General features: G+C 42.6%; 1 protein-coding gene across 6 annotated transcripts; it reads left to right on the top strand.

The window, feature by feature from the left end:
• The first annotated feature begins 18,346 nt into the window (after window positions 1-18,346).
• On the top strand, window positions 18,347-109,609 carry LRRC3B (leucine rich repeat containing 3B). 6 transcript variants are annotated; one of them, XM_057315915.1, is made up of 3 exons: window positions 18,347-18,989; window positions 69,592-69,798; window positions 108,344-109,609. In XM_057315915.1, exon 3 carries the CDS (start codon window positions 108,508-108,510, stop codon window positions 109,285-109,287), a length of 780 nt encoding a protein of 259 aa, XP_057171898.1. In that variant the 5' UTR covers window positions 18,347-18,989; window positions 69,592-69,798; window positions 108,344-108,507; the 3' UTR covers window positions 109,288-109,609. The 6 variants fall into 6 exon arrangements, 5 of the variants coding, with proteins under 5 accessions (XP_057171898.1, XP_026352671.1, XP_057171896.1 ...); XR_008960620.1 differs by lacking the exon at window positions 18,347-18,989 and adding an exon at window positions 54,347-68,856; XM_026496886.4 differs by lacking the exon at window positions 69,592-69,798.
• The last annotated feature ends 34,570 nt before the right edge of the window (window positions 109,610-144,179 follow it).

Here is a 144,179-nt window from a genome sequence, read left to right on the forward strand (position 1 = left end):
CATGGGAAAAAATTATGACTTTCTTGGGGTTTCCTAAATTTCATATTTTTCTATCATTTTAATTTAAATTGCATATGGCGTGTGGCAGCAACTCTTCCATGCCTATGCCCTCTAAGGTTTTAATTTAAGGAAGAAATGTGCTTCCAGGACTGCACTTCAGAGGCGGGTCAACAAGGGGTTGGCAGCGGATTGTGACTATGGTTCTTGGTGTGTTCCCCTCCTCTAATCACCAGCTGTCCTTGAAGATGCTGACCTGGTTCTTCTATTTTCTAGTAGACCTTTTCAGTATAAATTCCAACACCACCATTTTCTGTTCTTTGGGGGAAATTGCTTCACCTTTCTCTTCTCCTACTTCTCATCTATAAATTAAGTCGATACACTAGTATCTATTCAGAAGATAATTCATATAAACTTGTTAGAATAGTATCTGGTACACATGTAAACATTCAGAAAAGGTTAGTTATTGTAAATACTTGCTTAAATTTTCAATATACTTTCCCCAAAGAATATTCAGTAAAAACTGATAGAGGACAAGTGGGAATGTCATCTTTTACAATTAGAAGGAATTAGGTCTTTTTTCTCTCTCAAACTTCGATCTTTGAAGTGGAACCATACTTCGTGTCCTAATTCATATAAAGTGATCCTTTTATCGCTCTTCTACCCATAAGAATGCAAAAATACTTTTTTGATGATTTTTTTATTTATTAGAGAAAGAGAGAGAAAGAACAGGGGCAGAGAGGCAGAGGGGAGAGAATCCCAAGCCGACTTGGCGCTAAGCTCAGAGCAGGACTTGGGGGGCTTGATCTCACAATAGGGAGATCATGACCTGAGCCAAAACCAAGAGGCAGAGGCTTAACCAACTGAGCCACCCAGGTGCCCCTCAAAAACATTTTGAAAGTTTTTAGTCCAGAAGGAAAGGAAGAGAACTACATACACACTGGCCAGTGTGCCGTGTTCTGTGCCATACTGCTGTTTTTCATTGAAATCATTATAGCTGTCCCGTAAGCTAGGTATTTTTCTCATTTCACATACAATTAAAACAAGATTTAGAATAACTTTCTAAAAAACTTGCTCAAGACACATAGTCTATGGCCCTGCCATGATTCCAAAGATTATCCTGAGTTTCTTTGGCTTTACCAATGGTTCTCAAGTGGGAGTGATTTTGCCCCTAGGGGACATTTGGCAATGTGAGGGGTAGAAGGGGATCAGGGACGCCACTGACATCCAGTTGGTAGAAGCCAGGATGCTGGTAAACATCCTACAATGCACAAAAAAGCCCCATATTCTCTGTCCCAACATGTAAATAGTGCTAAGATTGAGAACCCTGGACCAGATCATGCTGCTTCAGAGACATTTTTGCTTGTTTGTTTAAGAAAAACAAGTAAATGGGACGCCTGGGTGGCTCAGTGCGTTAAGCATCTGCCTTTGGCTCAGGTCATTGTCTTGGGGTCCTGGGATCCATCCCTGCATCAGGCTCCCTGCCCAGCGGAGAGTCTGCTTCTCCCTCTCCCTCTGCACACCCCCCCACACACACACTCATGCTCACTCTCTCTTTCACTCTCTCTCTCTCTCTCTCTCTCTCAAATAAATAAAATATTTTTTAAAAAGGAAAACAAGGGAAAAGAAAATATATGCAAGCAGCATTTCTAAAGCCCTTGCTGCAATGGTTTCAGCCGATTATCACTCGTAGTTGCTAATAAAATGAACTCCTTTTTCAAATCTTTAAGTTAGATGTGTTAACATCTATTCTTAACCTCCTCCACTGTTCTCTGAGACTTACTAATGTGGCTCTTTGTAAGATGCTTGGAACATTTCAAGGAGAAAAGGAGATGTTTGTTATTCGGCGTTGCAAATACCATGTCGACATCGCCCTACATTAGCAGAGCTCCCTCAGAAGAAACTCAAGATGCCAGACATGATTCTCAAGGCCACTATGAATAATGCTGTGCCAAGCATGATACTTAGAGAAAGTGCTTTGGGGTTTTTTGTTTTTTGTTTTTTTAAACTGTGATTCATGTCTCTTTCGGACTCTAGCAGACGTAAAGCAAAGGCTGTCAATGTCTCATCCAAATCCCCTTCACGGCATAGGGGCACCCCACTCGCAGCCTCTGTGATCCTTGGCTGCTCGGGGGTGCACAGCTGCCCCCAGGGGGGTCATGTCCCATCCTATTGAGCAGTCAGAGGCCCAAGACTGACTGACAAAGGGTTATCAAAAGCTGGTCTCCTTGCCCCAGGGGAACCAACTCCAGATCTCCCCGATCAGGCTGATGCTAAATCCCAGCCAAAAATTACCTCCTTGCTTAGACATCTTCCCCTAATTTGTCCAGCTTCTTATCCTGCCCTTCTCCTGAGCGGAGCCCCCAGTAAATCACTTGCACAGAAATGCCCGCTGGGGCTCTGTTTGGGAACATGGCCCAAAACACGTGGGTCAACAATTTCAAAGGGCAGTTGAGTGTTCCGGGTACTTCCTTCCCCACAACAGCATTCTCGGTGCTTTGCTACATTCCCATTGTTCTTTAGCCTGGAGGCTAACGGAGACACAGGGGGCGAGTCAGAGCTCTGAAAGATACCAGAGAGGAAGCTGAGTTCTGCCTACGGATCAAAGGGCTGTCTCTCCAAACTCAGACTTTTCCCTGAGGGAAGTTCGTTTCCTGGGTCTGACACTAGGCTTCCGGGCAATCACAGTTTTGCCAGATGCCCTGCTCCCCTCAAAGTTAATGGGGAGGAATTCTTCACCATTCTTGTTGAATTTAGATGTTTAAGATCGTCAGCAAAAAAAATAGCCCATGAAATTTTGCATCCCGTAAAAAGACTCTCCGTGATCTCTTATGTGAATAGATCTTGTTCTGTTCTTTTTCTCCATGATTTCTGAAGTTCTTAAGAAATCACTTGACCTATTTATTCTACTCAGTCCACAAAGACAGATGATGGTGACCAAATAATGAAAATAACAATTAAGACTGTTTCCTAAGTATAATTTTCCAAGCAGTCCTTGGTGAATGCAGGAGGTCCCCCCCGCCCCAGTAATGTTAGATTTTTTAAAAAATATACTGCTATCAAATTAAAGGAATTTGATGATGATTCTCTCTATTCTGATCACACATTTCCAGAGGCATGATTTTCACGCTAAGTAAAGACATACATTGATCTATTCATTTCTCAGATACTGTCCCGTCCCTTCTGTGTGCCAGGTGCTGTTCTAGGCACTGCAGATACAAAAATGAACAAAACAGACAAAACCCCTGCCCTCTTGGACCTCACTGTCTAAAGGAGAGACAGATCAGAGACAGAACGCACCGAACAATGTATATTATATAATGGCGTCAGATATTGGTAAATGGAAGGAAGAAACATTGATCAGAAACACCTCACCTTAATGACGAGGATGTTCATTTAGATAAGAGGGCGATGTACAGTTTCTCTCATCAGATGACAATTTAGCTGAGACCTGAATGAAGCGAGGAACAAGGCATCCGGATACGTGCGGCAGAGTTTTTGAGGTAGGGAGCAACCAGTGCCCGATCCCTGAGAATGAAACATGCCTGGCAGTTTCAAGGAACACCAAACACACTGGCTGGCGCACGGAGAGCAAGCTGGAGAGCCGGCTAGGCAGTAAGGCCGCCGCACCTCATCAGAGGTGCCAAACAGCTTGGGCAAGTCAGTTCTTCACGATCCTTCCTAGTACAGGGCGATACGTTTCTGCTGCCCCAGGTACTAAAGTCTAGTAACTTGCCACTTATTATGACAACCAAAAATACACCCTGCTCATTTCCAACAGCATGCTGGGATGTGGGACTCGTCCCAATGGAGCCTAAGCTTTATACAAAGAAGCGACAGGATCAGGTTCACTGTGACTGCTGAGTAGAATGAACAGGTGGAGAGTTGAAGATTAACCATTGAGAATGCTGCCATGGTCCAGGAGAAAGAGAATGATGGCCAGCGCTGGGACGTATCCGTGGTGGTGGCCCAAAGCAGCTATTTTGAGAATATCACTTGAAAGAGGAGCTGGCAGGATGTGCTGGTGTTGGAAGTGAAACAAGCAAAAGAAGTGTTATGGAAAACTTGAAGGTTTTCTGTTGTCCTTACGGTTCCCATTTTGCTTATAAACAAGTGTTAGACATAATGTAGCTATCTTGTTGCGATTTTTGTGTTTGCACGTGTTTGCGTGCGCGTGTGTGTGCATGTGCGTGTGTGCGCGTGCGTATAAATATCATTTAAATGATACTTCTATCCCTGGGTTTCTTAGCCTCATCACTACTATGCTGGGGAACTGTTTTGTGCACTAGAAGATATTCAGCAGCTTTCCTGGCCCGGACTCACTAGATGTTAGTAGTACCTTTTTCCTAGTGTGAAGACCAAAAATGTACCCAGACATTGCTCAGTGTTTCTTAGGGGAACAAAATTACCATGGGTTGAGGACCACTGCTCTAAAAGGGGTAATGAAGCTGTGATCTTAGTTCTGCCTCTAATTGAGTGACCTTGGGCAAGCCACTAACTGCGCAGCGCTCTCTTTCTTGCTGTGCATTTATCATGAGTATGAGTAAGATGTCTGTTAACCCAAATTGGAAACTCTATAAATTGGTTAACCAGCTCCTTTCTGGGGAATTAACTTCCACTGAATTTCAAATGAATAGTGTCTCAAAGAATCTTATTAATCTAAACATAAAATTAGTTTTTCTTCTGGGAGTGAAAAAATGCCCCAACAATTATAAGACTGATTTTCTCAATCTAGGCCATAATTTGAACAGGCAAAATTTGCTAATAAGCATTCCCAGATTCTGAAATAGCTTCTGCAATTTTCCTATTTGCAAAGTCAATTGAGGACTTAAAACCACAGCTGTCCATGTGTGGTTTTCTGTAGGCCTTATTGGGCAATTTGGTCCAATAAAGTTTAGCGTTCAGTTGACAATATTGAATTATGGCAGGCACAGCTAGGGATTCTTCTGCTACCTCACGTCTGTTCCTTTGCCCAATTAAAGCTGTCAGTAAATAAATGAAATTGTTGAAACAGACAGCAGAATTCAGTGAAACCTCTTCTAAATTATCTCATACAAGTTACATGAATTTTGTGAAACCATTTCCTCTAAATCAGTGTATCGCTTTTCCTATCCACCCTAAAATTTGAGATTGAAGAGTGTTCATAGTCAAAAGGATGGCACTTGTTTGAACAAACGGGCTGGGATAGGCTCACTGCTCACCTTTAACCAGCATGGAGTTGGGACCAGATCCTAAGTCTCTTCACCTTAGGTTTGGGGTTTTGCTCACCACACCTACAATGAGCGCTGTTTTGCCAGATAGTGAGGGAGCAGACCAGCATGCAGGTACGTGGTGGGCTGTGAAGGTGTGTTTACAAAATCATGGATAAAACAGAAAGTCAAACCCCATTGCTATATATTTGTGTAGGTGCTGTAAGATGACTAAAAGCTATCCGGTGTGTGTGTGTCCTCTATCTGGATGACCTATATGCAGGGTTTCTACTTTATGAAATCTATGGATGCTTTTTATTAAATGAAAAAGATAAATCAATTTTCTATATTTATCCTTGCATTGTAGCTTCTCCAAGCTTGGCCGCTGCCAGAGCCTTTTAAGGAAAGCAGAGACAGCTGAATGTGCCTGCCTCTTTTTTGGCTTTTCCTTGAATTCTGGATGGCCAGGAACTTCCTTCCTGCCCATATTCAGTGGTCAATGCTTGCTGCTAAATGGTGGATTAATCTGTGGCATTGATGACTTTAAATTAATCAGTATATAGATAAAGTGGTCCCAAGAGGGCTGAATCTGGTGAGTTGGACTGGGGCAACCCCGAGATGACTTTCATTATTCCAGTGACAATAAGACGATTAAGCTTTAGGAAGATGGCAGCATGTTATCCACCATGAAGAAGACCTAAGACTTATTTGCCTCTGAGGAGCTCTGTTGAGCAAGGCTGTGCCTGGAAAAATGGTTGAATAAGAAAACAGAACACATTTGATTGCCAAAGGCAGATCACGAACATACCCTTGAGTCCATTATAGCTACCCATTGGAGGTTCTAAAATCCTTATTGGCCAGAGGAATTACGAAGAAATGATTACTCCTTTTATCCTTTCATTCAACAAATATTTGAATATTTGTTTTCATGGAGCTTAATGCTGGGCAGAAAGGGGAATAAAAAGGTCAGTAGGATGTAGGGCCTACTCTTCAGGAATCCATGAACTTGTATGGGTCAGATTGCCACAGGTAGTTCTAACTATACTACACGTATGTGACAAAATAAAATACATAGCATGATAGAGGGGTGGTCAAACATTGTGGAAAAACAGGAGAAAGTATAATTAATTCTAGTTATAAAAGGAGCTGTGTGTAGTGAATATATTACTTAGGATGCCTCAAAGGAAAGTAACAGAATATTCATTTAAAAGTGGCTTAAACTGGTGCTGGGAATCTTGTTAAAATGCAGATTCTGAGTCAGTTTTTCTGGAATAGTGCCCAAGATTCTGCCGTTTTAACAAGTTCCAGTTTACTTTGTTACAGTTGGTTCACTGACCACCCTTTGAATATTTTTAAAACAAGGCTTTGTAGTATTTCATAGAATGAAAGTTTGGAGGTAGGTGGTTTCAGGATGGGTTTAATGCTCAAATGATATCAATAAGGAATCAGGTTCTTTCCATTCTTCTTCTCTCATATTCAACATAATGGCTTCTGTCTTCACGCTTTCCTCTCATGGTCTCAAGATGGCTGCCACGGTTCTAGGCATCACACACAGGCATGACAAGGTGCATGACCAGTAGAAGAAAGATACTGTCCCTCTTGTGATTCTTTTTTTAGGGAGAAAGACCTTTACTAAATAGTTCCTGGCAGCAAGCTTCCACTGACAGCAATCATGTCTGATGCCCACCCTTCACCACAAAGTCTGCTGGGAAAGCAGGTTTTCAGCTTCTACAGTGGAGTATGGGCTCCATTGTAAGAATGGTGGGGAGGAGAAGGGTAATTTGGTTGGGCAGCCAACTGCATTTGTCACAGGGGGGCTGGGGTTCTATTGGCCATAGAAATCTTGATGGGCTAGGAATACCCCACTGAGTTAGGACATGGAAGGGGAAATTGGAATATAATGTGTCATGTAGATAACATCAGGTGCCTTAATTTACCTTAGAATCATCTTCCTCTATAAGCACATATGTCCCATCCACCCTTCTGTTGTCTTGATTCTAACCACTGACATTTCTCACCTTGGTTATTGTCTTAGACTCCTAAATCCTTTCACTATCCCCACCCCTCCATTTATACCTCCCATCCATCTTGCATACAGCAGTCAGACTCCTGGCCTGCAAACGTGACTGTGACATTGACATACCTGTTCCAAACTCTTCAGTGGTTCCTGATAAAATATTAACTCCATAATATAGTCTTCAAGTCTCATTATAATTTCCTGTCTGCTACTTGTCTTGCTTCACCTCCCAACACTCCCCACTAAAAGTCAGTCTTCGATGCTAAGGAGAATAAGAGAATAATTTTGCTGGGAGCTATGATTAAATTCTATAGGTATAAAGTCATCTACTGAAGAATTCCTTTTAATATCTCTACAGATCATGAGAAATGATTACAGGGATTCCCCCGTTTTGGAACATCTACATTTTCGGATCCATTCCATATGCTAGATGCTTGATTAGCATGGCCAGCCTCAATATGCCAGCAGGCTTTAATAGCGAGAACTCCAGAGACCTTCCACTCACTGAAGGAATGGAAGTCATTTGGAGTCAAAGTTCTTCTTTCCCTAATAATACCCTTAGTTTGCTTTTCCTTCCATGATTTATTAAATTTTACCCAAGACTCAAGAACTTTCTGGCTTATTGACTTTTCAGTATGCATGATTTATTATTATTAATATCTCTGTCCATCCTCTGATTATTTTTATCACTCTCCCAGATGTAAGTCATAGGCTGCTTACTTTCCCTTCCTGTCCTGTATCTCCCCAAAGTCAAATGTGGAGCCTTTCCTATCTTAGGTGCTTAGAAAATGCTCTTTCTATCTCAGCCTAAGACATTTATTGAGCGCCTCTTATCTGGTGTGGTGCTAAGGACTTGAAGATCCACCACATGGTCTCAGCCTTTAGATTATCACACTTGAATTCACCCTGAAAATGCTAGTTTGATTATAGCTATATTGAAAGAATGTACGTGGAACATTGGAAACAAGAAGGAAGTAGTCCTTAGTGAGTTAGGACAGGCAATTTGGGGAGGATGTTGGTGAGAGACACCTAAAAGGTAAGGAGACCTGGAAGCAGAATCTGGAGATGCCAGGCTGTATCCCAGCGTGAGGCACAAGAGTGTGGTGAATTTGGGGGGAACCATGAATAGCTACTGTTGGCTGGACCCTAGAAGAAGAAGAAATGCAAGACGGTGAGGCTAGTGAAGTTGGTGGACAGATTATAGTGAGACTTACAGGCTTGTGATGAAGTTCAAGTTTGGTTAGGAGCCACTGAAGAATTTTAAGCCAGGCATGTGGCCAGCACAGTTGCAGGCTAGGGGACTGCTCCTGCTGCTGAGCTGAGAGTGAAGGGAGCCGGGAGCAGAGCTGAGGACCCACGACCCAGTACCCAGGTGAGAAATGATACTGTTCTGAATCAAGACAGCACTGGAGAGGGGGCTGATAGTGTGGTGTGGACCATTAGAGAGATAGTTAGGTGGCACACTTAGTTCTGTTTGGTGATGCATGTGGAGGCTGCGGGTGAATATGTGGTGAGTAGAGAGAAGAATAGGAGTTTCAGTTTCCTTCATTTTGAAAAGCCCTTCCCCCCGTTTGCTGAAATTGTTGACTCCTTGTGGCCAAAGGTGTGTGGCAGATACACCCAACAACCCATAAACGTAACTCAATCTTGATTCCTGGTAAATGCTAGCGATGCCTCTCTCCATGTAACTCTTGAGGAATTGAGCGCTGTGGCTCAAAGAACTTTGGCCATGTGTGAATATTGCACCTCTCCTCTTGGGTATGATCTCTATTTTTATTGAACAACTGTCACTAGGCCATGCAGCATTGCCAACAACACACCGAAAATAGAAGGAAGGCAATTACCTCAGCAAAGATTAACGCAGAAAGTAAAACTGCACTTATGTAATACTCCTTTTCCAGGCTCTGAGACCAGCCTTCCATTGGTTTCTCTGTATCTGTTTCGGAATCGTAACAGAACGCCACCATCCCTGTCCATGTTGGAGGGATCCACTGTCTCCGTAATTCCCTCTTCCTATGTTCTCTAAACCTGTTCTCAGAGCAGACACTGGAACAGAGGGCTGCTCCCAGGGATGGTTTCCCATCAAGATGCTGCGAACAGATGAGAGAGAATATTAGCTAACAACGTATCAGCACTCCTCTGGTGTTTGGCAACTACTTGTCAGTAAACTTCAGGAAAATGCTTGCGTTACAGAGAATGTCAGTCCTAGGAGGAACCAAGAGTTACAGAAGAGATGATTTAGGCCGATCCTCTCATTTTATAAAGGAGACACTAAAGCCTGGGGAATTAAATGGCTTGTCTGAGGCTTCCTTTGTCCCTTAAGTTTAGAGAAAGGACTGAAACCCCAGCTCCACTCCAACAAGGGCATTTCCCCCACGCCCTTGGCTTCTTACAATGAAACAGGGACCATACGGAAAGCTTCCTTGTCACATCCCTAACACCCCCAGTGGGTGGAGAAAACTTTAATACAAAAGAAGAAAATCAACCCCATAATTAGATACAGAACTGACTCCAGACCAGCCAGCAGAAATATTGTGCTGGCTTCCATAAGTGCTACAGAAGGGGGAAAGGAAAGCCTGCATCAGCAACTTGAGGCTTTCATGTGGGTCTGATGGAATGATACCATTTCACAAAACAAATAACAACAAAAATAGCTATGATGGGAGGCAAAAGAAACAAGAACAGCTAATTGCTAAGGAGGGCTACTTTGGCATCAATTGTCAGTGTCACCCAGCTTCTCTGTCCCCCCCACCCCCAAATCTCTGGCATTGCAAACTGAATTGGCTCATTATACCTGTTAAATTGTAGTAATAAGAATGTTAACCTCTGATCACACCTTGTCAGGCCAAATCTCGTATCCGAAAAATAACAGGGATATAGTGGGATAACAGAGATTTGGGGGCGAAACGGGATGCCTGAGACACACCGACGATTCTGCCTTATGCACCTAGGTTTCGATTTTAGTTAGAAAGAGAGAGAGGTCATTTGCCAGATATAGTAGTGTTATATACACCATCTCAGTTGATTTATGAGAAGAGTATTAGAGTACTGTTCTCCCTTAAGGTAGGGAAACTGAGTCAGAGAAGTTTTGAACCTTTCCAAGTTAGGACCTTCCCAAGTTTAGACCCAATTTTAAAAACTGTTTATTTTAAAAGTTTTACATTTATAAAGGAGTTGCCAAGATAGTACAGAGCCTTCTCATATACCTTTAACCTAGCCTCCCCTCATGTCAGCATTTTGCATCACAGTGTGGACCTAACTTCGAGAGCTTTGTTGAGATATAATTCACATATCAAACAACTCACCTATTTAAAGTGTACCTGTAATGGTTTTTAGTATATGAAGGGATATGGGCAGCCATCACTCCAGTCAATTTTAGAATATTCTTATGGCCTCAAAAAGAAACCCGGCACCCTTCAGCTGTCTCCTCCCTTCCCTGCTCCCCTCCACACACCTTAGCCCTAAGCAACCACTAATCTGTCCTATGTCTCTGCAGAGCTCCTAGCCATTGCATATGATGGAATTATATGGTATGTGATATTTTGTGGCCATATTCTTTTACTTACCCTAACATTCTCAAGATCCATCTATGTTGTAGCAGGTATCAATATTTCATGCCTTTTAAAAGCCAAATAATATTCCATTGTGTGGATATAGCATATTTTGTCTATCTATTCATCAGTTTTTGTTTATTTGGGTTGTTTCCACATGTTGGCTTTTATGAATCATGTGAATCTAATCTTGATGGAATCAAAATGTCCATATTTATATTTATATTTCTGATAAAGCTGACTGGAGAGGATGATTTTAGATCTGTAAGGATCCGGGAAGTGTCCTAATACATCACTCCTGAATTAAAATGACCCATCCATCCAGTTGCTAACTGAAGAGCTTCCCATGAAGGCAAGCCTTTAAGCCCATGAGTAGTAGTCCAAACATGCAAGTCCTATGAACTTGCCCTCTTCAAAAGAGTTGAAGTAACAGACACAGCTCAGTTCTTCTTTCAAACTCATCAGTCAGGTAATTTGACCCTCTCCCTTAGGGATGAGGATAAAGGGGTCAGAAAAATAACTTAGCTTGGGTTAACCCAGAAGCAAAACCTTAGGGTAAAGGTGAGAGTTTGAGTAGTTTATTTGGAAAGTTCTGGGAAAGTTCTAGGGAAGTGAGACATGGAAGGGAAAGAAACCAATAAAGGGTTTACTTTTGAGCAAATTAACGTTATGGGTAATTGGGGCACAATCACACCGAGGACCTCTCGGAGATAGTGTAGAACATTCCGTAGCATCAAACCAACGGAGGAGTAGTGTGTAGGGTATTTATCCATCAATTCCCATCAGTCTTGGGGGTGAGGAGTAAATCCTCTAACACTGCCGGGGTTCCCTTCAAGGGACCAGGCATAGAGTAGCAGGTGCTTGCAGTAAGAAGCTATGAGATTAGGAACAGTGATGCCAGAGGGTTGCAGTGGAGCACCAATAGCTATCAGGGACTGGGGGTGTAATGAAGTCGCCTTATGGGAAGACAAAGGGAATAAGAAGAGAACTTCCATCCTGATAGTGAGACTTTCTAAGGAGATTGCGACTGGCGAGTACTGGGAGACAGCACTGTAGACCTTCACTTACTCGTCTATAAAATGAGGACTAAGTCTCTGTTCACTAAATCCTTGATAATTAGAGCTGGAATTATATATGAAGCAATAGTCCAGTCCAACCCTATCACCTTTAAGTTTACTGCTCCAGAAGAGATCTCTGCCCTATATGCGAATATGTGAATGTGGTAAGTTAGAGAGAACACGCATTTTGGAAACTGAGCTCCTGAGTTCAAATCCTGATGCTCAACATACAGCATCTACATGTAAGCTGAACAAACTGTTTAATCTCAGAACAAGTTCTCTTAACCCATAGTCGCCCCCCAACTCCACTCCAAGGTCTGGTAATAAACTAAATGACAGGTCTGATGAGTGCGGTGGCTGGTTTATAGGGTGACTTCAATAAGTAGTCCTTTTTCATGGTTCTACTAGGAGTAAGGAAGAGATGCAATAAATAAATGCATTAGATCATTCAACAAATATGTATTAAACCCCTGCTAAGTACGGAATTCTACTGTAGTCATCAGTGTACAGAGAATCCAGTTTCTGCCCTCATGAAGCCTACATGCTAGTACTTCACGAACACTGGGATCCTGCTTTTACATGTCAGATCCTATTTTTATTATCTGGAAAAATAGCGTTCCGTTTCTATTATTCACTGAGCTTTTAACTTCTCGAAATATAAGCCTCGTCTCAAAGTGTGCCCAAGTGCTCTCTCTCCAACCTTTTAATCAAACATATTCTGAGAAGCATTTCTAAAGTCTTTCTTTGATGTTGCATTCGTTGGAATTTTTTTGGTCCCAAGTGATGGGAACTAAATTTGAACTAGTTTAAGCAAAAAGGTGATTTCTTGAAAAGAGAGGATGAATAAAAGCAGAGGATGAATGAAAGAGAGGATGAATAAAAGCAGGGAAAAGCAGAGACATGCTGAACTTCCAAACGGCTGGACCCAGGGACTCAGACCCTATAGGGACTCAGTCTGCCTCTCACATCTGTCCCCATGTGGCAGCTTTATCATTCATGATGCAGTGTGGCCTTCTCCACATGACAGATGCCATGCCTACTCATGGCTCCAATGGTTTACATCTGGCAGCGTTAGCCATTAGAGAGATGAGCCCAATCTTCCCAGTTTTCTTTTCCAAAATTCCCAGGAAGAGACTGATAGCTCCATCTGATAAGAATTCTCTATTGGATCACTTGGCTTTGTAGTTACCAGACATTTCCCACAGAAATTATATGGCTAGAGGACTAAGCGTGCAATCCTAGAATCTCATATATACCCATACTACTTGTCAAGACATAGAACCTCAAGAAGGCTGATTGTCATATCATGGGTACCTTTCTGGCAGGGAGCACATATAATAGCAGCTCTGAAAGCTAGAGAAATGAACAAACAATAGAGCCAGAAGAGGCCACATCTTATTCAGTCCACACAAGGTGTCCATTAGTAGAAATGAGCCAACAATACATTACTTCTTGCAAATTTGTTGAGTATATTCAAAACAAACACATTAAAATAGATTATTCACCATTTATGTGTCAGGGAAGTAATAATAATGTCTTTATTGCACATATTAATGTTCTCAAGTGCTTCCAAAGTACTGTGGAACTTCAAAACATTTTCCAGTTTCAGAGAATTAATTAGCTCCCCTGTGGAGCAGCTCACGAGCAATATTGCCATTTTGGAGATAGAATGATTGAATTGGAAAGGCAAGGGGTGTTGAATTATTCATCTTTTCAACAAGCATGTATAAGCACCCACTCCTTGCATGGCTTGGCTGACAGTTGTGGGGGCATACACTGATTGGAATAAAGTCTCTGCTCTCAAGGAACTTTAGCCTCCTACTATAAGTCTACTAAGAGAGGCAAACTTGTCAATAGCTAGCCCGAATATGAGTCAACGAAAGGCTCGGGTAAGATGGATAAACATAAGAAGCTAGAGGAAGCTATGAGGTGGAGCTAGAGAGAAAGTTAAATTGCAGAGGCCCATGAAAACCATGGTAGGGAATTTGGTCTTTGTTATGTGGAACCATCATTAAATATGTGTGTATACACACACACACACACACACACAGAAATATTGTGAATTTACAAATGGCTAGTCCTCCAATTCCTTTATTTTTATTAAACAATAAACCCATTTTTCCCATTGCCCCCAACCCCTGACTTTGACAACCACCAATCTGTTCATTGTACCTAAGAGTTTCTGTTTTTTGTTTTTTTGTTTTGTTGTGTTTCCTTAGATTCTACATAGAAGTGAAATCATACAGTGTTTGTTTTTCTCTCTCTGGTTTATTTCACTTAGCCTAATGCCCTCAAGGTCCATCCATGTTGTCACAAATGACAGGATTTCCTTCTTTTTTCTATGGCTCAATAATATTCCATAGTGTGTGTGTGTGTGTGTGTGTGTGTGTGTGTGTGTGTGTGTGTTCCTTTATCCATCACTAGACAGTTAGGTTGTTTCCAGGTCTTGGCTATTGTAAATAACGCTGCAATGAACATGAAGGTACAGATATAGTTTTGAGATAGTGATTTTGTTTCCTTTGGATAAATACCCAGAAGTGGAATTGGTAGATCATGCGATAGTTCTATTTTAATTTTTTGAGTAATCCTATGTTGTTTCCCATCGTGGGTGCACTAATTCACATTCCAAATGATCTCAGTAAATAGAAGAAAAGTTGATCCATTTACCTGAATCATCCAAAGGATGAGCTAGCTTCACTAGTATACTTTGCCCAGTGAATTCTGGATTAATATTTATAATATCGTATGAAATAGGCAATGCTTAACCGTTCAGGCTTTCACTATCCAGGCAAGGTCTGATTCTTATCGGGGCTCTCTTTGTGAAACTAAATGCTATGAAGTGAGGAAATCTGTGAGAAACTTTGGAGAGATGCACATGGAGACGCCATGTGGAAACTGAGGTCCTTGACCCTCAGCTCCTGTTGAACACCAACAGCCAACAGAGACTGCTAGGCATGTGAGTGAGTCATTTGGCAAGTGAATCCTCCAGTTCTGAATCCAGTGGCCCTAAGCTGACACTCAGAGGGCCCGAAGTGAGCCTTCATCCCTGAGCCTTGTCCAAATTCCAGATTCAGGCCAATAAAAGATTGTTGTTATTTTAAGCCAAGAAATTCTAGGGTGGTTTATTATGAAGACTAGTTCGCTGGAACATGTTCCACAGAGGATTCATTATATTAACATCTTCTTGCCTTGATCCCATTCATTTAAGGTACCCCAACTACTCAGATTTCAGAAAATCAACTCAGGGGCTCGGAGAAACGCATTTTCATTTCTCTCGAGAGTTTGAAATGGAGACTATGATTCAAAATTCAAGGGATTTCCTTTATATGCAAACTTACTGGAATATATGATTTTAAAACAATGCTTACCCCTGTTTCTAAAGATAGTTAAACTGAACACACAAGCAAATGATATTTTCTTCCACATTTCTGTAACATTTGTGACACACATAATAAGTCTTACAAAGGCTCCACTTCTGGCCCAGAGGGGCCACTGCTGTAGACGTGAAGGTCATGGAATCCCATGGCCCTTCAATGCGAGGCTTCCTTCTTAATTTACTAATTGAGTCACAAATATAGCTTCTGATACCTCCTCTCTTCTCTTCTTCTTTTTTTTTTTTTAAAGATTTTATTTATTTATGTGACAGAGAGACAGCCAGCGAGAGAGGGAACACAAGCAGGGGGAGTGGGAGAGGGAGAAGCAGGCTCATAGCGGAGGAGCCCGATGTGGGACGCGATCCCAGAACGATCTCACGATCCCAGAAGATCCCGGAACGCCGGGATCACGCCCTGAGCCGAAGGCAGACGCTTAAGGACTGCGCTACCCAGGCGCCCCTCTTTTTTTTTTTTTGATAGGCTGTCAAGACACGTCAGGGGCAGCAACCAATCAGCTCCTGGTATTAAACAGCATATTTTGCTGAGCTGGATTTGACTCCTGGTTGCTACAAAACAAATCTAAGTTTATATCAGAGGTGACAAACTCCATGCCCTGTCATTTATCCTTTTTATAGCATGGTCGACACCAACGGTCAGCAAGTCTTGATGATCACGTGAATCAACTAGAGTAGAAAGCAGCCAAGTCTAGAGGTTTCCTGTGTCAATAATTAGAAATCATTTGTTTTTAATGAAAAGAAAACTAAATTAAAAACAAATTCTTCTGCTTTTGATTACCCTATATTTTTAAAATATAACAGGGATAACCGCTATTAATACTGGAATGGATATCACTCTTGACACGAGCCTAAATATATGTAGGTATTCACATTTATACGTGTAATGATTACCAAGAGAAAAACATATTGAGATTTTACCGTGTAGTAGGCACTGTAGTAAGTGTTTTGCAAATACTATTTCATTTAAAACAACACTCTGAGGAAAACAACATCAACCAATTACAGAGTTGAGGAATTGGAAGTTCAAGTCTAAGATCGCATAGCTATCAAACACAAATGTCTAGCTCCAAACCTACATTTGTTTACTCCAGATATTAATTTTTATTATTGTATCTCCCATCTTGTGCATCTGATTTTTTTTGCATCTAAAATTATAACTGTCATTGTTGACAATATTCACTCATTCACTTACAACCACTTACAGACTTACAAAATATTTCACTATTCCTGTCTTGCTAGGCATTTCAATTTGGTTTTATTTTCCTTTTTTTTTTTCACTAGAATAAATAACACTGCAATGAATATCCTTGTGGATAAATCTTACCATACATCTACAGCCTTATTTATTCCTAATGATGAATTTCTAGGAGTAGAGTCTTAAGGACAGTGGCACACAAAAATTTCATGCTTCCAAGAGTAACATCATAATTCCCTTCAGAAAAAGTATACCGAATTACATACCTGCCATCCGTATGCACCTGTGTCTGCGTCCTAAAACTTCACTTAAAAAAAAAAAAAACAAAATTAATAAGAAAAACTTAAACCACAAAGAACACAACCTTTCCAATCACAGTATCATCTTAGAAACAGAAGATATCTTCGCAGTCGTTTTCTCGAATCTCCTACACATTTTGGACCCTTTCCATACAGCATCCCGATCTAGGGTATCCACCCTACGATGCTCAGGAAGTGGGCATGGAAAATAAAGAACAATTTTAAATATCCCTAAACTCCACAGCACATTTTTTACCTCTTGGCAATGAAATGCTGTTCAAACTATTCTAAAATGCATTCACAAGGACAGCCTCATTGGAAGTGGGGAAACATTGACAGGCTTTCAACATACTGGACACAGGTCTTGAAATGATTAAAGAGGTTTTGGTCATTCTCCACCTGGAATGGGTTTGTTCTAGGTGTTGGCAGCGGATTGCTCTATGCAGTTGTCCAACAGCTTGGTTTCCCTTGCCTCTGGGAATTCAGCAGAATTGGTGGGCTTGTCAGTGGGAGAAGAAAATTATCTAGAAATACAAATGAATGACATAGTTTTACATTTCTAGGTAAAGGGAGCTGAGAGTAGAACTCTCTGTGTCCTCCCCTGCCCCAAACTTAAAAATTTCATCACCCAAGTTCCTTTAATTCTGGAGACACTGGGATTTAGCTGTGGTTTAAAGGAGAAAACGACCTTCAACTGGTTAAGCTTTCCTTGAGTATCCATTAGCCACAAAACAAGGCTGGGTGTTGCAGCGAAATCCTAAAAAAGGAGAAAGAAGGAGGTAATACAGGTGAGTAAAGCAATGGAAGTCTATAAAAAATCTGTAAGTATGTGAATTCTGCAAGTGATTGGCACACATGACCGTGACATCAAAGAGAAGAGGAGAGGTAATTCTGTCTAGAGTAAGGGGTTAGGGCTGTAGAAAAGGGCTGTCAAAGAAGCTGGCATTTGTAGATGTGGAAGACCGGTTGATCTGGCCCAAATTGCTTGTTTGTTTTATTTATTTATTTAGGTGCAGATCTGATGAATTATTTAAATCATGACATAAGAACTGCTAAAATTAGTAATTTGCTTTAATCTTAACAAACACGTGCACACACACACGCGCGCACACACACACACACACACACATACTTTCTTAGGGTCTATATGCACTATACACTCCATTTTGGCTGTATGTTCAAAGTCATCCCTGCAATGGGAAGGCAAATTCAATTCTCCTAACACCTTCTGCTTTGGGAAACTGGACTGGTTGGGGGTGGGAATCAGGGGCCACGACTCATTCCCAAAACTTTGGGCTTCAGGAACTGCAGGGGATCATTCTGATATTAGGTCATAGAGCCTTCGGGAGGATATCTCACTTTATTCATCTTACCCCAGAACAGCCTAGTACAGTGCTTGGCACCCAGTAGGGAATCATTTGTCAAATAGATTTTAAGCATCCGCCTTTTCCCCATTAGAGGACAATCAACCCATCACCACGTTATGCTTCTTCTGGCAGTTTTATTCAGCTCTGATCTCAGTAGTTGGAAAAACAGCAGAAAGAATGGGGCCATAGCTTCCTGAGAGTGGAGCTATGCACCGGCGGGGCCAGGAGGGGGAAGGGGGGGTTCGAGGAAGGAAGGCAAGGGAGGCGGAGGGAGCCAGTACTCCCACCTCAGCTCTTCTCCTCCAGCAGCAAACGCTCAGCGCCCGCCCTCTCTCTCCATTCCGGACCCTCCACCCGGGAGGCGACAGGGCAGCGCGGGCGAGGCGGCGGCAGGGCTCCGACTGTCACGTTCATTCCCTGCTGCTTTTCCAGTCCCCTGCCTCCTCGCCCTTCCTCCCTTATCCCCAGCCCCGGGTTTGGAGGCGATTCCCCTCTAGTGACTGAGACGATCGCATCTGGGCGAGCGGCGCTTCGCCTCCCTCGCGTCTTTGTCTCCTCCTCCTGCGAGGCTCCGGGGCCGGGCGCAGGGTCTGCAGCAGCCGCCGCAGAAGCGGGAGCCCAGCGGTGCTCTGCACGGCTGCCGGGCCGGGGCCGCACCCTCGCTCGGCGGAGGCGCCGGAGGACGCCAGCGAGCCACGCACTGCCCGCGTCCCGCGCTCCAGTCGCCGCGCACTAACGCCGCCGCCGCGACCCGGAACGAGCCCTCTCGGCCGGCCGGGTTCGGGGTGGGCAGCCGGGCTAGCAGCGGGGTGGGAAGAGCAGCCGCTGCAGTTCTGGCAGCGCACACCCCCAGGCAGACGCATCCAACGCCTCCTCCCTGCGCCACGAGGATGGAGCAGCCACCCCGGCCCGGGACTGGCGCAAGGTAAGGTGCAGCCGCCTGTTGCTTTTCGCAAAGCGCGGTGTCGTCCCTCTGCCGGCGTGCCTAGGCCGTCCCTTCCGTAACAAGTAGAGGGGAACTATCACCCCAGGTCAGAGATATGTCCAAATCCCCCGGCCCCTTGGCGCCAACCCTGGAAGAGACCCCTCCTGGCGAGGGGGAGTCGACCCCTCTGTTTGCGTGCAGCCGGCTGCCGTGCAATAGTCTGCAAACTTTTGTGCCCCCCTCCCTGCGCGGTGCTCACCCCGTGCCATGCAAGTTGCACGTCTAGTTCTCGCGTGCGCCCTTCCCCCAGTCCTCCCCCACTACCACCCCCTGACGTTTGCATCTGCCCATTTCTCTCTCGGTGTTCTTGCTAGTCGACTTTTCACTCCCTGCAGCTCCCGCTAGAGAGGCGAGGGTTTGGGACCCAGCAGTGCTCATCCTGCCTGTGGGGGTTGGATAGGAGCAGAGATAATGAAATAGGGGTGGGACGTAGGGGGGAAGGCTGCGGCTATCGCTGGGGCTCTGTCTAGCGCGGCGGGAGCCGGTCCATCCCTGCGAATGCCACCCCCAACTCGGTAATGAAACCCTTGGAGTGGCTTGCGGCTCTGTGCCGCGGGAACTGCAAGTGCAGATCCGGGTGGGTGAAGTAAGTCATTTGGGGAGGGAAATGTTGCTGGAGGGGTGGACGAGGAAACCGAAGGTCGGGGATAGATCTGGTTGAAAGTGTTCCAAAGGGCTCTGCTTTTAAAGTGGGCAAGGGGCCAGCCCCGAGCCGTCACCTGACGTAGAGGAAAAGGGATTTGAGCCCGGAGGGCTCTGGCCCGGGTGTGTAAATACAGATGGGGGAGGGGCTGGGCACCTGGGGAGGCGCAGGGAGGCAGAATGGAGACCAGGAATGCCAGAGCCCGAGGGGGACTTGGGAAGGCAGGCTTCTGGGTGCCTGGGATGGGGCGGTCTTCCCCTCCAGGAGAAACAAACCTCCTGGCGAGATTCTGAATGCGTTGGCATCTTAGGCGGTGACTGAGTGGTCGGATCATGGACCAGGGATGCCTTTCCTGGCTCTAAGAGGACCGTAGTCCCCTCCCTTCTCCGGCACCCACTTATACACCCTTCCACCTCTGCAGCCGGGTTGGTAGACCCACGCCCACCGTCCCTGCCCCGCGCTCGGAGTCAAAGAGGTCTGCACAGCAGCAGGGTGGGAAGGGGATTCCTGGCCCCCAGGGGAGGCGTGTGTGGGGGGTAGGGGGGAGTCCCCAGCGCCTGGCGAGTAGACAGGGGTTCGAACCGGTTGGTGGAGAGCGCACGGGCGGAGGCTGCAGTGGGAGCCACCTCCCCCCCCCCCCGCCCCTCTGCAAATTGCACCTGGGCGGAGCGAAGGAGTGGGGGAGCCCCACGCTGCTCCCGCAGGCTCCAGAGCGCAGAGCTGGAGGGCGTGCGGGGCAGGCGAGGGGGTGTGGGCATCAGGTGAGGGGAGACTTAGCTTCCGGGCCCGGGCCCCCGGGCAGAGATGGGTCTGTCCACGTTTGGGCCCCTAGGTAGATCCTTCTGGTTGTTCCAGCCGCTTTGGTGGATGCGGGAAGGCGAGGCTCTTTCCTCCTCTGCACCCCGGCAATCTGGAATGGAAGACCATCTGCGGGAGGGGACCTAGACTGCTGTGGCAAAGAACGGGCAGCCCCCGGGCTCCGTTTGTCCAGCTGGGGAACACACTGGGCTACCAAAGGCCTGGAAGACCCTCTTTTAACCCTTCTCTCTCTGAGGAGGTGCACGCCCCTCTCCAAGCAGCGCCTTCGGCTGAGAGTCCTGTTCCTGGTTCCTCCTGGCCCATAGAAGAATTTGCAGGTTGCGTGGGTTCTGGAGCTGTTTCAAACCCTCTGGCCCTGCCTGCTCAGGCCTCCCACGTGCAGGCTTTTAGGGGCACAGCCATCTCTGCGGTTGACCTGTGTAAGTCTGCTGCTCTCCCGTAACCAGCGGGGAGAGAGCAGAGCTCAGCGCAGTCCCCTTTTCTGGGCCCCACGCCTTGGCTAGACCCTTCCGGAAGAGACGTCGACTGGTCAGGGCTCCGCGGAGGAATCCTGAGGTCGGTCACTCCCATCCTGGGGCGCCCCGGGAGCAGCGAGCTCCCAGTCTCCGGGCTGCAAGCTTCAGAGCCCCAAGGAGCGGGAACGGGGATTCCCTCAGCACAGACTCCGGGTGCAGCTCCTGAGCACAAAGGCCACACCCTCACAGGCCGGGCATCGCGGGGGATAGAGCATTGGCTTCGGCCGAATTACCTGGACACCAGAGGTAGGATCCCAGAATGAAGTCCGGCACCCCGGGCGCGTTAGCTTCCGACACCCCAGGGCCCATTTCTTTCCAGATGCTTATTACCTGGGTTTGTGCTCAGGCCACTTCCCTTTGCTCTAGAAACAGGTTGGAACATGTCCTTCATGTAACTCTTGAAGGAAGACTTTAAATCCACTCCAAAGTGTCTCTCGCCGCCCCCTCCGCGGCTGCTGAGCTATCCTGGGGAGACAGGTAGTAATAATAATCAGCGCCAGGATTTATTGAGCTCGTACTCTGTGCCAGGCACTGTTCTTGATATTTTGCGTAAACTGTTTTAGTTTTAGTCCTCACAACAACCCTGGACGGTAAAGTTGTTTTTCCCCGTTTTATGGATGAGAAAACTAAGCCATGGAGAAATTAAGTTATTTGCTCTCCTTGTCATCTGGCCAGTAAGCGGTGAAGCTGGTTAGCTCTTGTGGGGAGGGAACACTGGATGTGCTCCAAGCTCTCAGCCCTATTTGGTACTAAAGACCTATTGTCCATGAGGAAGTATGGGTGAGGGCCCCAGCCTTTTACTCCAAACTCCAGGGGCATACGATATAAGTGCCTGTTCTTGCCTATGGCACTAGGGAAACTGAGGTTGCATATCGCCCCTCTCGGAGTCTGTCGAGGTGCATCTTGGTAAGATGAGATCCTGGTACTGGAAGTAAATTTAGGGAATTGGCAGCTGGCAATGAACTTCTTTTCTGGACCTTTTGGTAGACATTCCCTTTTTAAATATGAGGAGAAATGGCAAGGGGGAAATTCAAAGGTGCACAGAAATTCTATAGTCACAAACTGTAGAAACTGTTTTTTGCAAATGAGTCCCTTTCTTGTGATTGAATCGCAGAATATTAGAGCTAAAGGGACCTCAGATAGCATTGCTCCCAATCCAGAGGCAGGGAGGAGATTGGGTGATGTGCTCAAGGCTACTCATTGTGTTCCTAGCATAACTAGTACTGGAAGCATTGTCTTCGGATTCTTGGTCAAAATAAACTGTGTTGATGCCTAAATAGATTACGTCCCCTGCTGTTGTTTTTCAGCTTCTCCAAATTAATTATGGAGAAACTTATTTATTAAAAAAAAGTTCACTTTTCTGTGTTTCATAAATGCCTCAATCAGCATAACCAGGAAAAGTAGCTACGTATAATGGATAAACCATCACAAATGTGCCTCATTTGCAAAAAATTGCAACCTAATACTTATACACCTTCAGATCAACAGAATCTAACTAACCATGCAAACCTTTAGATGACTCTAAATAAAACTAAAGGTATTTTCAATCATTTTAGCAGTCTTTTTGTCAACTTGAATAGCTCTGTCTGGCCTCATGCCCAAGTATTTGGGAAAATAAGAGAAATCCTCTTGAATACAATGAAATGATTCGGTATTATTTCTTCTGGATTTCTGACCCTTGGGTCAAACCTCAGGCTGATGCAAATCTGAGGCAAAACAGTATCTTTTTAATGGCTATACTTGGGGCTCAGAAAGGGGAAAAATAGTCCTTTGCCACTCTCTCACCCACTGAGCCCCTATAACAGAGGGACCTTCTCCAGCAACGTAGGGACTCCATATACCCCTAGGCATTCTTGTAGGGCAGAATTCTGGTTTCTAAGAACATCCCCTGTCTTTTCTCTGTAGCTGTGGTATCAGGATGTCTTGCCCCTGGAGACAAACCAAGACAAAGTCAGCTGGAGTAAACAGGGGGACTGGGAAAAGCCTATTTCTCAAAACCACATGAGGGGTAAGAGTTACAGGCAGACAGATGGTGGAAACTTGGTGCCTTTATGTAGCCTGGAATAGGATTTCCATCCCTGCTACTGTGGCAAGCCAGGACAGAAGCCCTCAGGCAGTGAATGGGGGTGGAGGAGGATAAGGTGGAGGTGGGGGAACAGTGCTGTCAAGAACCTGGGGTGGGGGTCGATGGAGGCTTGGCTGATAAAGGGCTTTGGGATGACAGGAATGGCCACGGACAGCCTGTGCTAAGAGATGCTCTTCTTCCCCCTTCCGCACCTACCCACCACCTCAGTTTGCCATCTGTGTTGGGTTGACTGATCTAAATCCCAGAGTCCCCAGTTATCTCAAAGGAAGCATTCACTTTCTAGAGAATTTATTAGAAATGAATATTGTCTTATGTAAGTCAGAAAAAATATGCCTAGTTACCCTATTTTTCAGGGAGAACCATGAAAAATCAAATTATCCCAGAAGGGTAGCCTTCTCAAGGCGGGGATGCTGATTCAGTTAGATTATAGCAATGTGAGAGGGAAAAAAGATGTAACGTTGAAATCAGGTATGGCAAAAGCCAAAAGGAAACGGGCTCCCTTTTAGGAACCACAGGAAGAAGAATCCTTTTTGATCTGGGCAGACATCCTGGTTCCCAGCTCCTAGCTTTTCAGGGTTGGAAGGAGGCTTAGCTGGAGCCTCACCCTGTTTAGCTGGGCATGACAGCCATCCTCTCTACCTAGTTTGCTGTGGCTCCTGTGTGGTGGAGGGCTAAAGGGCCCACACAGCACTTCTGCTGGGACACTTCCTTTTGCATGTATTTATCTTAAATCATACATTGATATCAGTTTCTTGGCAGAATAACAATTATTGTTAAACAACATGTTCTGGGGGAAAGGTTCTGAAAAAAACAAAGCCCTTTTATTCAGAACACAATGAATAAACTCATTTATGTAATACATTGCATGCAAACTCTCAGTTTGGGTTAGATACTTGAAAATAAAAACATAATCAAGGACCGGAGCATCTGAACTTGACCTACTTTTAGTAACAAGAGAAGCCACATAATAAGTTTCTGTGGAGTTTGAAAAAGACGTTGGCAGGGGACAAAAAAAGGAGCACTAAGTAGAACCTGAGAAGCTTTACTCTCATGGATTTTATTTTAAATAAATATATAATATCTTAATTTATATTTAAGTTTGAATATTCCATATAATCAATAAAGATGGTGACTTCGACGAGCTTTATTCTACAAGTGGTTGGGAACCATGAGGGAAGCTCTTACATCTGTCATACTTGTATATAGCTATACATGGTTCCTAAAAAGCTAGTGAATTAATACATTGCAACATGACCTATGAAATGGCCATTGTATGTGAGAATGAAGTCTGCAATCTTCTCAAGAGCTAAGCAGCTTGGAACATACGATTTTCTCAAAAGGGATGAGTTCATCGTAAGGGTGATATAATTCATTTAAAATAAACGAACAAATATTGCAAAAGAACCATCTTGATAAAAATAGATTTTTTTTCTTTAAGAGGATCAAAGAACAGATCAGCTAAGTGTACAAAATTTGTGGTTTCAATTTATCCTAAGTTCTCTGAGCTGATTTTTATGTTAGCAACTGTCCAATGGAAGTGTCACTACACTTTCAGTGTTTTTTTAAAGATTCATGCCTTGTCTTAGAAATATAATAGAAACAAATATAAAAAAATAAAATATTGTGAGCCATATGACAATATGTGACAAAACGAAGTATATTTTCAAATGCAGATTAGGTTTTTTGTTTCTCTTTTCTTTATTTCTTTCCTTTTTTTTTTTTTTTCTTTCTTCCTTCCTTTCTTTTTTAGGCTATTGATATAATTTTCAGTCTGCATGTGAGTATTCCATACCTTGCCGGGTGAGTTGGCTGTTTCAGGACAGATATTTCCCCTGGTGAGGGCAGGGAGGAGGTACAGTGCACTTGTATGTTTGTCCAAAGCTAAAGCACAAAGGTCATGAAGTCACACTGGCTTTTCCTCTAGTCTAACCTCATCACTTCTGATTTAGAAAAGCGCTGCTGGTCTAGGCCTGCTTACAGAGGGCTCACCCTGTTAGCAGTGACTAAGCAGTATACTGGGGATTTACGCACTGAGAAGACTCCTGGTCCAGTCTGCTGACCTTCCCTAGGCATCTGGTCATCAGGGATTATCAGGCAGGAATGTGTTGCATCCTCCTACAAATTATATTTAAGCTTGGGTTGGCAAAGGTAGGTACCCTCCTACTATGGAATGTTTTGTTGTCATTTGTCCAGGTAGTCAGTCTGTTTTTTGGTTGCCTTTTAGAAACACATCCTGTAGACAAAGTTACCTCCCTTCCCTAATGCAAGGTATAGTGTAGACTCTTGGTGCCCAGAGCGTGCACTGCAAAACCCAAAAAGGAGGGATGACTGATAGCCAGCCAGGTCAGGAGAGAGGTAACTGAGCTGCAGTGGAGGCTGGGGGAGGAGAGAAAGGGGGTAAGGGAGGCAGGCCAAGAGGGAAAACAGACCACCTGAAGGACGAGAACCCAGCCATTAGTACAGAAAGACTAAATAAGATTTGGTAGTGAGCCAGACCTGAAGGATAAGATGAAAAAGGCATAGAAATCAGACGCTAAAGAGAGGGAATGGGAATGATAAAGAGCTCAAGAAGTGTACAAGGAAGCAATAATGTACCCAAATAATTCCTCCAGGTCTAGGTCAACACAAAGGCAGGCAGGCTAGCCGCTCCGCCAGAGGGCGTGGTCTCATACTCACACTCCCTGTCCCTTGTTAATGTGGCTCCTCAGTCGCCTGGCCAAGGGCTCTTCATCTCATTGATGCCTTGCAGCACTTTGGCAGTCTGCCAAGCGTAGGGACCCCAGAATGATGTGTTTAAATGCTTAAAATGCAATGCAGATGATTATAACACTACACACACACACACACACACACACACCACTGTGACCTGCTACTGTGTGTAACAACGAGATCTATTGGTGGGACGGATGGCTACCATCTCTCCTGAGTAGGGATCAGCAGCAATGCTGCTTCAAGATCACTGCAACAGCTGAGTTCTGATATGAAAATATCTGATTTGTATCAGTGGCAAAATCGCTGGTTCCGCTACTACATGTCAGGTTTGCAGCCGGCACTTATGATGGAATGAAATACTAAATTGTACTTCAATGTTAGTAAACACAGTTGCGACTTTTTCCCCATTCAAGTGTGTGGCTCACTTGAATTCTATGGATAGATGCCCAAACGTCTGTGACCCCAAGAACCCCAAACCCATATACTTCAGTATCTGCAACTGACACTGTAGGTGTGCATTGGAACAGGCGTGGGCAAATTGTACCAGGGTCCTCCTAGCTGCTTTTATCTCTCTGGGATCTCTCTCTCTGGACCAGTTTTCACTTTTCTGGCCCAAGGAACTGGCTTTACCTGCCCTATTCCCAGGGATTTGGTGGTAGATACTGATGGGCATTGGCAAATAAAAAACACCATTAGCAAAAGAGAGTCATAGATCAGGGGCATAGGCAGGCTACGGGATGCCTTAGAAGACGGGCTTCCTTGGAGCAGCAGCAGCCTCTGCCTCCTGGAGAGATGAATATTGGCCTGTATTTCAGTTCCCAGTGGCCACCTTGGCTCTGTGCCCCGTAGCCTTGGCTAGTTTCACCTGAAGTGAGGTTGAATTATCAGATTGCATTGCATTTCAGCTGAAAGTATTTAGTTCCCCCTCTAATGATTTTTTTTTCTTTCCCCAAAGCAGAGCTGCCACAATGGCTTTGAAAGGTTCACTTCCTTTCCCTGCCCACTTCCTGGTTATCAGGAAATGGCCTCCGTGCAGGCAGGTGGATGGAGACCCATGGGAAAAGGTCCAGATCTGGAGAATTCTTAAGCTGGATAATAAGGCCTGAGTGATAGAGAGGGGACTGTGGTCATAGAGTGTTTTCTAAACAGAGAGCTCCTATTGTCCTGCATAGGGAGAAGGTGACAGGATGTCACTGATCTTGGAGATCACCATGTTTCTCCCTGTTCTATTTGGTGAAGTAGAACAGGCTCAGTAGAAAAAGCTCTGCCAAGAAAACCTTTGACTCTGCAGGGGGAGACTACGTGGCAGAAAACATCCTCTTTATACGCAGGTAGAGTATTTGGAAACCAGGCAACCTTATTCTGCTTCTAGCTTTGACCTTAACCAGCTTAATGTCTTTGGGCTGGTTGAGTTGACTGCCCTCTGCTCTACTGACCAAGTAAACTCAAAGCTTTCTAGAGCCCCTGCCAGCTCTGTGGTCTACAATGTCAAGGGTGCAGCTGGCATTGTTTTATTTATACTCCCTATGATGGCTTTCCTGTTCAGCTGGTTCAAGCTCACTTCGCTTAGGCCTTCTGGCCCTGACATGCCACAGAACCAAGAGTGAGAAGTAGACACTCTACAGTCCTGAGAGTCTGTTCACACCCGGAGCACTTCCAAGAGCCCCGATGGTGGTGGTTGTCAGGGGTAGTGGTAGAGGGAAGTTTTGCTGATGGGTAAAGGCATAGAGTAAGGAAAGCATAGAATCATCGATAAGTTTCCTTGCAGCCATAACTGTCACCCAGGAAAGTTGTAGGACAGATGATGGAGATGAAGTTTTGACTGTGTACCCATCTTCATAACCATTGATGTGTCATTTCCTGCTAAAAACTTGCAAGTTACTCCTTGTTGCGTCTAGGAAGTTACATCCTTAGTATGGTTTAATGGCTCCTTCCTCACCTGGTCCTGCCTGTCTCTTCCTCGGTCACTTTCCTGGGCACGTCCTGTGCCCTCCTGTGTTCCAGCTGAGGAGTTAGTCCGGGGAGTACGGCCAACTGGTCACATTTCCTCTTTCCAACTCTGCATTCAGTGATATCATGTTGGTACCTCGAAATCCCCTCTGGTAGGATCATTGACACCACAGAAACGCACAGAGACTACAAAGCAGGGCTTTTATTCCCAGGGAATCTGTTGTTAAAATTTACCAGCACACACAGCTGCCCCCGCCCCCACTGACAGCCCTGCAGTTCCTGCCACCGAACGTGCCATTCCCTCTTCCTGACAGTTCACCTGCCTGGCTCTCCCTCCTTCCCTCTCTCTTTCCTTCCTTCTGTCTCTCCCTTCCTTCTGTCTGTCCATCCACCCCTCTATCCGGAGGTAGCCAGACTCGGTTCTAATTCCCCATCTGCAACTTAATAGCAAGATGAGTGACTCCCGAGAAAATGTCTTAACCTTTCATAGGCCCCCATTTCCTCTGTGTGAAATGTTGTGAAGCTTAAATGAGTTCCTGTGTATAAGGTGCTCGGAACAGTATCTGGCACATGATGATACTACTTCTTTGTTTTTAGTAATGATCAAAACCTTGTTCATTGCCTACTCTGTGCCCAATACTGAATATGCACATAGGAAAATAGGTTCGATAAAATAAACGCAAGAAAATATTCGAGAGCCCTGGACAAAGGCCTGTTAGTTCTTCCAGGGATACGAAGAATTGACTTCAGGGAGCCAGGGGCCTTTGACCTGAATCCTGAAAGACTGCTCACACACGCCTACCAAACCGGCAAGACAGAGGCATCCCAGAGGAGGGAAGTCACGTGAGCACAGGCATGGAAGCAGGGAACAGCACGACCTGCTATGGTCTTGAGTAGGGAGCATGAGCCCATGGAGGCAGAGGGAGTCTTTGATCAGGTTTGGGTTATGGGTTATCCGCAGGGAAGTGAGCCTCAGTCTCCTTTTAGCTCCACTCTTCTGTTGCCTGTGTGCGCATGGATCTGAGCTTTGATTTTCCCAAAAAAGCCAGAAATCCAGATTTTTATGTGAAAGCTCCTGATGTTTAATGGTTGAACTAATTCAATTAAAGACAGAACAGCACAAAACACAGAACACATCTGCAAGCTGTATCCAGCCTTCCACAGAAGAATGGAGTTCTAGTTCCCAAGCTTGTGTGACGGTGACAACATTTGCCCTTGGAATTACTGATTTTGAATAGGATTCTGCCGTTTGCTGTGTGACCAAAGGTGAGAGCCCATTCAACTCTCTGAGCCCTGGGTTTCTCCCAACTGGCTATCATATTTCTCATCCTGCGTAACTTGCTGTGAGGATCCTTTTGGACTATGGAGATAAAAGCCCCTGCAAAGAACCAGACGTGCGTTAGAATTATTCCCAGACACCATGTGCTGTGGGAGAGCCACACATTCAGCACAGCCCTAAGCGTGGGTTCAGCCACCCAAAGATACCTGAATGTCCTTACCTGCCTTTTCAATTTTGACACTAGATGGGGGAAGAGAAATGTAGGAGTGTTTTTTCCCCTTCGTTCAGTGAAAAACATGAGGAGCTTGACGTTCCATTTTGGAAGTCTGTATGGCAGAGATCCAGCTCAAAGTTATTGGTTGCCTCTGCGTGGATTCAGGACCACGGGGAAAGGCCACTCAACCTCTGTGATGTGTGCTGACTGTCTCTTTGAGGTGGTGGAGGATTGTCTGAAAGGAAGTCAGCTGCACGAAGTTTTAGGCAGAGTCAAATCCTGCACTTGGATTTCTGGGATTTCTCCTCTTTGATCCCTGTCCATTCCAGGCTGGCTTTGATCATATGGGCTTTTAAGGAAGTGATTGAACTCTGGAAGAGTCAAAGCATTTCTAGTTGAGAGGCCGGGCTGGGTGGATGTTGGCTTTCCCATAGCAGAGGGGTGAGTATGCAGCAAGCCTGCTTCCTCAGGCCTGGTTAGAAGTGCTCTGTAGTTGCAGCTCTGTGAAAACCTCAGTCCTAGTATAATACATTGAATCTTGCTATCATTCTGATTTTGTGTTATTTTTCTTTGTTTTGCTGTATTACCTGATTGAACTCGATCATGAGAAGCTTCAAAGAGGCAGGCAAGCCTTGAAGACACCTGGTTTTTAAAAGCATATCATTTCCGGATTTTGACCTCAGCGCAGAGATCTTACGATTTCCGCTTTAGATGCTGACCTGAGTTTATTTTACTCTCCTCTAAACCCCAAACCACCTGGGTCCTCAGGACTGAGGTGCCTGGTCCCGCTCTAGCTCTCATCTGTTGACGTCTGGGCCCTCAGCCCTAACCACTGCGGCAGCCAAATCACAGAGGAGCCAGAGTCCTACTCTTCTGAGATGCATTTGAAACAGTTAAGTCTACTGAATTAACATTATAGGTGACATAGCACATTTGATATTTAAGACGTCTTGAGGCCCTAACCCCTAATGTGACTGTGTTTGAGAGGTAATTAGTTTTAGGTGAGGTCATGAGGGTGGGCCCCTCATCGTGGGATTAGTGCCCTTATAAGAAGAGATACCAGAGAGGTTGCCTCCTCTCTTGCCAGCCACACCCACTGAGGAACAGTTTTGTGAGGATACAGCGAGATCAAGGCCATCTACAACCCAAGGGGAGCTCCCTCACAAGACATTGGCCATGCTGTCCCCTTGGCTGTGGTATTTTTTACCGCAGCCCGAGATGACTAATACGGGAGGTTAGTATAAGTTAGGCTGGCCTCCTAGCCACCCTGTGAAACATTTCTTGAGCAAAGACATGTCTGGGTTTATACCACTGTATGTGATGTTCGCCACCAGCCAGGCACATAGTAGGCATTCATTAACAACGTGTCAAAGGAAGGAACACTAATGAAGGGAGTGACAAACATCCAATTTAGAAACAAACATTTGGAAAAAAATTCATTCGAGTATTGGGGATTTTCTGCAGTCATGGTTTGAGATGAAGGAAAAATAAATTCTTGTAGAGTATACTGGGTGGGGGGTGTGTGTGTATGTATATACCAAGCTGTTAACAGCTTGCACTTTTTTACTAGCCCACCCCATGGAGACATAACGATAGTAAAATAAATACGGTCAGCATGCTTTCCTGTTTACCCAGCGTGCAAGCAAGCGACTATTTCCAAGCATTTGCAATTTCATCAAGGTCTCCTAGAACCATTCTCCATAAACAGATGCCGAGTTAGGCTGCTGACCAACCAAAACCTAATTACCTAAAAGTTAGTAAAAGAGAAAAGTCATTTCTTTATTAGAAAGGCACAGAACCTCAATATTGGAAAGGACTTCTGAGGTCCCTTTGGATTTCAAATCCCCAGTGGGCAAGTTGCCATGGAAGGATGTGATTTTCCTGACAAAATGGTGTCTTTAGGGTTTTTTTCTCGTTCCTCTGAGAAATCCCTCCGATGCGGTGAGGTGTTTGCTCCATGGCTTTTGCCATTTGAGAATGGAGAAGCTATTTCCTCAAGATGCTATTCATCTTTATTCATATCTGGGTGCAGACGAGTTCAGAATGTGTGGGTGTGGGATTTGAAGAGTGAAGTGCTTAGGTAACAGTTGGTGGGCCAGTTGTGTAATGAAGAAAATGTATTGACAATATTAAATTGTGGGCTGAAGCTGGCTTTTGGTGTTGAAAAAAAAAAAAAAAAAAGAACAAAATTTCCAAAAGTGACAGCATTGTTTTTATGCCAGGGTTGTTTCTAAATGTTGGGACAACAGTGCTGAGAAATATGGGTCTTCAACTTGCGTCGCTTTCTTCTGCCTCGCCTGATTTTACCCTATAAGCCCCACATTGCTTTCTTTTAAATTGGAAGGTGTTGCAGTGCTTCCAAATATACATTCATATTTTACTTAACTGAGGGAAATGGATTCAGTAATAACAGGCAAGATTTTAATTCACTTTGCATATTGCAGGTGGAAGAGCCAACTGGTTTCTAGAAAAATTAATGGTAATTTATTTAGTCACTAAGAAGTTCACTTCCCAAGCTCCAGAACCTCTCACTCATCATCAGCTTCTAGGGTTTTAATAGGTGAAATTGTGCACCTTTAATTCTTTTTAAAAAGTCGTGGTTTTTTTTTTTTTTTTTTTTGTCTGCTTTACCTTTTTTTGGTGCTGATAACAGTAGAGACTAATACAGAGAAACCTTCTTTCTCCTCAGTGTGGGTGGAGTGGGGGGGGTGAACATTGACTGTGACCAATGCCAGGTAACATTTGTGGATTCCACCTATAGCAGGTGTTTCTAGTAAATACACATGGATGTTCAGGGTCCTTAGCAATGCAATGCCTGGTTCAGGGGGTTTTAGCCATTTTTCTCACTATGTATTCTGTTGGAAGTCAGGTAAAACCTATGTACTCTTTCTTATTTTTTTAATGTAAAACTAACATTTTTAGTTTGTTTAAATTAAATATAAAAATATTTTAAATGTAAAAATTAAAGTACATAAGATCACAAAGAACTGTAACAACAACAAAAATACCCACAGAACACTGATTCTCAGGGATTCCTAGAATCTGTCACACTGAACTTACAATATTATGCATGACCTATATCACTGCCAAATCTGTCATCCCTATTAAAAAAATCACTTTAAATAACACACTTCAGTAGTTAGCTTCACCATCAGATATATTTGAACTTGCCTGGTCTAGACTTATAGCCCACATACCTGTCATATTTCAAAAGACAGTGCTAACTTATGAAGAATTCAACATTCTCATTTAGACTGTTCAGTTTTGCAAAACAATAACAAATAATTTAAATGGTTGACTTCTTTCTATTTATCCATGAAGAATAAATAAGTGTAGATAGGGGCAGCTATTAAGCAGCCCAGATGTCTGGATCACTGGGTAAGAAGATGCACCTTTTCCCTTTTGTGGCTGAATGACTACCAGATGAGAAGTTGACCAATAATTGTCTCTCTATATTAGGAGGGGCTATGGTCAGGAGTAATTAACTATCATGACTTTAAAGTTGTGATATACATAAATGATATTTCGGAACTGTGTTGCCATATATAAAAAAAAAAAGCTGTGATTTTTATTGGTGATGTCACAGATACTGAGTGTAGTCTGTTGCTTGTCTTTAAAATTGAAGAAAATGCCAAATTTCATTTGTTGATCGGTGGGGGCAAAAAAAGTAGAGAAGACCTCCCGCAGTTGTGGATCCCCTGCACTGTAGTCATGGCCTCTCAATGGGGGCCATGGACCCCAAGTCAAAACCCTCTGTCTCAAGGTGTGAGTCAATGCCTGACAACATGGAAAATAACAATGAGAACAATTTTCAGACAGATGAAACCCACAGAAGGGGTTAGAACAGAATGTCACTATCCAGTGATCTATTTAACAAACATGCTAGAATTCGACCTGAAGAGCGTGGTTGGCTTAGTAACTAGTCTCTTTGGAAAGAGACGCGTTGCCTTCATTCAATGGGGCGTTGGGTCTTCTCTGAGAGCCAGTGGCATAATGTTGTGAATGGTCTCATCAGTGTGAATTGTTAAACCGTTTAAGGTGGGTGTGGCATTTTGAAATAAGCCAAAGTCATTTGAAGTAAGGCTCCTGAAGGTAGAGGTGATCAGGTGTGTAAACACCAGACTGGAACTTGAAAATTCTGAGGCTGCTTTTCAGAAGGGACTCGTTAGCTGTCCTGGAGGCTGTTCCATCGTGGGGGAGGCAGGTAGGGATGAAATCTGGAAAAGATCGGGTTTCCAAAATGATAGCATCCTTGGAATCCGCCTGCGGTCCCTGGGGTGACTAATTTATAGAGGAACACTCATTTCCCTCTATAAAGTAATGTTCCAAGATGGTTTCATAATATTTAATGACAATATTCAGTAGTCACATTCTATACATCTTGAATGGAATGGTAGTTACTTGGGGAATTTAAAATTTTCCAGGAGCCACATTAAACATGTAAAAAGAAAAAGGTGAAATTAAGTTTAATAATGTTTTTTTTACTTAACCCTATATATCCAAAATTCTCATTTTAACATATGATCGAGTTAAAATATTGAATTTTTTTTCATACTGAGTCCATGAAACTAGTGTGTATTTTATATAGCACATTGCACTTTGGACACTGAATTTTCATCAGAAACACTTGACCTATGTTCAGATTTCACAAAATTGACAATTGCAAAAGCAGGTTCACATATCCTTGTTGTTTCAAATATACTTGAATGTTTTCCAATAACTGGCGTATTGGGTTTTAAATTTAAATGAATCACAAATAAAATTCAACATTTAGCTCCTCAATCATGGGAGCCACATTTCAGGTGCTCAGTATCCACTGTGACTGGGGGTTACCATAGCAGGTGGTGCGGGTCTAGATTATATGGGGAAACAAGGGGAGCAGGATCCATAAGCATAGTGTGGACGTTCAAACTCAGGAAAACTTGAGAGATCTTCATCCTTCCAGTGTTTTTATCCTCTCTATGAAACAGTTCTTTTGGTCTTTTTGTTAATCCAGTATTTTCCCCAAAGCTCCCCATCTTCTCCTTAGACTCCCTTCATATGACCCTCCAAAGGATCTTTCCTTATGAGTATTTAGCATGTACATTCCGGGGGCACCATATGGTCTCTGCTTCATAGATGGAGGTTCAGGGATGAATGGAGATGATTGGATGAAGACAAGAAGTTAATACCCCTGCTCCAGGTTCTTATGACTAAGCACTTAAACCACAGGAGCAAAGTTTCCTGAGACTCTAAGCCCCACTGGATGCACCTCTGATTCTGATTCTGAAGACTTGGGTTGGGGGGGTGGGGCTCAGGAAACTGCCTTTTCATCAAGTCTTCCTTGCTGTCCCTACCTCAGGTGATTCAGCCCAGCCTGATCTAGTAGCTACTGCCCTGAGCAGCCCTCCCCTCCACTGTATTATTTTTGCTAGTGGTTCCTAACGTGTGTTCCGAGGACCCCCTTCATCAGAATACCCTGTGTTTTGTTGAACTGAAGAGTTCTAGGCCCTGCCCCAAACCAGCAAAGTCAGAATGGCTGTGTCTGTGGAGCGAAGAATCTGCATTTTTAACAAGCTCCTTAAGTAATCCTTGTGCCTAGTGGCTTTAAAAAGCACCGCTTTATGCAGAGCCCTCCCCAGCTTGGACGTATGAAATTCTTTGATCCCACCCTTTCTCATTCATTCTCTTTCCCTGTGTCTGATGTTTAGAAGTCCACTGTCACATTGATTCCACCTCCCCTGTGTTCAGGTCATTTCACAAAGATGTAGATTGTGAGATTCTGTCTCTGACCTCTGAGAACTTGTGGACGTGGGAGGGAGAGAGAAATCTATGGGAAACTGAGCTCGTAAAGAAAGCATTACAGGCAGAGTGCAACATGTATGTGCTGGGAGCAATGAGCTCACAGAGAAGAGTCATATTTGCTTGGGCTGTGAGTTGGTGAGAATGGCTTCAAAGGGGCTTTAGAGACCCTGGATGGGTTTAGGGCAAGATCAGACTGATATTGCACCTGACAGAGAGAGGAGGGGCAGGAGACCTGGAGACCTGTATGAATTAGGGTATGAACAGGGAGGAAGAGCTATCATGAATGAGGGATTTACTGTATGGAGGATCCCAAACAGTTTTTGTTTATGTGGATTATATGATCCTTATGTACCATATTTGAAAATAAAACTGAAAAATCAATAAAATGATTACTAATTCATTAAAATAACAATAATAAACTCATTACATACTAACATAAAAACACATTTTTATGAAAAATAACTTATTTTCCAGAATGAAAATTCAGTGAGAAGAGTGACATCCTTGTACATGTCTGTACATCTCTAATGTCTGGCTTATTAGAATGCAGTCGGATTCTCCTATCTGCTTCTGGATTCACTCTGTTGTAATATCCCATGTCAGAAAACCTTTGGAAAACTCCCCAGTATACTCATGATAGAATAAGCATAGGAAAGGCAAACCACATCTTTAATATTATATCTGTAGCGTTACAGAAATAATCTATATCATATCTACAGTCAAATCATGTCTACAGTATCACGGAAGGAGTCTCATCTTCATGTAAGGGTCTCAGGGACCCCAGGTGTCCCTGGACTACACCGTGAGAGCCATTGGTGTAGAGGGTGGCTTGGTGGGCAGGCAATGGGCAGGTATACCAGGGGGGAGATCTTGTAACAGTGTAGGGGAGGAAGTTGAGGGCATGCACAAGACGTATCAGTAGGGAAGAAGAACGAATGGAGGAGACAGACTCTAGGGAGACAGATGCCATAGAACTTAGTAACCAATTGGGTGTTGGGATGAAAGACAGGGGAGAGGCCCTGAGAGTGTCCTGGGCCAATGGATAGCTGGGTATCTACCAGCCACCAGTACAGGTGTGGGCTCTTCCCCAACATATCCCTGAGCCACCCAGGCCTTCTACTCCACAAGGCTTTCACCTGAGGTAGAAAAGAGGTGGGAGGTCTAGCCCTAGAATAACTTTCTGGAGGTCTAATGCTGATTTTTAATAGTATGATTGTACACTGGCCAAAATTAAGATGAGTAATACTATTAGAAGCATTTGAGTGTGGGCTGGGCTACATATTTCCCATATGAAGGGACACAGGGAAAGATGATTGTTCGGTGATTAACCAAGATGACAGGGTGAGGTTCAGAGAATGCCCTTCTCTTGGGGACTGGGAACATTTGTGGTTAAAAGAGCATTTAGGAGGGATTCAGGAGGCCAGAATATGGTTTTGTGTGTGTGTGTGTGTGTGTTTATGTGCATATATGTATGTGGTTATATATATGTGTGTGTATAAATATGGTTTTATTTGTGTAATGACATATGTATGGATATGTAATGGTATATGTATGGATGTGTATATGTATGTGTACACACACACACACACACACACACACACTATATAGGTTCGGTCCTGAGCCTGAGGTATGGAATAAACTGGCCCTGGGGATCTGAAGTTGTAGTTGAAGTTCCTGGTTTGCCACCAACTAGCAGTATGACCTTGGACAAGCCACCCAGCATCCCTGGGCCTCAGTCTCCTCTGGCAGACGTAGAGGGGTATGAAACATCAGGAATTCTATGATCCAATGTGCATATTTTACAGGCCACAAAGAGCGATATTCTGGAGGACACAGTGATTCCTTCCATCAGTGTCTGAGTTTGCCTGAGCAGCGTTTTGCTGAGCCTGTTTTCAGTCTCGCCTATTGAGAGCCTGGGAAATGAATAGAGAAGCAATCAATCTGATGTCAGGGGACTGGGGATAGCAGCTGTGCCTCTCAGGAATTGCAGGACTTGCCATTTGTTTGGGTATTGTCCCTGGCTTGGCCCAACAACCTTGGCACCTTCTTGTTTCCTTAGTTCTTGAGAAAGCCTTTTATGCCAGCTCTGTCTACACACACATGCACGACACACATAATCACAATAGGACCATACTCTACTCAGTATTTCCCCAAGAAGCCCACTGTGGTATGGGCAGTCATCTTAGATGTGCATAAATTTGCTTTGGGTATTTTTGTGTACTTTGATAGGTATTAGAAAAATACAGCAAGCATAGCAAAATCATTTCTATGGATATTATTTCTTAGGATGATAGTTTAAATAAAGAAATTAAATTGAAATAGAAGATTGCATAAATGCTAACACAGGTTGAACCTGGGTGTAACAAAACTCTTGAAGGCGGTATGTGAGTGACCGATATGTTGGAAGCACTAACTTGATTGCACTGATGAGACTTTTAACAGATGGAGGAGACTCTTGTATCAGGTGGACCTGATACCTATGTCAGAAGGGTTCTTATTCTTCATTGGCTTGGTATTTCAGCCTAAACATCCCTTTTTGGGAGCCATAATTATTTCACATCTACTTTATATCGGTCATGTTAGGTATCTAGAACGAGAGACTTTAACCTGGATATAATTAGAGGAAACAATCAGGTGAATTACAATGAAAGGAAATTCTGTAAACCAGCTGACCCAGGACCCTACAAAAATGTCAGTGTCGTAAAGGGCCAAAAATAAACAAATAAACATGGCTTGGGAACCATTCTAGATTAAAGAAGATTCAAGGAAGAGGACAACTAAATATAATGCATGATATGTGATTGGACTCTGGATCAAAAAGAAGAAGTTATAGAGGACTTTTGGGGACATTTAAGGGGTTTGAAAACCAACTGCTTATTAGAAAACTGTATAGTTATAAAGTTTACATTTTCTGAGTGTGATAATTGCAGTAGAGGCGACTGTTCTTGGTCTAAGGAGATTTATGCTGAAGTATTTAGGGATGAAGTACATCAGTGTCTGCAATGAACCCTCAAATAATTCAAGCCCAATATACATAGATAATGCCCATGTGTACACATATATAGACGTATACACACACCACACACAGACATGTGCACACCCATAGACACGTTTGCACACATTCACACATGCATGCTCACGTATGTACAAGAATAGGGAAAACAAATATGACAGTCTATTTATGTTTTAAAAAGATTCATTTATTTATTTATTTGAGAGAGAGAGAGAGAGAGAGCAGGGAAGAGGCAGAGGGAGAAGGAGAAATAGACTCCCTGCTGAGCATGGAGCCCGATGCGGGGTCGATCTAAGGACCCTGATATCATGACCTGAGCTGCAATCAAGACTCCAATGTTTAACCAACTGAGCCCCCCCAGGCACCCCGTGACAGAATATTTAACAGCTGGTTAGTCCACCATGTTCATTGTGCAATTCTTGCACCCTTTCTGAGGTCTTAGACCTTACAGTTGTTCAAAATAAAGAGCTGCAGGAAAATATCAGACTTTCAGAGGTAGAGAAGTCTCAGAGATAATGTGCGATTTTTGTTGTACGGCTCAAGAAGGAGGTGCTGAATAGTTGGATGGCATCTGTCTTGAGCTGACTACGGGGCGTGCTCACTTTGGTGTGGAGAACCAAAATCGCCCCATGGCTCTTCCACAGCTAAGGTTACCTCCACCAACTGGTAGACATACAGCCAGTCTCTTGTCAGCAGATGGTTCATGGTGATTGCCTGGATTCTTGCTTGCGTAGACGTCACTGTTACAGCTGATAAAACAACACTCTTGCACAGAAAATAGCCCCTGCTCTTGTATAATGAGATTTTTGTGAAGTCTAAAGTCTTTCAGTTCATATTTATTGAGTGCCTAGTATGCTGCCGGCATTGTTCCTAGGGCTGGTGGAGGGTGGTTAAAATTCTGCTTCTCATAGAGATCGTGTTCTGGGATGGGAGGGATGGAAGTAGCCAGGCAAGTAATGAAAATTAATTGGGTGATTTCAAAACTTGTTTCATCTTATAAAGAAAGGGTAACATGACAGGGAGTGATGAAGCAGGGGGAGATAGGATGGTCATGGAAGGCTTCTCCAAAGAGATGGCCCATCATTAAGATCATGAGGGGAGAGTATTTTATTTTATATGTTTGTGCTATTTATTCCTAATTCTCATAGCCTTAGAGTTGGATGTCAAGGTCAAGGGTCTTCTGAAACCCGACTGTTCTGCTGGGCTGCCACAGGGTCTGTGTTTCTGGCATTGGTCCATGCCAAGTGACCAGAATGGAGCCAACACATGGATGTGCTCTTGCTCTCACATGTGTCCTCTCTCTCTGTTTGGTGAGTGCAGGTGTTCTGCGTACTCTTCTCATCTGTATGGTAGGCTTTCTAAAAGGTTAAATCCAGAAGCCACAGAAAGCCCATCATTTGCTCATACTGACACGTGGTGATGAAAGTGAGCTACTGTCCCCAAATAATCCTGCAGAGGAAGCCTTCCAGCCAACAATTTTCAATAATGCCACATTGGCACCCCTCTGAATTACTATCTTCTTTTGCTAATTCAATATGACAGGTTTCTAAAGCAATTTGAGCTCAGGTAAAAGCAGTGTCAGAGAGAGTATTCAAACTTGCTTAAAGGAAGGTGGTGGAAAGAACTTATATTGCATTCTCCTTGCAACACTAATCAAGATCCATTTGGATTCATTTCCTAGAGGCATTAAATATGCTTTATTTTTTTTCTTTTCCAGTCAACCTTTTAGTTTCATCTGATAACTATATTCTATGTTTAGTGCTTGAATTTGCCTCAGAGTGTAGAGACAGTCAGCTGATTCTTTAGACCAGAGGCCACCAAAGATAGGAAGTGAAGACAATACTCCTTTGCATTTCGAGAAATTGCAACTTTTAAATTCCGGACCAAAATTATGCCCCTCCCAGGAAATCTCTCAGGACATAGGCCAGCAGGTGAAAAGGATCCTGTGTGGGATTCAGAATATTATTTTTCCTCATCTTTCCCATTTCCACCTGGGTGAACCAAAGCTGGCCTTCCAGATGGCAGGGTGTGGGCTGGGCAGCATGGCATTAGTATAACACATACAGGATTTGAGGATTTGGACTCAGGGAACCTGGTGTGAGTTCCAGCCCCCACCACTTATGACTGTGAACTTGGCTGAAAGCCTGGCCTCTAGTAAACACTCAACAAATATGAGCCCCATTTCCTCCTCCTCCTCCATCTTGTTTCTTTATGCATGGTCATGTACTTCCAAGTAGGGAGGCCCTTCCCACCTCTCCAACCCACCTCTTATCATTCTCTCCAAAGCTCCCATCCATAGTGCTGGCCTTCTTGCTGTTTGTAGGACACGCCACGCAGGTCGCTGCTTCAAAGCTGCTGAACGTGCACTTCCTTCTGCTTGACATGGCCCTCCCTCAGATTACTCCATCGCCGGCTACTCACTTCTTTCAGTTCTCAGCTTGAACAACTCCCCTAAGAACAGCCTCCTCATCTCTAACATATGGACCTCATGGATTTTCGTCATGGCCTCTCTCACTATCTTATCTAGGTGACACATTTGTGTTTGATGTTTATTATGTGTCTCTCGCTCTCAGCCCTGAGCTTCTCGGGAGCAGGGGCCTTGACTGGTGTGGGCATAGCAGCACCTGGTTCATACTGGTCACTCAGTGTGTATTCATTGCATGAAAGTCACTGGGGACTCCCTGAGAGATGGACACCATGCAAATAACATTATTATCATTAAGCCTTCTCCATCTCATGCATGAAGTACCCCTTCCATTGCCCCCGCCTGAAGTATCCTCTTCATATTCTTACAGCCTTCTCTGTAAAGATCTGGTGTTTGTAACATTGGCAAGAGTTTCACACAAAACCTAGAGGAATTCGAAGCACGAGAAACAAAAATTCCTCCAGCTTGGAAATTGGTGCTCAGCGAACAGTTTACAGGTGGAAGCTTCAGTTCTCTAGAGCGCACCGAGCATGCGGCATTCAAACAATGGCCAGCGTCCGAGGGAGACTGTATTAAGAATTCAAGTTACACACAGCTTCCCTGGGCCAAGTTTAGCTTCAAGAAAATGGCATCATATGCCTGGTTTGGGGGAGACAGGATAATGCAGAGGTTTCAGCTTGGAGGCAAACGTGGTGGTCCCCGGCCCCTCTTTGTTCCTTGTTCTCTCATGACATCAGCGCGGTGATGAAGGAGGACAGTGTTGATAATGAGCTGCGAGTACATCTTGCCTGTGTATGGTATAAGGATTTTTTTTTAAATCTACCTACCTTTGTGGAAATTTTTCACCCTTTACTATTTATAACCTTTTCAGGCTTCAATCAAGATGTAGTATGTTGGCTTTGAAAGAGCTTGATTTGAATTGTGGAGGGAAAGGAAGGGGTTTCAGAAATCTCCATCCATTATTCATGATGTTTAGAAAGATGGGTTTTTGTAAGTGTGAAAACCGTCCTGATAGAGACTGAATCAGGCAGCAAACGATGAATTTCACGGTGAAAACCCCTTTCTCTTCGCCACCTAATTGTAGACACAGTGTACAGGGCTGCCTGCGTTTTCCCCTCCTGACTCTTTCTCCATTTCCCCAGGAAATTAAAAGGAATTCTTTACGTTTCAGTGGAAATTCAAATCTCCAGCTTAAGAAACTGAAACCAATCTTGACAAATGTTGGGAAAAATTACTTCACCTGTGGCTCTCAAAATGGATGTTCTCCCTGTTTCTCAAAGTGCAAGGATTTTGGTAAACTGAGTCAGAAAAGGAGACTGAATATCCAGTCTGTTTCCTCCTCTTCCTTCCCCAGAAGATCAGAATCCTGACCTCACCTCCTAGGATGTAAGGTCTTTTTCTCCCAAGAAAAACCCTCAGACAAATGCTCCCGTCTACTGAAAAAAAAAAAAATGTATATAGCACAAGGACTTTGATGCTTGATGTAAAATATTTCAATTATATTATTTTGAATTTGATGACTTGAAGAATGGACATGCAATTTGTAATATGGACCATGCCTTAAAATCAGAAAATTATTTATAATAAAGACCAATATACCGACTGTCTGGACTCTCTTAAACTTGCATCTCTCCCTTAAGACAACTCACAAATGAGAGTGGAGCATTTTTTCTCTTTTGAAGAGCTGAAGATTTCTTGTAGGAAGCTTTATTTAAAGAGGAGAGGTGAATTAAGTAGCACAGGAGAAATCTTAAATTAAGTGCAGCCCTGAAATAGAGCTCATTTGGAGGATTATTTTTTTTATTTTTTAGTGTTTATAACTGAAGTCATTTAAGTTTTCAAGAAAAGAATCAGAAATAGAAAGTAGATCTTGCATTCTGAAGGGTTTCATATTGTAGTGTCTGGTGCAAGGCCAGGCTGTCCCAACAGGGGCCAACCACCAGACAGAATTTTACTGGAGCTTCATGCAAGTGATTCTTTGGTTTGTTTCCTTGTGTTTGAAGATGGAAAGCGTCTACTGGCTTTTGTAGAGAAACTAACATTTGAGCTCCAGCATTTGAAGAGAACTCTTTCCCCTCTGACTTTTCTATATTGTTCCTTTGGGAATGTAGCTCCGAATCTTTAGCTCAGAATACTAGGTCAGCAAATATAAGGGAATTTGACTAGATGCCAATTGTGTGACTATTTTCCTCAAACCCATATCTGCATGCTCCCCAAATTAAAATTTAATCCAAACTCTGAGTTTTAATTTTGTGATGTTTGACCGTGTGTCTAATGTCATACATTCCATTATATTTGAAGGAGAATTTCCTCAAGTTCTTTTATCACTTCATGCCTGTATGCAAATTTGCTCCTTCTTTACCCCCTTCCTTTACCTCAGTCCTTCATATTACTTCATATTACCAGCAGATTCATTTTCCTAAAATACCACTTTGGTTTGGTTATCCCCTTGAGTAAAGCATGTGGTGACCCTCGGCTGTCAATAAAGTCAAACTCCTTAACCTGGCTTTCAAGGCCACCCGTGGTCCCATTCTATTTCCTCTAATATATTCCATGGTGCATCTCAATGCTCATGTTGGATATCATCCAAACTGTTGCTTGACTGCTTAACACACCTCATTTTCTACACCCCTGATGTAGTCTCCACTGAAGACTTCCTCCTTCCTCTTTCTTCTACTCATCCAATGTCACTGTATCCTTTGTTTTAAAAATATTTTATAGGGGCGCCTGGGTGGCACAGCGGTTAAGCGTCTGCCTTCGGCTCAGGGCGTGATCCCGGCGTTATGGGATCGAGCCCACATCAGGCTCCTCTGCTATGAGCCTGCTTCTTCCTCTCCCACTCCCCCTGCTTGTGTTCCCTCTCTCGCTGGCTGTCTCTATCTCTGTCAAATAAATACATAAAATCTTTAAAAAAAAGATTTTATGTATTTATTTTAGATAGATAGATTAGATAGAGAGAGAGAGAGAGAGAGAGAGAGAGAAAGCACGCGCACAGAGGGGCAGAAGGGTGGGGAGAAGGACAAGCAGGCTTTCCGTTGAGCATGACATGGCCTCCATCTCAGGACCCTGAGACCATGACCTAAGCCAAAATCAAGAGTCAGACACTCAACTGACTGAACCATCCAGGAGCCCCTCATTGCATCCTTTGGAGGCTTGGGTCAAACCCTAATGCAGACGTTTGCCTTGACCACCCCTGATTAAAGTAATCCCTCTTTTTTAATAAGCTTCTATCTTTGAATTTATTTACTCTATGTTTTTTGCCTTTTATAAGCTGTGTCCAAGCTATGTCTTAAGTTCCAAGACCATGTCTCATAACTTTGCAAACCCCTATTCAATGCCTAGCTTGCCACGTTACACATTATAAATATTAAGTCAATATCTTTTATTTGCTCTCAAGAGTGGGGCAATGCTCTTTCTAATAAATGCAAAGGTTGGGTGGCTCCATTTCTATGGGCATCAAACAGGCTTTTTTGCTGAGCTTCTGTAACTGTGTCCTATCACTTTACTTCCAAGATACGGGCTGCTGTATTCTAGGCCTGTAAGGGGTCCGTGAAGGAGAGTGTGAAACATATTTAGAAGGCAGGATCACACTGAGATTTGGAAATGAGAAGGGAGGGGTCACTCAGCTTACTCCATCAGCGGCATGTCTCGGGTGGGATGGGGGAGTCACATACCCTGCAGGCAGGCAATAAGCAGGTGCACAGAGGATTCAAAACTGTCATAAAAGCCACTGAGTGGTTCTGCTTCTTATTATCACCAAACACTAGCACATCTAAATAATGTCAGCATTAAAGTACTCTTTCCTCCTAAAAATATGTGTTGCTGTGGTGACTTAAATGTTCTTAATATATGTAAACTCCAAATTAGGACATTATTTATTATTATCTAATAAATGCCGGATTATACATGGGTGTTCATTTGGAGAAGTCCCAATAGTCTGACTAGCACACGTGGCCTCAGGTGTCCACTTAATAAAAAGGATTTAACAGATCCGAGATCCTTCCCTTGCTTCAGGCAGAGCTTGTGTCCCCAGTCCCTGTGGTATCTGTATTCTTGCATTTAAATCGTAGATTTGGAATTAGCAGTGGAGAACTAAAACTGAATAGAACTTGAGTTACATTAATTCTTTCATCCTCTGTGACCACTTGTGGTTTTTGTTTGTTGGTTTGTTTCTAATATTTGGATACTTTAGAGTCCATGATTTTGTTTGGTCAATGCATATTTTAATGCATATTTACATGAAATAAATATATTTGTCCCCTTTCATAATTATCACTGAAAACCATTTTTTTGCATGTAGGAAAGGGGTGTGATCAGAATGATTTAGTCCACGAGTCATACATACTGAGGATTCTTATGTGTCAGTTGTGTTTGTTTTACTGAAGAACAATTTCCTGGGAGGTCCCCAGAGAAGGCTGTACTGAATGTCACCTTATTAGAGAAGCTTCCTCTGAGCAACCATCTGCAATATGCAGTCCCTCCCCAGCCCCCACTCTCTGTCATGCTTACCCCAGATTGATTTTCTCCATAGCACTCATCACCCCCGACATAGTATACGTGAGCATGTTGTGTGTGTGTGTGTGTGTGTGTGTGTGTGTGTGTGTGTGTATGCCTACTCACTTGTTGAGTATTTGTCTTCTCTGCTACTCTCAATTTCCATGGGGCCAGGAAATTTGCTTTATCAATGTTGTATCCTAGACACCAGTAAGATAGTCTGACATATAGTCAATGCTCAGTAAATATTTGTTAAGTGAATGAATGAATAAAGTGTCATCATACACCCCACAGAGACCTTTCATTTATTTTCTTTTCTCTGGAGCTCATCTGTGGGGAGAATGAGAAGACCTTCAAACAGGTTACAGAAGTGCCTTTTTGCCTAAACTTGATGTCAATGGAAAATTGCCCCCAACTTTTCTACCCATTGGTTCAGACTGGAGGCCTAACTCAGAAGGGGATATGTAATAAAAATTAACATATATTGAAAATTTACTATGGTTAGGCCCTTTAATATGTATTATCTCAATGAATTCTAAAAAAAAAAAAAAGGCAATTTAATAGATGAGAAAATAATAATACCAGTGTGATTATCTGGACCTGCCCTGTCCCTGGGACCAGGGACGAAGGACAGCTGGGCCCTGTGAGGCAGAGCCCGACCCTTCATGGGGTCCTCTCCATTTCTCCCAGTCTCTACTGCTTTGGCACCTGCTTCTGCCAGCATATGCTGCCGGGAAGTGTTAGATGTCACTGCACAGCTGTGAAGTGGGGTGGAAGACAGAAGCAGAAGGAGTAGCACAGAAGAGCTAGGGAACTAAATGCAGGGCTCCAGAGGGTTAGGAGAACAGCGTCAGCACCAATCCTGCGAGAATAAAAGAGATGGTCCTTGGGGGGCAAGAATGTGTAGAAATGCGTTAGTTCACAGAGTCTAGTGTGCACAAGGAGGATGGGTGAATTTCCTACGTCCGTGTACTAAGAATGCCTCCACAAAGATACTCATTATTTTCTGTCTCATTCTTTGCATTACCCACCCCTCAATCCCACATTTTTTTTCAAACAACTCATAGACGTTTTAGAGACTTGAAGTCAACTTTTTAAAAAGTGCATACTTTTTTATTTGAAACTGTAAATTTCTGCTATAAAATACTGCCATAACAAAGTTATCACAACACTAAGGGAAGTAAACAAAGTGTCTCCTGAAATTTCACCATGCTAAAACATATTTTCAATTTTTTCTGGGTTTTTCTCTTCCCAGTTCTTGTCCATCTGCATGCACATTTTTATTTTGGCATAAGCCTGCATCTGGAATGTGCTGGAATCTGTTCCTGGAGGGCATTGCAGTTTCCACTGCCACTAGTGCAGGACATGGTCAGGGTCAAGGAGCAAGTGAAGGGATGACAGCATCCCCCATAGAGTCACACATAGGGAGAGGTCACCCCGAAACCAGAGGCTGAGCTTGTGAGATTAAAAAAAAATGAATGAGATGTCAGGGAATGGACTAAGGAAGAGAGAACAAAAATGCCTAAAAGAGTGGATTAAAAAAAAAAAAGAACAATGATAGGTGGGAAAGAAAAAATGAGCTAAGAAGAAGATATTAATGAGAATTAATGAAAGGAAAATGACTTGCATCTCCCTGACATTTAGTTCAGCCGACTAGTGTTAGCCACAGCCTGTATCTGGACAATTTCTCCATGAAATCTAGAATGCCTGTCATTTTTCTTCAGGCAGAGTAACAAAGACGGTGGAAAGACTGATTTGAAATATTTTCAAAGATGGGCTTGGATTATACATGTGAGTTCAGATGTTGCAGAAATTGGTCTGTCATTAATAATGTTTTAGGAGAAACTGACATGCCATTTCTCACTGATTTAAGCCTCTGGGAGGATGAGAGAGATGGAGTATAAAACAAAACATGTAAACTGTCAGAAAGAAGAACTCACGGAGAAGAAAGCTGACAGTGTCCGTTAAACAACAGTCAGATAACCTGGAGTCTTGCAGAGATTTTGAGAACGTTTGATCGTGCTGCGTGTTTTAGACCCTTAAATCATTTATCGGATTACCGCTCAGGGCCAGGTGTTAGATTTTACTACGAATTATAATATAACCCACTCTGAACTGTTTGTTTTCGAGAACAGACTATACCCATGTGTGTGTCATGAAATAGTTATGCCCGACCATACTGAAAGCCACCATATTGAAAACAACTGTTCATCTCATGGGTGGCATTTAGTTTAGTAAAGAGGCAATTTATATCATGTGGATATTGGAGAAAAAGTTTGTAATGTCCATACTTGGTGGCACCAGATGGCTGTTTTTTCCATGTCTAATGAAGAACCTAACATAATCTGCATGATACATTTCCTAGATGCAGAAGCAGTCCCCAGCCTGGCTGAATTGCGATGCCTTCCTATTCCTGGTGGTCTGTTTCTAATAACTGCACAATAATGTCATAGAACCAGACCGAAAATCCATCAGAATTGTAGGGGTCCTGGAACAAGACCAGGGGAGGCTTTAGCAAGCCCAGGCCTGGATCCATTCAGATTGTTGAAATGGAGGGCCTCCCATCTCTCTGTACCAAGACGGGCAAACAGAAGAAACTCACGGTCCAATAGCAGAGGCCTAGAGAAGACTGTAAGAATGTAGAGCGATGGTTCTCAAGCTTCACTATGTGCCAGAATCTTCTGGAGGGCTTCTAAAATCTTCCAAGTTCCAGGCTTTCCTCCGCACACATGAGATCGGAATTGCTAAGGCTAGGGCTAAGCCATCAGTAGTTATCTGCCAGGTGGTCCTGATACACAACTATATAATAAGATTAGCATAATAAATGTTGACGAGAAATGTGGGTGCACTCTAGATGTACTTAAGAGGAAAGAGAAATAGCAAAGACTTTCCTGGCAGGGGGTAAGGAGAATGTTCCAGAGAGCGGGAACGGCATAAGCAAACAGAGATGAGAAAGCCTGTAGTGGAAAAGTGCGAAGGTTTTTTTTGTTGTTGTTGTTGTTGCTTTGTTTGGTCTTTTCGGCTGTGGCCTGGAGGCATAAGGGAATATACAGCAGGAGCTAATATCACCGAGTATCACGATATGCTGTAAAGGGGCTTGGCTACCAGGTGGATGAAATCTAATATGCAGTTTCCTAGGAAAAGGTAACCATCGGAGACAAATGGTTGTTCGTTAGTTTTCATTCATTTTTGGATGCTTTATTTTATGGTCTCACTCCATACACCGTTTGTTCCTCCCTGAGAACCACAAGCACTTTAAAGATAACGTCTAAATGTTTCTTACAATATTCCATTGATGTTCGGGTCAGATAAAAGAACCCCACTTTACAGGTGACAGAATTGAGGTGATTCTCCAGGTCACATATTTCTTAAACCATTGAGAAGTGGCATCTGGTTCACAAGCCTTTCTATGGCTGGCAGAACTCATTTTTGTTGAAAAGTGGGACTATTTTGTTGTATTTTAACCTCCCCTCGACTATGCAAAAAGAGAGGAGAAGAAAACGCTTTCTTTTCTTTTTCAGAGCTGGGCACCTTGTGTCCTGTGTATTTGCCTGTGGGCCCAATCCCTTCCTGATGAGAATGGGGTCCTGGGAACGGGAGGGGGTGGGGGCTGAGGCTGCAGCAGGAGTGAGGACACGGGGTAGACGCGAACTTGTCATTTGCAACTTGGCTGGGCAAGCTGTACGTGTACTGCCCTTGCCGTCCGGGGAACCATTTTAGAGAGAAAAGAAAACAACCCTAACAACCAAACCTGTTATTTTTGACCACTTAAAAAAATTTGCTCCACATTCAATACAGCTGAGAAAAAGCACATTTTCCTTGGACAAAGCAGCTGCCATTTCTTGCAGAATGCCCCCGCGTTGAAGACGGGCTGCCGCAGCCACGGCCACGGCCTGTGGCGCCTGACCCGGTTCAGATGGGAGCCCGGGCCAGATGCAGCCTGCCTGCCAGCCACTGTTTCCGCTGAAAAAGAAAGGAGAGGGTACACTTCGGGACTCACTTATCTCCAAAACGCTGCTTCCTAACACTGCTAGTTGTGCATGTTAAACAGAAAGCAGAGGCTCCCAGCAGCCTCTCCGACTCCTCTTTGCAGATGTTTTATTCTATCGTTTTTTAGTGAACATAGCACGGGTGTGTACCAAGTACCTGCAGGAAAGCCGAAACCCCAACCCTCCATCACATTCGGAGGCTCATGTTGCTTTTAAATGGCATTTCCTAACTTTAGTCCTTAGCTTACATCTTCATGATTTTTGAGTATAATTTCCTGGTCTTTTTCTTTAAATGGACTAATTTTTTAAAAAGATTTTATGTATTTATTTGAGAGAGGGAGAGCGTGAGAAAGAGAGAGAGAGCACAGGAGCATGGGGGAGAGGTAAAGGGAGAAGCAGACTCCCTGAGGAACAGAGAGCCCTGAGCAGGACTTGATCCCAGGACCCAAAGATCGTGACCTGAGCCGAAGGCAGACACTTAACCGACTGAGCCACCCAGGCGCCCTAAATGGACTTATTTTTTACTTAAATATATCTATAAAGAATATTTACCTATATGTATTTCCATCAATACTTACACAACTCCCTTAATGGAAAACTAGTAGCACTTTTCGTAAATAGAAGTTTAACCTTAGGATCCAATACTATAGAAATAAAACAAAGGCATTTCTTGATAGTTACTCTCAGCTGCCAATGATCCTGACTTTGAGGCCCGGACTCTTGGTGAAAGAGGTGTTAAAGACAGAACAGCACCAGACAGGGCGGTGGCCATGAGTCTGGAGGAGAAGGGATGGAAACGAGATAGCTCAGAGGCGGAGACACCCAGTCTTTGGCAGTGGCCTTTGTTGGCTCTGCCTGGGGGCAATGGGCATTTTGTCAGTGTTCCTTGCCCCAGAGAATGCATTCATGGCCTGCCAGGTGTCAGCTGGAACACTGAAATTCCTACAAGGGATGTCGCTGAGAAACATGGTAAAAATCACAACAATAAATCTTTGAGGATTCTTTCAGATCTAATCATTCCCTTTTATTCTGCCTGCAGAAAAGGCAGCTCCCGATGGTTTGATACTCCCAGGAAGACTGTACTTGCTGTCGGTGTGAATGAACTTAACTGGTAACATATAATGTAACTAAATACACTTGGATTTAGTGATTGTCATTTCTTTTAAAGATTTATTTATTTATTTTAGAGAGAGAGCGCACATGAGTGGGGGCAGGGAAAGAAGGAGAGGGGGAGGGAAAGAGAAAATCCTCAAGCCGACTCCCTGCTGAGCACGGAGCACCACAAGAGGCTCAGTCCCAGGATCCTGAGATCATGACCTGAGCTGAAATCAGGAGCCGGCCGCTTAACCGACTGAGCCACCCAGGCGCCCCATGATTGTCATTTTTAAAATGCAGTACCAGATAAGAGAATAATGAGAATTTGGAATGCCATGGAATTTGAAAATAGCGTACTGCATGGCTATAGATTTATATGGGCACATTTTATTTTCGTGAAGCGTCGATCAGGTTTGAAGCAATGGTAACACTGCAGTGTCCATATATGTGTCTGTGTCTGTGTTCTGTATTCACTAAGCGCTACGGTAAATGGAAACTTTCCAAAGTAGTTTCAAAATTCCTAGGCAAAGAAAGTAATAAGAGAAATAAGTCTGCAGTCATAGAGCAAACATTATGACCCTATCTTTTTTTTTTTTTAATGATTTTTTATTATGTTAGTCACCATACAGTATATCCCCGGTTTCCGATGTAAGGCTCAATGATTCATTAGTTGTGTATAACACCCAGTGCACCATGCAATACGTGCCCTCCTTACTACCCATCACCAGCCTATCCCATTCCCCCACCCCCCTCCCCTCTGAGCCCTCAGTTTGTTTCTCATAGTCCATAGTCTCTCATGTTTCATTCGCCCTTCTGATTACCCCCCCTTTCTTTATCCCTTTCTTCTCCTACCAATCATCCTAGTTCTTATGTTCCATAGATGAGAGAAATCATATGATAGTTGTCTTTCTCTGCTTGACTTATTTCACTTAGCATTATCTCCTCCAGTGCTGTCCATGTTGTAGCAAATGTTGAGAACTCGTTCTTTCTGATAGCTGAGTAATATTCCATTGTATATATGGACCACAACTTCTTAATCCAGTCATCTGTTGAAGGGCATCTCGGCTCCTTCCATGATTTAGCTATTGTGGACATTGCTGCTATGAACATTGGGGTGCATATGGCCCTTCTCGTCACTACGTCTGTATCTTTGGGGTAAACACCCAGTAGTGCAATGGCTGGATCGTAGGGTAGCTCAATTTTTAACTTTTTAAGGGACCTCCACACTGTTTTCCAGAGTGGCTGTACCAACTTGCATTCCCACCAACAATGTAGGAGGGATTCCCTTTCTCCACATTCTCTCCAACAATAGTTGTCTCTTGCCTTGTCTATTTTTGCCATTCTAACTGGTGTAAGGTGGTATCTCAGTGTGGTTTTGATTTGAATTTCCTTGATGGCTAATGATTTTGAACATTTTTTCATGTGTCTGTTAGCCATTTGTATGTCTTCATTGGAAAAGTGTCTGTTCATATCTTCTGCCCATTTTTTGATTTATTTGTTTCTCGTGTATTGAGTTTGAGAAGTTCTTTGTAGATCTTGGATACCAGTCCTTTATCTGTGGTGTCATTTGCAAATATATTCTCCCATTCCGTGGGCTGCCTCTTAGTTTTTCTGACTGTTTCCTTGGCTGTGCAGAAACTTTTAATCTTGATGAAGTCCCATAAATTCATTTTATCTTTTGTTTCTCTTGCCTTTGGGGATGTGTCATGAAAAAGGTTGCTTTGGCCGATGATTATGACCCTATCTTTAAAGCCAGTGACCAATGGAGAAGGAATTGTAATTCTTGCTAACCCTCTGGAATTCTCTTAAAGCCTTTGAGAGGCATAATGATGTCCTTATCTTGAGTTACATGCTGCTTTGTTTATGTAGACTATTAGTAGAATCCAATCTAGAGCCTGCTACGATTGCATGACTAAGGCATTCTGCTGATAAATAGATTTACTTGACAGGTTGACCTAGGATTATGAGTAAAACCCAGTAGCGCTGGAGACAAATACACTTGGGTTAATTTCACTAACTCATCTGCCCTGTTTGCCTCAACAGCAGCTACCTGTATCTTTTTCATTGTCTTCACCGTCCTTTGTGGCTGTGTCCTCTTTAGAATACCAAATGAAGCAGAGCTCGTATCTCTGCTTTTCTATTACTAATTACCCGTATTACCTTCAGCGGCAATTCCAGCTGTGTTGTGGGGACCGAGAAGCCCCCCCAGTGCTCATGCTAAATATTCACGATGCCTGCTGCTTACCCGGTATCCTTTATGGGATACCAGGGTCTGTGCCAAGCGTATCACTTAAATTGTGGCATGGCTTAAACTTTACCGTCACATGATTGTTGCTTATCATCACCCTTTTATAGATGAGGAAACCAAGACTCAGAACCTGAAGGACCAGCCAGGCTTGCATAGCGAATCAATGAGAGAGCGAGCCCCAGACTGAGGATTGCTCACAGTTCATCTCCTCTCCTTCTCTACACTGCCTCCAAATGGCCGTGCCCGGGTGACCCTCTCCCCATGTTGCTTTGGCTCAGTGATTTATGAGCGTCCTGAACAATCACTGCGGGGAAGGATTTGATCGTCTCTGTGAAACAGAGCAAGACTCACGTTGCTGCCGCTGCTCCCCAGATGGGCTGGCAACCAGGGAGGCTGCTTGTGTACCCTAGCCAAGATAATCTAACCGTTTGACCAAATTGACCCAAACATGTCATGACTCAACACAACGAAAGTTTTATTTCTTAATCACATGGTTGTCCAGGGCAGTTTATAGCTGATGGTAAGGTGGGAGGGAAAGGTGACTTTCCTCCATAGAGTCATTCAGGGACCTCAGCTGCCTATGGCTCTGTTACCACCAACACATGGCTTCCGTGTTTGCCATCGTTCCCCTCTTCAGGAGCAAAGAGGTTTAGAGGAGTGTGCATGGAAAACTTTCATACGCCAAGCTTTACGAGGGGTGTGCATTTCTTGCACACACATTCCATTAGCCAGAATTCAGTCAAATGGCTCCCCCTAATTATGGGGAAGGCTGTGGAATGTAGTCAAGCCAGGTTTCCAAGAAGAGGAGGAAATGAATTCTGAGAATACTCACATCAAGGGAGCAGAGGAAATCTCCCTAGTCTGGGAACGCAAAGATTGGGTTTTCAATCCTGATGACCCATTACTAAGAGCCACTTGACAAGTTTCTCATCTGAAAATCAGAATCAATCTCCCTGATGCTTTCCACTCCACAGGGTAATTTAAGATCAAAATTAGAATGAAGTAAGGTATGTGGATATGCTTTGTATGCAACTTAGCACTTAGCATAGGATAGTAGACAAAGACCTAGATTGAGTTATGGAATCCAGGTTCACATTCTTTTTTTCTGCCAGTTCCTAGCTATGTAAGCATGACTCACTCATTTGAGCTCTCTGAGCTGCAGAGCCTTGTCTGTTCAGTTAGGAGGAAAAGCACCTCCTTACCTTCTTTGTAGGGTTCCAGAACGTAATACAGATCAGAAGCTTGTATGAAAGTGGCTGAAAAACCCTTAAATGTCAAGGAGATAATTAAAGCATTTAATGTTTTGTTTTTTATATCATCGAGGACTTCTGCTTAAGGGCCTATTCCCTGGCGAGTGCTTTCTGAACCCCATACTCCATCTTTTGTCCTTTCCCTGTTGCCTGAAGTAGGGCATTTATGCATGAAAATTTTTTTTTCCCAAAAGATTGAACTAGATGCTCGCTGTGAACGCACACCACGAGTAACTGTGAGCTCCTGAGGGAACAGCATGAATCACCTCCATGTTTGAAATCCTTACCATCCGGGTATATAGTTGCCACCCGATTGGTGCCTATTGAATTACATTCAATTTTAAAATACACTTTCTGGCCAAAAGACAGAGTGACCAGGGGCTGGTACAATAATAGTTAGTGACCGACTCCCCCGGGATAGAATGTGGACTCTTGCAGCTCCCATTTCTCTCTTTGCGAGTACTTTATCCTGAGTGATCACATTCCAACTTTCTTATCTGCAAAATCATTTTTTCTGAATTGATGGTATCAGTCGTTTAAACAGACTCAGACTTTCTTCCCTGAATTGAGTATTGCCACAATTAGAGTGAGTCATTAAGTTATTTTCCTTTTCCTCTTTTTTTCTTTTTTTCCTTGTTGGAATCTCTTGAAACTTCTTAATTCTGGCCAAAAAGTTCATGACGTTCGTTAGAGGTTGCTTTCTCCCCCCCCCCCCCGCCCCGCCCCGGGGCCCCTTCTTTTTTTTTTTTTAATAATAATTTTTATTTTGTTATGTTAGTCACCATACAGTATATCCTTAGTTTTTGATGCAATGTTCCATGATTCATTATTTGCGTATAACACCCAGTGCACCATGCAATACGTGCCCTCCTTAATACCCATCACCGGCCTGTCCCAATCCCCCACCCCCCTCCCCTCTGAAGCCCTCAGTTTGTTTCCTAGGGGTTGCTTTCTGAGCTGAGTTTCACAGAGGGCTGATTGGACTGGGCCTTTCATTCATTCCTGGGCTCACCCAGCTACGAATCGACGAGCAGCGTGGCTCTTCTAACCGTGGAAGTGGGACGACTCACTTTTATGGTTCTGAGTTGTGGCAGGTGAGGCCGAATCTGCTCTTTTAAGCTTTCATAAGTAAATAACAAGAGACAGTAGTGCAAATCAGGGAGAGACCGGCTGTCTTTAGTTCTAGGATGGTTGCTGACGTGGGTCCTAGTACTGACTCTCAAATTCAGCCTAATCTTGACCTTGCCTGCCCACTGAACAGCTAGCAGAGAGTCATTCCTTGAACAGCCCCTCCAGTAAAAGAGAAAATTGTAAGTAAAGGTCATGCATGGAGGTCGCCCTGGGCTTCTCAAACTTTCACGTGCATGGGAGTCACCTGGGATCATCTTAAAATGCACAGTCTCATGCAGTAGATGTGAAATGGGGCCTTTGGCATTTCTAACAAGCTCCCCAGGACTGCTGCTGGTCCAGCTACCACACTTTGAGGAGGAGGGAAGAGTTGATGAGGCTGAGACCATTCTTACCAGGCCTTTTTGCGGGGGAGGACAGCGAAGAGGAAGGAATAAGCATTTACTGAGCATTTTCACTGACGGGGGGTAAGCTAGGAGCATCACATAACACCTCATTAATACTTAATGCATACAACAATTACTATCTGTATCTTAAACCTCTGTCAAATTAAGTTATGATAATTCCAAAAGCAAACTCTAAGCTTCAGCTTTCAAAGTATGTTTTTCATGTAGCACATTTCATTAGCTCGTACAGTATGGTTATTTCCTCGGAATGTATTAAAATTTAAAGAGAATCACGGCCATTCATCAGAAATAGCAAGTGACAATGAGCTCTCCAAGGAATTTTTTGTTTCCAACACTCAACTTGTGGGAGTTGAAATTCAGGGTGATTGAGATAGCCAAACTGGTAAGTGCTGCCAGGCCTCATTCTTCATACAGAATATTTTCAGATGATGTGGTCTCTGTGATAAGGAGTAATAGCCAGGTTGCACTTGTGACAGTAGATAAAAAATTGCAATCAGGAGGAAAGTAGGATCTTTTATGTTTGTTTGTTTGTTTGTTTTTAGTCTACAGTATTTTACAAAGTGCCTCTTCTGGGTCTGAATGAGTTTACGTAATTCAGGTAGCTCCAGTCCTTTTTTTTTTTCTTTAAAGATTTATTTATTTATTCATTTGAGAGAGAGCGACTGAGAGAGCACAAGCAGGGGAAGAGGCAGAGGGAGAGAGGGAAGCAGACTCCCCACTGAGCTGGGAGCCTGATGTGGGGCTCGATCACAGGACCCTGAGATCATGACCTGAGCTGAAGGCAGACGCTTAAACATCTCAGCCACCCAGGCACCTCCAGGCAGCTCCAGTTCTAAGATTGTGTCTACACTGGCAGTGAACAGGAAGATAATGGATCCCATTCCATCTGAGCAGTACTATGAGCACGACTACAAACAATTATCCAGCAGAAGGGATGGTGAACTTTGAGAGCAGGGGGACATCAGGATCACAGAGAATTAAGGATCTGGCTTGGGATCAGATGCTAACTTGCTAATGATGTTGCATAGTACATTGGGAGTTTGGAGATATCCAGATATAAATATTGGGGACATAATTTCATAAGTACATTTTTATGTTTAAAAAGGGAGGAGGAACTAAGTATCTGTACCTAGTTAATGATAGCAACCACGACTGTGGTGCTTACTGGGCTCCAGGCACTTTGCACTCATTTTATCCCCACCATAGCCTTGTCCTTGTCTCCACTTTATAGATAAAGAAACTGAGTCACAGAGAGCTTAAGTGTAGTCTCCAACTCAGCAGAGCTCAGATTTTGAATCTGAGCAGGCTGGCTGCCGAGCGAACGCCCTCATCATGGTTTTTCCTGGGCTTATATTCGGCAAGGACATGAGGGTTCAAGTTCAGATTCTGCCATTTGCACCTGTCCTTTGACAAGTCCTTTGGTCTCTCTGTGTCGGTTCCATCATCTGTGAAATGGGCCTAATGAGGTCCTGCAACCTCCCAGGATTGTTGGGAAGTTGAGATGAGATAATGCATCGGAATCGTACGGATCATGTATGACTGTACAGACAGTTCAAAGATTAGATGGACACATTCGAATAACCCTTGGCATATTTTAAATACTATTGTGTAAAGACCCAACTTATGCTTCCTGAGTCTCTATTCTTATATTTTTGTGGCTTCCTCAGGAAGAACTAGTTTTGCCTGGACACTTAAACAGAAAACAACAAAAAGAAGTCTTTTTGGACTTGCTTTCTTTAGGTTTTCTGAAAATAGAATATTTTGCAGAGGCTAAAAACCAACAGAAACCCCATCAGCTGATTTCACTCATTCCTGTTTTGTGAGATATTATCCCCTATAGGTTCTTCTCTGAGGTGTCGGCCCATCTGGATTGCAATGATTCTCCCAGGCCTCCAGAATTTAGCTCTTCATTTGGAAAGGTGTTTTGTGATGAAATCCATTTCACCATAGAATTTTGCACTCAGATTCAGCCCATGATTTTTCTTGTTGCCTTGTCTCGTGCCAGCATTGTTCTCATTCTGCAAAAGCCGTCGTTTGGAGTTTTCATGTTCCAGCTGCACACATATTTCTCCCTCTGAATTTTAGTAAGAGATAATGTAGGGCTCCCCTCATAGTTGTATTACTATATCCCTCCTCCACCCAAGAATTCGGGGGACTTGAGAATCGAGATCACAGGGGCTTTGCTTGTGTTGCTGGGGCCAGGATTTCTATGTCTCTGGTTCCTGGATGAGTGTGATGGAGGTGCCTCCTGATTATTAAATTATAAAAATTATAATTAGAGATTAATTTTCTTTTCTTTTCTTTCTTTTTTTCTTTTTTCTTTTTTTTTTTCCTTTTAGGTCAGAAAGCCACGGAAGTCAAGCAAGTGAATTTTAAACCAGAATGTTATTCTATTTCATTTAATTTTCCCAGATCAGAATGGGTTTCCTTTTGGGCAGCAGGTCATGATAAGTCTTTCAGAGTAAATGTTAGAGTTAGATACGATTAGCTGTCTTAAATAAATTAACAAATTCGAAACAGGACAAGGATGGAGTGAATTCTATGTGTGCAAGGAGGTAACATTTTAAAGCTGATTTAATCAAAGGAGAGCTATCAGACAATGACATCATCATTTTCCTTTAACTGTAGCTTCTATGATAGGGTTCATTCAGATTTCTGAAGTGGGCAGTATAAGAAACTCCAATAGTTAATACGTATCTGTGAGTTCCTGAGTATGGCTTGACTTCTCTGGTATTGTTCTGGAGCAAACATTGACCGAGAAAAACGGTCTTTGAGGACTACTGACTTCCAGGATATCTAGGTGCATATTTCTGTTGTCAAAAAATGCAGACAATATAGGATATGGTCAACAATACAGAGCTTGGGGGTGCCTGGGTGGCATAGCGGTTAAGCGTCTGCCTTCGGCTCAGGGCGTGATCCCAGTGGTCTGGGATTGAGCCCCACATCAGGCTCTTCTGCTATGAGCCTGCTTCTTTCTCTCCCACTCCCCTGCTTGTGTTCCCTCTCTCGCTGGCTGTCTCTATCTCTGTCGAATAAAAAAAGAAAAAAGAAAACAATACAGAGCTTGATGTCAGAGAGCACTCAGTTCAGATCCTGCTTTTTTTCATTTCTTGCTGCATGACCCTGAGTGAATTACTTATCTTGCCTAAGCCTCTGCCTCATCCGTACATAGAGGGGTAGTAGTTTCCACCTTAGTGGTAATGGTGGCCACTATGGTCATGTGTTGTGTGGAATACCATATGTTTCTTTAAAAAATAATAAAACTTGTCAAGATAAAAGTTAATTCTGTGATAATTTTATCTTTGGCTTGCTATTAATCCACGTAGGACCCTAACAGCTGCCATAATTTGTCTTAGACATTTGAACAATTTCAAAATCACCCTGAATGAATTGCGAATGCCTTTCAAACCAGTCCATAGAAATGCCACCCCAGCAATGTGTGCATCTTTAAGAGAAACCCCGTTACTATGCAACACACACACACACACACACACACACACAGACACTAACATTGGCCTTTGTTTGGGGAAAGGTCTCCTGAGAAGAGAATACAAAGTATTACAACTTCTAATTTGGAGCCAAAGGGTAACTTCTTCTCAGAAGACCACATTTACTACCTATAGAATCCATGTAAGTACATACCCTTCATCCGACGCACATTGTTGTTTTTAATTCACTGTGTTAATACATGCTTATTTAAAGTAAACTGGGAAGATACTAATAAGGAGGATGAAGAAATGCCATGCAAAATCTCAGTCCCCACACCCGAATGTTATTAATATTTTGGTGGTTTTTATGATTTCCGGTGTTTGGTTGTTAGTTGCTGTCATACCGTACAGGTAATTTTATATCCTCCCTTTTCATTATGTACATTAAAAAACATTATTACAATGTCTTTACAAAGATTATTTTAATGGCCATGTACCATCATCGCATTGAATGGATGCGCTGTCGATTGTCCAACCACTTTGGTAGAGTCAAACATTTATGCTTTCCCATTTCGTTGCTGTCATACTGACCGTGCAGCATTTGTGACAATGGTCATGTGTGTCCTGCATACACCAGATCTGTCCAGTCATGAGAGTTGGAACTTGGTTCATGCAACTGCCATCAATTTCCCACGCTGTATTTCCTGATGTTCTTAGATTCCTCCAGCTCAAGATCAAAGCCCAAAGTCAGTCTCTGACGTTTCTGTGTCTTTTAAGGCTAGAAGGTCAGGAAAGTGCAGAAAGGTCTGGAATGGCGAGAGATTACTCATCTTGCTCTGACAACCATGTTCTCAGGGTTACAGGCTGTGATCTCTGTGACCCCCAGAAACTTTTAGTAGGTATCTGACGAACCAGACGCTCCTCTGAGAAATGCTGCTGTCCTTAACCTATCACCCCAGCATCCCGTCACCTGTCCCAGAAAACCAGTTACATTAACTTCCCCTTATAGGAAGATGAATTTCAGATCTTCTAGCCAAACGCCTTCTTTTTCCTTCTCTTGAGTTAGATAATTTAAGTCATTTCTTCTAGCTATTAAAGCTAGCCTGCCTTATCCTTTTTACCCTTGATCATTTTAGTCAATTTAATTAATTACTGTCCTTAAATTCTCTTTCAGGCCCTACCTGGGCTCTACATTTTGGGAGTTAGAGAGTTTAATACAAGAAAACTCTTCTTGTTTGCCAGGACTGATAGTCATCTGGTCTCCATGGTACTAGCACACCAGTCATTGAAATATTGAATGTACTAGTGCTGAGTAATAAATACTTTCTACCACTGAGTCCCCTCTCACTCCTTAACTTTCTCTGGCTCCCATTGTACCCTGGCAGCCCCAGCCCCTCCTCTGAAATCTCCGTGCCATGCAGCTCCTCAGCTCTGCTGTAGCTGTGGCATTGTCCGTGCTGACAGGTTTCTGCTTAGGTTTTAAGACAGACAGACAGATGCCTTTGCTTTATTCAAATTGGGATTGGAGTCTTTAACTATGAATTTCTTGGAAAAAATGCAGCTACTTTGGTGGTAGGGACAGCACTTGATTCCCACCACTGCCTCTCGCCCTCACCGACCCAGACTGCTTCTTAAAGGAAGCCTTTTCTCAGATTGATGGTAGGATGATGAAGCCAACTGACATCTCTATTATTTTTACGAAAGCCTGAAACTGGTCTTTCCCATTGCTATTTCTCTCGCTTTGCATACCACGGAGTTGAAGTCAAAAGAGAGCAGAGAGGAAGGAGAGGTGTGAATCCATGCATCTGTATTATTACCCAGGGGGCCTATCTAAGAGCCCGGACACTTGGGCAGAAGGCGAGCTGCGTTCTTGTGCTGGCTTTGCCGTTCCGTCACTTTTGCCCCCAATGCACCATGTGCAAGAGGATGGAGCTAGACGGGGTTACTCGGCAGGCCCTCCCAGGTTCAATGGCATCAGTAAAAACCTCTCCCAAGTCAGTTCTACAAACTCCTGCGCTTTTGCAGGCAGGAAGCTCTGGCTTTGAGAAAAGGGGCATATCTAATGGTAATATTTCTGTACCAGAGTTAGGTGTTATGGTTGCTTCTGTCCAAGTAGTAATTTGTGGAATTCATTTTGCGGGTTGCCTTGTTGACAGCTCACATTGATTGTGTTTTTGCTCCCCGTACCCCAACACACACATACATCTTCATTTTACTGTTGGTTCTCTAGTAAACGTTTGCTCTACGTCTAATTCTCTGCAGACTTAGAATTTTATTAATTACTTAAGAAATCCTGGGTAATTTCATAAACTTTCCATTTAAGTAATCATGCCTAAATTGCATTTAACTGGAAGGGCTTGTGTATTAATTGTGCCTGGTGTTTTTGTTGATGAGGCAATTCTCTATCTATGCTAATCAGAGTTGCCTTGTGTCTGTCGGCACTGATGAAGTTTTCCGTCAACTGTGTTGATGTAAAATATTAGTTGTATCTTGCTTTCCCAAGGTAGGGGAGCAGTTCTCAGCGTGACTGTTTTAGTCCGCACTCTGAACTGACAAAATGGAAATGATTATGACTCGACGTTAGTTGCATCACTTAAGCCAGAAACCTGGATTTGTCCTTGCTTAGTTCCTCCCCGTCATTCAGTACAACATTTATGCCGTCAAAATCCTGCCAATTTCCCCCCTTAAATATTTCTTGCGTTACGTATCCTCCTCTGGCTCAGGCCCCTGGTATGTCTTGCTTGGACTATCTCTGCAGTCTTTGACTTGGTCTCCTAATGAGGGAATAGCCCCTCTTAATTCAGCCAGAAGGATCTTTCTATGCACTTGTGAACAAGTTACTCTCATGCTTAAAATCATCATGTACAGAAAAAGGCTGTGTTGCTTTGCAGGGCACGGAAGTTTTCATGTGTTTCATCCCATTTTTTTTCAGCTTCATCACCTGCCCCTTTCCAGTTTGAACTTGACACCACACAAACACCAAATCATGTGCTTTTTTCTCTGTTGCTCATTTTCATGCTTTGGTCCGTGGTTTAGGCTGGGATATTTTGTTCACTTTCCATATCCTGACTCACGAGTCCTCATCCACACTTCAGCAGTGAACTTGGCCTATTGTCCCTTTCGAGAATTCTGGGGAAAATGTATTCCTAGCATTGTTGAATTTCAGTATTGATCTGTTGACAATATCCGTTCATGTGTCTGCTTCCCATCACTACTGCCAATCGGCCTAAGTTCTCTGAGGCAGAAAGAGCTGTATTCATCTTGCTATCCCCAGCCTCTAGTACAGTGCCCGAAGTCTAGTTAACAATGGACAATGTCATTCTGGGACACCAGGCTATAAACGATGAAGCTGACTTTCGTTTTCACTACAGGACATATTTTTGTATAGTTCCCTAGTTGGGTCCCACCTTCGATTTGTTCCCACCAGGGTGGGGCACCTGGGGTGTTGGGTGTACTCACATCTATCAACATTGGCCAAAGATCGCCTCTCCCCAAAGACATAAACCCCCAGTCACTTGGCTTTCAATGTATATAGATAGGTGAGTGGAGCTCCAAACTGCTTGTGTGTCAGAATCACCTAGAAGGCTTATTCGAATACAGTTGTTGAGCCTTCCCCCTCAGAGTTGCTGATTCAGTGGATCTGCGGTTGGGCTTAAGAACTTGCAGTTCCAGCAAGTTCCCAAGTGATGTGATGCTCCGGATTTGCAGATCATACTCTGAGAAGCACTGATTTATGCAAAGCGAGTTACAGCGGCCTGAGGCCTGAGGGTCATGAGTACAAGCTGTCAGGAATGAAACACACCAGAACCATCAAGGGATCCAGGGGAATAAGGATAGAGCATCAGCAGCATCTGCTTCCAGGGATTGGGCCCTGACTTATACCCAAGGTGATTTGAGCTGTCCAGAGCAGAGGGCTGCTGGCCCCATCTCTACTCCAAGGCCAGATCCCATTTGAAGGACTGGCTAATGTGAGTATTTAACTTCTAAATCAAATTTCACGTTGTTGTCACTGAAGCTCACCCTTACTAAACTATTTCTCCGTATCATCTTTGGTTCTCTTGTCCTCCTCATTAAAATCTGCTAAAAGTACTTTCTGGAAGCACCGTTGGACATTGTCTTATTGACATGTCTTTCTTCCCAGCTGACTTCTTTGTGTGTTCTCTTTTATATAATTTACCAAAACAAACTTCAAAATGTTATCTAATCAGAAAAGAGTAGAGTGTAGTAATGTAGAAAAGAGTTGAGGCAACAAACTAAAAAATACAGTGTAAGAAAAAAGTGTAGTGTAAGAAATGAATAACCAGACACTAAAATAGGCTAAATCAGCAAGAAAGGACCTAGACTTAAAAAATAAAAAAATAGAAATTAGTTTGTTGACTTGCCAGATGCTCTTTGGAAATAAGTGGAACCTTGGCGATTGTGAGGAATTTTAGTCAAAACTTGAATATGATTTTATTTTACTAAAAGAGGATTTCCTTCACTGTTTTTATCCTGGTTGTTTGAAAGAGTTCATGGAGCTCCCAGAGGCATCTGATGTTCACAAGGGTAGCTCATGATGTACTGAAAAATCTGTCTAACTTGGTGCTTTGAAATAAATATGAGAGCGCTAAAAGTTTAGTGTTGTAATTAAATCTGACATCATGCTGGAATCTTTGCAAAGGTAATAAATCACTCAGGAATCATGAAATGGTCCTTTCACTGTACTCCTTGTTTATTAATTTAAATCAATTTAACAGAAACATACTGAGAACCTACTCTGCGTAAAACCCGGGGAGGGAAGAGGGGGAGAACCGTGGAGAAGGAGGAGCTTTGACCTTACAGAGCTTGCTGTCAGATGCCTTTGTGAGAGCACTTAGTATGATTTGGATCCTAAATTTAGTCACATGTGTAAAACTTGGAAAGACTACAAAGGAAAAAGACTTCAGGGAAGAAAAGAAGTATAAGAGGAAAAGCCGATGGCAAATAGGTAATTGATGGTGAAGAAAAGGATAGAAAAGCATAACTATCTTCAAATTTATGTAAGTTTATGATAAGACAATAGTTTTTTTTAGGTATGCCAAGACAGAAGAAGTACATGTCGAAGCATTTGTCTAATAATGAAAGGGTTGATGGGATTTTAAAGGTTTACTTGGAAGGAAGGATATTACTACTTACCGGATCCCTCCTACAAGTCCATGGTTTTATACCAGTTATCACAACCAATCCACCAGACTGTTGAGCAATAGATATTGCCATTTTTTAAGTAAAATTTTAAAATCTAGAATGATTTTAGATGCACAAAATATTAAAGATAGAACAGAGAGTTCCTGTATACATACACTCACTCTGCCCTGTTCACATCTTCTGTTAGTCTGCTTTATTTGTCACGATGAAAATTCCAATATTGGCATATCACTGTCAGCCAAACTCTGGACTTGAGTTGGATGTCACCACAGTGCTTTTCTTTTCCAGGATCCAATCCAGGATCCACACTACCCTTATCAACTCCTCTGGTCCGTGACAGTTTCTCAATCCTCCCTTGTTTTTCTTGATCTTGACAGTTTTGAAGAGTACTGGTTAGGTATTTTGTAGAATCGAAATTGCTGTTTTGTAATAGAAATTTATCAACTATAACAATTTCATCAAAGATAGGATTTGGCCTGAAAAGAAAGGTATCAGTAATAATTTTTGCCAGCAACAACATTAAAAACTAAGATTGAATTGTTTTTTAGCAATGCCTAGGCCCCTTGAATTCTAGGAATGCTCCCTCTGTGATTTTTTTCACTGTTACTAAAGGCCCCCTTTGGAGAAAAAGAAAAGCACCTTAGTTTAGACCAGTCTACCCAACCCCATGGTCTTTCAGCTCCTAGATTTTGATGAGGATGCTAGCATTCAAAGTGAATTCTTAAGGATCACTAACACTTGATAGTCACTAACTGAATGTAGTGCATGATTACGTTTATTACGGGTTCTAATTCTGCATTCTGCTAAAATGTCTGGTTGTCACACAAAGCTTCATATATTCTTTAAGATTAGGTTGGGCTGTAAGGACAGAGATTTGAAAAAAAAAAAATGGCCAGTAAATATAGAGACTTGAAGAAGGTAAACATTTATTATTTTCTCACCTAGAAACAATTCAGAGTAGACAATCCAGAACTGGAATTAGAGCTAAAGAAATTATTCACTCAGGGACATGGGGCTCCTTTAGCTCACTGTTCTGTCATCCCTAGAGTGTGGTCCCATTCTTAGTCACATGAATACTCCTAACTACAAAAGAGGCTGGGTATATAATTTTTTATTGTAGGTGGTCATGTGCCTAGCAAAAAGAATATCTCTTACCAAAGAAGAAGGTGACACTGGAAATTGGGAAACAAATAGTGGCCAGCACCACACTTGGCAATGTTGTACAATCCCTCCTGCATACGGAGACACAGATCATTGGGTTACTAACAATTTTAAGTTGTACCACCAGTGGTTGAGTTTTGAGACTCAACATTGGACCTATCATTAATTTTTGCATAAACAGTATTTTGGACCTGTAAATTTCAAATAACTAGATGATGGGGATGTATGTGGATTGCGGTTAAATCCTAAAAAAAATGGATTTGCTGTCTTGGGAGTGCATAGAGTAGTGGAGCTGTCTTTTTCCCTCTATAAATGAATTGGAGAGCCTTCATTCCAGAGGAAATGCACTGGAATGGGTGAGGAGGACTTGATCTTTTGCCTGGGAGCCACTGTGCACCCCCAAGTAACAGAACTGAACCCAAAGAAACAAAACAAAACTAGCCCTGGGAAATGACTAGACGTCTTCTTTCAAGAAGTAGCGAGCAGGATAGCTCTGAAAGGCCATGCCCGAGCCAGAATTGGTTACTCAACAGAGTGGTTAGGCATTAAGCTAGAGAGGTTGGGGGGCAGGATCAAAAAGCTCTGAGAACTTTGACATTTTCCTCCAGGTCAATGGGGGGAACCATTGAAGGATGTAAGCAGAAGCATGACGGGATTATTTTTGTGCTGAAGATGCAGTCGTTCTTAATCAGAAACTCAATATTTGTGAAATACCTCATGGTAGTAGAATTCACATTTACATTCTCATGGTTTCCCACATTGCTTTGCGGGACTGGGTCCCCAGGAGAGAGTAGGAGCTGCTATTAGGGACATTTTCCAAGAATCTGGGTTTTTAAGTTTACAAAGGACAGCTAGGGACTTCCTGATATCATGGCATGGGGACCTTTTGTTAAGTTTTTGTTTGGCTTTTTTGTTGTTTGTTTTTACTACAAAAGGGATAAATAATTACTGTTGAAAATTTGGAAAATACAGAAAAGCAAATAAACCTCCCTAAACCATTGTAGCCAGCAATGAATACTGTTACCATTTTAGCGTATGATACTCTGGCTCTATTTCAATGCAGATAGACTGCAAATTTTTGCAGGATAACATGCTGGAATGCCTTCTAAAAGTCTATTTTTAGTCCATGGAGTCTTTAGTAGAAGAGAAAGGGTTTAGTAGTTCCCATCTGGCAGCTGAAGAATCCTAGGGAGCCACGAATTACTCATAAGGGTCCTCAAATCTGCACGCTTATCAAACATTGTCTGTAGGTTGAACAAATTAATATGTCACACACACATGTTCAACCATTGGGTAAACATACAAAGATGTTATTCATTGAGATTAATAAATGCAAATTCATTCAAAAGCACTACTGAATTTAGAGTAGCTTACTGTCATTAGTTATTTTTTCAGTCAATGAATATTAAATAAACTCAACTATCTTATAGTGGGCCCACAGATGTACTGATGTTCCAAAGGGGTCCTTGTGCTCGTGATGAGGAATGAGTGACTTGTGGAGCCATCACTGCTTCCACCATGACATACTTCAGTCCGTGCCAGTCACATGCTTCCAGAACACCTCCTTTGCCTTTACTTTTCTTACTTTGCTCCTTACCTTGAGAAGAAGCAAATTGTTTACATGGTTGGAAGGTCCTTCTTCCTTAGTTGCATTAACAAACCTTACTGGCTTAGCTAGAAAATTAAAGATTTGATTGTTGAAGCAAAAATACTGTCGAAATGTTCCAACATTTGTAAAATAAGGAGACAATTTTTGCTCTTTTGCCCCTGATGACCCCAGGAGTGATGAACCCCGACTTTCACTAATTGCTTGATTCTCATTCCTTACGATTGACTTCCTTAGTAAAATCTGCCCTATTTAAAGAGAGTAAACCAATAATTTGGAAAATAGAGGAGGTTTCTTATTTGCCATCCTGAAGAAAAAACTATTTCACACTTCATTACTTTTCTCTCGCCAAAGTTGAATCTTACTTAAAGTCCTACGGTTGCCGGTGAAGGATGATTTCTTGGATTTTCCATAAGCAGGATGTGTTAACAGATACCCTTGCCAAGCCAATTATTTTAGTTTTGCTTTGTTTGTTTGGGTTCGGTTCTGTGACTTGGGGGTGCACAGTGGCTCCCAGGCAAAAGATCAAGTCCTCCTCACCCATTCCAGTGCATTCCAAATGTAATCACATTTCCCAGAGCTTAATAAAATGCTTTTTCCCCCTCTCCACCCCACTTAGCCTTCTATTTTAGGTGGTTTGAATTACTATTCCTGTCCCTTCTGCCTCTGATTGAGTTTGCCATCAGTTTAGCACTTCGTTCTAATCATTTCTTTCCTTTGTCCTGTTCATTTTTATCCGTGGGTGCTGTTAATTAATCTATTTCTTTCATCACAGGAGAAGTGAGGGTGGTTGAGGAAAGGAGCTACATTTCCTGGTGGATGCTCAGTTCTGAAGAGAAATCATTTCATCACTTTGCCTTTCACAAGTGAGAGATGTGAAGCAGTCTTCTAGAATATGGAGAGACACATTAGTGCTGTGTTTCCCAAAATAACTGAAGGGATTTAGTTCACCCACCCCACTGCTTGATAGAAGGTCGTGGTGGGTGATACAGGGGAATGTTCATTGTATTACTATTCCGGAGGCTTGAATTCTTGTTCACTATGCCACTTAGATCCTTGGGCAAATTAGTTCTTCTTTCTGAGCTTTGGGCCTTTTAATAAATCTGTCAAATAAAGGTCCTGCTATTCCAGAGTTTTCTGGGAATCCCATGAAGTACCGTATGTGCTATAAAAATATCAGGAATCAAAGCTGAAGGCAAAAGTCATTTGTTCCTTATTTGTTTCTTTATTGTGTCCAAAGAGATAATAAGCCTGGGTATGAATTTCCAGTCCTACTCATGGGTCACCTTGAGCAAGTTACTTGACCACTTTGTGTCTCAGTTTCCCCGAGCATAAAATAGAGTTAATCATAACTACTACCCCATTACATTGGGCAAGTGGAAAGCAATAATTCACAGAAAGAGCTCAGTGTGGTACTGGGCACATCATAAAAACTCAGTAACCATTCATGTCTTTATCAGCACATACAAAGAGCTAGCGAGAAGAATTCTGATATCTCAGTTCTTTCATTCGGGGGGTGTTCATCACATCCTGTGCCAAGGGCATCATAGTGCACTCTGCATTGAGAGAGGCGAACAGAGTCCTTTTCTCATACATCTTACAAAAAGAATATCTCTATTTAAAGGACCCAGGCTAGCTCCATTTTACTGACAAAGGAAACTGAGGCTCAGGGATGTGAAGCAGATTATTTTAACCAGGACCATTTTCTAGGTCTTCAGATTGCGTCCTAGAATTCTTTCTTCTGTATTTGCAAACTTGAGCTTGACATCCTTTCCTAACAGAAAACTCTCCCAGAAAGGCCAAGATATAAACACTGTGGATTTTAAACACAAGATCTGTTTTGTTGTTAGAAGATTGAAAAGCCACTACAATAACAATGATTCATTGTTAAACTCATTTTATAGACTTTTCAAACACATGGTGTTCTGTGCATGCCCCTCCCCACCCCTAGCTCTAAGCTTCAACCGTTTGAAAGAAATTGCTGTCCAGTACCTGAGATGTTCACCCCCTGAAAAAAACCTTGGCGTTTTTATATGTGACACAACTGTGTCGCTCTGTATATATTTTTAGATTTACAGGAAAAATATTGAATATAAAAATATCCAATATATACATACACATTGACATGGCAATGTCAGTCTTTTTAAACAGAATCCTTAAATTTAAAATTGAGTAAGGTTTTTGGAAGACAAAATGCATTTTAAAGAGAATATTCTTGATTTTTCAAAGGGCAAAGCTGAAGATACATCAAGGAAGAGGGAACACAGCTTTTAATTATATGATATCCTGGCAATCACAGTCAGTGATTTGGAGGGAGAAAGGTGGTGATAAGTCAGTCCATTGCACCAGGACATGAAGTTGCCCGCCTGATTTCTTCGTTTCATTGTTGAGTCGCTAGGTCAGTTCTTAAGTGTTCGAAAGAGTTGTGATGCAAGTGTATGGAAATGTCTTCCTATAATGTCCAGTTAATTGTAAAGAATCAAAAAGAAGACCCAGGTCACCTTGGTGGCTCGGTCGGTCGGTTAAGTGTCTACCTTTGGCTCCCGTCATGATCCTGGAGTCCCGGGCTGGAGCCCTACATCGGGCTCCCTGCTCAGCCAGGAGTCTGCTTCTCCCTCTGCCTCTCACCTGGCTCGTGCTCTCTCTCTCTCTTTCTAATTAATAAATAAAATCTTTAAAAAAAGAAAAAGAAGAAGAAGACCCTTCATTTATTGGTTACATTGGGAAGACCACCTGCCTTTTGAAAAAGAACATTCTACGTACCATGCATTTCCTGGATGGGCAGCTCATACTGAGTCTCTGTTCCCAACCTCCAACCTGGTCAGCCAGGTATTAACATTTTTATTATTAGACATAAAATCTCAAATTGATTATCCAGTTTCCATCAGAGGCTAAAACCTCAGCCTCAAATCCATTGTTCAAATTACAGTAGCGGCACTAGTAGCTACTTAAGATTTTTGCATTCAACATAGATGATATTTTCTCCTTTTTCGTGTCTTTGAAATCAATCCATTTTGAATAGAATATATCCAAGTCTTTTTTGAACGTCTTAATTCAGAAACAGCTTCATAGCATACTATTTTTAGGGGCCACTCTTTGGAACGTTAACAATATTCTTCGTTTTTCACCACAGTGACTCTACAAGCTGACTTGAGGAACAGCAAGGCTGCACAGGAGATGAGAATGCTGGGTGGCAGCTGAAGTTTACTCACTGTTCTAAAGTTTCACTCCACTTGCCCAGCTTCCTAGCATTTGCAATTCCAATTCTAGCTTCACCAAATGTAAACGTTGCCCCGTGAAATGAACCTTGGAGATCCGCTCTTGAACAGCCCAAAAGAAGGTCTGTTATAGTGGTGAGCAGTATTTTTTGCACAAATGTCAAATCAAGAAAAATTAAAGCATTCATAGATTGCTTTTTTTTTTTTTGTAGAAATCCTATCCTTAAAAAATCAGAACATGAAGTATCTACTGTGTGAGCTTATGCAGTCTTTATTTCTCTTATGCTGAGGTTTCCATTTCCAGCAGCAACTGTATAGTGCTGCATCTTTAGATAGCCTTTGTGTGAGATGAAAACCCAATGATATCGAAGGGGTTATTGCCAAATATGTAGATAAGAAGAGAAAAAGACACCAGAGTTGAGCCACAGTGCAATGAAAATGTACTTCTATTAAGGTTTTCTCAGCTGTGTAGGGCGATTTGGAGGGGCAGTCTTAGAAAAATGGGACAGAGCAGTGGGGATAGGGGTTGGATAGACACTTACTAGTGAGGGCTTTCCTGTTCCATACGTACTCCCAGCCTGTAATCCAGACAGAAGAGAATTCCCCGGAGCAGTCCCCTGGCACAGGATGGGGTAAAAGCTCTGCCCTCAATCTTGCTTCCTGGCTTGGGTCTCTCTGGCTGCTTTGCCTTCTACTGTGACTGGCATAGAAGAAGATATGCAGAGGTTGATAGATACCATACAGGTAGGAATTTAAGCCATTTTATTAAAATAAAAGAGAGACATTCAGGTCTAGCACGTTCCTGAAAATGAACCGTGGATTATGCACCAGATTGGAAAGCTGGCAGGCTGCAGGAGACCCAATCTCATCTTCTGGCCTCGTGGAGATTATAAATAACAAATAATAAATAAATAACAGAGAAATGAATAGGTTTGCTGCTGATGAGATTTTGGACTAAGTCAATTCATGATTTAATAGAAGTCATTTAAACCTCTTGAAGTTTTGAAGCGAGCATACTCTGCAGTTTACAAGAGAGGTTTGTGTTGGGGTAGTTTGCGGATTCATGACGGAGCACTATCAGGATGTGGCTATGGGGCGCCTGGGTGGCTCCGTCGGTTAAGCATCTGGCTCTTGGTTTCGGCTCTCGTTGTGATCTCATGGTAAATCGAGCCCCGTGTCAGGCTCCGTGCTGAGCACAAAGTCTGCTTGAGATTCTCTCTCTTCCTCTCCCTCTCCCCCTGCTTGATCTCTCTCTCTATATAAATAAGTAAATAAATAAAATCTTAAAAAAAATAAATAAATATGGCTGTGACTTCCACCGTCTCCCAAAGTTAATTCATGGAGGTATTTTTGAAGCCATCCAATTTTTTTTTGCACCATCCAATTTAACAGGTTAACTATGAATATTTGGTAAATATATTTTGTCATACTGTCATAGGACAAAAGCAAACACATTTACTCATGAATGTGAAAAATATTAAGATGAAATTAAATGGACTGAAATAAAATGTAGGCTCTTGACTAATTTAGCCAGATTAAAATAACAAAAGTAAAATGTTGGAATTATGCAAATGTGACAGCACTTGACTTCGATTCCTGTTTTCTTATTTAAAAAAAAAAAGAAGATGGGGTGCCTAGCAGGCTCAGTGGGTAGAGTGTGTGACTCTGGATCTTGGGATTATGAGTTCGAGCCCCACACTGGGTATAGAGATTACTTTAAAAAAATAAAAAAAGGATGCTCTTTAAAATTTCCAAATGAATTATATATTTTAAAACAATTTTTTTCAAAGAGTAAATGCATTTTCTCAGTTACTCCAGAAATTGTTACTATTCAAATGTAGGCTCTTTGTGGAAGCAGGTGCCATGTTCTTGTTTTAGTCCCTAGAGCCTCGCACAGGGTTTGCAATCATTAATCACACAGTTGACCCTTGAACAACATGGATTTGAACTGCCTGGGTCCACTTACACGTGGATTTTTTCGATAAACGCCGTAGGTTACTGTAAATGTACTTTTCTTCCTTATGATTTTCTTAGCATTTTTTCTCTAACTTACTTTATTATAAGAATTCAGTATATAATGCATAACAGATACGAAATATATGTTAATCAACTGTTTATATTCTCAGTGAGCATTCTGGTCAACAGTAGGCTATTCGTAAAGTTCTGGAGGAGTCAGAAGTTACACACAGATTTTCAACTGTGGGGGGCTTGTGCCCTAAACTCTGTATTGTTAAGTTCACCTATATATTACAAATAGTTTTAGATGATTAAATGGATTGTAAGTACCTATGAGACCTCACAACCTGAAACTCCCACAGGTGCAGCAAACTGAGCATTCCTAGAAAGGAATTCAAACTTGCCCCTTCCTTCTCCGCTCCAACCCACAAACTACTCCTCTCATGTTTTCTTTCTCAGTGAAGAGTCACCAGGTTTGACCTGATTGTCAACATGTTTTGAATCCTATTCATCATCGCTCCTGATTGTCTCTCAAATAGCATGTGCTTAAATATAACCTAAAATGGATTGAACATCATCTTTTACTGGGCTATTGTGTTGACATTCCATGACTCGAAGTAATTGGAAACACCCTGGGGTATCACAAGCAGAGAGGCCAAGAAATCCTTCTCTTGATGTTTTCTAATCTTTGATGTATGTTCTCTCTGTACTTTCATAAAGTGTCTTCCCTATGGAGTTTTCCCACCTAATTTCTATTGCACATAGGAAGATACCGGTGTAGGTAGATGGAAACCATACAGGTAGGAACGTATGTCATTTTCTTAAAATAAAATGGAGACATTCAGGAATAGCATGTAAACACAGCCAGTGATTCTTAAAATCAGAAATGCAATGCAAGTGCCTGTGATACCCCAGTCAGATGATTTGCAACAGGCAGGGTTGTGAGCCAGGCCTATGCCATCAGCTCTGGGTCTCGGCAGCGGCCCCAGGTGCCGCAGCCCCCTTCCTGCAGTGCTTGCCACCTTCAGCCAGAGCCACGCCCTGCCAACTACCCACTGTCTTCCTGGAGTTCCAGGGGGAGAGAGAGTCAGAAAAGCGGCTAGTGGCATAGAAACAATTAATTCTCAACTTCTTTCAGTTTGCCCAGAATATTCCGAGGTGTGTGAAGAAGCCCTAGTGAGTGTCATTTCCATTTTTACGAAATAGTATGTGAAACTGGGTGTTTGATAGTATTGACAGAAATGAAGTTAATTGAAATAACTGGTTTTTCTTGCAGTGTTGAATGTATCTAGAGAGACACACTGGGATTGACAAACTGTGTCAATAATAATTGCATATAAGGTACAGTTAAAGGAAAATTGCTTTCATTTTGTCTGCATTTTAAATGTGAAAATATAATTTTTTAAAAATAGAGTGGAGTGGTATAAAATGGTTTAATGGTTGTTTCTTAGGAAAGACTAGCTCTTATTCTAAAATGTTTTCCTTTCTGTTTTTGTGGTGAACGTGTCACTTCTTTTATGAAATAATGGTGGTATCTGGCCAGATAAAATGTGGCAGCATTAGATCAATCCTTGGTTTATTTCATGTTTATATTTTGGACATCTATGAGCACTGGTCTAGAAGCATGGTCTTGGAAGGTGGGTATCTCGGCTTCAGTGCAGGCACTGAGTGGATGGGCGTATAGAATGGACATATTTGTGCTTCAGAATCACAGCCTGAAGTAGGACTTGGGTGTGGTGTCATGGTGGAATGGAAAGGGCATGAGTCTAGGGGTCAGAGAGCAGACTTCTCAGTCTAGCTTCATCACTGACTAGTTGTGAAGATGAGTCATTAATCTTATCTGCAAAATGAAGATAAAAGCAATGTCTACCTTACTCACAGGGATGTTGAACAATCAAAGAAAATAATGTGCATGAAGCACTTTGAAAATTGTATAGGACTATATAAAAATAAAGCATCATACAAGGAAGCCATATTTTCCTCTGGGGAAGTGGGAATGTGTAGAGGTTGATTTTGAGACTGTTAAACCCCCAGTGCTGTGTTCTGCAGAGACTGCACTTCCCATAAGCTTCCATATGAAGGCAAATATGAAGGAGGTTTGGCCTGTGATGGGCAATGGTCACAATGGTGGGGTGTGGTTGGGGTTGGGTAAGGGCTAGCACTACTGCCAGGAGACAGGCTCCTGCACTGTGGTCCTGGCCCACTCTGGAGGAGCTAGTGGGCTTGTATGTGAAGAAGGGATGGTCTGTGTGGGTGAAAGCAGATTGGCTGGTGGGCCAGTTAGTTGAGGGGTGCTGGAAGCACCCCTGTGCCAATGCCATAAAAATGTGAAGGTTATTTAGAGCATGTAAGAACAATAATGCTATAATGCTATATTTCCAGAGAAACACAGGAACATACATAACACATTCTCATTGTTAGCCAAAATTGAGCTACCAAGATGATAAATGGCCAGATTAAGATTTCTAAAAATGTTTTAGGGATATACAAAAGCACCAGAGAGGACTCCTTAATGAAACTTATGAACATCTGGCAGAAGTAGGGATTGTTGGTCAGTGTTGGTGTCTGAGGAACCAGATTTTGCACCTAAGAGCAAGGGGACCCTCAAAGCCACATGCCAGTCATGATGCTGATTCTTGAAGATTATTCTGAAAGAAAGGTTGGAAAAGCACCACAATCAGAGAACATAAAATCATAGATTCACAGAAACAGAGATTTAAAAAAAATAACTTTGAAGGTCATCTGATACCCAATTCACATTCTGTTGAAGGTTACTATGAAAGTCTTTGAGATAAGGAGGGGAGACAACCTTCCTGGGAGGAATTTCTTTTTTAAGTTCTGCCTATGAGAGAAATGTGTATTTTCCATGGTCTCCCATTAGAAACAAAGGGAAATCTGGAATTCTCTAAAAAGCTCAGATCTTCCAGAAATATCTGGATGGGCTTTCTGCTGACAGTATATCTGTTATCCTATAGCAAATCAAGATAGATATGACAAGGAAAGAACTTTATGAATATGGCATAGCATAAGATTATTTGCTTTGGGGTAGCCCAAATCAGGGCATCAGAACCTTTCACTCACTCATTCAGTTTTTGACCCAGTCATCAAATATTTAAACAAGGAGGTACAAAACCCTTAGGGATGGACAGTCTGTAGCATCGTAGGTGCTTCTGCAAGAGAGGTGATGGCCAGTGGCCTTGGTATGATCACAACCAGCTAGAGCAATCTTCTCAATATATAAACCAGACAAACTTGCTTCTTTGCTCACAATCTTCCAGTGGCTTCTCATCATGCTTAAAATAAAATCTAACCCCCCCCCCCACTGTGGTCTTTGAAGACCTCCACAGTCTGGCCCCTGCTGACCTCTCCAAACCTGTTTCTACCGCTGTGCCCTTGCCCACTTTGCTTCAGCTAAGCTAGACTTTTCACTCTTCCTCAAAGAAGCTGGGGATGTCTCAGGGTCTTGGCACATGCTGTTCCTCCTGTCTGGAACACTGTTCCCCCACTCTCTTCAGAGATGGGGTACCTTACTTCAGTCAGTTCTCTGCTCCAAAGTTAACTCCTTGGAGAGGCTTCTCCCAACCCCTATCTGAAATAGCACCATCCCACCATAACATGCTTCTCTTATCCTGGTTTGTTATTACTCAGAGTTACTCCCTGAAATGAAGTGGTTTATTTCTGTGTTTGCCTCCTGTCCATCTTACTCTCCTCCACCCTCAATGAAGCTTTATGAGGGCAGGGACCTGGTCTGTCGTGTTCACTGCTGTACCCTCAACACAGACGAGGACAGTGCCTGGCACCTAGGAGGCTTCTAAGAAAATAGGAGCCTTGTTGCTCTGTTGAATGAACACATGAATGAAGGAAGGTGAGTGACGCAAGGCGGGAGGTGGTGAAAAAGCAAAGGAATGCCACATTTAGGAGAGAAGTGGGTCCCTGAGCTTCATTTCTTCCGTGGTCACGACCCACCCCTCTGCAGTGCTCATGCTCTCTCCTCCATCAGCCTGCAGGTGAGGCCGAGGTAGGGCAAGTCACACTTTCAAGGGCAAGAAAATCACCTGGACCTTGTGACAGTGTAGGTCCTTATGTAGAAGGTCTCGGATGGGATCTGAGATTCTGCGTTTCTAAGAATCTCGCAGGTGCCACCAGGGCTGCTGGTCCATGGGCCAGGGGAGGCCAAGGGTCATCAGAGCTGCCCCCCAACACCAGGGCACAGGCCCTTCCCAACCGTCCTGGTGCCACCCAGCCCTTTTCCCCACATTTGGGTTTCTGGAGAGGTGAGGTAGAGTCTTGCACAGTAGAAGGCAGAAGGGAGAACCTGAGGAAGGTGGGAATCTGCTTCTCACCCCAGGGCGGTTAAGGTAAATTCCCTCTGAGGGTCTCATTGCACGCTCTTTGTGATTTTTAAGAAAGTTATTAAAGGTCAAGGAAACTAACAAAACACAGACAAGCCAGAATGCTGGGATTTATTTTCTTGACTCTATGTATTAAAAAACATAATAAACCGTGTTTTCCCAGGTGTTGTTTTGCATTTCAAGGGGGAAAAAAGCTCTTTTGCTTATCCTAGGTCCTCCTCCTTCTCCTTTACAAATTGCATAATTTCAGCTTCCATGTGTCTCATCTTTGCTGAAGAATCAAAATAACATAAGAGCTTTTTAGTTCTTTAATGCATTTTGACATCAATTTATAAAGAGTTATTTATCCTTTTCACTCTGTTGCTGCTGATGGTGGAAATGATGCCCCCTGTGACAGTCTGGTTACGCATTCGGTATCGTGCTAGCGTGACTAGATAATTTCTGGAACAGTTCGGAGTCCTGGGGTAGCCAGGGAAATGTGATGGTGCGTAATCTCCTCTAAGAAATGATGACTGTGTGCTAGATAGTGTTAAGGATCTTCTATCTGTGGTGTTAAACATCCCATATTGATAGTCCTCCTGAAGATTTTCTTGCCAGAATAAGAAAGTAGCTTCTCTCTGCATTTTGTTTATAATTAACAGGTAGAGACTAAAGAAGATACAGTAGAGACCATATGGTTTTGCTTTCATTTGAAAATAAATTCACAGAATTTTAGGAAGGTTAAGTCGTCTGCCCCGAATCACACTGCCAAGCCTGGACTCGATCTCTTTCTTCCTCCCCATGGCGCCTGTTGTCACTAAGATTGAGATACAGGAACTCATGGTCGAATAGGGAGGTGGTGTCCATCTCACTCGCATGGAGTCTGTGGTCCTTGTTGTGAAGTCAGGGGCTCATTCCGTTGTCTTTATTTCTGCATCCATGGCACTTTAATGGGTCCTTGGGACGTAGCAGACCCCCAGTAAATGGCTGCTCAATGACTGAATGTCATTACCATTTGCTAAGGTGAGCAGCCCATTTAGTGGAGACTTGTCTGGACTCCCAGGATGCGGTGACATCCATGCTAAAGAGAGAGTGGATGTTTCCCTTGTCACCTTCTTTCCCTCCAGGAGGGTTTTACAACCTCCTTGTCTTCTACGGGTTTATTCTTTTCTCCACCCCCAACTCAAGAGGCACAGAGTTGTGCCTGGCATCCTCATGTAGGACCTCTTACTTGAAATCTCTGGTCCTTCCTTGACCACTACCCTCCCCAACCTGATACATAGAAGAGATACTCTATGAATGATTTAGAAACTAGAATTTAGAAACCAGACACCAGTCTACCATCTACCCATCACAATCCAGAGGGGAAGTCTATACTTGTATAACTTTAAGGATGTATTATTACATTAGTACAGGTAATGACCATGTTATATGTGACAGGCTCCAGGAGAGAATGGCTGCCCTGAAGATCCATTTCATTGCAAGTTATTTTCTTTAAAGATTTTCTTTATTCATTTATTTATTTGAGAGTGAGAGAGAAAGAGCAAGAGAGCACAAGCAGGGGGAGAGACAGAGGAAGAGGGAGACACAAGCTCCCCACTGAGCGGGGAGCCTGATGCAGGCAGGGCTTGATCTCAGGACCCTGGGATCATGACCTAAGCTGAAGGCAGACGCTTAATGACTGAGTCACCCAGGAGTCCCTCATTGCAAGTTATTTTTTTCCATTTTGGAAGAAGGGTGTTCTGAGCACTACCTTTGCCAGAGTATCAAAGGTTACTTGGCAAACATGACGTTCTCTTCCGTTTCACCTTCGGGCTTGGATCACCTGTCATTATTCCACCTAAGAGTCAAATGGAGACTAGTAGAATGAGACTATGGAAGCAGATAAGCCAATCCTGAGGTAGGGACAATCAATGTCCCCATTTTATAGATAAGGAAAATGAGTTACAGAGAGGTTAAAGTAAGTTGCTGAAAATTACAGTTGATAACTAGCTTTGTTTTTATACAAGTTTTGTTTTTTATAAAACAATTTTTTATACAACTTTGTTTTTATAGAAGAAATGTCAAATGTGCTTGATATTTAAGCCTGTCTTTTTCTTTTTTTATTGAGAAATGAATGTGCAGAGCTTTAGTATTAACTGAAATTGATGGGAGATCTTTGGGAAAATTTCTATAAAAAGCTGAATCTCCTGCTTCTTGCCGTATCAAAGATTTCCTTCTTATGTTAATCCAAGGGTGTCAATAAATCGTGATGGTTGTCCCACAGTTTCAAGAACTTTCCCAGTAAAAATATTCTCTGAGGGAAAAAAAAAATTATGTGGTAAACACTCTTGAAGTTTCTATGTTTAGGAATTCCACTAAGTTGCACTTTTGAAATATACGCCTTGTTAATCTACTTAGAAACCCACCGTGTCTTTCTTTCACAAATGAAACAAAAGAAGATTCTGATAGGATTTCCCTGGATGAAGGGAATTTGCAGAGACTGCAAATTTCCCAATGCCTAAGAAATAGGATTTTCTATCTTATCCAGTTGCTGGAAGATTATCCCAGAAATGTCACACATAAGGCACTTCTATAGTTCCTTAAACTTCTGTGTCACCCCAACTCACAAATGTGCTGTTCCTGCCCTGCAGCCCAGAACTGATTTCTTACACCTTCAAGCAGAATACAGAGAGCCTGTGGCTAATATGCACAAATTGCTGGGGCACTGGGATTGGTAGAGGAAACTAGCTGACTTCTCCTTCTTGGGCTCAACATCTTTTGTTTCATTGTGGTTAAAAGAATCAAGGGTATAGTTCATCCCAGAGAGGGGACCTATCTTGGTATATCTTAAAACACAGATTTCCAAATATTTCAGACAAGTATCCAAATCCAGAAAGATGGCTTTATCCTTCCTTTTTTTTTTTTTTTAAAGATTTTATTTATTTATGTGACAGAGAGACAGCCAGCGAGAGAGGGAACACAGCAGGGGGAGTGGGAGAGGAAGAAGCAGGCGCATCGCGGAGGAGCCCGATGTGGGACTCGATCCCGGTACGCCGGGATCACGCCCTGAGCCGAAGGCAGACGCTTTAACGACTGCGCTACCCAGGCGCCCCGGCTTTATCCTTCCTATTTCATTATTAATCTTAGGATTTTATTTTGGAAGCTAAAACCCAAAGGCACCATTGGACAGAGAAAAGAAAAACTTTTATTTTTTTCTCCCAAATGTGTATTTTTGTGACATACATACTACACAAGACACTTTAAATACTGTGGTCTGGGTCAGGCTTTTAAAAGAATAGCTTTTGAGGGAGCAAGAAAGCAGTGGGGAAAGGTTGCAAAAGAAATAATTAATATATAGTTTCAGTTCTCGTTGGCATTTACTTGTCCTTTTTTTGTTGTTGTCGTTCTTTTGTGTTCATGGAAGTTCTTTTAGCCTTAGATAATCTAAAATCTATCCTTTGGGATCCCACTAAACTGCGTTAACAAACACAATTATAGGTGTTGATTTTTATGGTTAATAAAAGGGTAATATTGGATAAGTAGTTATAATGGGGAACTTATTTGAAAAGCTGATTAAATATATTTATGAGAACATATTTGTAGCACATGAAACTCTTCCGCACAGTCTACTGGAAGGAATAGATATCAACCCCATCAGTTCTGCCCAGCAAGAGATGAGATCCCATAATGTTCATGAGCTCAGACTCTTGAATTGGCAGATCTGGGTCAAAATCCAGACTGTGCACCTGACTCAAGCACGCTTGTTGGAGCCCTGATTTCCTCGTCTGTAAAAGGGAACCAAAGTGGCTCCCACATTTCCGGGTGGCTCTGCATGTGGAATCAGATGATATGATGTGTCTAAAGCATATAGTCCAAAGTAAAGTCTAACTAACTGTCAGCCACTACAATTACAGTCATCATTCTCATCACCATATTTTCATTAACGTCAATCACTGTCTGGCAGTAGAGTAGCAACCAGATGGTTGATGAACTTGGTATGAGTAGAAGTATTTCTGAAATGGACAAAGGCTCTTGAATTGAGCTTATCAACCAAAAAAAAAATTCATTTAATAAATCACTCTGTGCAGTGTGTTTACCAGATTCAGCCATTAACCAGATCCATTATACGTGATAGCCAATTCATACAAGTGAGCCCCAAGCCCTTCTCACTCAGGACTCCCCAAGGGTGGTGTAGCCAGCATCTCCTCGTTGTCCAACCCATTTATTTCACACTTCCTTTGTTCTTCTTGCATAATGCCTAGGGTTGAGACCCCTGGACACATAATGTGTGTCTCCTTATCGTCACCTTTCCCTTGCAACCTCTCAAGTTCACTCTCTCTTTCTCCTTTGCTCCAAACCCACCAAGCACACACACATTGTTCCCTAAAGAAGAAAACTTCTTTGGCTGCTCTCTTGTCATCTGGTCTACTCCTTTACTTCATTTCTTTTGCTTTTGTTCCTGGTGGGCAGAGCTATTTCTTTACCCCCAGGAAGTCCTGTCATTGAGACGGGAAAACATGTTTCTTGGCCGAGTGCCACTGAAAAGACAGTCCCCAGCCTAGAGAAAAAATCAAATATTCCTTTTGGTGGTGACATTGTTCACTTTCAAGCACCACTGGACCTCCACGCAGCCCCCACATCAGGGCTCTCACACCAGGGGCATTATTACCCCAGTGGGATGGTGCTTCCCCTCCCCCTTACGCAGCACATGGGGCATTCATCCACAGAACATTAGCATCAAAAGATTGCTGTTTTTCCTTCTTCTACATCAATTAGCTCTGTATTTCCTATTTCACTTTTCCATTGTGTTTACCCAAAACAATGCAACATCTGAGATTTCCTAATTTACACCCTGTATTTCTCTGCACAGGCATTCTGCAGCATGTATCAAGAACGACTCGCAAAAACAATTTTGCCTGCATTTTTTCATACCAGTTAAACCCGAGCAACTCAATTCTGAGGTCTTTTATATTCTAGTCATGCTTAGTTCGCAGGCCTGCGGGAACTTCAGGAGCACCTTGTGGATACGGGAAGAGGTGAGGAAAGGCCGGGATCCAGGAAATCGAAACTAAGGCAGCTTTGGTGCTTCCCTTACCCCATCTGGGAAGGGGACAGCAGTTCAAATCACACTTCTAGGGGCGTGGTAAAAACTGGCTCGATATAGGCTGAATCAGCACCCAGCTGGCATCACCAACTGTTGGCAAAGCCAGATTTGAACAGTTGCAGCATTAGAGTTCCTGGGGCCCCGCCGGTATAGACTACGCAGCAGCTCTAGCAAAGTCTAGAGAAATGAAGAAGGGCTCGGTGACGATATGCATGGAGTTGGATCCCCCAGGAGCAGAGAGGTTCGTGGCAGGACCCCACCAGGGGTTGTACGATACAGATCAGGAATGAAGGCGCAGCAGTTTTCAAAGGCCTGATCCAACATGGAAGGGCAGGGACAATGTGGACCCACACGTGACCGAGACTCAGCAGTGAAACTAATCCCAGATTCCACCCCTGAAATACTGCCTACTCAGAGCAGTCAACTTCCGCTGGTCTGTCAAGCCCGGAAGTTATCTGTTCTTCCGGCTCAAGAGAGCAGCCTCTCCACATTTCCATGTTGTATCACTCTGCTTGTTTGTGCAGAGCTGGGCTGCTCACTTTTCCTGAGACGCCTGTAGCAGAATTTCTTGTGACTAAACCTCTTCTTAATTCATAGCACTTTGCCAGGCAAACCGTCGTGCCAGCTCTTTGGACTCTTTCCTGAGTGTAAGGCATGCTGATGTCTGACAGAGGCCGACCCGTAGTCCTCAGGGCTTGTTCCTCTCAATATTTCCTCAAGATCCTTCTGGCTGAATTGTCCACTGTGGCCTTGCCTCGTTTCTGCTGGTGAATCAGCCAATTTAGATGGTTTCCTCATTATTCAGTCAGGATCATGGCAGGATGAACAATTCCCTTGGAAGCTTCCCCCCCCCCCTTTTTTTAAAAAACAAAGTCAGGAAAGTTCACAGCCCTCTCTGTGAAGGCTTTGCATTTTCTGATGGCAGCAGAGGAACCAAAGGTGAATGCCGCTTGCATGGAACTGGTTGAGCCAGCTGGTTCCCAGGAAATAGAGTCAGAATCTCAGTCTGCGTGGTATTGAAAGGACTGTGCAGTGTCAGCAACTGGGCAGGTTGTAGCAAAATCTTGATGATGTCCTGGCCTTGATGGTTGTGTAAGCTGCATCTGTGCTCACACTTTTCTGTCTCTCCTCTTGACACTTTCCGGTCCTTTGCTCCAGCTCTCTTGCTGACTTCCTGTAAACATATCTAATAAGTTCAGAATGAACTCGTTATTCACTTGGCATTCGGAACTCGGGTTTTTACTTTTCCTCCCATCAGAGGTGCTCTCCGTTCAAAAAAAGAAAAAAAGAATACTTGAAATTGTTCAAATATACTTTTTTACCTTCTTGACTTTGCTAAAGTTGGTCCTCCTTTCTGAAATAATACTGCCCCTCACTCTCTGTTTGTCAAAGTGCTTCCCATCTTACTAGTATGTGACTGTGGACAAGGCTGAGAATTCTCTGAACCTTAGTTTCTTTATCTGTGGAAGGAGGATAAACAACTGTAATGAACCCGTATCTCAAGGGGGTAAAAGAACAGAAGTTGATTTCTCATTCACACCACGTGTCTAGCATAGGTCAGGGAGGGGGTCTGCACTGAGCCAGGAAGATGGAAGTAGGAGGCCTGAAAAACTCAACTACATTCTGCTCAGAATTCACTAGCCAAAGTGATCACATGGCCACAGCTAGCCTCAGAAAGGATGGGGAAGTGCAGTGTTACCACTTTCCAGAAGAAGGAGCCCCGAACACTTTGTGAAGCACTGAAATGGCAGCCGCATCTCCCTAAAGCACATGATAAACCCATACAGATGGCATCACTATAGTTCCTCTTGGCAAGGTCCAGCTTCAGTTTGGCGAGAGAGAGAGATTTTTTTAATTAACCCCTATTTGCACTTAATATATGCAGGCATGATAAATGAGAGAAAGCCCCACATAGTGGTTAACATAGATTTTGGTTCATATCCTGGTTTTTTCCTTTACTAACTCTGTGACCTTGGGCAAGTTAATTAACTTTTCTGTTCTTCAACTTCTTCACCTGGCAAATGGGGACAATAATTGTACATTCCTCAAAAAGTGTTATGCATGTTGAGCTAGTAATTGTGAAATTATCAGCTGTCGTACCTGACAACATAGAAGGATTTGCTGATTCAAAGGGAATCATACCATTACACATACTGTTCTATAACTGGCTTTTTTTAAATAGTAAGATTTGTAGACTTTACGTGTGTTCGTGTGTATGTGTGTGTGTATCTACCTTGTTTTTAAGAAATAGTTACATATTATTCAATTTTTGGCTGATCTTAATTTTCTTAGGCAGTTCAAGTGATGAAAAATTCCTATAATATAATTCTGGAAGACCTTGGTGTCATGAATCTCCACTTACTGAGCTGTTTCCTACTTTATTCCTGTCAGATGGAGGGTCCAGAGACTGTGTCTAATGCCATTCAGTGGGGAAGTACGTTCAGATCTATCAGTCATTTAGTCCAGTCTCTCTGTTATGATCTTATCTGGTGGCAAGGATTCTCTGAGACTGTATTGCCAATAATTCTCCGAAATAAAAGATACCATGTTCTTAGGCTTAGCAAAAAAAAAAAAAAATTACTTTCCCATTAATGGACTCAGCTATGGTATAGGATTCACACAGACTCTGCCTCTTGCCTTGCTCAGGTAAACTCATGCTGTCCCCTTCCCTGTTCTCTCCCCAGGCTCCCCTGGTATGGATGCCATACACCTCTCCTAAATAATGTCATTGTGACTTCCTGGTGCCCAATATTTTGTGTGGTTGTTTCAAAACTGCTTCTTTAAACATTGAATTTGAAGCCCAGTCTCTTTATTCTACTCCCATTTGGCTCATTCATAGGCTTGTTCTCTCTGACGTCCCCTCCCTCTCCAACCTGGGTCTCTTCTTTGGTGTGTTTCATAGCTTCTCTTCCTGTGTACGCCAACCTCATACAGAAAAGTAACTGTTTAGCTCAGAGAAACTGATCAGCTCTACATGCCAGGCAGGGTGAGGAAAAAGTAGTGACCATTACATGTTGAGCTTCCCGAGTAGAAGTCTCTGGAGGTAGGATTCTGTATGGGGGAGGTTCCTTAAGAAGTACCCTGAAGACCCACATTTGTGGGTGGGATGGGACGGACTAGAGAGAGGGACAGACTGAGCTGTAATGCACACCCAGCGGCAACCTCGGCCAACCCCTTAGGCAGCTGTGATCTAGAATGGCCCTTTGGAGCTGCCCCATATAGAGCTGAGAAGGCCAGGCCTTTGTCCTCCTACATTGCTCAGTCACTGGACGTGGGCTGTCCCTGGAGGGCAAAGCGACCCTCTGCCACAGAGACAAGCCACCAAGGGGCTGACAGCGGAGAGTTCTCTGTCACCAGCACTCCCAGCAGCTGGGACAAGCCGTCCATTAACGGTGACACCTCCCAGTGCCCACTACAGGGCAGGACAGGACATTGACAACCGTAGTCCTGCTCCTTCCTATTCCCGAAGCTTAGAGAGGAGGGCATTGCCTTCTGCAGCGCAGTTCCCTCCTCCTCCTGCCATCCTCCGTGCTGGGGTTAGCAGGTTGAAAGGTCTTACTGCGGTCTTCTTCCCGTTCAGTATCCATTAAGGTTTTGATACAGTCCTTGCTTGTTTCTGCCTTAGCTGTCCTTGGCATCATCTTTCAAGAATACTTTCTCATTTTCTTTTTGCTGCTATGACAATCAGTGCATCCTCTGCATTATAATGGCTCTAAATATGGTCTCAGCATCCTTTTCCTCCAGTTCTGAGGGGAGAAGATGCTTCCAAACATGAGTTTGTTTAATAAAATTTGGGCTACTCTGTGTGGCATGCTGCCACTGAGCATATAATTCCTTTTCCTCTTATTCGAAGAAGCTACCGTTGGAGGCAGCTTCCCCCCTCCTTTCTTCTTTCATCCCACAGATAATTTCCATACAGCCCACTCGATATTGCCTGGCAGCACGAGGGACCAGAATAGCACAGAGAATTGAAACCCACAGAAGAGCTGCCGCCTCCTCCCACTTGTATACTTGCGAGCTAAGCTATTAACAAGTGGCAGAATCGATTCATTTGAATTTCATCTCCCTTCATTTCCTCTGCCTTCCCCTCTGGTGCTCGTCATAACGAGCAGCAAAATTGACCCAGGACCTCGGAGGCAGACGAAGTGGGGGAGAATCCAGGGTTGAGCTGATCCACAGCCTGAAGACTCAAGAGTTAGCTCTGGTTCCTTCTCCCACAGCTTTATCTCATGTGGCCACGCAACAGAGCCACTGAACAAGGAGCCGCTCCACAAGTGGCCTCTGGAAAGATTTCTGTCCGATCCTTCTTTCTGTTGACACTACAAAGACGCCTCATCGAAGCTTTCATCTCGGTCATCTCAGAGAGAGGCTCAGGTACCACGAGTGCACTTGGGAAGAAATAACGTGGAAGTGTTACGATCACAGGTTAATGAAAAGGAAGATGACCCTTCAAAAATCTCTCCACAGCCCTTTCCAGACCCCCGGGCATCTGTCTTTCTCTGGTCAGCACATAAAGAGTAATGCACTCACCTGCGGAGGAGAACAGGGAGAAAAAAAGAGTACTTGCTGCTTCTTTGTGGGGGAGGGGAAGGGAAGTTCAGCTTTGTGGGGGAGTATTTGTCAGCACCAGCGGAGAATAATGACCATTCCCATCCTTCCCCCACAATTACTGTCTGGAGTACACTTTCCAAGCATTCCCTCTTAGCTCTGGCTATCACAGGGCAAGAATGGCCTCTGCTTGGGATGCCTGGGGGGCTCAGTTGGTTAGGCGGCTGTCTTCTGCTCAGGTCGTGATCCCAGAGTCCTGAGATCAAGTCCTGCAGAGGGGAGGGAGGTGGGGGATTGGGATAGGCTGGTGATTTAAGGAGGGCACATATTGCATGGTGCACTGGGTGTTACACGCAAATAATGAATCACGAAACGTTGCATCAAAAACTGGGGATGTACTGTATGGTGACTAATATAACAAAATAAAAATTATAAAAAAAAAAGTCCTTCATCAGGCTCCTTGCTCAGCGGGGAGCCTGTTTTCCCCTCTCCCTCTGCCCCTCCCCCCTGCTTGTGTGCACTCTCTCTCTCTCTGTCAAATAAAATCTTCAAAAAAAAAAAAAAAAAAAGAATGGCCTCTGCTATACCCAGGCAAAGCTTGGTGATATCGCGGGGTCAATTCCAGACCATGGCAATAAAGCGAGTCGAATAAATCTTTTGGTGGCCCAGTGCATATCAAAGTTATGTTTAGTCCATATTGTAGTCTATTAAGTGTGCGGGAGCATTGTGTCTGCAAAACAGTGTACATGCCTTAATTAAAGGACTTCCTTGCTAAAAAAAAAATGCTAACCATCATCGGAGCTTTCAGAGAGTTGTAATCACCGATCACAGTTCACCATAACAAATATAATGATAATGAAAACGTTTGAAATATTGAGACTTCCCAAAATGTGACACAGTGGCACGAGGTGAGCAAATGCTGTTGGAAAAATGGCACCGATAAATTGTCTTGATTCAGGGTGGCCACAAACCTGCAATTTGTTAAAAAAAAAAAAAAAAAGAAAAAAATTAAAATTTTTTAAATATTTTTTTATTATATTATGTTAGTCACCATACAGTACATCCTTGGTTTTTGATGTACAGTTCCATGATTCATTAGTTGTGTATAACACCCAGTGCACCATGCAATACGTGCCCTCCTTACTACCCATCACCGGTCTATCCCATTCCCCCCTCTCCTCTCTGAAGCCCTCAGTTTGTTTCCCAGAGTCCATAGTCTCTCATGCTTCATTCCTCCTTCTCATTACCCCCCCTTTCTTTATCCCTTTATTCTCCTACTGATCTTCCTAGTTCTTATGTTCCATAAATGAGTGAAACCATATGATAATTGTCTTTCTCTGCTTGACTTATTTCACTTAACATTATCTCCTCCAGTGCCGTCCATGTGGCAGCAAATGTTGAGAACTCGTTCTTTCTGATAGCTGAGTAATATTCCATTGTATATATGGACCACAACTTCTTAATCCAGTCATCTGTTGAAGGGCATCTCGGTTCCTTCCACGATTTGGCTATTGTGGACAATGCTGCTATGAAAATGGGGGTACATATGGCCCTTCTCTTCACTACGTCTGTATCTTTGGGGTAAATACCCAGTAGTGCAATTGCTGGGTTGTAGGGTAGCTCAATTTTTAACTTTTTAAGGGACCTCCACACTATTTTCCAGAGTGGTTGTACCAACTTGCAAAATTAAAAATTTAAAAAAATTTAAAAATTCAAAAAAAGAGCAATATCTGCAAAGTAGGGCAAAGTAAACTGCAGTAAAGCAAGGTATGGCTGTATCCTTGTTGGTTGGCTGGATCCCCCAAATGATGAGAATCTGAAGTGTAGCTAGCAGAAGAATCAGCGTGTCATGTGACCAAGGCCTCAGTTTCTCCAGCATTGGAGGAGGGCCAGTTGTTTCTGCAGGCGCGCAGAACTCTGTCCATAGCTCTCCCATGTTTTCCTGGACTCCAGAGAGTTCTCAGCAGCGGCCCACAAGCCGGCTTTGTAGACGCTCAGAGGCTCCATCTCCCTGAAGGTTGATGATGATGGCTTACCTTCTAGAGCTGAGAGAAAGTAGAGGCCAAAAGGGAAATGCTGCACAATTCCAGTGAAAAATCCAGTTGGTACAGAGTAGTCAGTCTCTTTCTGCCACTCACACCCCCTAAATATTTTACCTTCGTGTTTTGACAACGTGTTTCTGAAAATCACGGGCCAGGCCAGTGTCCTAGGCCCGAAGAGAGTGCGCCTGGGACACCAGGATCCACCCCTACATGGTCAACAATGGCGAATCCTCCCAGAACCTGACCTCCTGTGACCATGGTCATCTCTGGGTGGCTTGTGGGGAGCACAGGTGTCACCCTCCTGTATCTTGCTAGATGTCAGATTTTCTGAATTGGATGTTGCCTTCTCCATGTCCCCAGTGTGAGAAGCTCTGTTTTTATTCTGAACCCGATTGCATAAGAAGCAGCTCATAATTAGTGGCTCTTTCTCTCTGCCTCCATTTCCACATGGACTGCCGCGGAGATAAGTGGAAAAGTCTGCAAAGGTAAGGGGAAGGTGACTCATCCCCAGGACTCCAGTCTCCCCCGACCCAGTCCCCTGCATCAGGGGCTTAGGTTCTTCAGAAGCTTCCGTGTGTTTTCAGCCATCCGGCCCTTCATTGAGCAAACATGTCCCGAGCACCCGCTCTGTCAATGAACTAAGGCAGCTCTGGGGATGCCCACAGCTGAGACACTCAGATGGTCCAGAGGCCTACCACATAGGGGAGTTTGGCTCTCTGCTCTGTCCAGCCCTTCCCTCTGTGACTTGAGGAATTGCTGAAGTGGGAAGAGAGAAAAGGAAAAGAATGGCAGGGGCGGGGGTGAAGGGGCTGTGCACTCATGCTTAGACCAAGTCTTACTAAATCAGGGAAGCAGGGAGACCAGTCCAGCCTCACCACCTCCTGTTATCACAGCCTGAGACTCTGTGCAAAGCAAAAAGCAACAGGTTGGGTAAAAATAATACATTCTTTCTCGACCAAACATTTTTTGAGCCGAACATGTATAATAATTGGTTAATACAATTGCAATTTAGTCACAATTCCTGAAACCATGCTGCAGGCAATGAAGTTTGTGACTGCGTGTCAATATTGTGATGGCCTATTTTTTAATTTTTTAATCGTGCAAGCATTTAGAGGAAACAGGATGGGATTTTATATTATCTTTTTCTGGGAATGGCTGTCTCTTTTCTGTTTGACTTTCTTAGCTTCAACTGGACTGATTCTTACCTTTTTTTACTTTTCTTAACCTGGCTGGTTGGTTCACCGAGATGGAGTAAATGCTGGGATGGAAAATACCAATTCAGTTTTATTTAAACTGGCATATGATGTCTGAACAAGGAGATGAGGGAAGCCTTACTGCATCCTGCAGACAATTAAATGAGTTTGGAAAGTTTTATTTGGTTTGTTGTTGACAAGAGCTCAGTCCCTGGGTAGCTGTTAATTTTTCCGGGTGATTCGCAAAGGAATATCAAGCCAACTCAGGGCTACACATTTCCCTGTGGAATTTCAATGAACTACACGGTATGGAAAGAGAAAACCGTAGATCTCAGTTCTGATTTCCTTTTTTTGTTTTGTTCTGATTTGTGGAGTTCTGTGGAGTTTTGGGGTTTTTTGTTTTGTTTTGTTTTACATTTGAGAGAAGCCTATGTTTAACTGGAAAGATAAAGGGCTCAGGTGGAGAACAGGAAGAGGCAAGAACATTTCTAGACTAGATACAACCCATTGATCTGAAAAGGGCTGCCTCTTTCATCCATTGGTGTAATTAGGTAAATAGGAGGCAGCTTGTCTGATGATCCTCCTGTTAGAATTATCACCACCAACAGAATCCGGGCAAGTTCTTTTGTACGACTTTATTGTTCTACAAATACTGGTTTGTTTTGCCATTCTGTCTTCTTCTTTAGGGAGGACTTAAGTTCTTTTGTTTGTTTTTTTAAAAATACATACCACAGGATAAAATCAATGAGGACATGTGTATCTTCCATGATCCCCAGGTGGTCACTGAGAAGATGAATTTGAAACTGTACATTAGAGAGCTTCACGGAATGAAGACTCTGAGTCGGAAATCAAGGGCAGATTACGTGAAGATTGGGGTGATCTACATACCACTTCGTTTCTGCTAACAGATTGGAGGGGCAGCAATTCCACTTGCTTTGATAAAACAGCAGTTCTGGAAGGGAAAGCCTGAGGTTCTAGAAGAAGGATAATCCGAGTGCAAATAAATTGTCTATTCACCTTTAATTGAAATCAGGGTCCAGTGTCAGCCTCAGGTCATCAGCCTAGGTTATTCGGTGAGAAATGTCTCTGAGGTCCCAGGTCTGGGCAGGCTCGTTAATGGCCAAACTGAAATGAGAGGAAGTGGAGCCTCAGGGTTCTGCCCTTCAGGACTGTGTATTGGCGAGGGGGTTCCATTCCGTGGGAACCTTTTGCAGACCAAACAACAGGTGAGAACCTCAGAGTGTCCACATGCCGGCAGAGCTCCTGAATTAATAAAACAGGATTTATTTCAATTCTGTTTCATCACGATTGCTAAAACATGATATTTCAATTCTTCACTGAATCTCTAGAAACTTGGCTTTCTTTGTAGTTGTCTCTTTGATGTTGGCCTTTGTGTTTGCAGGACAGCTAGCTTCTGAGAGCCTGAGAGATCCAGCAAACACTAGGGTGGCGACTCACATATGCCCAGAACTGCCACCCCAGGCTCTGTGTTCAGGAATATGTTTAAAACAAAAATCACCCAACAAAGAGAAATAACTAACATGTATTGTGTACTCACTAGGTGCCATGTAGGTACTTCACCTAAAGAATATCACTTCATCCTTGCTACAAACAGAGGCAGTAAATTCTTCTGTTATCCTCATTTGCAGAGGTGGCGACAGAGGCAAGGCAAAGTTATCGAAGGAGCTGGGATTCAGACTGAGCCCTTGTTCCTAACCACTGGCCTGCAGTGATAGAGCCCTGAGTCCTTGCTAGTCCCTGTACCAGGCACTCGCAATATGTGAGCTAACAATACAAACGTGTAGTATTCACATTAGATCTAGGAACTGGCTGGGTATCTTCCATCTATGTATCAGTTTTTCTGGGCTACTTGGAGGGTTACCATAACAATCTGGACTATGATTGACTATCACAGTCAGCAGATAGAATTACATAATTTGGTTTCTATTGATAATGTAACTGCTGATGTTCTTTAGCTTTGAACAGTTATAACATTCTTGAATCATGTCCCTAGGACACTCTTCTATTATTGTTAGTATATATACATTAAACAAATATCAATCAGTTGTCATGATAAGAAACATAAATATATTAACTTTCTTAATTGTTAAAATAGTCATGTATATCAGCTGACTTTTAGCTAACGAGCACCCCCAAACTCAGTGTCGTTTGTGTTGCCCACAAGTTCATGGGTAGCTGGATGGTTTTTCTGGTCTTGGCTGGGCTCACATATGAGTCTGTGGTCAGCTGCAGGTCATTCGTTGACTCTGATGATCGAGGCTAGACTTTCTCACATGCTGGAAGTGTGGCCAGCTGTAGGCTGGAGTTGACCCGGCTAGGACAACTGCCCCTCTCCTCCTTTATCTGATTGCTAATCATCCAGCAGGCTAGGCAGGGATTGTTCACATGGTGGCTTGAGGGGGAGGGTTCCAAGAGCAAAAGCAAGAGCATGTGTGACCTCTTGGAGAGATGTAAGCGTGGAAGTGGCATAGTGTCATTTCTGCCTCATCTGTGGTCAAAGGAAATTCCAAGGCCAGCCTAGATTCAAGGGGTGGGGAAATAGACTCCACTTCTTTTTTATTTTATCTTGTGGTGTCTTATCTTATCCTGTTTTATTTTATTTAGAGAGAGAAAGGGAGTGTGCATGAGTCAGGGGAAGGGCAGAGGGAGAGAAAGAATCTCAAACAGACTCCACACTGAGTGCAGAGCCTGATGTGGGGCTTGATCTCACACGACTCTGAGATCATGACCTGAGCCGAAATCAAGAGTTGGATGCTTGGGGCGCCTGGGTGGCACAGCGGTTAAGCGTCTGCCTTCGGCTCAGGGCGTGATCCTGGCGTTATGGGATCGAGCCCCACATCAGGCTCTTCCGCTATGAGCCTGCTTCTTCCTCTCCCACTCCTCCTGCTTGTGCTTCCTCTCATGCTGGCTGTCTCTATCTCTGTCAAATAAATAAATAAAATCTTTAAAAAAAAAAAAAAAGAGTTGGATGCTTAACCAACTGAGCCACCCAGCTGCCCCTGAACTCCACGTCTTGATGGGAGAAATTTAAGGTTACCTTGCAAAAGGACATGGATAATACAGGATGGGAAATACTGGAAACTGTTTTTGAAACAACGTACCGCAGCACACGAAATTAAGTATTATCAGGCTCATTTTGTGGATTAAAAAAATTGAGGTCCAGTGTTAAGTAACCTAAAAAAACAAACTGATAAGTAGTAAGTTACTAGCACTAATTCATAACTAGTAAATGGTTGAATAACAAAATTAGGCAAACTTAGGCATGTCTAACTCTAAAGGCCTTTCTTTGACTACTCTATAAGGTTTTCAAGGTCTTTAAGGATCATGTTATTCAATGATCTTGTCAAAAATGAAGGTGGTGCCTGAGGATAAGGAAATAGGAGAATATGTAAATCAAATATAGTAATAACCCATTCATTTTCATTTACTTAGAGGCGTGAATAGTTTTAATCAAGGGCCACTTCTTTAATTAAAAAAAAAAACCATCCTAGTGATAGTTTATGGATTATTCATTTTTTCATCTCTGCCTATAATGGACATTAGTTGTCATTGACTCTTTCTCTATGGTAATATTATATAGGCTGAGAGGGATTGAGTGCAAATGGAATTCTCATTTACAAAACTTGTCACTATATACCCCTCCAAATATTCGGGTAAAGTGATCGTGTATTAGTAATAGCAATTGAGGTAGAATTAAATGTTGTTTATTAGATCTGAATTTAGCCAATAAATTCTGTGGGTGTTTATGCTATAAGAATAATGGGGTGTGGGGAAGCCTTCGTCAGGGGGACCAAGTATGTTGGCAAATTCTGAGCTAACAGGTTGCTTTGCTGTAACTTCTCAGAACCTTTCACGGGCTAATGCCCATTGTTACTCTCAGAGAGGGTAGTTCTCAGACTCAGATGACTGTAGAATATTCATTTGCTGGAACTCTTGGATACCTGGTATTCCACAGGACCCTTGGGAAGTCTGAACTGGATTCTCATCCCTTTGAAAGTATATTCAGAGTTAATAGTATTTGTCAAGCGTCTGCTATGAGATAGGCACTATCAGAACCAGGCATTATCAGAAACCCATGAAATAGGTGGGTCTTTTTATTTATAGTTGAGGAAACTGCACAGTTAGCTTGCTTGCCCAAGATCCCCCAGCAGGTATCGTAACTGGGAGTTGAATCTAGTTGTATCTAATTTCAAGCCTGTAATGTTTCCTGGACACTCCGCTGAGACTGAGAAAGTTTAAATGACTGCCCATGGTAATTCAGGTGATCAGAAGAGACACCATGTCTCACATACTTTTGTAATGCCTGTAGCCCCTGACAGAGAAGAGATTATCTCTCAGTGCCTACTGGCCACTCCCTTTATTACCTAGTTATTATGATCATGGCAAAAAAATGGCAATAGTAAAAAAATGTATAAGATAAAAAGTAAAAATTCTTCTCCATTTCTTCAGCTCTAGAACCATCCCCTAGAGGATAAGACTATCATTTTTTATTGTTCTCCCATAACTTTTAATTATACGTGTTTGTTGTGTGTATGTGTGTGTAAATCTTTCTATTTTGTTTTACACAGATGAGATCAGACATGTACAGTTTTCACCTAATATATCTTTGACATCTTTTTTTTAAATCAACATATGTAGATTGCTTCTTTCTTTTCTATCAATGTACTACTTTTAACCAATTTTTTGTGATGGTTTTTTGAAGTATTTCTGGTTATTTTTTTAATTCCTCTTTTTAAAAATTTTTCTGCTATAGCAAACAGTGCCTCAATGAAGAAAAAAGTCTTATCCAGATATCTTTGCACAGTTAGGTTTTTCATGGAAAACACAAACCAAAAACCATGCAGGGCATCGTTTTCCCCCATGACTTCTCTTAGGAAAAATAGAGGACTTTTGCCAAGAAAATGTTCTATGAGCTGTAAATAAACAGTTTTTTAAAATACAAATATTGGACCAAATATAGTATTCTACTTCTTTGGTCTCTCTGTTCTCATCAGGGAGCAAATGGACTGAGCCAGTTGTCCTATCAGATGCCTCTATGACTAAGATCCACAATGACTAACCAGGAGAAGGTGACTCAGACTTCAAGCTGCTACCTGGCCTGTGGAACAACTCTACATATTTTGGTTTTGATGCTATGGACACATATTCAGTACAAAGTGGACAGACGCAACCAACCCTTAGCCATTTAAAGACTAGCCCATTATTTTATGCAGTTGGCCCTTTTGATGTTGTAATGAACAGAATTCAGATGAGAAGCTTGACTCTCGCAATTCCATCTCTAGGAATTTATCGTAAGGAAATGATCCAAAAAGGAAAATGCGTTGACTCGAAACATTTATTTCAATTCCACATTATTTATGATAAGTTATTAGCAAAAATGGGAGAAAATCAAAATATCTGGCAAAAGAATAATGTTTGGATAGATCTAATATATAACTCCACTCACTGGGGCGTGGTGCTGGTATTAAAATCATGAGGATCTTAGGGTCCTGGGATCGAGTCCCAGATTAGGCTCCCTCTGCCTCTGCCTCTGCCTGCAGCTCCCCCTGCTTGTGTGCTCACGCTCTCTCTGACAAGTAAATAAATAAAATCTTCAAAAAATAAAATAAAATAAAATGATGAGGATCACGACAATTTAGAATCTTAAGAAAGGAACAAAATTGCCACCTATGCTAAAGGGGAATTATAAAATTACCTAGAAGAATAAAATATTTGATATGTTATGTTTGAATTCTAGGCAGTCTTTTTCATTTATAAAACATTACATCTATTTTATAATATTATTTGTAAATGTAGTAAGTTAATAGATCACAGAAGATAATTTACGTGGACGTCTAGGAAGAATGTGAAGTTTGAACAAAAAGTCTGCTTTAGTCTCAGTCAAGGATTGACATATTCTTTTAAAAAAGCATACTGTAGATTTGACTAGGCTCTCTCCTAACTTTTAAGGATGTTGCCTATAAGCGAGATAATCACATGTCTCATTTTGTCGGGGACAATTTCTGTTTGAGCGTGTTGTCCCAGCACAATTGTTAGCAGCACTGCTTTTCACTGTCAGAGGGGACTTGGTTTGTATGATACACCCTACAGACCCTCGCACTATAAGGGACATGCTAATCATCCCCCTTTTATCTTGCATCTCTAGGAAACATCATTCTTATATGACAATTTAGCTTTCTAGGGCTTAGGAAGTCTTCACAGAGCAGTGACTTACATTATGCCTAAAACCAAGGCAGAATATACATATATCATCTGTGAAACGTTACAGATCTTGCCCACTATATCGTGTGGCAGCCCTTCCACAGGATCTTTTAAAAATTCTGAATTTTTTTTTAAAGATTTTATTTATTTATTTGGCAGAGAGAGAGACAGCCAGTGAGAGAGGAAACACAGGCAGAGGGAGTGGGAGGGGAAGAAGCAGGCTCCCAGCGGAGGAGCCTGATGTGGGGCTCGATCCCAGGACTCTGGGATCACGCCCTGAGCCAAAGGCAGACGCTTAACGACTGAGCCACCCAGGCGCCCTCTAAAAATTCTGAAATTTGAAAAAGTTTCTCTCTGCTTACTAATCATCTTTCACTATTTTAGTTAGTAATCATTTTGCAATTCGACATTTTTGTCTTCTTCCTTCGACTGCCAGGAAACTCGGAGCTAAGCCAAGTCTTTAGTTGAAGCAAAAATCCTTAATTCAGTGTAATGGAGAGTCAGCTAGAAGTGATTCTGTGTTCTATTCTCCACTTAACTACGGTGGTGTTAGTTTCCTATGGCTATTATAACAAATTAACCACAAACTGTGGCTTGAAACAACACACGTCTGTTCTGTAGTTCTGGAAGCCAGAAGTTTGAAGTCATTTTGCTGGACCCAAATCACTTTGTCAGCTGGGCCCATTTTCTCCAGAGATTCTAAGGGAGCATCTGTTTCTTGCTGTTTCTAGCTTCTGGGGGTGCCCGCATTTCTTGTAGCCACATCCCTCCTATCTCTACCTTGGTAATATATTGCCTTCTCTCCCATATCAACTCCACCTCTGCCTCTTTCTGATAAAGACATTTGTAATTACATTTAGGGTTCACCCAGATAATCCAGGATGACCCCTCCATCTCAAGATCCCTAACTTAATCACATCTTCAAAGTCTCTTTTTCAATAAAAGGTAACCTCCATGGGTTCCAAGGATGAGGACCTAGATATTTGGGGGGAGGAGCATTTTTCAGCCTACTACAATCTACGTTCTGGTCCCAAAGATTCACATCCATCCTCCATGCAAAATATATTCATTCATATCCAACATCCCCCAAACTCTCAACCCATTACGACATCAAATCAAAATCCAAAATTTCATCTAAGTATCATCAGCTCAAAAGTCCCAAATCTCATCAGCTAAATCATCCAAAGTAGATATGAGACAATGCTGGGCATGATCCATCCTGGGACAAAATTTCTCTCCATCTTCAAAGTAAAGTGTTTGGTCCAGGGCTTTGCACATAGTAGATGTCCAAGAAATGTTAGCCACCATCGGAGTTATTCCCTTTATTGCATGAAGGATAGGGTCACACTCTGGCCCTACACTCTCTTACCAGAGAGAAGACAAGGTGTAAAATGATGGTGGTGAGGTTAGTAACAATACTAGTAGTGGTAGAGGGGACAGTAATAGTAAACTCGTATGGAGACTTTATCGTGTAACAAATTTTTCTAAGTGTTTTATAGGTGCTACCTCAATTCATCCTCATGAAATCCCTTTGAGAGAGAAACTGTTACCCCCTTGTTCAATTGAGAAGACTGTGGGGTAAAGAGGTTATATAATTCATAAGAGGCTAAGCCGTGATCTCCATGCTGCCCAATTAAAACCAGGTCCACTCTACACACGTGTTTCTGTCAGTGTGCTAGTCCTTTCATAGTCCTGGTGTACATGAAATACAATTTCAAAGAATTGTTTCTCATTTCACCTTGGATTTCTATTCTGTGTCGCTATGAGGAGATAAGCCGTACTCTAATGAGTATTCCTAAAACTCTCTTGCTTTATTAGGAAGGGATTTTTCTCTTGAAGTCCTTTTGTTGTTTTTTATTTTTTAAGCATAGAATGTCCCATTCAGATTTTCATTTGAGAAACTTGAAACTTTCCAACAAGTTGAAAAATTGGTACAATGAATAATTTTATATTCATTGTTTTACATTTAACAACTGTTAATCTTTTGCCACTTTTGTCTCCCACTTTCCACGTAAAAATATAGTTTTGTTTTTCCTGAATATTCTGGTCCCAAACCAGGCCCTCTATCTGCAGTTTACATGACATTTTACCCCAAAATACTTCAGTATGTGCCTCTTAAGAACAAGGAGTCTCTACTTCCTACTCAAATCATGAAAAGCCCAAGAAATTTATATTTCATACATTAATATTTAATATAGAGTTTGTATTAAAAATTTTCCCTAGTTGTTCCAGTAATGCTCTTTTCTAGCATTTTTTTTACATCCAGAAGTCAGTCTTTTGCATTCCTTTAGTCGTCACATGTCTTTTTCCTTTAATTGATAATAGTTCTGCAGACTGTTTTTGTTTTTTGTGTCTGTTTTGTTGTTGTTGTTCTGTTTGTTTCCTTTCAGTGACCCTTTGAAGCATCCTGACCAGTCACCTTGCAAAGTGTCTCAAGTTCTGGATTGGTCAAATCCTTTCCTCTTGATTAGATTCAAGTTAAATATATTTTGTCATGAATACTATTATAGGTTATGTGAGAATCATATCCTCGTCAGTTATGCTTAAGAAAAATACATGTACATCTCTGGAAAAGGAATGATCTGATATTTTAGGAAAACAGCCAAATACTGAAACCCACAATAGAACATAATTTTTACTTTTTATTTTTTTTAAGATTTTATTTATTTATTTGACAGAGAGAGAGACAGCCAGTGAGAGAGGGAACACAAGCAGGGGGAGTGGAAGAGGAAGAAGTAGGCTCCCAGCAGAGCAGGGAGCCCGATGTGGGGCTCGATCCCAGGACTCTGGGATCACACCCCGAGCCAAAGGCAGATGTTTAACGACTAAGCCACCCAGGCACCCCAGAGCATAATCTTTAAATGTCCATTGATGGTTTCTGATTTTTCTGATATTTATTTTATTTTGTCCTCATAACTATGAGACCAATGAAGTGGATATTATTGTTTCTAGTTCTAGGACAACAAAGGCTTAGAAGTGTGAGTGATGGGGTGCCTGGGTGGCACAGCGGTTAAGCGTCTGCCTTTGGCTCAGGGCGTGATCCCGGCGTTACAGGATTGAGCCCCACGTCAGGCTCCTCCACTTTGAGCCTGCTTCTTCCTCTCCCACTCCCCCTGCTTGTGTTCCCTCTCTCGCTGGCTGTCTCTATCTCTGTCAAATAAATAAAATCTTAAAAAAAAAAAAAAAAAGAAGTGTGAGTGATTTGCTAAATTCCTGAAATTCATTCCGCAGAATCTGGAGTTTGAATTCAGTTTCTAGATGTGGTTTGGATCTCAATCCTGTACTTTTCCCACCAAGTCAATGGATAGGGTTAATCAAAACAAGGTTTAAAAAAAAAAGAAAGAAAATGGTAACAGTCACTCATCCTACTCAGAAATGCAACTGAATTCAACATAAGTTAGTGTTTTCTAAAAGCAGCTTTCAGGTTGCTTCAGGACCCTGGTGAGTTTTAGGGAGCCTACATTTATGTAGATTATGTGTTAAGAGCTTGCAAAGCTCTCACTGTTAAATGTCATAGGCACTTGCTGAGAAATAATAATAGAGAAGCAGAAAGAAACTGAGATGGATAGGTTCCCACTCAATCTCCCTATAAACTTGCAGCATGTTGAATAATAAATACAGATGTTTGCAAAGACAGTTTTATCTTTATTCTGTGTTTAGTCTCACAGAGAGAGAGATACTAGGTCCAAAAAAAAAAAAAAAAAGTGATTTTTGTTTGTGTGTTTCTTTGATTTCCTCTGTTTTTCCAGTGGGTTTCTGGGTGGGAAGAATGTTTAAATCCATCCTGGAGACCTACGGACATTAGATCATGTAGAAAGGAGGCAATGCATTCATAAGAGTTGGGTTTTCCCCCCCAATAAATTGAGGGTTTGCTTAAAGAATTATTTTGTGAAATAGGCTCCAAAGAGGAAAAGCAGTACCTGAATTGACTGAGATCTGGGACAGATGGATATCATGTCATTTTGATAAAAGTTTTGTGTGAGTAGCCTTTAAGAGATTATTATAAGAAAAGGAGTTTCTCTTCTTGTTATTGACTTTCCTGAAGTTTGTAGGAAGCAGTTAACAGAGGACTGGTTTGGCATTTAAAACTCAGTACTTGTGTTTACAGACCCTCCATATCAAAAAGTGGCCAGTAGGAGAGATACATAAGCCAACGAGTGTTGAATGGGACCTACTGTGTAAGACACTTGTGTCCAGGTTCTGTCCTGCTACCCAGCTGTGTGACTTTAAGCAGTCTCCTCCATTCAGTGAATTCCTCAACTATACTAAAATAAGACCAATGATGTTTATAATGTGCATCTAAAAGGGCTGTTTATAGATAATTGCATGAGATCATATCCATGGACTTGCCCCCACAAGCATCTAATGTAATGGTAGTTCACAAATGTAAGGCAAATGTAATGTTAGAGCTTTTGGTTTAGAAGCATAGGGGAGGCAATTTCTCTCTACATTTGTAGGTTCATTTGGCTGGTCTGTTAATTAAATTGATATAAGATAGATTAATAAGAGAAAAACAAATTTAATTACATACAGGGAGCCCCACAAAGACAAGGAGGCTCCCGGACAGGCAATTGAGGTGTGCATGCCATTCTGAGCAAAAATGAAGGGGGTGGGGTGTGAGGCTTCAAAGGGAAGGAAGACCATTCACAGAAAGATGGCAAGAGCAAATGTTTAGTAAACATGTTGTGAGACCATGCAGAGATAATGGGACACAGAAAGGAAGCTGAACAAACAGGCCCTGCTGACCTCCACCCATCTCACCACACCTAGTCCATTCCCTTTGTAGTTACCTCTGGTGCTAGCTCTCTTCCTAAACCAGGCCCTGTATCTGCATTCTTAGAGGCAGCTAAGAGGGAAGTATAAAGCTCTTCCTGAGTCTTTTAGGACTTGATTGTCTTCAGCTCAAAATAATCATCATGCCAGAGTGGTGCTCTCTGGAGAGACTTGTTCTGAACCCCTTCAGAAGCATATGTCAGCTGTTCTCCCTCTCTCCTCCCATCCTGCTAGTCTTCCTTTCTAGCAATACTTCCTCCAGTGTAAAACCCATCATGGTCCTTGTTCCTCATCTTAGTGGAATCAGTTGAGAAGAAGGAAAAAAAATATGGTAGTTTCTCTGTAAAGCAGTGTACCGTGCCGTGTTTGACCACATGAGCTATGGAAGCCAAAGGACCTGAGTTCAGATTATGCCTCTTTAACTCAGCATCTATGACAAGTGCACAAGTTACCTCACCTCTTTATGCTTCAATTTGCTCATCTGTGCGAGGGTCATAATTGCCACCTTTCACAGTGGTACTGAGGATTATACAACGTGATACATGTATATCCAGAATAAAATGCAACTCACTTTCTGCTTCCACCATTCCTTTCATCTCTGTTCTGTGCAGGCAATCATCTTCCTCTAGTCCCTGAATGACATCAGTCAGCCCCATGATTTTGTGCCAGTCGCAGGTAATAGACTGTCCTACCATTACTTTAGGTCACAAGCTCAATTAACTTAAACCAAAGTAAAAATTGAATATGGTAATGTTAATGTCTAATTCAAGAGATTAGCCAATACTCTGAATTTCTTCTAATAGCCAGCTGTTCTCCCCTCTTCTTTGTTTCAGGCATAAAGGAAAGGGGAAGAAGGTATGGTGGGTAGCTCGATTTCTCCTCTCTGCCCCTCTCTCCCACCCCTCTCCCAGGCCTTCAGCATCACTGGGTATCAGCTGCTCTGCTCAGAGGCTCACTGGAAGCTAGAATGAGATGGGCCTGGTGCCTCTCTCCCAGGGCCTCTTCAAGCCCCCTACTCACCCATATGACTCCCCTGGCCCCTGTGGCGGATACAGTCCAGATAGCCACTTCCCCCAGATCTAAGCATCTGCCCTTCCGTTTTTTGTTGCTCAGACCCCTCTGCCTTACCAAAGAATCCTATGGGACCATGAAAAAGGACCTGAGATACTTTTCACTGGGGATCTCCTTCCCGCAGGTGGCCATATCTGACCCAGAGGAAATAGTTTTCTATCCCTTTTCTGACAAAGTCTGGGAGTGCAGGCTCAAAACATTACCCAATTCTACTGCCCAACAATAGGCCAACCTTGTTCTTGTTCTAAGATATTCTGCACCTCCACCCCAGCTCCAGGAATCCTGTAATAACTCTCTCCTCTCCTTGGGGAGATGACAGCATAGGTACCTCTTGATGCTTTTAAAGTGGGCAAGGTCATACGTGTTAGACTCAAAGAACATTGTCAGCTAACCTTCACATGGCAACCTGACCCCTCACATTGGAATTCTATATCCATTTAACCAGGAACCTAGTCAGAACTTCAATTTTATCATCCATTACTCATGTTAGATGAGTTCATCACTTAATAAATACCCGGAATGTAAAAAATGCCAAGTAAACAATAGCTGTTTTAATGATGAAATGAGAATGGATCCTAATGATTTCAAGAAGTATTTGTTAAATTTTTACCATGGGCAATAAGAGCATATAAAAATGGGTAAGACATTGATCGTACCCTTTGAAAACTCGTAGTCCGGTAGCGAAGATAAACATAGCTTTAATTACAAAAGCAAGAGTTTCGAGATTTCAGGAGCTCCTGATTTTAAAAATTATGGGTCTGCAAGCAGATTAAATTCCTTCTAAATATAAGGATCCTCAGTTCCTCCTGTACCCGTCAGCCTTATCAGTTCATATCCTTAACTAAATGATGATAGCTGCTGTTATAAAACAGCCCCCTAAATGACTCCTGGGCCAGATCTTCCTCTGCAGGAAGGCAATTCCAAGCTGGAGAGGTCTTCGGTTGGGATGACTTCTGGTAGATCTCATGTTTGTGGAACAAAACGCTGTTCATCATCAGCTCTGGAATTGGTGATCTCTATTTATTGAGCTCAGGTTTCTGTGTCTGTGTGAGAAGTGTAGTGGGACACAGGACTGGAAAAGGAGGATTGTTATAAACAACAGGGGGTCATAAAAGCTTTTCACCCGGTGGAAATACATGCTCAGATGGTTATTTTAATCCGACACTAAAAGAGCGGAAGCTGCACGTGGGCCGTCCAGGAAAGATGCTCTTGCTTCCTTTCGGAGCAAGAGGATGGAGGTTTGAACAGGAAAGAGGCAGTGGGGACCCAAAGCACAAGACAGGGGGCACAAGGAGGATGAAAATGGAAACTGTTCTCAAAAAATCAGGAAGAAAGACTAGGTGGTGTAGGGCAGAGGAGGAATGTAGTTTGGGGGAGGGTGTGATAAAGGGTAAAATGATTTTACTTTTAGGGATGCCCAGTTTGAAGCCTGGGTGGAATCTTCTGGTAATAGGTGGTTGTGAATGGAAGGTAGAACTGAAGTTCCTGGCAGAGCTCAGTGCTAAAGATGTGAATGAAGGTGTTTGTCTCTGTGAACATGATCTCAAAGAGCAGCAGTAGAGAAAATTATCTCTACAGTTCATTCACCTCAATAGCTCAGATCCCAACGGTCCCTAATTTTTTGGTCAGGAATTACACATTGATGTCTTCTGCAACCCAAGCTTAGTCCGTAGAAAACCTGAGCATATAAAGAAATTCTTATATAATTTCTATAATAGGTTATAAAGCTAATTTTGGAAATATTACATTGAAAATATCACACACTCAAACTGTAGTCTTTGTGGAAGTAAATGAAAACTACCCAAATGAGAACAAGCAAAGGCCATTTTCCCCAAGCTTTCTATAGCAAGGGAGCCAGCTGCCATCCCCTGCATTTGGCAGAGACTCACAAGCAGGCAGGGGAGTGGAAAAGCTGGATAGAGGGGAAAATTCTGAAAGGCTTCAGAAGTGCCCTGTTGGGTGGCTGTTGGCATAGGGAAGCTGGAGGCAGGCTAGGTAGAACCAGATAATCCTATGCAATTGGTGAGGGGAGCAGATTTGTGTTTCCATGGTCAGTCCTGAATTAGAAGTAGGAATGAAAATTAGGGAAGCTAGCGGTTACTGATCTGGCTGAGTTGGGACAACTGCTACAGAGATTGGAGCTTGACTTCCTGGGCTGGTTGCAGCAGGTTGGGAGTTCAAGTTCTATTTTTATATATGGTCTCACCATGGTCCCTTTGCATCTTCAGTCTCTCATCTTGAAACACGTTCAGCTTCTTAAAATTTATTGTCTTGTTATTTACTCAACCTTCTTGGCCACCATTGTCCAACTATTTCATGCGTTCAAAAATTGCCTTCTGAGACATTATGTTCAGACTGGTTTTTCAGTTAGTCTCTGGTTCTTTGTATTAACTTTTTTAATTTTTTATGTAAACAAAAACAAACAGAACTCCTTTATACCACAGAAAGTTAAATCCATCAGAAGGGTATAAAATAAAAAAATAAAACAAAAAAACCCCCAGCTCCTTTTCTCCCCATTGGCCCCCAAAATTCCACTCTTCAGTTAAGCACAATCAATAGTTTCTTATACATTTCCCTCCATGCAGATCCTTTCAGAAACGATCTATGCATATGTGAACATATAAATTCTATACCTACAGTTGCACGGTTACTTCCTCTTTTTAAAGAATTTTGTACAAATAGGATGATGCTATTAGAACCCCTTCTTCCAGGCTGTTTTTTGAGGTCATCTTTGCAGACCTTTACATCAGTACAATTCAGTCTAACTTGTTCTTGTATTTTAAAATTTGAATAGATATTCCTAAATTGCTCAGACAAAAGGAGTGCCCCAAGTATCCCCTTGTCAGGTTTTGAGAGTGCTCTGTTCTTCACATCTTCACTGACAGTAGATATTCTTCCTCATTTTAACCAAGATGTTAAGTACTTTAACATGAATTTGTTTTACTGTCTGTGAGATCAAGGATCTATTCATATGATTTATTGGTCATTTGTATATATTGTTTTTCTGTCCATTTTTCTGTTGGATCGGGTTCTTATCCCTTTGTGAGAACTTCTTGTATACTAAAGAAATCAACCTTTTATCTTATCATCTATCCTTTCATGTTGAGTATGGTCTTACTTTGTGCCATATGGAAGTTTTAATTTCAAGTACTTAAATTTATGAGATTTTTTTCCCCCATTGATTTGAATTTTACTTCCCAGATCGAAAGACCTTCCTGTGTTGCCATGTTGTGCTTTTTAATCAAATCCTTGTAGGTAACAGAGTTGAATGGAATGTAATTGGGAGAAATCGGTGTGTCTGGTATTTCTTCCTGAATTGGTACACTCACTTATCTCAGAAGAGTTAATGAAAGCTTTGGGTTAGAAGCCCTGAGTGTCCCTGAGTGTCCCCTAATGATGAGAAGAAGAGAACAGGAAGCAAGATAGAGTTGTTAATCAACCACTGAAAGATCTGTCTTCTCAGGCAGTCTGCTAAATGCACTTTTTTTTTTTTCCTTTCTGTAAACAGTACTTGATGGTTGCCACCCAATCCAGGCATTAATTGCTCTGGCTCAGAAACCTGTGTGATAGGGAAATGTGAGCAAGGCATGGGTCTGGGGATAAAATGGCCCCCTTTAGGGAGCCCAGCTCATACCTAAATGCACACCCCAAAATACCGTAGCTTCCTGCCCCAGACATATTTGAAGGGAATGAGGGAATGAGGATAGGGTTGTGTAATGAGTTGAGAAGTGGAGAGGGGGTGTCAAGAGGTAGAAGAGATGCTGTTTAATTTGCTCTGCCCCTTTGGCTGGTCTTGTTCCTTATCAGGAGGACAGGCAGTGATGCTGCTTCTGTCCTTGCCATCACCAGTGTGACCGCAGGCCTTCTTCGTGCTCTGCATCCTCATTCTGAAGTTAGAAAGGAGGCACTCTCTTTTTCCAGCAGGATAGTTAGTTTGCTGCTTTGCATTGGTGGGTGGACCCAACTGAGACAGAGCAGGAGGAAGTTTGGGATTTAGAATGTTAGTTTCAGGGTTAGCTGCTCTTTAGATTTGTACTATGCTGGCTAGTAACTGATGAATATCCACATTTTTACTGAGGCATGTCTCCCCATGTCTTCCTTTTCCAAGAACCCCTCTTGACCTATCCACAATATAAGACAATGTCAAGCTGCTAATCCCTTTGGAAAATAGTAATTCAGCATAATAGAGTGGAGAGGCAGTTCTTCCATCCTCCCTGCTGAAGATGACCTTGACTCGATAATTTTGGCCCTCTGTCTGCCTCCTAGACATCGAAGGGCTCAGTTCTCTACTTCTTGCATCTCTTCTCACTTCGTCTTGGCTGAGGGAGGAGGATCTAGAGGCTGAGTCATGGTTGCCCAGTCATCTAGCCAATCCCAGAGCTTTTCCTTCTCTTTTATCAAACATCATAGAAAGAAAATGAATCTTTAGTTTGAGTCCAACCTCTCTGAACCTGAGAGATACTCTGTATTTGTGTTCCTAATAGGCCTTCTATTTGGTGTATAGATGGATCATTTGGGCATGAAGAGGTATTGCACTCTAATGTTGAGAACCCAAGATGTGTCCTAATCATTTCTTGGCTGTCACCATGACCATTGGACTGATCATTCTGGAAAAACCAAGATTAAGTCTCAAGAAGCCTACTGAAAAGAAGCTCCATTCTTCCTTCCATCGACTAGGAGCCTGCTTGATTTTTTCCAAAGACCGCCATGTCAACTTATAAAACCAATAGACATTGGATGAGCCAATGTATATATTAAAAATAAAAATACTCACCCTAGGGAAGAAAAAGCACAGCTAGATTCCTCAGTATTTTTTGGGTCATTCATACAATAGATATTTATTTAGCCCTTACTACATGCCAAACACTGTGGTTGCATTTGAGAATGTATCTGGGATAATAATAGTAACTGTAGTCAACAAGTATTGAACTCTCACTGCTTTCATAGGCATTGGGCTAAATGCTTTATGTGGATTATCTCATAGAATTCTCAAATCAGCTCTGTAATTGGGTACTTTTATAATTTCTATACAAAGATAAGGAAAATGAGGTTTAGAGAGGTTAAATAACTTGCCCAAGAGCATATTGCTAACAAGGATTACAGCTGGGATACAAACCAGTGTACTTTTCACTTTTTAATTGTTTGCTGCTGTTTCTGCATGAGGCGGAAACAAAACCCTGCCCTCACAGAACTATTAGTCTCAATTGGTGAACATTTTTCTTCAGATAGACTCTGACTCAGTCTCTGGAGAGATGTGGAGTATCCTCCAGAGAAGACTTCCCACTTTTCAGCAGGATCTAGGCCAGTGGTACATACTCAATTGACGGGAGTTGGTTCATTATACAGACTCTTTTTATTTTCTCTACTCAAGTTCATGTTTCCCGTCTCTTGTGTCCTTCTCATGTCCTCATCCTAGCATCCTTTGCCTTATCCTTCTGCCACCCTCTCTTCTGTCTGAGTTCCCTCCCCTCCACGCCTGTTTATTTTTTTCTCTCTCCCATCTAGACAATCACTAGAGCCCCAAATGTCATGCAATGCAGTATTGAAGGAAAACATGGAAGGGAGGGAAACTCACTGCAAATGAAATGAGCTATTGATGGATGGCTTTGTAAGCCTAGGGGTCCTTCTTTAGCATTCTCTGGCATTTAAGGGACTCAGGATTCCAAAAGCACATCCACTCCATTCTGCTGGTGCTAATCTCATTTTTTCCATGATTAACAATCCCGTTCATTATGTTTTCAGCTCACATTAATCTTCTCTTCTGTGAGTTTGGTAACATTTGGAGTCATTTCCCTCTGTATTTATCCATCTGGGATCTTTAGAAAAGATAAGTTTGCAGAGAGTCATTTGTTGCTCACTGCAGTGAGAAGAAGGAACATTCTCCTTGTTTCTCACATCTTGAAAGAGGACCCTCTGAATTCAGGCACAGAGCTCCCTTGAACTCCATAGGGTACTCAATTTGGGATTCAACTGCTGCGTAACAGCATCAGAAATCACAACAAGTGATGCTCCCTGGATCCTGACTGTCCTCCTAGAGCGGATGAGATTGGGAGAGAGTTGTGGGGGTAGTGGAGAGAGCTAGGCGATTCATAAGTCAGAACAAAGCCTTTGGCCTGAGTCCTGTCTCTACCACCTACAAGCTATTCGACCTTGGGCGAATCACATAATCTCTCCAAAATCCACTCACTTTCTCCGTGAACTGGTCTCAGATCTCTGTCTTCTCTAAATGAAAAAGTAGTTTTGAGGGTTCACTTATATTCTCATCTCTGTTTTTGAGTAAGCTTATATCCTTATGTATATCACTTAATTTTTGCCATTTTGGAAGCCCCTTCCAACAATATTATATATATATATATATATATATATATATATATATATGTGTGTGTGTGTGTGTGTGTGTATATATGTGTGTGTATATATATATATATATATATATTTCAACAATCATATATATATAATTGGAAAGAAAAAAGAGGCTATTGGGAAAGTCTTAGAGGCTAATATATTTAAGTTCTTATCTCGTATTTTAAAAAGTCATAAAGGCGGGCCTGGGTGGCTCATTCAGTTAAGCGTCTGACTCTTTCTTTCAGCTCAGGTCACAGTCTCAATATTGTGAGATTAAGCTCCTTGTCAGGCTCAGTGCAGAGTCCGCTTGGGATTCGCTCCCTTTCCCTCACCCACCCTGCCTCTTTCCCCGCTTGCTCTCTGTCTCTCTCTCTCAAATAAATAAATAAAATCTTGAAAATAAATGGATAAAAAAAAAAAGTCTTGGAGGTGTGTGTCATATTTGAAGATCTATTGGGGGAGAGGATATATTGTTTGGAAAACAGAGAAAAACAGGGAGACAGCTCTTTTGGAGATCCTGGTCTATCAGTCCCTAGCAACATTCTGTTGTGAAAGTTGGAATGCATTTATTCATTTCTTAATTCAAGTAAGATGTTTCTTTAGAGAAAATATTCCAGTTGGACATCCATTCAAAAGCCATGACAATTATTGCTATCTACGGTCATTAGCCATGAAATACCGGTGTTATTTCTCATTGCTGCTCAAGAGCAGGTCTAAATTGCATTAATGCATCTGTTACCATAGAAAGGGGGAAGGTCTAATTAAATTTTATTGCTGTCTAATTTAGAAGGGGTTCAAGATGTTGAGAGGACTAGTAGAGACGAGAGAAATCTGGACCGTTTGCTGTAATTCTGCACAACTAAAACCAAGGCAACACTATTTAAAAATGTTGTCTTTTATTGACAGTCCTTTCGCCCAACACCTGGGATTTGAGCAGGAGACTCCCATTATGCAGATAATTCCCAGTGCTGTCGATGAAAATTAACTACATAACCAACTCTCCTGCCCACATAGAATGCCAGACGCCTGAGAGCACTTTTAATTGCAATGTACCTCCCTCTGCAAAAAAAGGTAATTGCATCTGCTTCCCTTTTCTTTAGGTACCCAAGCAAGGACAGGAATAATGAAGAGACACGTGTGTTAGCTGCAACCTTTTGAACCAAGCAAGAAGGAAATCAACAGTGTGGACAGGGCTGGAACCGTTGCCACGCTTGCTTATCGGAGTGAATGAGGAATGGGCTTGTGATTATGCTGACATTCCAGCATGAATCTGGTAGACCTGTGGTTAACCCGTTCCCTCTCCATGTGTCTCCTCCTACAAAGTTTTGTTCTTATGATACTGTGCTTTCATTCTGCCAGTATGTGTCCCAAGGGCTGTCTCTGTTCTTCCTCTGGGGGTTTAAATGTCACCTGTAGCAATGCAAATCTCAAGGAAATACCTAGAGATCTCCCTCCTGAAACAGTCTTACTGTATCTGGACTCCAATCAGATCACATCTATCCCCAACGAGATTTTTAAGGACCTCCATCAACTGAGAGTTCTCAACTTGTCCAAAAACGGCATTGAGTTTATCGATGAGCATGCCTTCAAAGGAGTAGCCGAAACTCTGCAGACTCTGGACTTGTCTGACAACCGGATTCAAAGCGTGCACAAAAATGCCTTCAATAACCTGAAGGCCAGGGCCAGGATCGCCAACAATCCCTGGCACTGTGACTGTACCCTACAGCAAGTGCTGAGGAGCATGGCATCCAACCACGAGACAGCCCACAACGTGATCTGTAAGACTTCTGTGTTGGATGAGCACGCCGGGAGACCATTCCTCAATGCTGCCAATGATGCTGACCTTTGTAACCTCCCTAAAAAGACTACCGATTATGCCATGCTGGTCACCATGTTTGGCTGGTTCACCATGGTGATCTCCTATGTGGTGTATTACGTGCGGCAAAATCAGGAGGATGCCCGGAGACACCTTGAATACTTGAAATCCCTGCCGAGCAGACAGAAGAAAGCAGATGAACCCGATGACATTAGCACTGTGGTATAGCATCCGAGCAGACTGGCGCTGAGAAAGAAAGTCATTTGCAGCTGCGAGAGAATAAGTGGTTTACTTTTCCCATCCATTGTAAACATTTAAAACTTTGTATCTCCGTTTCTTTTGAATTATGCCACTGTTGAACTTTTAACAAACATAACAACGTAATGAATCATTTTAGTTTAGGCGACCCACCCCTTTCTTGTACCCCCAGTGGTATCTTCCTGAGTAAGCTACTATCTGAACATAAGTTAGATCCATCTCACTATTTAATAATGAAATTTATTTTTTTAATTTAAAACCAAATAAAAGCTTAACTTTGAACCATGGAAAACAGAGTGACTTATTGTTCCAGAAAACAGTATGGCCATTCCGTTGCTTTCAAGAGAAATGGACAACCTTATGAACCTAAAGAACTATCATAATGAAAGATGTGTTATTAAGCCCTACTGTACACCAGGGAGCCATAGCTGAAATATCGAGCAAGGAAAGTATCTGTCAGACCTTAAAATACTGAGCCAAACAACCCCGAGCGATAATACACAGTGTGGCATCCTGCAGAGGCTTCAGCTGGGATGCTGCTAGGTGTTGCTACCCAAAAGTGGGTGTGTTTAGCTATTTATATATAAATATATATTTATATTATATTTTATATAATTTATGTAAATAATTTATATAAACATATAATTTGTATGATATAAATAATATTTATATATAAATAGCTAAACACACTACTTCTACTCTATACTAGAAACATGGAAAAGAAAAAGACAGCCCACATTCTGTCCTTAGGATCACCTTTTGGTGGGCAAGGGTATGTGACTCACACAGAAACAGTTACGCTGAAAAAGAAGGTCTAACAGTCACGTAGCATCAACTGTGTCCGAGGCATTTTTATACTATTATTATGTGTCTCAACCCTCACCACAAAAGTAGAACGTGACAACTGCCCCATTAGAGGAAATTACAGGTGGAAGGAGTTCAGCAGCCTACCAGGTAGAAAGTACTAGAACTTGAATTTGAAGCACATCTTTCTCTCTCCAAAGGCTGAGACCTTTTCATTATGTTCCTACTGGGTTGGTTTGTAGAGGAATGATTTACATGCTAAAAAAATGTGGCCATTTTAAGTGTACAGTTTTGACGGATGTATATACCTGCATATCAAGATATCGCGTCTCTGCTACAGTTCGCAGATAGGAGAAAGCTCATTCAGTCCTGGGAGTAGGGAATTGTGGGTTTTTGTTTGTTGTTTGAGGTGCCGTCACAGATAACGCTTGGAACTTGGGTGGGATCTCATCAGGTAGTGATATAGGCAAGGAAGATTGATGAACCAGAGGCTGGGCGCGGGGGAGCAAAGAGGTAAAAAGTGTAGGGTGGTATTTGGGATGAAGCAGTCTGTGTAAGGGAGGAATAAGAGACAAAACTGGAGCCATATCAGGGTGATCTCAATTCTTAGGAATAAGAATGACTAATAGAATTTACGGAACACTCAGGACACACCAAGTACTTTCTTTGGGTTGTATTAATTAATCCTTCCAATTCTTCTTTTGTGAATGAGGGATCAGAGACACAGGAGTTGCAGTAATGAGTCCAGGATCCTAGCCTTATAAGAAGTATAGCAGATACTGAAATCCAGTCAGTCAATTTTAGAACCTAGAAACCTCTTAACCACTGTCCTGTATTGCTTTACAATCATACACTCTACTGCTGAAGTTGCTGGTTCCCCAGAAGAAGAGGGTTGCAGATTCCTACGTGATAGTCTCATTAACAAAGTAATAGCAAAAATAGCCCTTTGTGAGGCTTCAGTAGGAAGGAGGGATCCTTTGCAATTTTGGCCCACAGAGACTTCTCCAACCCACATTAAGTTGTCTTTAGGCCTCCAGGAATCACATTTCTGCCCTTGGAAAGCACAGCAGTTCCTATCCATATCAACAGTCTCTTTAGGGGTTACTGACATGGACCATGAGGGTCAGCCAACCTAAGACCTGCGGGAGAGCGTTCAGAACAACGTGGCGAGGCTACACTGGCATATACCCCAGGGCCGGGGGATTGGCAGACCCACCCTGGCCTTACTGAATAATGTAAGGCCTCGTCTGCAAGTCTGAGATGTGAAATTCGGAATAAGAGCCCTAGCACTTCTGCATCCCAGTGAGAAAGAAGCCAGACTGTCTGCTCTTGCTAACTGGGTTTGAACGCCTTCCAGAGAAATTGGAGCTTGGCTGAAGATTTAACGCCCCCTGGAGGACAACATTATAATATATCTCAGTAAGTACTACCACAGAGAGATGCCCAACTGCGACTTTTTATTGCGCTCAAGATTAGGAAGTCCAGCCATTGCTAAGATAACCCTTGAAAAAATTAATTGCCTTTATTTGAGTGTGTGAGTCACATTCGTTTTAGGAAAGCATTCACAAATCACATAATCCATTTCAGTTTGCTGCTTCCGAAATAGCCTTCCTATTCGTACTAATAAGAGTTTATTTTCCTAATGGCCAATTGCATTAGTCAAGTGAAAGTACCTATAAAAAAAAAATCTCTGAAAAGTGTGGTAGGGCAGTCAGCTGCTGGTTGAGGTGGCAGTGTGAATTCCCACTTTTGGGTTGGTAACTCACTGCATACATAGAGCTAAGAGGGGCATCCTAGGTTAATAATCGTTCCCCTGCCTGGATTCTGTGTGTAGGTTTTTAGTTAAGAGCGCTGTAAGTGCGAGAGCTTTAAAAAACAACTTTAAGGTAGGTTGCCATGAATTGGAGTGGTTAAGCCATTGAAGGAGAAAATTAATTCTTTAAAAACAAACCAATAACAGGCTATAAGACCCCTTCATGACCAGAACTGGAAGGAAACACACTTCTCATCAGCTAGTAGGATGTGTCACCCTACTGGACCAACAGCACATGATTCCAAGGAGTGGCTTCCTAAGGCCCACAGCTGGCTGAACAGAAAAAGCCCTAAAATGCCTGCTTCAGTTTTGATGCCAGTATGCTCCCTAAGTTTCTGAACCCTCGTGCATGTTTATATACATGGAAAGCTACCTATTTTAGGACTGTAAGGTTTTTGAAATTCACTATCATCTTATTATCCGAGGCGCATACACACCATCTTGCCTTTTAAATATTTTAAATAACAGCTTCTCTGCTCAACCCCCCTCTTTTGGCCTCCCTCTGCCAATCTCAACCTCTTTGGTTCAAAAATACCTGGGAAGTTTCATCTAATCATTGACAGTGTGCTTATCTCAGAAGCAAGGCAAATCATAAAACATGCCAGCCCAACTGGAACATTTTTAAGAAAGTGATAAAAAGTTATGTAATGGAAGATGTAACTTTCAAGAACACTTTGGCAAATTGCAATGCACTGATATACAAATTCTGCCAGGTACGCGTTGTTCTTTTTTACGTCCTTCGACGATTACCCACAATAATTCTTGTTCTGGCATCAACAAGCATAAGGCAGTCTGAGATGTGGGTAGGTTTTCCTTATTGGCTCCAGACTTCCAATTCATTCAGTAAGTTCTCTCATCTATCTGGCACAGCTAGAGAATGGAAAATTCTGCCTAATGAAATGTTCAGGTTACTAGAAACAGATGAACTCCTAGAATCTCAGGGCTGGAAGAGTCCTAGAGATGATCTCACCCTCCGATTTTACAGGTGCTGAAATGGAAACCCTCAGCCTTGGACACTGGCATGAATGTGCCCATACTCTCCACCGAGTGTCCTTCATGGGACACCAACTGCCTCTCCCGATGCTCCGTCCCCCGGTCTTCAAAGAAACAGAGCAATGTAACAATATAGAGAGCATGAAAATGTCCTGGCTCTCAGCAGCGGTTTCTTTGAGGATTCAAAAGGCACCTGAGGTGCCTACATCATCACAGAGTTGTCATGAAGAATATCCGTGATTGTAAAAAGCTTCTTGCTCCCTCAAGATAGGATGAGATCATCTGTTTTCCTTTCACAAACAGCCCCCAGATAACATGCTCAACACTAGGCAAGATCTGGCTTCTCCAGGGAGAGATGGAGAAAATGATTTGGTGCAGCTTCCTGGGGAGGGAGGGTTGATTAGCATGTGTTTCCTTGAGTGGCAACATAAACCCCAAGGAGTCAAGTGCAGCCCTGCTGGCAGGAGGGGAGTCCCTGCCTCTACCTGATGTTCTTCTGGCTTCCCGAAGTGATGTCACTGATTCATCAAGTTGGCTGGTCTGACCCAGACAAAGCAGACCAAAAGCAAACTCATTTGCCACACATTTGTCAATGCCCTCCCCAACCCTCTTCCAAATCCAAATAGGTGAGTCAGGATTTAGGGAAGAGGGAGACCTGAATGCCTCATCCCACATTTGCCCACACTCTCGTGTGGATGGTCCCAGATGCACCAAATGAATTAATGGGACACGTGCATCTGGCAGGGGGCGCTCCTTAAGGTCTAACACTTTTTCCGGCCAACTCAGGGAAATTACCATCCTGAGGCCACGAGATGGACATAGGGTCCAACTGTATCATGGGTGGGAGACAGTAAAAGAAAACCCACCCCTACTTTATGGCTCTAACTGATTTAATATTAAAAGAACCAGAAGCTAGTGTAAAAAAAAGGTGTGTGTGTGTGTGTGTGTGTGTGTGTGTGTGTGTGTCCGTCCATGTGTGCATTGGGGTAATATGGTAGGGAATTGGGTCCTGAAAGCATCAGGAAAAGAGGTAGTGAGATCACTGAAAACAAAATCTTGCCATAATCTGATCTAGAGATGACTGAGCTTTGGGATTTCCAGGGAAATTATTAGATGTATTTTCAAAGCTGTCCCCATGTATGGAGAAAACATGTATGCTTGTCACTAATGGCAAGGTTTGATTTGCTCGGGTTTGAGTTGCTCAAGTTTGAGAGTTATGGTTTTTCTTTGGCTGACAAATGTTCTGCACTTTGCTCACTATTTTCAAAAAAGAATCAATGCGCTTACTTTCTTTGCCTATAGATATACAAGCATCCAACCGACAAGAATTTGCTGAAGCTGACCTTAAAAGCTAGGCTTGAAATGAATATGTTGTGGGTCTCCCTGGGGTTGGACTGAAATTCTTTTTCTTTTTCTTTGATATTTCATTTACTTTTTTCTTCCGAGAAGAGTTTGCAAAATGGAAGGCAATTTAAAATCTGGCTGTTGGTCTAAAGATTAACAAGCCATCTGTTGAGCTAATGGCATTGATTGTTGAATAGATTTTAAAATAAAATGGCCCACAGGGAGTGGGATGGGGCTAATTTACACAAGTCCAGCTTCCTTAGGCTTGTCCACATTCCTTCTAGAAGAAAGATATATGAAAGATGTTGGTCTGCTCTCAAAGTCTTTCATCCTCACAGACTGTCTTGCCAATTCCCTGGCTCTCCACGGAGCAAGCTGCAGTGACAAGAGGAGAATGTGAAATGAAGAACTGAGGAGAAAAATCAGGGCGAGCACTCCCTGGAAGAAGGCTCTGGGGAAACAAACAGGACTGACCTAAACTGACATTTTCAGCCCTTTACCATTCACGAGACCTTCTATCTTCACATTAAAACAGGAACTGAGGAATCCCTGTGTATCAGTCACAGATAAAGAACCTTTTATCAAATAAAAGAACCTTTTGTCAAATAAGTCCCCCTTCCCTAACAACAGTTATCATTTACCTGGCATAGTACCAGGTTCCGTTTCTACCTTCCCTAGTTCTGACAACAGCCCTGCCAAGTAGATATTATCACTGTTCCCATTTTACAGATGAAGAAACTAAGACTCAGAACGTATCCCGCCCAAGCCCTCACAGCTAACGTGCAGTAGTGGAGCCGGTCTAGCTATCTGCAAAGTCCTTTTCTCCGTGTAAGCCCCACTGCCTGGTTACACTTCATCCTTTCGTTTTATGAAGTCTTGTCTTAAGTCCCACAATAATAAATGAAGAAAGACAGGGCAAGTCATTTTTTTAATTTGCACAGGAGAAAAAGGAGGTGCAAAAGAAAAGCAAGCCTTGGCTCATTGGGCCAGGTCTCAGCGCTGGTGTTTGGGGACTGCCTTGATTCATCGCCATTTTCCACCCATCCCTCTGTGCCCAGCTCTGAAATCCCACATATACATAAAGTAAACCACGCTCCTGGGCAGGGCAGATGTGATTATAGCTCCGGGTCATGGGGATGAGGACCACAGTTCCACAGTTGCTCCCAAGAGGGTAGTGAGTGGGTCTCCATGGTTTTGTGGCCGCCATATTTGTCCTCAACCCTATCATTTTCATGCCCACCCACCAGATTTCAGCCCGGACTTCCTGCATGCATTTACCTAAAGGTTTACCCAGGCTAGCACTCACGAAGAAGGCTGGGGATACCGGGGAGTGGCCACCCTCTGGGAGCAGCCCTGGAGCCCTGACTACTGGGCACTTGGTGCATCAATGCCGAGCTCCCTTGCTCTCAGAGGCATGTGTCCCATTCCGTGTTACTGTTTCCCCAGCAGGATGAAGCTCCATTGCCCTACTGTGCTCACTGGCATCGTGACGCACTACCTTCGCTATCTTTCCTCTCTTGTCTTATTTCTCCACTACCCTGTCTGTGTTTCCTGCATCTCCCAAATCAACACTTTGTACTCCAATCCTTGTCTCACCATCTGCTCACTGCAAAAACTGAAACTAAGACCCCTGAGTAGATCCTACGTCCATGCTTTCCAAACCTGGCTCATGATCAGCCCATTGACCGAGCTCTTGAACAACATAAATCCGCTGCCTGACTCACACCTGCTGAACTAGGATCCTTGAAGGCTGGCCTCTGGCCTCTGAATGTTTTGGCGGCTCCTCTCGTCCCAAGAGCTCTGGAGTGACCAGTCAGGGTAGTAACTAGAGGACATTCTGCACTGGAAATGTCTTCTCAGACGTTGTGCTTGGTGACACTTTGCAGCCATAGAAAAGTGAACAGCTGTCCCCTCACAGAGAATGAGTGTCCAGCGAACCCTTAATAAAGTTTCCAGTTTTTGCCTCACATGCCAGGAAATTAAGAGAAACAGAAAGTCGGCATTTCTAAGTGAGTAACCACATCTGATGTCCTAGTCCATCCAGCTACGGTTTAATTGCCTCTGCTTTTAACCTGCTGTCACATGTAAGTAAGCGGCGATCCTGATTGGTTTAAATGTATTACTTGCATGTTTCTATTTTATTCTAAGTATTTCTTCAAGACCCCTCAAACCCTTCATTTAGTGACACAGGCAAAACATCTATGTTTATTTGCTACCTTTTACATTGCCCTCAAATTTAGAGATTGTTTCCAACTCATAAACCTATTTAGTACTGCTTAAGTTCCGATTTTTTTTTTTATAATTTGTTTCCCCTCACTTTTATGTACCCAATCATCCTTTGCTATGAAAGTATGCCTTAATCAATGAGATTCAGGATCAAACACAAGTTCGAGCCTCAGAATCCCACAGCCCCCCAGTGGCCTCTGATCATGCGATCACCCCAGCCACCGTGGAAAGAAGGAGGTGGAGTGTATGATCGCGTCATTTTCCAAATGTGGGGACTGAGACCCAGAAATGCTAAGTGACCTGCCCAAGGTGTCTTTGGGTAATAATTGAAAGAGCTCAGACTTGCAAGAAGTTCTCTTGACACCAAAGCTCGTGCCCTGGCCACTTCTCATTTATGAGGCATGAACACTTTTGGAGAGGTCTCGGATAATTGTAAGGAGAAGGGTAATGATCTGATTCCAGAGGACACTTGGTTGTGGGGATAAAAAAAAAAAAATCCTGCATTCATCTCTACTCAAAGTTGGCAGATAATATTGTCACTCTTGCTGACATTATAAAACCACAAGTAATAGTTTAGTGCTTTACTGGTTTTTTTCCCCCTCTGTTTACTTTTCAGCTGTGTCCCCCTTGAAAGTTGATATTGAACTCCTAATCCTGGTAACTCAGAAGGTGACTGCACTTGGAGGTAGGGACTATAAAGAAAGAATTAAGTTAAAATGAGGCCTTTAGGGTGGGTCCTAATCCAATGTCATTGGTGTCCTTATAAGAAGAGATTAGGGCACAGAGACACCAGAGATGCTTGTGCCCAGAGGAAAGGCCATGTGAGGTTACAGCAACAAGGCCAAGGGCAGAGGCCTCAGAAGAAAGCAAACCTGCCGACACCTTGAACTTAGACTCCCAGAACTGAGAGAAAATACATTTCTGTGGCTAAGACACCCAGGCTGTGGCATTTTTTAGGGCGGCTCTAGAGCACTAACACATTCTGTTAACCCTTGATTTCTAGGGAGCATTTTGGAAGGTTTCCTTAGGAGACAATGTAAGAAAATTCTAGAAAATGCAATTAATTAATGCCATCCCGTATCTGGATCTTTCTGTGTTGCCCTAAGTTTTGGAAGACAATTTTGCTTTTGAAAGGGGTCTACCTCTTTGCTCTGGAAATGCCCCGTACTGAAAAGTAAGTGTAACAACTCTGAAAAATGAGGACTTTCATGTAGATATATGAGAACAAGAGAGACAAAATGAATAAATGATCAGATAGGGCTTCATTTCCAGCTAACTAAGACTATTTTAAAGGGGAAAAATGGCCATAGGTAATAAACCATCTTAATTGGAAATGATATAATTATCAGGGTGCCCGATATTTAATTACAGCCCAGTCCCTACTCCACCCCCTGCCCCAGCTTCCTTAGGAATTTTCCTCAGAGCAAACCATCTCGACTACTCCATTATAGGGGTTGTTCTTAAGAGCAGCGGCTTAAAACTGGGAAGCTTTATCAATTTCTTTCCTGCAATTTCACAGTAGATGGGCTCAGTTTACAATGCAATGATCACTTCAATGATTAGGGGCTCTGAAAACTCGGACCAGCACGGTAAATGAGGACTCTCGCCTCTCACCTTTCAAAGAGCAATAAAAACACTGTAATTAGAGTCGGCTTGCCCTTTGGTCGCCACAGCACACAGCTGGCTCCCCTCAGTGCGCAGCGACCATGGTTCAGCTAGCAACAGACTCAAAAGACTTCTGGAGGCAAGAAACTTCGAAACCAGCGACGGTGGGAAGCCTATTAGAACGCGGTTCGTGGTGCCGCAGACCCAGCTACTGTGAGAGCCTACCGTGTCGAGAGGCCCAATTAACCCAGGGTTTTAATTGGCCTTGCGATGTGGTTAAGAAACAACAACAACAACAAACAGGACACGCTTTAATTTTGCTTGCAAGATGAAAATAACCTCAACGCTTAAAAACCTGAGAATACAGAATCATGTAGAAAATGAGAGTCATTTAAAGGACACGAAGAAGAAATATATAAATTCCTTCAAATCTCGCCACTCAGAAGTAACGGCTCAACGTTTTGAGCTTTCTTCTGGACCCTTCTCTCTCTGTACATACATATAGAAAATTCTACTTAAAAGGGACATCCTATGCACCCTGTTCAGACACACTTAACGGCTCCCTATTTTCCCCTCTGGAATGCCCAGGCCAAACCCCTTGATGCCCACATAGCTCTTCTTGACCAGTCCTGTCCAATTTTCCAGAATGTTCTCTTGCCTCCACCCCCACCCCCTGACTCCACGAGGTTCCTGCCTCTCCTATCATGAATTCCTGAACACTCCCCCTGCCTCTCATGAGACTCTTTGAAGAGTTCAAAGCTGGTGTGAGGGTGTAATCAGCCGCACATTTCTGCAGATGCGGTCAGGAGGAATTGCAGGGGACAAAGGGATGATCGGAGGTGAGGAACCCAGATATTTGTTGCACTAAATTCAGGTGGAAAAAGCTCGTGTCCTGGGCTGGGATTGCGGCAGGGGAGCCAGAAAGCAGGCAGATTTAAGGGATGTTTGGGAGATATGTTCAGGTATGTAGTAGATGTTGCCCCCCTCCTCCCCCTCCTCCTCCCCCTTCTAATCTTCCTCCCCTTCCTCCTTCTCATCCTCACCATCTTCAAAGTAGCCGTTATGGCTATAGCCGTACTCCATCCCTAATGTTTAATGATTATACATGAAAATAATGGACTCAATGAAAATACATGGAATTAACGACGCTTCAAAAAACTCGTCTAACTGTTCTAACCAGGCCACACTGTTTCACTGGCAGGCGCGACCTGATGTAGCCAAAAATAGGTTGGATTTCAACCGCATCGCAGATGAAATGATCTCATATCTTTTCTTCTGGTTGTCAGAAACAGATAAAGTTCATTTTATTTGAAGACCTCTTTTAATGAAGGCTTTAAATAAAAAGCTACAACCGCTTATCACATTGCGGGGAAATGAGTCGGCTCACATTAATGCGGTTTTTTAAATGTCTTGTCTCCTCCTTCACCTGAGAATAGTAATCAGCTGGAATCTCTTGTCCTTCTGTTCTTCCCCTATCTGCACATATGCGGAGAACTGTTTTTTGGGAAGCCCGGGCAAACTCCGCACTTTCATTCAGGAGCTTCGGCTGCGAGATGCTTGTACCTTGAGCTCACAAAAGGAGATGTTCTTTAAGGGTGGGTGATAACAACTGGAATATTCTTTCCCATGCCACTCAAATGTCACATCATGGAGTCCAAAAGACCAATCTAAAATGTTATATTGTGAAAGGGTTATTGTCTAGTCGTCAAAAATAAGATGAAGTATATTATTTTTAAGACTCGGTATAACAAGATATTCTCTGGGACCCTCTGGTGTTGCCGAAATTTAACACGTAATTCCACAAAATAATGAAAACAATCATTTTGGTTGATGAATGTATTGAGGAGTTACTATGGGCCAGGTTTCATGCTTAGCACTTTTCATGATTTTCTTGGCTATTCTTCAGAGGTTGATACTATTATGATTCACATTGTACAGATGAGTAAACTGAACCATGGAGGGACAGCGAATTCACGTGTTGTCACAGCTTCTCCAATGTACAGCAGGGACGTCAGTGCAAGCGATCCCACATCCCCTTGGCCACAGAGCCAAGTGCTAGCTTCACAATGCTGCTCCGTGCCAGGAGGACACGGTCCGTGTTTTCATCATCATGATAATTAACACTTGGGTTACTCCATCTAAGCCTGAGAACATTACGCATCATTATTGTCCTCGTTCTCTAAGTAAGAACGTATACCAGAAGAACCTTCAGTGAGTGACCAGCGTCCCTGAGTTGGTAAGGGAGAACGGGGACCGTGACCTCAGTCTTCAGGTGCACGGAGTGCTCCTGCCCTGCATCTCTGAGCGTTAAGATCACATAGCCCGTGCCAAGCCATCAGCACTGTCACACCTGATGTTAGCAACCCTCTGCCACCGGGAGGTGAAGCTGGACAGTCTTCAAATTCAGAGACTTTGGATTTCATCAAAGTTAATCATTTGTATGTATTAGCCAAGCTGCCATGATTTAATAACTTGTTCATCGTAAGTAATAGACTATGCAATTTAATAGCTACATGAATGTCTGGTGGTCACCTGGATTACAGTGCTTTGCCAGCCCTGAGAAGCTACCAACCATTTTCAGAGTTAAGGGCTCTAGGGGCACCTGGGTGGCTCAGTCGATCAAGCATCTCCCTTTGGCTCAGGTTGTGATCCCAGGGTCCTGGGACTGAGCCCCGCATCAGGCTCCCTGCTCTGTGGGGAGCCTGCTTCTCCTTCTGTCTGTGCCCTCCCCCTGCTTGTGCTCTCCCTCTTTTTAAAAAAAAAAAAGTTAATAGCTATAGTTAAGGTAAAGGGTCTTCCTTAAGACAATAAATTATAAAGTATCGCATTACAGGTAGATGTTGAATTCAATTCATGAATGTTCCAGTTTCGTTCTTCTCTATGACAGGTTGGGTGCTTTAGCCATAACATATACTCTTCTCTTTGAGAAAGTATGCAGTACATTTTTCTTCTTCTTTTTTTTTTTAAGATTTTGTTTGTTTATTTATTTGACAGAGCGTGAGCCAACAAAAGTAGGGGGAGCAGCAGGCAGAGGGAGAGGGAGAAGCGGGCTCCTCGCTGCGTGGGGCTCCATCCCAGGACCCTGGGATCGTGACCTGAGCCGAAGGCAGATGCTTAACCATCTGAGCTACCCAGACGCCCCTGCAGTAAATTTTTCTTACACATGAGATTTTTTATTTTTCCTAAACATGAGAGATGTCTCCAAAACACAATTTTGTGATTCATCTGAAAAAAAAATCAAAAGTAAGAAAAATAGCAGCTTTGGGAATGAAGTAATCCTGTATGATTTTAGTCTTTTTTTTCCCCTAGAGATTTAGCCCTGCCTAAATTAAATGACATTTTGAAGTGCCTTTTCATATATATATATTCATAATTCATATGTATATTCATAATTCATATATATTCATAATTCATATATATATATGAATTAGAAGGTACAATTTCAAAAGCTAATAGGAGGAAAACAAGTTCTCCTGTAATAGATTGGTCCATGCTCCCATCACATCTTATCTAGTGCCAAGTGACTTGCAGTACCTCTTTCTGGACAGAAGTAGCAGAGCCCAAGCCTCCAAGGGGCATCAGATGCTTCCCTTCACCATCCTGTGCTTCTGCCACCTCCTATGAGAAAAGCATATCTCAGCCATGGGGCTAAGGAGCATGATAGACCCATGAAATGGATTTCCTGAACTTCCTGAAACAGATTATCTGGTAGTTTGAAGCAGAGTCACCTCTGCTGACTTTCAGAACTGTGAGCAAGAAAAATAAAAATGTTTCCTCCTTGTCTCAGTCTGTTCGGGCTGCTATAACAAAAATACCACAGACTGGCTGGCTTAAACAACACGCATTTCTTTCTCACAGTCCTGAAATCTGGGAAGTCCAAGATCAAGGCGCCAACAGATTGGGTGTCTGTTAAGAGCCCACTTCCTGATTCATAGATGGCCATCTCCTGGTTGTGTCCTCCCATAGCAGAGAGCAGGAAGAAGCACATTCTCTCAGGATTCTTATAACAGCACCAATTCCATCCATGAGGACTTTCCCTCATGACCTCGTCTCATCTTAATTATCTCCCCAGAGCCCTACCTCCCCAGACCATCACAGTGGGGGAGGGGGATATAGAGTCTCAACACATGGATTTCAAGGGGACACAATTTAGTCCTTAACACTCCTTTAAGGCACTGAGATGTTTAGTTTGTTTGGTATACAGTATGATGGCAGCGATCGCTGACCATTACAATCCATAAGGAATAACTTTAAAGTACACCTATAGGTAGGTAAAGGGATAAGCAAAAAAGTGCCCTCAAGGCTTCTACCTACTGCTATAAGCGAATGGCCCCAGCATCGATGGGGAGAAATAGACCAGGGTTACTGCATTCTAAGCCGGGAGGGCACACTTTATTTCAAGAGAAAATGCACTGTGTGTGTGATGTGCATAGAAACAATCCACATTCTTCCTTCATAAAAATTCTTTGGGCAAACCCTTCATCAATACCAAAATGCCACCTTCGTGTGTCAATCTGATTCTCACATAAAAGGAAATGACCGTAGGCATAAATATCAGAAAATGTTTAGCTTATTTCCAAAAATCACCATACATAAGATTGATTAGAACCATGCCAAATCGTGTGTATACATTTTGTTGTAAAATATCTTCCTGAGATTGGCTTGAACAATTCATAAAACTCAAAGGACATATAATCCATGGGGAATGGAATGTGTTGAGGTTTTGCAAGATAATTAGCACTTTGCTTAAGAACCAAGGTACTCACTGTACCCAAGGGCTTTCCATCCGTGGAGCTGCAGCTCATTGAGAAGATAAGTATGTGGCAGGAGAATCAAGAATTTCCATTTCACTTTCTTGTTCACATCCTGGTGTCAAAATTCATTCTTAATTGGAAGTATGGCCTGTTATGATTTGCAAAGTATCCCTCACAAGCTGAGTCACCGTGTATGTCGCAGCTATAGAGTAAGACAGAAACAGCTTTGAATCCTGAATTTTCCATTTCCTGGGAATCACCTGGGGTGACTTAAATACTATGAACTTCAGGTTTCTTTGACTGTGAAGTAAGAAATAATAATAACTACCTCCTGGGCTTATTATGAGGGTGAAATGAGATAGATTGCGTCAAATGCATGGTATGATACCTAAATAGAAGATCTAAGATTAAGGTTCAGGGGGCCTGGGTGGCTCAGTCATTAAGCGTCTGCCTTCGGCTCAGGTCACTATCCCAGCGTCTTGGGCCCGAGCCCCGCGTCGGGCTCCTTGCTCGGCAAAGAGCCTGCTTCTTCCTCTCCAACTCCCCCTGCTTGTGTTCCCTCTCTGTCTCTTGCTGTTAAATAAATAAATAAAATCTTTAAAGAAAAAAAAAAAAGATTAAGGTTCAATATTGTGCGTTGCTTTGAGATCTGGTAAAATGGGGAGAGATATGAATAGCCTAAGTGTTAGTTCCCCTCTCCACCACTCCACTCCCATGGGCAAGATCACCTGGCCAAACAACACTTCTTATCACGGGGACCAGGCACAGTCCTTGCTTACCCTGAATAGTGAGCTACAGTTTCCTGCTGGCCCTCAGAATTATTCAAGCAAGCCATCACTTCCTCCCATGGGAATGAAGGGCACCTCACCCTCTTGAGACTTCAAAACTTGCCTCCCACAGCCCCTGATGTTTTACTGCATCCCTAAGCACAACACTGTGTAACCCTGCATGGCGTGCAGTGTTCTCCTCCCCTGGGTGTGCATATATGCAGTGAATAAGCAGCTGCTGACTTCATCTGTTCAGTGTTGGCTGTCTTGTGTTTGGCCATCCCCATAGCGCAGGAATCTCTCTCTTAACAATATGGTGAAGAAACCATCAAAACAAATGCATAACCCATTGCAAATAACGAGTGGTAAATAATGACATAATTTTCAAGAAAAATAAACCTTAACATTGTTCTCCAGCCTCTTAGAAACCCCTTGAAGTTGTTTTCCCTCCAAGGAGAGAGGTGATCATCCCCTGTCTTTTGTTACCCAGAGATGACATTTGGATGCTGAGACCAAGGGAGAGGAGTGAGTACCACAGCTGGAAAGAAACCAAGGAGCCTTTGGCCTATATGATTCCTGCTCAGTGTGGCCCATAAAATAAAGGAAACAGGAATGGTAAGTCAGGTTCCACAGTCACTATAATTCTCTCAACACTTCTAAGCTGTCTCGCCCTGCTCTGAACTCATGGGATGGCCCACGGACACGTCCCACTTGTTGGCTGTGTCTCAGCACTCCAGGAGCTTCCCGGGCAGCCCACTGGGCGAGGAGAAGCTTGAGTGCCAGAGAAGACCTCTGAGAGCTCTCAGGAAGCCAGAAATGAAGATCTCACATCCTCGGTTGCTGGCTGCCACTGCTTCCTAAGAACCATTTCACCGTGAGCGTTCAACCATTACACTAAATAAGATGGAGTGACTTCCATTCCCCATTGCCTCCGTAGCACTCGGTGCAATACCTCACATTTAGAGGGCTACCAAGAAACATGGTTGAATGAATTATTGACTGAATGAACGAATGCAAAAGTCAAATGAATTTACTATGCACCTAGCACACGGTAAGAGTGTAAGGATTAGAAAATATGGTCTCAAAGAAGCTTAAGGAGACTACAGTATATTTGAGAAGACAAAATCCAGAATCAGGGAGCAAGAAGGAGCTTAGTGTGAGAAGAAAGAGTTGGTGATGGCTCCGTGAAGAAGGGGGTGGGGGGGGTTGCGGTAAGAGGAGTCTGAAACAAGAATGGGACAAAAAACGAGGAGTCAGCTGGGAGTGGAGCCCAGATGCCTGGGCTTTCTCTTTGTAGAATAACTTCCATGGTTCTTGCAACTTATTTTCAGAAGAAACAAGCAAAAATGTAGACGCCGAGGCACATGATGTCCTTCAGGGAATGCTTGTGAGCATTGAAAACGAATGGTCATACTCCAAGTATGCAAATTAAATCAAAGGGTTTCCTGTGAAAAGGAAGAGCAATTTTATCCCATTTAGCATTCTTTTGAAGGGCAACATGATCAGTTTTGTGCGTTCTCGTCTGTGAAATTTAGTGTACTCAATGCGCTTCTGAAATATCGTTGATGCAATGGAAATGAAGCCCTACCTTGGGATAAACTCATGAAAAGTGTCAGTTTTCCCTTGACGTTCTTTTTCATTATGTGCAGAATGAAAAGGGAGCCATGGTGTAATGACAAAGCAATGTTGAGGTGACAAGTATCTGAGGCACAGAAGTTGAAATGTGACATAAAATACGATCACTAAAAGAAAATAATGGTACCTTTCAAACGGGCAAAAAAAAAAAAAAATCCCATTATAGAAATAGGAAACCAGGAGTCATGCTTTTAGGGAAAGGCTTGAAGCCAAATTCTTTCTCTCCTACTCTGGGGGTGTGGTTCTATGTCAAAATATTAGAATCAGAAGTTGAAATATAGTCTGAGAAGCCTGGATTAATGGACAAAATCACATTAGTAACCTAAAAAGAGTCACTAGCCTTAGAATGAAATAAATTTTTATGTTTTGAGAAATCATCCCAACTCCATTATAGATAGCAAAGATATAAGCCACTTACTGATATTTTTAAAATGTTTTATGGCTGATGTAAATAGCTTCTGAGTACCCATTTTTAACCTATGCACGCACGTGTGTGTGCGCGCGCACACACACACACACACACACACACACACACTGTTCCCCAGTTTTATTTTGAAATAGAGGCTTCACTTTTAAGCCAAACTGACAATATCTGTTGATATTTGATGAATTTGCCTCAATATCTCACAATTTCTAAAGAATCTGAAGTACATAATTCCTTTCTTCAGCTAGAAACCCGAGATGACTAACATTGTGTGGCATTGACTGAGCCTTTTCAGGTTTTAGGGATTTATGATTTGGATTTAGAAAGTCTCATTGTCATGGTAATGTGAGATGCTTTTATATATATATATAACTCAGGGAAAGTGTTGTGTTCTTTGTTAGTCATTATAAGACCAAGTTGTTAGTTTATAAAGAAAGAACGTCAAAGTGAAACTAATATGAGAAATAGGGTTTTTTTTCTTCAAATTGTCCAAACTTGAGAATCCAAGAAGGAAATTCAACTTTGCGGTTTTGTGACAGGTTTGGACTTAGATATTCCTGGAGAGAACTATCCATTTCTTGGAATAAAACATTCTCTCAACCTTTCCCTCCCAATTTCCCTGCTCCCCCCACCCCCGGCCCGAGTGCCTGGGAGCCAAGCTCAGCCCCTCACCGTGGGAGCCTTGGACACCAAAACCAGAGGATAAAGAACATTACCAAGCAATGCCCAAGACTGTAAATTGTGTGGGACATTAGGAGAGACAGATGGAGACTGAGATTCGATCAGATTCTTGGTAAATCTGGCAGTTCCCAAAAGAAAAAAAAAATGGACCGTGGAGACACTTGAATGAAAAAGTGTTAATGGGAAAAACTGGAGGAAGTGGGAAGAAAACAAAAACAAACAAGTAACAAGGAGGTCCGTCACTGGAGGTTACAGGGTATTTATTCCCTGTTTCATGTACATTACCTACAAGTGGATGCAGGGCGGGCTGCCTTGCCCCCACCTGCCTACCTCAGCTCTCTATTCCTTTGGAGTAATCCCTTGAACCCCTTCAGTGAAGGACTATTTAAGCCCTCTTCGGATCCACTGAGTGGAGAGGGTATTCTCTTTCTTCCTGATCACTGGTGGGCAGAAACAGCACCCTCAATGCCAGCGCTGGGTAGAGGAGCTTTCTATCTGAGACCAACCACCCAGTGGAAAACGCAGGAAGGTTCATTTCCTCCAACCTGCCAATGTCTCTTCCCACAGATCACAGTTAGAGGGCCGACGTGTGAGCAAGGAAAGGAGGGGGAAGGAGTTCCTTCCGTGGTTAATATTCCAGTTATGCTTTCAGTTACGGAACAGGCTGGATCGATGTGAAAAAATAAATAGAGGAAATCAATTTGGGCCTGGTATATAAGATGACCAGTAAGTCAAATAGAGAATGGAAAACGTCCTTGTGTCAGGCCCCGTGAGTCTGAGGCCCAAAGAACGGGAGCTCACCTTACTCCAAAGAGAGGAAAGTCTCTGTGGCAGGTCCACTTTTCAGCACCTGCAGAAATACCACAAGGAATGGAGGTGGGGAAGAGGCAAGAAGGGAAGAGGGGCTAAGGCAAAATGTCCTGGGCTTGGTGGACATGAGAAAGTCCAGGGAGTCTGGATCTTGCCAGCACGTTAGAATCACCTAGGGGAACTTGAGAAGTCTTGATGCTCCTGCCACACCCTGGACCCGTTAACTCAGCATTTTGGTGGGTGGGACCCGGGCGTCAGTCCAGGTGGAACCAAGAGTGTGAGCCCCCGCACAGGTGCATGGCCATGTCGGGCAGCTCCTAGAAAACACGGATTCAATTCCTCAGAAGCTTGAGAGTTCGGGGCAGGCCTGTAGTAACACATAGAAACTCTGCTATTGATGCCAATGGTTCTCAAACTGAGCTGCATATCAGAAGCACCTGGGAATTTTTTTTTTAAATCCCACCACTCAGGTCACAGATCAGACCAATAAAATCAGAATTCTACAGGGATGGAATACAGCCATCAGTGTTTTTTGAAGTTTCTCGGGTTATTACAAGTTGCATTCCTAGAGCTCAAGTGCTCCTCACAGTTTACTATGCAGAGAAATCACCTGTGGATGCTGATAAAATGCAGACTTGGGCTCAGAAAGTCTGGGCTCGGGCCATGAGTCTATATTTCTAGCAAGCTCCTGGGTAATGTTGATGCTGCCAGCCCACGGACAACACTCAGAATAGCAAGGTTTTAGTCCATTTTCTTGTCAGAAAGCCACCAGGGGGGGCGCCTGGGTGGCTCCGTCAGCTAAGCCTCGGCCTTCAGCTTGGGTCACGATCCCAGGGTCTCGGGATCGAGCCCTGCATTGGGCTCCCTGCTTAGCGGGGAGTCTACTTCTCCCTCTCCTGCTCCCCCTGCTTGTGCTCTCTCTGTCTCTGTCTCTGTCAAATAAATAAATAAAATCTTAAAAAAAAAAAAAAAAAAAAACACCGGGGGCATATATATACGAGTCAGTAACTGCCTTAGGAATTTTGGAGAAGCTCCTGTACTCTTGCCGATGATGACAGAGAGAGAGAGAAACAAAAAAAAAAACTCACCATTTCACAATACATACATTATCAAATCACACTTTATTACAAGTTATGTGCCAATTATAGGTCAATAAAACTGGGGGAGAAATCAAGTCCCCTCTCAATACCACACTCTTTCATAACCAGGTTTAAATCCCCTGCTTACAAGAGATAAAATGCGCTCCCATTTTTGTGGTCTGCGGATCCTTGTAACATTTTTGTATTTAGGTCCCACTTTGCCGGTTATTCTGTGGCCAAAGAGCAACTTCTTCTCTTTAAATGACCATGAGGACTGTGCGGCAGTGAGCTTGGAAGTCCTCTTTCAGAAGGTGTTTGTAAGTGCACACAGGAAACATAAGGGAAGGGTAAGTTTCTCCAGAGCGGAGATGTGCGTTCATAAAACAGAAATTAAAAGGCAATTCATGGTTCTCTAGCTATCAGCTCTCCCCAGGAACATACTCCATGCTATGTCCTGCTTCCTTTGATAGAACTGTGTTAAGAGGGACACCGTGGTCCACACTTGCTGAGCCAATGAAAGGGGTTAGAGAATTTGGATCGATAATAAATGGAAAATTCCACAGCTTAAGTCCAAGAAATTAATTACATAAGGTGAGGTTGGGGCGATTTGCTATAATAAGAGTAATAAAAGTAAGAAGTGTACCTATTTTCTCTGAATGCAAGTGCAAATTAAGTCAGTGGGGTAAGGTTGCTGCCCTTTACTCATTATATTATTCAAAACACCCAGGTCAAGTCCAGTGCTAGACTCTGCACACAGAAAATCAGACAGGGTTTCTGGCCTTAATGAATTTATAATCTAGCCGTGAGGAAGTTATAACTAATGTAATCAGCTACAAAATGAAATATAGCGTCTAGAGCCAAAGCCATATTTGTCTGCCTCTCCTTCACTGTTTGGTTTTCATCTGGAATATGTTCGTCTCTGGGACAAAGACCTTAAGCAGAACATTAACAAAACACAGATATTTAGGAGGGTGCCATTGGAACAAGTCTATAAATAAGATTAAGTTTGAAAAAGAGGAGAACCTAGGGGAAGCTTTGCCGTGACTTTCAAATATGGGCAGAGTGTTTATTCAGAAGTCAGTTGGGGCTCATTTTGTGAATCTGTGGAAAGATGGCTCAGGGCCACTGGGTGTCACTTCCCAGTAGGCCGGTCTGGCTCGGGAATGAGCGGCCCCAAAGCGGAACGCATTGCTCAGAAAACACCACGCCACACGTGTTTTGAGTGTTCACTAGGCCTGGTGAGTCCCCACCTGCTGGGGACCGTCAAGCTGGTGCTAGATGGCACTTTGTCAGGCAGGATATAGGAAGGATCGTGGCTATGAATAGGAACACAGAATGATACCCCGGAGAAAAACACAATTTCACGATGCCCTCAAGTCTGTTAGACCCCTCTTTTGGCTCTAAACCTACACATCTGAAAAAAGGCAGGGTCCGAATGTGCTCAAGGTCCCAGCTAGAGAGTGGGCTGCAATTGATAGGAGTCCCCAAGAGCCTCAAAAGTAAAATGTGCTGGGGGACAGCCAGAGTAATCGACAGGGGGAGACTGCAATCAGGATTGAGGAATGACAAGTAACACTGAAGGGGGGGTGGGGAATGAGGCTGAGAAATAAAATGTAAGAGGCAGAATAGAGCCTTGGACACATGATCTGTCCCATCTGGGTCCATTGACTGGAAGATGATGGCGTGTAGAGGACGGTTCAGAGTAAAGGATGTTGGACTAGACCCGGGAATATCCTAGGGTTTCACAGGTACCTGCATGTGCTAGCAGCTGTGATCGAAGCCATCCAGTCACCCTGGGAAAACAGACACATCACCTCAGCCCAGACCATGGGACTACCCGGTGGGCCTTGCGCCCATGAAATGGGGACAGGAGTGAACTGCCTTTTCTGCTCTCCCTCCAGCGGAAAGATGAGAGCACAGCTTGTGGAAATGCCCCCCCCCCGCCCCCCGCCCGGGTTCAGTGAATGACAGGCCTGGTGAATCTCAACCAGGTAACTAAAGCTGGATGATCCAGAGAGGACAAGGCATGGGGCTGGCCTGGGTGAGCAGGGAGAGCCAAGTTTCCTCAAATTTCTAAAACATCTTGTCTTATAAATAGCATCTCTGCTAACTCAGAAGGGAAAAGATTTTAAACTTTAACAGGCTTCTTGTCATTTTCATACTTCACTCATTCACGCAAGTGAAACTCAGGTTCCGTTTCCTAATGAGATCCTATTTCATTTTATTTCTCCTTATAATTACATGCGGGTTTCTAGTGATGCTAAGAACCATTTGTAAAAAAGTTACTTTCCTTAAAATCACTGTCATACCATTCTGGAAACAGTCCCATTCGCGCTACAATTAATAGCGAACCCTTTACCCATCTGCCAGCCTTTTTAAAAATTCTTACTGAAGCCCAGATTTGAGTCCAAGTCATTGAATTTTCCTCCTTTAAATCACCAGTCAACAAATTCTACTTGAACGTTGTAGGATTTGGGTTTAAACATTAGGTTTTAAAAAAAATCAGGGTAGGAGAAGAAACCATTCCTTGGCTCAGCAAGTTGATCCAGCCAATTCAACTGCAAATCCTCCCGGTAGGGGCAGATTTGCAAAACCTCAATCAACACAAAGGGAACCTTTCACAGAAGCTCTTTGCCACATAGTGTTTGGCTGCCTTATTCTCGAAAAGTAGGTCTTTCCATCAAGATGCCTAGCACGCCTCATGATCTCAATCTTTTTATCCTGTTTAAAAATGTTGCTGCATTAAAAAGGAAAATCAAGGAAGAGTTGCCATCACAATAACAGTGCGCACATACAATTTGAAAAAAATATTGATCGTGCCTCTAATTGCCTATTTTGCCCTATTACTTCCTTTCTGTGCGTTTATCATTATCTTTTTCTATTTTCAGCCTCTCTCTTTGCTGTCTCTTTCCCCAGCCTATCCTTCCTTTTTCCCTTTTGCTTCTCTGTGCAGACCCACCGTAGCACATATTCCACACGAAATGTCTTGAGAAATGTTTTCTTTCTTCTGAATTTTCAAAGAGACGGCTCCTTCTCATGCAATCCTATCTCCTTTGCAGTGGAATGTGGCATGTGGGTTACAGGATGCTTCAAGACTTCTCAGCTTCTTTGGATCTGGAGAGGAAGGGGGAGAATGGGAACTGGTGACTGATGGAAAGTTTTCTATTTTTGTCTGAGAAACTTCTAGTCGACTGGCTCAACTTATACACAATTTTTATCACTTTAAAAGTTTAGGGAAGACGAGGATTGATCCACTTGCTTTTGAAAGAAAAAGATCGACAGCAATTAGGATAATGGTGTAGAAATAATGCCCTCTCAGGGACAAATTGTTTTCATTTGAGAGGTTTCTGGGATTCTATAGCATTCTTCTGACAGAATGAATAGGTGGCCAAAGGATGGAGGTTGATATAACTCAACTGGAGATCATCCACCAGGAAAAATAGTGGTCAGCTCCAGAAAGATTCATCATGGTGGAATTTGGCACTGGTAGTCAACTTCCCCAAGAGCTGTCCCTCAATTCAGGGTCAGTTACAGCCAATCTCCCTCTATGCTAAACCATGTTGGAAGGAATTATTCTTGTCAACTAAATATGTTGATTGGGTTATTCTTTTCTCTCCCTCAAATAGCTGTTCATTATTTAAAGTCAAACACTATTTTATGTTTATCTATGTGGGCTCATATCTGTTATGTAGGCGACATGAGCATGAGTTAGGCTTTTTTAATGTGGCAAGTGGTGAAAAATGCAATTCAAATTGGCATAAACATAAAGGAAATTTGAATAATCTAGAGGTAAGCCTAGCTGCAGGTGAAGCTTGATCCAGAGACAAGGATGAGGTCTTCAGGTATTTAGTTTCTTTCTGTCTGTTCACTCTGCCTTTCATGGTTCAGTTTTAATTCCAGCTATGGTTTAGAATGAGGGCAATAATTCTTCTCCCCATACCCTAACAAGTAGCATTCTGAAAAGTTTTCCAGGAAAGATAAATAAGCATCTGTGTCCAGAAGCCCCAATAATAGTCTCCTTTCCTGTTTTAGTCACTTGCCCATCTCTGAACCAATAAGGTATGGGCAGTGGAAAGAGATATGCTGTACGGTTTAAGCCAATCAGAACCCTCCTTCTGGAGTTTGGTGTGATCAAATTTATCCAAGTCACATTCCTCAAAGTACAGAAGGAGTGAATTTCAAAGGAAAACTAGGATAACTACAGTAGACAAAAGGGGCAATGGATGCTTGAGTGAAAAACTCAAAACACATTCTCTGTAGCACCTAAGAAGGGCTTGTTGATCAAGGCAATCATCATTTTTCAAGTTAAGAACTTTCTTTCTCAAAGTATTAGAAACAACACAAACTGTTAACTAAACACAAACCTGTGAATTATTGAAGTAATGTCTAAAAACAACCCGAGTCTTCATGGTCATCAATGTGACTGATTGCATTTTGCACGTATAAAACACAGTTTTCTATTTGAGCTTTGAGCTTGCTTGAATTCTAGATAAACGTACTGGTTTCAAAAAAGTTTAAAAACAAACAAAAAAATAGGGAAAAAAATGTATGAAAAGTACCCAAAATTTTATGCAACAACAAACTAAAGTCTTTACTAGTAGGCTTGGATCCTAAAATATGTAAAAATTATTCACTAGTCTATAAGCATTTCTTTTCCAGGCCCATGTCCAGGGATACCAGAAGAAAGATGACCAATTACTTTATGTCATGTGATTGAAAGAGGACTTGAAAGGGTCTCAGTGCCTTGACACAAGTACCTTCCAAACCTGTGTCTATTAGTTAAAAATCCTTTAATAGTGGATAAGGGTGTTTGTTCCAAAGAGACAAGGCTTACAAAGCAAACATCTTTGGGAGAAAAACCAAAACACACCTTACCTCCAAAAGATACCTTCATAGTCAAACACATTCCTGAATGATAGAGAGAAACTTTGCAAGAGAGAATAGTTGTATTCTGGTCTGAGTGGAAGTGGGGCTTGTAAAGAACTAAACTCACTGGTCTGGCCACTTTGAGATGTTGTCTTTTCTGTTCTCCTCATAAATTCCTATTAATCCTTTAAAACCTACTCTTATTCTTTTGTCCTCAGTGCCGACCTCAGAGTCTGGCTCAAACCAGGCTCTGAGTAAACATTTGTTTAAAAAGTGAATAAATATTTGTGGCGGGAATGTTTACTGGGACTCATTCCATTGTAAAGAACTAAAGAGGACACCATTCATATAAATCCAAACGGTAGTGGTTCCCATTGGCAGTGAAATTAGCTATGATGGTCTCAGGTCCATATCAAGAGTAACTCTTTGAAGACACCCAAAGCCTTGTAAAGCAGGACCCCCAGCACCTTGCAAAATCTGTCTCTGACATAGAGTACATGGGTGGGACATGGTCTCCAATATATGAAGAAGGCTTCTGATGGCTTTTTAAAATAGAAGCTTACTTAAAATTTGAATTGTATGAACACCTCAAGGGTTTAAAATAGCAAGAAAAACTTTTTCTTTTTGTACCGAGTTGTGGGTAAAATGTTACTACTAAAAGGGTTAAAGTTGTCAAAACAGTATTGACAGAAAATATGTACAATAACCACAGACCAACAACAAACAGAAAACATTAGTCAGGATTCTTGATGGAAATAATTTCCCTGTAATAGGAAATTACAGGGAAATCATATCCCTGTAATGACATTCATTATACACGTCAGGGTGCTTTTGGAAGTGGGAGAGGAAAAAAAGACAGTAAAAATAGAAACGTACGTTACACTGACCTCACTTTAAAAAGATACCTTAGATATTTAAGTTCATGTGTTAGGTAAGGGAGGAGAGATGAAGTACTCAAGCTTTGGCTTTACGTCATTCATTCTTTTATTCATCTTTTATTCATTCGTATCGTGTTTCATTTCAGAAATGATTCTAAAGCAGCTTCAAAATATTGTTTAAATTACCTGTTTAATAATTTACTTTTGGGGTAAATCACCACATAGAAATGACTGAGTGAGGTCGCTGTCAACAAAGAGTTCCTGAAGATAGGTAGGGGAGAGGGGGTGTGAACACCTACATCAAATAAAATAAAGCTAAAATTTGGCTCCTTTGTTAAAAAAGGCAGTTTGTTTGGTTTTCTATAGAGTATACCATCCTATTACTTACAGCCAGGCACAGCTGAGGACTCCGTTATCTTCTGGGAAGGGAAGCTCATAGGTGACAAAAGGGTCCGTAGGATACATGGAGGTGGGGCGGCCCAAGCATTCAGCAGGCAGGCTCATGAGTTGAGGAGTATGAGACAGATCCTCCTTCTCCTGGGACCCTACAAGACTCTGCTAAGCATAGGAGGCTTTCTCCAACAAGGCCTGAGGCTGGGCAGAGGGTAGAGCAGAACAACCAGTTAGAATTAGGCAGTGTCTAAATTGAACACAGAAGGTCAATGTGGAGGGGGCCAGAAGGAGCTGAGGCTGGAAATCTGTGGACATTTCAAGGAAAGCCACATTTTTCAAACTCTCCAGTGGAAGAAAGGGCCCAAGTGATATCTGGGTTCCATATGGCTGCAGAATCAACAGTAAATCACTGTCTGCTCTCCTTCCCTTACTCTTCATTTGCCCCACTTGTATCAACTCTTTATCGCCATTCCCATGTCTTCTGGCCACTGATAGGAGGTGTTCTTCTGAAAGATTACTATGTGATCCTTTCCATTTGGACTTCATTCATGGTCTCTCTACACTTGACTCACGGAAGCTAACACCTACTCAAGTCCTAATTTATTTATGCATCAGAATTCTTGCACTGCTTTAAAAAGTGATTGACTTTTCTCTCCTGGGGAGAACATTTTTTAAATTGTGTTAAACTGTACTAGCTAGATGCCTCTGTCTCATTGCTATTTTTCAGTTCTGCCTGAAGGTCTTGGATTGGGATTTCAGTAAATTCCATTTTTCAGTCATTCTTGAAGGAGATACACCACTAGATGGAGGGACTGATGGGACCAGAGCCTCCAGAGGAAATGGAAGAGCCCAGAATGCTACAGGTCACAAAAGTCCTCTTTTAAACCAGCAGACGTGATTGCAGCCTTGGGAATGTTCCTTCACCAAAAACCCAGCACCTGTTCACCAAGTCATGTTCTTGCTCCTGAAATACAGAGTAGTTTCTTTCTTTTCTTTCTTTCTTTCTTTTTTTTTTTTCTTTTTGCATCTTGTTAAACCTGGAATTTTTTTTTATTATGATATGTTAGTCACCATAGAGTACATCATTAGTTTTTGTTGTAGTGTTCCATGATTCATTGTTTGCATATAACACCCAGTGCTCCATGCAATGCGTGCCCTCCTTAATACCCTTCACCAGGCTAGCCCATCCCCCCCACCTCCCTACCCTCTTAAACCCTCTTTGTTTCCCAGAGTCCATAGTCTCTCATGGTTTATTTCCCCCTCAGATTAACTCCCCTTCATTTTTCCCTTCCTTCTCCTAATGACCTCCTTGCTATTCCTTATGTTCCACAAATGAGTGAAACCATATAATTGTCTTTCTCTGCTTGACTTATTTCAGTTAGCATAATCCCCTCCAGTCCCATCCATGTTGATGCAAATATTGGGTAATCATTCTTTCTGATGGCTGAGTGATATTCCATTGTATATATGGACCACATCTTCTTTATCCATTCATCTGTTGAAGGGCTTCTCGGCTCCTTCCACAGTTTGGCTGTTGTGGACAATGCTGCTATGACCGTTGGGGTGCATATGGCCCTTCTCTTCACTACGTCTGTATCTTTGGGGTAAATACCCAGTAGTGCAATTGCTGGGTCATAGGGTACCTCTATTTTTAACTTTTTGAGGGACCTCACACTGTTTTCCAAAGTGGCTGCACCAACTTGCATTCCCACCAACAGTGTAAGAGGGTTCCTCTTTCTTCACATCCTCGCCAACATTTGTTGTTTCTTGCCTTGTCAATTTTTGCCATTGTAACTGGCGTAAGGTGGTACCTCAGTGTGGTTTTGATTTGAATTTCCCTGATGGCTAATGATGTTGAACATTTTTTCATGTGTCAATACAGAGTGGTTTCTTTACATGAATGACAAATAGCATCATCGAACACACTATGCCCAACTGGGTCACTTGGAGCGCCGGCCCAGTGCACTGCCAGCCAAAGAGTTCTCTGAGACAAACGGAAGTTCTGAGTTTGAGGTAGCATCATGTGATGATGACAGCCCCTTGGGAGCTCACTCATTTGTTAGCTCACAAGCTGTTTGTAGCCAATTGCTTTGATGGAACAAAGAGTGTAAATGAAGTAAATAGACAGGATGGTGAGGAGCCAAGGTCCAGCTGTGTCTGGGACACATCGCCCCGTAGTGAAATTTAGCTACAAACTTTCAGGCATTTGGGAAATAATGTAAAGGGCATGATACAAAGCAAAACCAGGAATCAGAGCACCTGGGTCCTACTTATAGCTACTAATTAGTAGTGTGGCCCCAGACAAATCATTGCTCCCTCGATGAAACCAAGAGACAAGGGCCTATCATTCTGGGGCCTTCTCCCTTTAGGGAGGTCATGGATTGTCAGTTCATAAGTCCTATCTTCTTCCTGTGGTTTATGAAATAAAGTTCAATTTTATGACTTTGGTTTGAATGCCCTCAACAATTCAACTCCAGCTTCTATTCATGTTTTCTTCTCCCACCTACACTCAACACACAATCCATTCTAAGGAAGGCAAGAGGTAAATACACTCATCCAGAGGTTCACAAAACCAGTGACATATGTTGGTCTCCCTGCATAAGACCGTAACAGGAACTAGGCCTTTTTTTTTCCCCTCTCCTTCTCCTTCCCCTTCCCTTCCCCTTCTCTTCTCCTTTCCCTTCCCCTTCCCCTTCCCCTTCCCCTTCCCCTTCCCCTTCCCCTTCCCCTTCCTCCTCCTCCTCCTCTTCTTCTTCTTCTTCTTTTTTTATTATGTTATGTTAGTCACCAATACAGTACATCCCTAGTTTTTGATGTACAGTTCCATGATTCATTACTTGCATATAACACCCAGTGCACCATGCAATACGTGCCCTCCTTACTACCCATCACCAGCCTATCCCATTCCCCCACCCCCTCCCCTCTGAAGCCCTCAGTTTGTTTCCCAGAGTCCACAGTCTCTCATGGTTCATTCCCCCTTCTGTATACCACCCCTTTCTTCTTTCCTTTCTTTTCCTACCGGTATTCCTACTTCTTATGTTCCATAGATGAGTGAAACCATATGGTAATTGTCCTTCTCTGCTTGACTTATTTCGCTTAGCATTATCTCCTCCAGTCCCGTCCATGTTGCAGCAAATGTTGAGAAATCATTTTTTGTTGTTGTTGTTGGCTGATTAATTCTTATTCTTCTTCTTCTTCTCCTCCTCCTCCTCCTCCTCCTCCCCCTCCTTCTCCTCCTCCTCCCTCCTCCTCATCCCCCTCCCCCTCCCCCTTCCCCTCCTCCCCCTTCTTCTTCTTCTTCTTCTTCTTCTTCTTCTTCTTCTTCTTCTTCTTCTTCTTCTTCTTCTTCTTCTTCTTCTTCTTCTTCTTCTTCTTCTTCTTCTTCTTCTTCTTCTTCTTCTTCTTTCTTCTTCTTTCTTCTTCTTTCTTCTTCCCCTTCTTCTTCTTCTTCTTCTTCTTCTTCTTCTTCTTCTTCTTCTTCTTCGAGTGCCCAGGCTATACCAGAGCCCAGCATATTATAAGTGCTCCATATACTTATAAAATGAAGGAACACAATGTGCTGATTCTTCCAGAAAGAAATGGAAATGCACAAAGTTTAAAATTGATTTTCAAGTCCTAGTCGCCAGCAAGTGCATTTGTGAAGGCTGGGGAGTCTGCTGAAGATCTGTCTCCCAGATGACCACATACTCTATGTGCCCAAATGTGTCCCCAAATGCTGTGGTCATTCCCAGCTTGAGTCCTTTTTCCAAGCATTTTCTGGGGCCTGGTATGGCTTTTTCATTGCCTTTCATTTTTCCCAGTGCTGTACCACCCATGAAGCCTTCTCAATCTACAGGCCCGTAATTGTCTTTCCTCTTCTAAAGTCCTGTATCACTTAGCACGTCTGCTTTTATTCACCTTGTATTGATTAATATTTCCATGCCACAGGTAAAAGTGCAGGGCATGGGACCAGGAGACGCACGTTCTTGCTCTAAGTCAGCACTGACCAGCTCTGAAATTACGAATAAGTCTCTTAATTCCCTGGAACTAATGCGGGAATTTGATGAATCTGGCCCTCAGTTACGTTTCAACATCTGTGCTTAGTGATTGATAGGGTCTGTCTGAAGCAAGGTTCTGTAAAGATTTCTAAGGCAGTCCTTGGGATCTTTGGGGAAGAGTCTAACTGGCAATGGTTGTTGTGGCCAGAGCAGGAATTACATCTAGCACTAGACCTAGGACTAACCCTTAGGAGTCTATGTACACATGCCTCTCCTTTCTAAGATCCTAATATTATCCTTGTCTCATACATCTTGGAAAGATCTACAGCATTTAGCTCTATGTCTTGCACATAGTAGTTGCTCTACGAAGATATTTTGAATGAATAAATGAATACTTTAACCTTGAACAATTCTGAAAGCAAGCCATTTAAATTAAATCAAAACATGCTGACAGAAATACACAGATTCCTTTTCCAAAGCATATTTTATCAAGACTTTATTTTTACCTCACTATCCTAAGACTTCAAATGTGGGTTTCTCTGGAAAGAATTCTGTATGTCCAATGTGATGATGAAAAGCTTTTAAATGCCACTAGAGGGTTATAGCCATATGCTTGATGCACTCCCTATGATTAGGCAACTAAGGTATCAGATATTTCTTTTTTTGCATGGAACATTTATTTTTAATTTTTTTAATTAACAGTTTTATTGAGATATAATCACATACCATAAAGCTTACCCTTTTAAAGGGTGGGATTCAATAGTTTTTAATATTTTCATAGAGTTATATATCCATCACCACTATCTAATTCTAGAATATTTTATCACCCCCAAAAGGAGCTCCATATTCGTTAGCAGTTATCCCCAATGTAACATACCCCATTCCGTCAGCCTCTAGCAAGTGTTCAACTACATTCTGTCTTGATGGGTTTCCCTGCTTTGGACATTTCATATAAATGGAACCATACTATGTGATTTGTGTGTGTGTGCGTTGGACTTCTTTCACTGGGTATGTTTTCACGGTTCATCCATTTGTAGTATGTCATGGATCAGTACTCCATTTCTCTTTATGACCAAGTAATATTCCAGTGCATGAATATACCACATTGTGTTTGTCCATTCATCAGTCAATGGGCGTTTTGGTTATTTCCACTTTTGGGCTATTATGAATAATGCTGCTGGAAATATGTATAGGTTTTGTATAGACACTTGTTTTCTATTCTCTTGGGTATATACATAGGAGGAGAATTGGGTCAGATAAGAAATCTTGAACTTATGGAAGAACTCCCCAAATTGATATCAGAGGGATATACAGGTATCATCATATTTTAATTATATTGTTCCCAAATGATAAGTTCTAGCTTATCCCTCTCCTTTTATAATCAAGCAACTTAGTGACATACGTGGCCAGCAGCAAGGACACTGAGGAGGAAATTGGGTGTGGACTGTGAATAGAATGAACTAACACAAATGGGAAAGCCTCACCATAACTCTGATCCACATACCTTGAGATCATGGTGCCAGTTTCCAGAAATCAGTGGGACAAGAAATGCCAGGAAAGGAAGCAGTTATGTCAGGAAATAGGTCCTGAGCTGATACGCACAGACAGGCAGATTCCAATCTTTGGGTGATTTGTTAACAATTCTTCCTCTTTCTGTTCCTTTGCATTTTCTTGGAATTTCTACTTTTCCTTCTCCATCTCATAGCCAAATTATTTTTAATAAGAATCTGGGAGCAAATTTCTCAGTGGAGAGCAAAACCGTTGGGGAGACTGGCTGTGATACAGACCTGTGGGATATTCCGAGCTGTGTCCTTTCTGGAATAATACCAACTGCACGGCATTGTTTTGAGCAATATAAGATAATAAATGAAAAATATCCAAGATGGTGCCTAGTGTATAGAAGATTCTAAGTAAGTGTTTCGGGTGCCTCCTTTTCTCTTTAACACGATGCAAATTTGGGTGGTCTAAAGAGCAGTAAGCTCGTAGTCAAAAGATGTGGATTAAGGTTTTAGTTTTGCCTTTTGCTAGCTTTATGAATTTCAGACAACTCAGTGTTAGCCTGAGTTTCTCTGACTTTAAAATGCAGACAATCATGCCTCCTTTCCCTTGCAATTGCCTACCTCCCAAGACTCTTAAGAATGTATGAAGAAGTGCTTTGTAAATGTGTGAGTGTTCTATAAATGCGTATTAATAGGATTTTTTCCCTCCATGCTCCCGACAGGTTTCAAGCCTTATTCATGTCCTCACTGGCAACGAGAGATCAGAGGGGAAAAGAACACACCCAGACTTCAAATATGTGAACTGCCACGGACTGCTCGCCTCATTCATTCTATGACAGATAGATTCAACAATATTTGTAGACAAAACTTTTCTCCTGATTTCTGAAACTCACGCCTGGTATAAATGTGATGCTTCACTGAAATGAAGGTAGAATCTTCCAGTGTGGGGCAGTAGAAAGTGCCTAAGTTTCACAGACATGCCACAGAATCATTGTGGAACTGACAGAGGTCAAGAGTACCCAGACTCCATGTAATTTTTACTATTGACCTTCCATCCGGGCATTTGATGCCAAACACACGCCCCTACATGTTCAGTGAATGCTTTATTTTTTAGGGAAAAAAACTTTGAAGAGGGAAGCCTAATACTTATGGCTTTAGATCGCTTGACAACACAAATTCTAGCTTGCTTTCCTGAGCTATAGAATCTGTCAAACTAAAAATTACACTCTAAATGGTCAGGAAGGTAGAAGTCCACAGGAGAACTTATATTTTGCCTCACAGATGCAACCCCACGTGTCTTAGAAAGCAAAGGAGAAAATTGAAGCAGTTCCTCACACTGGGAAGAACCAATTTTTGGCAAGCAGGTGTATGGGTATGTTGGACCATAGCAAACATTCTAAGGTCCAGGCCCTGGCATCATATTGCTGAGTGGTAGGTGGTATCAGCGATAATGCGTCTGGCAAAGAGCTCCATGGTATGTTTTGTTCCATTTGGATGCATTTTTCTTCATGGAGTCGCATATAGGCCTGAATCTCTGTTGGATGCTTAATACCAATTCAGATCTCTTTCTTATTATAGCTAAGTTGGATTCTGTTGTCGATGACTAACAACCCCGACCAAGAGTACTTCGTCATGGCATCTCTAGGAGAGTGAAAAGAACTACCGGTTCAGATTTAGCCAAACGTTTGGAAAAAAGTAAAAAGAGGGGTCATTTTTTGAAATTAGTTTTATGTAACCTTTATATTACGAAGCTGAGAGAGAGAGATAAGAGGTTTTTTTCCCCCTACAATTATAGTCAGTTTAGTGCTATATGTGTGCAAGGGTTATACAGTCATAAAATTGTTTTGGGGGTATCATCTATTTTTCTTTAATATTTTCAAATCTTTCTTCTAAATCTGTTTTCTTCAAGTTAAGAACAGCAGTTGCCTGCCAAAAGCTAATAAGGATATTTTAATTAGTGTTAGGAAAGCCTCCCAATTGGCAAAGACAGATATTTTAAAATTATGATTTATAAAATTAACATAGTGTTAACCGTATTTTGCCCTTCTGGGGACTTTCTGCTGGAGAACTGTTAGGTTTTTCAGGCTCAGGCTCTTAAGGCACTACGTTTAAATCATGTCTTGAGTCTTAGAAGTAATGTGAGAGGCAGACACTTGTATTTATTTTAGTCAAAAGAGCCAGTCAAAGGTCATGCTAACAACTAGCTATTGCCTCATTCTTGTGAAAGAAGAAGAAATAGAAGGAAAGAAGGAAGGAAGGCAGGAAGGAAGGAAGGAAGGAAGGAAAGGAGGAATCCTCATACTACCCTCCAGTTCCAGCAGCTGGACACTTGTGCCATTTCTTCTAAATTGGAGTCCTGTTTACTCTTACTTAATTTCTAGACTTTAGTCCTTCTTTAAACCTGATCACTTTGCTAGGGAACTGTAATCTGTTGAAGAACGTCAAAGATGATCTTCCTGTTTCAATGCTTGTTATGTTCTCTAGTTAATTAATTCATCTGTGGTAGAGACTACTGCTTACTTTACCCCAAACTGCTTCCCCTTGGTGGTTGAAAGAGTAAGACCCACCTCACCCTCCCACCCCTCACAAAGATATCCAAGATGTCTGCATCCTAATTTCTAGAACCTGTGAATATGTGGCAATGTGTAGAAAAAGGAAATTTCCAGATGTGATTAAGCTAAGGATATGGAGATAGGAAGATTATCCGAGATTACCTGGCTGGGCCAAATGTAATCACTGGGGTCCATATTGGAGGCAAGCAGTAGGGTCAGGGTAAGAGAAGGTGATGTGGTGACAGAAACAAGGTCCGAGAGAAAAGTAGAGACTGGAGAGGAGGAACTGCTGGCTTTGAACGGGAAGGAAGGTGTCATGAACCCAGGAATGCAGGCTGCCTCTAGAAACTGCAAAAAGCCAGGGAACAGAGTCTCCTCTCGAACCCCCAGAATAAAGGCAGCCTTGCCAACACTTTGATATTAAGACTTCTGACCTCCAGAATTTAGGAATAAAGTGTGCTGTTTTATTCTACTAAATTTATGGTAAGTTGTTAGAGCAGCAATAGGACACTAATACATTCCTCTTGGGTACACGGTTGGACTCCATTTGCCACCTTCGCCTGTGGCTAGATGTATCCCTGCACCCGAGTTCTGGCTAATGGAATGCAGCAGAACTGAGATATATCACTTGCAGGCCAAGGCAATAAAATCCTTTCTAACCATCCTCCATGATCTCCTTCTGCAAGACACATGAAAATGATGCCGCCGGGGATTCTAGGACTCTGTGAGAGGCTAGAGCCAGAACGTGGAAAGATCCTTCTCCCCTGAAACTCCACATAGAAAGTAGCCCGCCAAAGAATGACACTGAACTGACATATAAGCAAAAAATAAAGTTCTAATATGGTCAACCACTGAAATTAAGTTACGGATGCTCTTTACGCTATGCACTGACTACTGCATCATCGCTGGGGACCATTGCTGAAAACATGTGACTACCAATTAACCCGTGAGCTGGACCTGGCAATAGGAGGCTCCTCACCCCCTCCCCTGTCCTTGGGATATGCGTTCTGCTTGCATTTCCTGCTCCCAGAGGCTGCTGCAAGGACACAGCCTTGACTTAGGGATGTGATGTTGAGAGTATCTGGACACTATACATGACTAAACCCAGTTGACACCTCTTTATAAACTTTAACGATTTGGCAGGCAGGTGCAAGGATCCAATGTCTTGCTTTTGCCCATGACAGGCTTCATATGTAAGTTCCTTTGCTCATTAAACCTGCCACCTACCCACTTGGTATAGCCCGCCCCTTTGGTCTCTCCCTGCCCTCCAAGTAGAGGGGCTGGTTGCAGATTACACCCAGGAACCTCCCAACCAAAATCATTCAAGCAATAAATCAGTAAATATTTATTAAGCACCTACACTACACCACCTCATAAACATGATTTCTGCCCTCATAATATTTATGGTGTTCTTAGACATCTTTCTGCTTACTTAATGAAAAACTTTCCGATAGCTCTTATTAGCACTAAATTATGTGAAAGCCTATCATCTCTGTGGTATTGGTGGTGGTGTATAAAGAAAAATGTGAAATGATGTCAGTGCCTGGTTAATCATAGATTAGGAACTCCCCTGAAGAATAATAATAACTCCTATTAATCAAGCTATGGTAACTTTACAATAAATAACCTGAACATTTCATTGTTTTAAGGCAATGGAAGTCTTTCTTATTTGTTTTTGGTTTTGTTTTTCTCTCCTGAACAATCCTCTCTTAGGTGAGGCTCTTTTGGGTAGCTATCATGCCAGAGTTGACTCAGGGACACA

The sequence above is a fragment of the Ursus arctos genome, unplaced genomic scaffold, assembly GCF_023065955.2.
Source record: "Ursus arctos isolate Adak ecotype North America unplaced genomic scaffold, UrsArc2.0 scaffold_20, whole genome shotgun sequence".
NCBI classification, from domain to species: domain Eukaryota; kingdom Metazoa; phylum Chordata; class Mammalia; order Carnivora; family Ursidae; genus Ursus; species Ursus arctos.

What these genes read in the sequence shown, in the direction of transcription:
- LRRC3B (XM_057315915.1), top strand. Translation starts at nt 108,508, where the DNA reads ATGAATCTGGTAGACCTGTGGTTAACCCGTTCCCTCTCCATGTGTCTC.